The following is a 144179-nucleotide window of genomic DNA, read 5'->3' as shown; positions in this document are numbered from 1 at the left end:
TATGTTAACGATTACTCATTTATTTCAGCCCTTTGTATTCAGTATGTCTCTATCGAAATAAACCTATGTTTCTATGGAAATTGAAGCTTTTGTTTTTTTGCAGCCCACAGAAACTTAAGCCTTGTTTATTTGGCCCATGTTAGCCTTTGAGTTTGACATGCTTGGTGTAGCTCATGGACAGACAATAGTGTAGGGAAGTCCTGGGGAGGGGAAGTGAGTGGGGTGGAGGGGGTTAATGGGAGGAAAAAAAGGAGACATCTGCAATACTTTCAATAGTAAAGATACATTTTTAAAAAAGGCTGCTGATTAGATTTGGCCCATTGGGATAATTTCCCTTTTGACCAATTCAAACAACTGATTAGTGACCTCTAAATACATCTAAAATCCCTTTTGCCACATAATTGTAGGCATGATATCTCATCAGTCCCAGCGCTGAGAACTGGGGTGGAAAATCTGGGTGGGTCAGTTTGAAATTCTGCCTACTACAACAGAGTACCTTCATATGAGTTGCATTACTTTACCATCTCTGACTGTTGATATGAATCATCCTGTCCAGAGGTTGGAAGCACAAATTCCTACAGTTTGGAATTGTAGGGTCAGAATAGGTAGCAAAACTGTGTGAGGCTGGATAGGTGGGGACTGTGGCAAACTGGAAAGTGCCCCATCGGAGGGGCAGTGTTGAGATTTAGCACTCGCATGGTTGCCATGAGGAATATGGCTCAGTTTTGCCAGATCTTTCACATTTCCAAGTGATGCTGATTTTTAAATATAAAATACCATGATTTAAAAAAAAATTCCTTTTGACTAGTAAATACTTTTAAACACTTTGCAGGAAAACACAACTATCAGGCCATATCTGAATGATGATCACCCATTTTTAAGCTCTGCTTTAATCTCTCCACCTCCCATCCTGCCCATTATATTTCAGAGAAAACTCAATACACAGAGATTAGATGATTTATCCAAGCTCACATAATTAATGGGTGACAAAGCTTAAACTAGAAGACAGTTATATTGACTTTCAATAAGGATTTTCCCTCAGGTGGTCCAGCTTTCTGTTGCTGCTGTAGCAGGTAACCACAAACTCAGTGGTTTAAAACAACACAAATTTACTCTCTTATAATTTTGGAGGCCAGAAGTGTGAAAGGAGTCTAATGAGGTTAAAATTTAGGTGTCAGCTGGGCAGGTTAGTTATTTTGCTGTTATTAATTCTCACCTGAGGATATTTTTTCCATTGATTTTTAGAAAGTGGAAGGGAGAGAGAGGGAGAGAGAAACATTGATGTGAGAGAGAAACATTGATGTGAGAGAGACACATTGATTGATTACCTCCCGCATGCACCTCGGGGATTGACCCTGCAACCTGACCCTTCAATGCAGGGCATGACACTCTAACCCACCAGGGCGTGGGCAGGTTAGTTTTAAGAGCTCTAGGGAGAATCCATTCTTTATCCCTTTCATCTTCCAGAGGCTGCTAGCATTCCTTGGCTCTGTCCACATCAGTTAAATCTCTGTTTCTGTTGTCATATCACCTACCTTGAATCTTCCTGCCTCCTTCTTAGAAGGACCATTTTGATTATATTGGGCTTATGGTATAATCCAACATAATCTCCCCATCTCAAGATCCTGAATTTAAAAATATCTCCAAAGTCCCTTTTGTCAAAATGTTCACAGGTGCTGGGGATTATGAGTAGACACCTTTTGGAGGCCATTACTGAGCCTCCCATAGTAGGTAAAAAATCGTGGACTATTATGTAGATTTCTTTTACTCCTCTGCTTTGGGTGAGAACACCAATCGCAACTTGCTGTGTCTCTTTGCCTAGCATTTGAGTAGCTTGGGCATGGCCACACCACCCCAAGATTTTCCATTTATTTTCTGTAACTAAACAGAAGTCAGTCTTTCAAAATATTGGTTCTGAATATTTAAAAACATCTATTAAGTAACCATAAATATTAATTTTGCTTGCCTCCTCTTCTCTCATCCCTCAGCTTTATGGTGTGTTGAATATGATTTTATATCCAAAACCATTTTTTTGAGGATAAGTATTAAATTTGACGTTTGAAACAAAGGAAAACGCCTCATTAAGGAGTAATGAATTTACCTTTCAGTCAGGGTGAAAAATTCTCTCTGACCCAGACTTGCAGTAGTCTCCATCCTTCTTAATCGATTTTACACTTATACCTCACTTGCAGACACAAAAATACTTTGTCGCAAAATAGAAATGAGAAATCACAATGGCTTCACTTCGAGTTTTTGAGTGAATCAGCATAAAGTTATTCCACGGACGTTTCAGTCATTTTTAAGAGGCAATAAAATTAAGTGGAAAAAGCTCAGTCAAATCACTACTACATTCTGCCTCGTGTTTCCCGTCTACAGACGGGGAAGGGCTCTATTTCCCCTTGTTTTACTGTTTGTTTTTAAAATGTAAAACATATAGGCTAATGGGTCTTTATAGCATCAGGTTATACTCAGGTATTTATTTTGCATGTGCTGAGGATTGCAAGCTCAGTTTTATATACACATGTCCAGGTTTTGTGGTCATGTCCTCTGTACTCTCAGCATTCAGCCAATCTCTCACTCAACTTACTAGATATCTAGCAAGTATCTATTCCTTCAATAAATATTCAAGGAAATGTCTGTTTTGTGCTCCAAAAGAGACAAACTAGAAATTTCTATACAACATGATTATAAAATGTAGATAGGGAATAAAATTTTGGATGTGGAACAAACTATAAACATAAATGCTGAAGAATGGGCTTGGAGAAAATACTGGAAAGGAATTGGCAGAAAGACAATGAAAGGATGCAAAAGCTACAGGGAGTCTAAAACCTTCAGTGAATTATTTTGTATTGACTCCACTACCTTTGATACAATAAGAGGAAACCAACTACTGGTAGCCATTTCAAATTATTCACATTATATTCATATGGACAAAAACATTCAATATAATATTAATTCAGTCTGTCTAAGCTGAATTTTCCTTATCATCCACATATTATACACACACATATAGATATTCTTTTTGGGCAGGAGTAAAAAGCCTCAGTGCTTAAAGCTCTGGATGGTTTACTGTGATGGCTCATTAATGGTCTTGTAGGTATAATATACTTGGCTGCTTTCTTTAGAGACTGGCTAGAAGATAGACACTCTCAATAGAACCGAGAGTGAGAGATATAAATTGCTTTGATGTCCAGAGCTTCCAGCCAGAGGTTAAACCTTCAAGTGTTAGGAGAGTGTAAGGACAGCATGGATCACTGCAGTGAGCGCAAGTACTGTTGATCCTGAGAGTTCGTGGTTCTTATCTTTCATCACTGGGAACTACATTTCTGTGCTGGATTGCCTACGGTTGTTGCTACTCACACTTCCTTCCTAAAAGAGGCTGTATGCAAGCTAGCTTAACTCATGAGCTGATCTAGATGGGATTAGTGTACATGTTGACTGTGATAACCCACCCATCTAGCTGTCTAAATGTGTCAGCGTGCATATTAAGCCACCCTCACACGGCCAGTAATGGACTTACCAATCATAATTCACGTAGCCATATACTCTATGAAGGGTGTTCTCGGCTGTTGGAAAGGTGGGATGAAAGACGTCGAGCTGAGATCATGAGTTCAGTAGGACTGCCTGAAAAATAGCTCATGGGAACAGAGCACGAGATGAAATAACCAGATGAGGCACTTACCTTTGGTTCATTTACTCTGTCGCATCTAAACTTTTTTCTTCTAACATAAAGAATAGTCCATTCATAGCCAGAGGAGTGGGCTGCAGAAGGTTGGGAAAAAAATACTGAAAGTGGCCCACTGTAAGACCATGACATATTTGAAATCTCTTATTTTGTTATTAGAATTTTTTAAATCTGAAGTTTTGGTTCTGTTCATTTCAAGAATCGAATTTTAACTTAGCCATAATGTTTCAAATTAGCTAGCATCTACAGTAATTGATACTGCATATATATATAAAATTTGAGACAATCTAGCTTAGCAGGTTATGAGCACATGGACTGCCAATTAAAATCTCACATTACCATTTACTAGCTGTGTGGCATAGGACATATTCTTTAACCTCTCTTTATGCCTCAGTTTCTTTATCTGTAAAATGAGGGTGATTATGTTAGTACCTACTTCATAAAGGTGTTGGGAGAATTAAAGGAGAAGAGGTACCTAAAGAGCTAAAAACCATGTTTGTACCTAACAAATGCTCAGTAAAAGTTAATCATATTCCTATTGTTGTTATCCTTAGGTTTAGCATACCTTCTGGCTCTGTGCTGTAGTTAAAGAATGAAGGCAACTAGAAAGCATTATAAAGTGAAATGCAAATTCTATAATATCAATGTAAAAACAACCTCCTTTCCAAATTACCTACAGAGATAATAATATCACACAGCTCAGTGGTGCCAGGAGACACTCGGCCAGCTGGTAGGAAGGAAAACATGGTGTGGCTCCTAGTCTCTCTGCTCCTGCTGGGAACTGGACCACCAAGCTAAGGAGCTCCTCTTGATTTGGCAGGAATTTCCACTATGGAAAGGCAAGAATCTACCCCAGCAGGACTTCAAGATTTGAGATGAGAAGAGCAGGCAGTAGCTTTTCAGCAAACCTGTTATACAGCTCCTGCAAAACCTGGATAGAATTTGGGCCATTGTCCTGGGAATTTAAAATGAGACTATAGGTCTTGGACTCATCCAAATATGGCCAGCTTCTTCAAAGACTCCCTAGGGGAAATCACCACTCCCACCTTCCCACCTTGAACCCTTCTTATAATTCTCATAAAGCACATTGCTGGATTAAGTCTCTTATAGGCTTGAGTACTGAAAATACTGGTGATGCCATTACAGATTCACTGACCCCTAATACATCATTCAAAATAGCCATAAAGTCTGCAAAAACAAACTTAGCAGTTATTACTTTGAACTTAGTTGCATGCCAGGAAACCTAGTTTTCTAAAGGCATTGACTAATGCTTTACCCCTTTCTAGGCCTTCAGCACTTAACACAATGCCTGGCACATAGTAATTTCTGGAAAAACACATACACACAGCACATTTGTTAAATATCTAAATGAATGACAGAGTGAATGACATCATTTTATGGCAGCCCACCGATAGAGTGACCCTTGACATAGGTAAGAATGATTATTATGTAATTTTAGTACTCTCAATTTAAGCAGGGAACACTTTTGGAAAAAGTGTTCATTCTTCTTGGATGTTTAAGTATATGTTTGATTGCCATTGGCAGTGGAAGAACAGACTTCAGGGCTCCAGAAAGGTTTCTCAGGCATTTTCCAGAAATATTCAGAAATTGAAATTCCTGGGGAGAGAGGCTGAGTGTGTGCTGAGGCTGTCTGTTGGGTCATCAATCCTCATGACATCAAGTATTTTCTTGCTTAAGGCATCACCTCGAGGAGGCTGGAGCGGATCAGTGAAAAGGAATTTGTAGAAGTGATTTGGATTTGGAGAAGAGATTCTTTAAGTTTAGGATTTTAGCATTCTAAGCAGGAATGCTAAGATTCTAAGGGTTCCAAAGATTTTTAGGAATCCTAAGATTCCTTAAGGAGCTCACCCTGTAAAGGAAGAAAACAAACAAGATATGAAGTGCAAGTGAGGCAGATGAGATGAATTGATCTTACGATGCATGGTTTTATTTTATGTGAAGAAATTAGAACCACAGAAGGTTAGAGCCAGCTGGCAACTTTGGAAAGGTTTACTTCTTCATTCTTCATTTTACAAATCGTGGGACCATGGCCAAGGTGTTTAAGCAAATTGTCCATAGTGACACGGAATTAGTAGCAGAGCCAGGGTTGTAAAGTGGGGCGCCCGGTTTCTAACCCCTGCTTTTTCCACTCTCTGAGCTGGCTGCCTAACTCTGGGGCAGAAGGAGAAACCACTCCTGGGGTTATTTGGAAGAGCATTTGTCGTCTGGCTGCCACACTCAGGGGAGAGCCAGACCACTTGACGGTGGAAAAAGAGGATGGAAATGCAAAATGCGAAGATGAAACTGCAGATTTTATATGGAAAACATGAAACAACTATGGTTTGAAATATTAAAAGTAGGTTATATTCAATTTAAATCTTATTGGACAGTGACTTTAGGGCCATAAACAAAATGTCTGGAAAAATTTTGTTGCTATATTCTTTTTGCTGCATTAGGCAAGTAAAAAGGACTGTCCCCATCCTCTAGGAACTTGTTTAAAGGTTGAAAACATTAAGCTTAATAAAGAAAAATAAATGAAACACAGAACAAAGGTCACTCCCATGATCTCTTGGCCTTGCCTTCTGTACTGTAGAACCAACACCCTGGGCTGGAAATGAAAGAAATGGATTCTAGCTCCATTTAAGCTACAATTTAATTCAATTCACCCCCAACACTCTAGCATTCTTTGTTAAATCTAACATTCTAATACTTTTAAAAATTTAAATGAGCACATGTTTATTTGTTGACTGCCCATTATGTTATCAGGCAGTATGCAGGGTGTTGTGCATACAATGGTGAACAAGATAGAAATGATGCCTGACTTCATGGAACTTAAAGAGAGAAGAAGTAAATAAAAAACGTTAAATTGATAACTTATTAAGCTTTATCTATAATAAGTAGATACTCTAGGAATAGGAGCTAAGCTACATTACTGAATACATATGGGGCACCTTTGGGATGTGTCCATGGAAGGTCTCAAGACACACATTTAAATACTCATAGAAAGAATGTCCCTAGCAGAGAAGAAAGGTCCTGAAATGTGGACAGAGCAGGTCTTGGAAGATTTTGCAGAACATGGAAGGCAGTTTGGATTTAATCTCAAAGGCAATGGGAAGCCAAAGGAGGCTTTATAGCACATGTGTGGTATGATTTAATTCATGTGTCAAAAGTATTGCTTTTAATTCTGTGTAGAGAGAATATAGGGGAGCAGAAGGGAGATTGGTGAGAGGTCTTTTTAGTTATTTAGATAAACAAGATGGTGGCTGGGAAATGAAAAGGAAGTAGATTTAAATTAAGAGGCTGAATCGATAGGACTTATTAATTACTAGTGACCCAGTGCATGAAATTTGTGCACATTAAAAAGGAATTAATTAGAGGAAATATTTTAATATTGATATTTACCCTTTCTCTATAATAGAAGTGTTAGAGATGAAAGAAAATTAGTAAAACGTATATGAAACTCTTCCTCCTATCAGAGTCTGGAGCGCACCACGGGAACCAGAGTCAAGTCCCTGCTCACCCTCTGTGCCTTGAAATTGTGAGAGACCCAGACCCGGCCGGCCCCACCCCCATTGGGCTAGATCCAGACTTGGCCGGCCCCAACCCCATCAAGCCCGATCGGGTGGGGGGTGCAGCTTCAGGTCACCTGGCCGGGCACCGGGGCAGGGGGCACAGATTAAGGTCCCTTGGTCCAGGCTGGGGGGTGCACATTGAGGTCCCCTGTCAAGTCCCACCAGGCAGGGGGCACTGCCTCAGGTCCCCTGCCCCGGCCGAGCGCTACACAGCCTCAGGTCCCTGCTGATTGCTTGTTAAGGCTCATTAAGGGAACTCAGCCTCCACTGTGGGTGCAGCCATCTTGTGTTACGGAATCCCTGCCTCCAGTGTGGGTGCAGCCATCTTGACTGTTACAGTGTGATGGTCAATTTGCATATTCCCTCTTTATTAGATAAGATTAGCATGTGGTAGGAGAGGGGAAAGGGAAATAAAGGTAAAAGATAACGAGTATCTAAACAGGTAGCACCATTAACTGGGGAAGGCTGGTGGAAAAATAGGATTCAGGTGGAGACAGAAATCAGTAGCTCTGTTTGGCTGTATCAACTTTGAGATGCCTCATAGACATGTGCAGGGACATACCCAGACCACTCCTCTGAGTTACATGAGTCTGGAACTCAGAGGAATGGTCTGGGCAGAAGAGGTACACACTTTTGGAATTGCCAGACTATAGATTATAGCTCAGGCTACAAGGATGCTTGGAGAGAGAAAGAAAATATGGTAGAATGCCCAAGAATTGTGGCATAAGTGGAGGAGTCTTCTGCAAAGGCTGAGAAGGAATGACCATTGAGGCAGATGGACTAAATGTCACATAGCAAGAAGAGAATGTTTCAAGGAGGAGGAGTCTGCTGTGCTAAAACTGCTGAGAAGTTAGATAAAATATAGACCGAAACTGTCATTAGATTTAGAAACAGAGAGATAATTAGTGACCGTTACACAAGATTTTTTTTTCATAGTGGTGGGATGAAAACTACATTAAAATTATATGAAAAATAATTAAGAGATAAATACATGTGATAAATGTATAGAAAATGTTAAGATCAACAAAGAAACAATAGTAGCTAGAAACACTTGAAGAATCAAGAGAAGGTAAAAATTTTAAAAATATGTAAGACACCAGAACATATAAAATAACTGATTGTCAATATTCTGAGAAGTAAGGAGAGGTGTATAATATATGCAGGAATTGGCAAAGTATGGCCCATAGACCAAATCTGACCTACCTGTTTTCTGTTTTTGTGGATTATTGATGGCCCATGACCTAAGAATAGTTTCTACATTTGTTTAAGTTTTTTTTTTAAATGGTAATACTTAGTGAGTTTTGAAAATTATACAAAATTCAAATTTTAGTGTCCATAAATAAACTTTTGTTGGAACACAGCTTCACCGATTGATTTATATAATGTCTATTGCTAAGATGGCAGAATTCTGCGGTCAGAACAGAGACTGTGTGGCCAGCAAATCTGAAGTTTACTATTGGGCCTTTAAAGGAAGGTTTGCTGAATGCTGCTTTAAAAGCAAAAAGAACTAGTTGGTGAGGAGACCTTGAGAAAGACCTTGAGACCCTGGGTCCCAGAGGATTAGGGGCTGGTCTCTCATAGAATAAGAGAAACTTACTCAGTAGAATCATTAAAAAAAAGATGCTTAGCAGGGGTGCAGATGCATGAAGTCTCTTGAGTTTGGTGGCCATGGGACAATGTCATTCTTCGTTTATGCCTGTTTTCTCAGTGACAAAGAAGTTACTAGATATAGACATAGTGTTACCATAAAGTCTGACATAAGCTTTTTTTTTCTTAAGAAAGAAATTTCACAATAAAACAGAGATCAAAGTATAAAATTTATGACTTTCAACTTTCAAAAGTGAGTATGTACTAATATCTTTAAACTTAAAGAATTCCATCAGGTGGGGAAGGAAAGAGAAACTCTGAAAGGAAGCAAATTAATTTGATGCTAATGGTTCTCAGAGGAGCTCTTCCTTCTCCTGGGATTACTCATAATCCCCCCAAGAGGGGAAGAATAGACATCCCCAATTAATTTGAGGTATCTTCAAATAAAGGGGACAATGCCTAGATTTTCCCCTGTGAACCCTGGGAACCAGAAGACTTGCAGAAAATTTCCCAAGTGATTCTGACATAGAAACAGTAGCGGACTGTTGGCTCCACGGGGAGCAGGGCAACGAGAGATCAGGCAGTTCTGCTGAGTTCTCTGTAGCGACAGCACATTGTGGGAGAAGATCCAGCTGAGCCATGAGGCTATTGCAGTCATCATGACAGTAGCAGTGGATGGAAGACAAGGACCAGACATAAGTGACAGCAATGAGGACAAAGGACAGCCAAGGAAGCCTAAAAGAGCCCCAGAGAGCCATTTATTTCCTTTGGAAAGGTAAGAAAAAGTTTTTACCATGTAAATAATTTTTTCTTCCCAACACTGTTTACTTCTTTAACCGTAATTATCATGTATAAGGGCTTATTATGTGCAGAACGCAATGTAAACTATTTTATGTGCTTCATTTCCCACATGTTCTATGAGGAATAAGGTGTTATGATCATTTTATTGGTGAAAACACAAAGGTATAGTATATGTTAATTTGCCAGATGTCACAGAGCAGAATCCAAAGATCCCAACGTTGTTCTTTCTAGTTTCTCTTTCTAGCTGCCACTTCACCCAGTCAATAGCTTATGCTAAAAACTTCCATTTGGTATTACTGCTTTTTGCCAGGCAGTGGGCTAATTGCTTTAAATATTTAATTTCCCTCAGTGCTTACAAAAAAAAAAAATCCATGTTTTATTATTATTCCCATTTTACAGATGGACAAACTGACACTCAGAGATGTTAAGTAATTGATTCCAAGTCACCCAACTAGAAAGCACCAGAGCCAAGATTTAAACTTGTATGTCTTAGAAAACCATGTTCTTAATTATTCTCTGATCACCTTTCTGCCACTCAGACACCTGGGCATCTCCTGCACTTAGGAAACTGTTTCTAACAAACAGAAAGAGGGAGGAAGACTAGTTGTCTCTCTCTGCTAACTTAAAGGATATATACTGGCCATCCACAAAAACCCATGCCCCCCTTTCTTAGGCACTCAGCTAGCCTCTTTTGCAGCTGGGCGCGGCCAGGTATGATATGAGTTGAAATCATACGTGCCATTTCCAGGCTTGGCCCACTAACCCTCCCATGCCATCCACACGCTCCTTCCCCGTGATCTGGTTGGATGCAGATGCTGAGTTGACCCTACAAGAGGGCAGAGCCACATGTGGATGTACCTGGGGCCCCTGAGTAATAGCTTGGAGTAGAATCATCCCCAGAGAACTAACACCAACTCAGGACTGTTGTAGAGGAGAGGGGAGAAGGCTTGTATTGTGTTGAATTATTACATTTTGGTCTATTTAATATTTGCTACAGTAACTTAGCTTATTCTAAAAAGTACAAATGGCAAAGGACATATCAGGAAAATGGAACCAAAAGGAAGTAGGGGAGTTAACCTATTTTAACCCATTGTTGTGCCAACTTATATGCCCTTGGACATCAAGGTCAGGAAGCATGTGGGGAGGGGATGCCTACTGCTCCTCTGTGTCCTGCCAGCCCTTGTCTCATGAACTGAGGGCTGTGGAGCAAGACAGTGGAGGAAAGGTGGGCTGTTAACTCCCCAGTTCATACAAAACAGGTGACCCATCCCCTGGGGAGGGGATTTGGGCTACATTGCCTCCTTGAGGGACTTATTGTCAGCCCCACCCCTGGGGGCTATTTCCCCGGGAACCACCCTCAGCCCAAGGAAGGGTGAGGCGAAAGGGCTGTCAGTTAAAATTAAAGTGGCTGTTGTTTTAACCAAATGCAGAAGCATAAATAAAGAAAAGGGTTTATCTCAGTTCAAAAAAGAAAGAAAGAAAGTAGGAGAACTATATTAACTTCAGACAAAAAGCATTATGGTGGAATCACAATAGACACACTGCAATCATTTACGTTTTAGAGAGAGCGTTCTGGCTCTAGTGAGGTTTGGATGGGAGCAAGTCCAGAACAACACTGGGAGTAGGAAAATCAATTAAGAAGCAATAGTGGCAACCCAAGAAATAAATGATGGTGGATTGCCTTGGACTGGTAGAAGAGAAGTGAACAGACTTAAGCTATTTGAAGACTGTGAAATCAATAGGTCCTGTGATTGATTATATGTGGACTGAGAAAGGAGGAGGACTCAATGATGATACTTATCTTTCTGGCTGGATGGCGGTGATGTATGTAACCAGGAGAAAGGGCAGGTTGGTGGGATGGAGTAGAGATAATGAGCTTGGCTTTGATGTGAGGAGCCTGGGGAAGGGTTGAACATACAGATCTGGAACTCAGGAGAGAGAAAGAGATTGGAGGTCTAACTTTAGAAACAGTTGGTGTTTAATTGGTAATTAATACCAATAGATGAAATTTCCCCCAGATTTCACATAAAGAATGAATTATTGTCATTGTCCCTTTCATTCCCCCAACAAACACTACCTTGCAATGGACTCACCAGAAAATAAAATGAGTGCATCCTCTTCTCTATCCTCATTTATTCCAGGAAAACTCAGCAGGTCTGAGTTCTCTTTATTTCCAAGGGCCAGTGAATTCTGTGCGTGCACATGCACATGTGTGTTTACACAGGCAAGCATGCAAGACTGCCCATGTGCATGCAAAAGGCGTTTTAATAGGATGAGGCTGTGTTGCCAGAGATAAAACGAGGATGCAGTCCGTGGCTTTCCTGAATTGAAACAGAGTCTGGTCTGAGCCAGGGAGGCAGTTTTGGCCGACTGCAGTGTGGCTGGAGGGCGAAGGACTGGAGGGTTCCTGCTCATCCTAATACTATGAGGGTGGGAAGATCTTTGACTGAGGGAGGGTATTATTTTGGTACCAGGAGAGACTGGGCACAGAGCTGCAGACACTCAGAGCCTAGGTAAAGACCTCTGATCTGCAGGGGGCCTGAGGAACGTGACCCTGCCAGCAAGCTGCACACATCTGTGTGGATGACAGGCTGAGGACAGAAGCAGTCACGGGGCTGCCACTTTGAACTGAAGACCAGAGTCTTCCGTCACATTCTTCCTGTGCTACATAAGCCTGGGTTCTGGAACCAACCAAAAATGGGGTGAAGAGCTTCCAAAAATAATACTGAAGCTTTTGCTAATCTCAGTGAATGGAAACTCAAATTGGATTTATTTTGACTTGGGGGGGGGGGAGGATATAGTGACATTTTTTCCACCTGTATTTTTGAGTAGAACATGTTACATATAGATAAGAAATCTAGGTATGAAGAGGCTTATTATCTCTCTCTCTCTCTCTCTCTCTCTCTCTCTCTCTCTCTCTCTCTCTGTGTGTGTGTGTGTGTGTGTGTGTGTGTGTGTTTTAATCCTCACCCAAGGATATTTTTTCCATGGATTTTTAGGGAGTGGAAGGGAGGGAGGGGAAGAGTCATAGAGAAACATCGATGTGAGAGAGACACATCGATTGGTTGCTTCCTGCACGGGCCCAACTGGGCCAGGAATGGAGCCTGCAAACATGGTACATGCCCTTGACCAGAATCAAACCGGGACCCTTCAGTCTGTGGGCTTATGCTCTAAGTGCGCAAAACTGGCTGGGGTAAAGCTCAGTATCTTTTTCAAGTCACACAAGCCATCTTTCTGCCTCTACACCCGGGCTCTTTTGGCTAAGGCAGGTTGAAAGAAAATTCCGAGCTTCTCATCTCTGGCACCTTCTCTTTCCTCGGCTCTACACTGCTTTCTTATAAACGTGAGTTACCTTGGACTTGAACAGCTCTGGTCCCTGGAGGGTTGAGGAGAGTTATGCACAAAGATGACATTTCCGTGGCTAGAAGAAATGCTCACACTAAGACAATATGATTCCTTCCTATAGGGTTTATATTTCCGATCCGCAATACGAGTGAGAGCCAAAATTAGCTTTCCCTCGCTCTGGTTACCTTTAATGCCTAGTTTATTTCTGCTCAGCACCCCATGTCTGTACCAATGAGAGTGATTCGGGAAGCTGAAAGCGAGGCTGAATTCAAAGGTGACCCAGGTGACCTGCCTCTCACCGGCTGCAACCTCGGGGCCGAGCATGGCTCCTGGGTTTCTGGGATGCTCTCGCCTGCCAGGGACGAAGAGGAATGTGCCGTCAGCCACTCACGGTGTGAGCGGAAACATGCCTCTCATTCAGCAAGAATGCGGTTCCATCCACAGAGTTTACGGCACGGTTGCATTTGAAGTTCAGCCCCAGAACTTTGTGGCAGTAAAAATGGTCGTGATTTATAGGAAAATGTCACTCGGCTGTCTCCTCTATAAAAGCTTTTTACAACTCTCATTGAATATAAATCAGACCCTAAGCCGCCAACAAAATGATGGTTTTGGCATAACGTTTGCAGGACGAAAAGAAAAGGGCTAGAATTGTCTTGGCTTTTCACCGAGGACAGATATTGCAGGAATTCATGGCTGATCCAAAATCAATATTCTTGTCTTTAAAAATAGGTCTGAGTAAATTTACGTCTTGGTGAAATTCCAAATTAATGGAAGGGTTCATTAAGGAATTTACCCACAGATAGTGAGGGTGCCAGGCTTTTGTAGTTTGAAATTGAGTTCAGAGTGTTTTTCTTTCCGTTTTTGTCTTCCTGAAGCATATTCTTAGATACATATCTCAAGCCTTAAGCTGTATTTCATTCATTCATCACATACTTGACTCTTGTATGTGCTCTGACCAGAGATCGAACCCGCAAGCTTGGCATATCAGGACAATGCTCTAACCAACTGAGCTACCTGGCCAGGGTCTGTATTTCATTCTAATGGGGAGCACAAGGGTGGGTTTCCAAAGAACTGATTTGCTAAATTCACTTGGGGATGCATCTGGAAGAGTGATGCTATAAAAGACTATCAGAAGGGTCTGAGAAAGCATTTCAGACAAATGGTAGAAAAACTTGGCTTCTCTTGTTGGCAACTCGCCTCCCCTCCACCTCTGATTACCCTCCTGAAATTCAGCCTTTTTTTTGAGTGCCTCATACTGGAGGTGGAGTGGGGGAGACAATAAGAGGGGCCAATAAAATATATTATTTTAGGAACTACTGAAGGAATAGGAAAAAGCTCATCCTAGACAAGAGACATCGTCAGAGGACATTTTTCTGTTGTGTGAAAGAGGAAATACACCTGTTATGTGAAATCTCAGTGGTCTGATATAATATTAATAGAAAGATCTTACATGCATCCACTCCACAAAATGTTTATTGAGTGTTACGTGCTAGGTAGAGTTTCAGGCACTGGAAATGCAGTGAGGTAGAATTTTGGTTTACTAGTAAGAGTACCATTTGCTTTCCTCCATAATCAACATCATTGATTCTCAATAGAATTCTTAAATATTATTTCACATATGGTTCCACCGTTCCTTTCACTGGTCCCTGTTCTCACTTAGTTTTTGTTCATATGGACATACATCTTCTATGGTGGGTATAAGGACCAGACACAATTCTATATTTTACTTTCTAAATTTGACAATAAACCAATAGCTTTCTTAGAGTATTTCAGTGAATTTCTAAAATCTGTGAATTTCCTACCATGAGGTTTTTAAAGCAGAATCTAGATGATTACTTGGAAGAGATACAGTAGAAGTTATTTTAACATTTATTTCACTGAGGTGGGGCTTGCTTTGAGATAATATAAAACAAAGCATAGTGTTCATGAAAAGAGGTCTAATGACTCAGAGATCTGGAATCAGTGCTTATAAAGAGGTTTAAAATTCAAGCAGTTTCAGAAGCAAACTCAGAGAAGCTCACATTTCTCATTTCTCCCACTGGCTAAGACTGTGTTCTAGTTCTGTTTCAACATTTTGGGATAATAGTGTTTTCTATTTTTCCTCATGATTTTCCTAACAGTACTATAACTTTTTCTTCCTAATAGCCCTCTGATTAGAAATAACTCTTTTCATATAGAAAATTTAATAAATTTGGGAACTTCCAGACATGTTTTAGACTAATAATCTCCAGGAAAGAGACCAAGTTCCTGGATAAGGTAATGCTAGGTTCCTATTTCCCTGCCCTTCTATTAAGTGCATAATCATGTTAAATAAGAGAAGAAAATAGAGTCAGCAATATATTATACTAATTACAAAATTATATATGCAAACACATATCTCTCTGAGTTGAACTTGAACCCTGTGACCTCCATGACATGGTTGAAGCCATAAAACTAAAAATAATACCATGATAAAATTTACATAATAAATGATACCATAATAAAGTTCTGCTAGCTACACAATCTTTGACTCTTCTACGTTACCCCAGTATTATGAAGTGTTATGACATAGGTCCGTCCAGTTGCCCATATCATCAAATGGGACATATTATCCAGTGACATATTAAGTTTTTTAAATGGGTAAAAAAAATGTATATAGGAAATAGGATCGAAGAAATTAGAAAAAAAATCTGCTTGAATAATAAGGCAATGGCAACCTCAGTATCATTTGATTTGATATGATGTCCCAAAAAGCTAAATTCATCTAAGTTTGCTTTATCCAAGGACCCATTTGCAGAAGAAGGACATACGAGTACCATTGAACTTTGCTCATTTGAGAACACATCTGGAACATAGGTTTCCCTTTTGCATACCACACATTTATGAGTAACATTGGTAGATGGAGTGTGCCCAAAAGTGGTTCCTGGTATGAAAAAACATCTGGAAATAATTAAAAGAAATGAATACATTTAGAATGACATAAAGTAGTGACACAAGAGTTGTCATCAAATAACTGAAGGACAGATGGAAAAAGAATACCATCTATGCTGTTCCAGATACCTGACTTAATCTAGGACCAGAAGTATAATATAGGCTCAATATAAGGAAATGTTTTCTAATGGTACAGGTTATCCAAAGATAGAAAGAATTTCCTTTTGACATGTCCTCGTCATTGGATGTGTTCAAAAGGATGAATAACAATCCCACTGGGGCTATTGGAGAAAGAATTCTTGAATTGTTGAAAGATCAAACTAGATATTTTTCTTTCAAATCTATTATTATTGTTACCATAGGGGCTCTATAAGTAAGCTAGGTGCCCAGAAATCCTTGCAGTGTTTAGAGGAGAAATACTCTGTAGAGATTATACTGTAAGGCTAGCTGGCACAAGGAGTGATTTGAATGGCCCTTTGCAAAGGGTTAAGCAATCATAGTACCACTGATGGTAGACAGCACAACATTTGACTGAACTCCAAATTTCCTAGATCATAGATCCCAGCTTTTTATCTAAGAAGATTGTCTTAATTTCCTTATGGTTCTTTGAAGTAAAAGGCAGATGGCGACATCAACAGGAATAGCAAGTGTGTGGGAAAGGAATTTTGCTACCATTTTTCAATCACAACTATGTGTCAGAAGAAAGGAGATGATGTCGATAGCTTTCTAGGCATTTCCTTTACTAACACACACCTGGTGGGCAAACAATGCTAGCTGATCAAGCCTAACTCAGGGTGTGTGATTTCCCTGACATTTACATAAATTAACTCATTACCTCTTCTATATCCAGGGGATACCCAGTGGGCATCTCTATTTCTAATTTCCTGTGCTTTCTCGGGTCCTAGTTTTACTCTTCTCACTACCCTTTTCTGGTGCAGATGTGGAATAGCATTCCCTTCTCTTTTCATACAAGAGTTGGAGTAAATTTTACCAAAAGTTTGGGAGGATAAAGGACACTTTCATAGAGATAATAGTACATAGCAAATCACTTGACCACTGAATTTAGGCAATTCCTTGTTACAAAACACAAAATCTGGAAAATTTGCTACTGGAGATTTCTCATGGACAACATTTCTTTGCCGGTGCAGACCACTGCAATGTTATTCAGCTCCTCTCTTCTTCATTTAAAAATTTTTTTTTTATTGATTTCAGAGAGGAAGGGAGAAATAGAAACATCAGTGATGAGAGAGAATCATTGACTGGCTGCCTCCTGCACACCCCACACTGGGGATCGAGCCTGCAACCTGGGCATGTGCCCTGACTGGGAATTGAATCGTGGCCTCCTGGTTCATAGGTCGAAGCTCAACCCTGAACAATACTGGCTGGGCTCCTTCTCTCTTCTTTGTTCTTCCATTTTCTTTTTTCTTTTTTTTTTTAATATATTTTATTGATTTTTTACAGAGAGGAAGGGAGAGAGATAGAGAGTTAGAAACATCGATGAGAGAGAAACATCGATCAGCTGCCTCCTGCACATCTCCTACTGGGGATATGCCCGCAACCCAGGTACATGCCCTTGACCGGAATCGAACCTGGGACCTTTCAGTCCGCAGGCCGACGCTCTATCCACTGAGCCAAACCGGTTTCGGCTGTTCTTCCATTTTCATTGTTTATTCCAACTCCAGATTCTTGTTTTCTTCTTGAGCAGAGCAGTAAAGCTTCTCCTTCTCTCAATCAAACCATCTTGTTCTCACCTTCCCCAGCTTGAGGGGCCAGTTGCAGTATCTTTCTAACAAAGAAAACTCCCCATGTGGATTCATGATGCCAATGAGTAAAATATTTTTTCTACCAATTTCTCTTTTTGTTTTTTTGAATGGGAACTTCTGATTACTATACTATTGAATCTGGACTATTGGTCGCTGAAGGTAGAGAGTTAGAGGAAAGGAACATGATATTAGAAGTAAGAAGGTATGTTTCGATACCTGCTTTGCCATTTAATGGCTATATAATCACCTTGGACAATTGACACAGCCTCTCTGAGTCTCTTTTGTATTCATAAAATGGGGATGACTTCCACCTTAGAGAATGATTATGAGGAGTTATTTGAGCATATGGAGATAAATTGTCCAATTAAGTACTTGGCATGTGCTAATCTTTCAATAAATGTTTATCTTCATCATCTTGAAATCCATTTCTGTTCTTTCCAACTTTTTTCCTCAATATCTTATAACTATGTTCTGATCTGTAACTTGAAATATTGGGAAATATTTGTGCTATTGAATAAGCAGACACAGATGGAAAACCAAGTATTGTTTATAGTCAAATTCTAACCTTTCTTTATAAACCCAAACCAAACTCCTATATTATTGTACACCTACATAATGGAGTTGAGGAGCCAAATTCTAACAAAACTGAAAGCAAAATAACCATTGACAGATTTTGGAAGGACCCTGGAAACTTTTAAATGTTGGGGTTGTATAGAAATATTCCACACACAGTTATTCATATACGTCCCTTTATTATAGCAGCTAATGCAATAGTTTCTGGGTGGTGAGGGTGTGGGGCAGAGCATATATTAAGAGAATGATGTCAAGCAGTGTGAAAGGTTGGAATTTAAGCAGGACACAGGCCTATCTTCAGCAGCTCTTTAGAAATTCTAATGACAATCTGATAGTGGAAAAAGAGTGCTATTTACAGCTACGTCTCACAAAGTATGTCCATCTCCTCTTTGTTAATTTTTATCTTTCATAGATCTTTTCTGTTCTCTACTCATTGGTCATTGAATGGCTGGGCATGAACATTGGATCAAATTGGATTTTCGTGCGTATAAAATACACGAACCTAATGAGATGTGAAAGAGCTGGCTTCAACATGTTTGTTGAAAGGCACTTGCATTACATTTGAAATGGAAGTGAAACAAAGTTGAATTTTATAGCATTGACTTATAGGTACTGTCCTTCACCATTCACAGATTGACACAAATAAGGTGGAGAACCTCAGAGTCAACCAACCCCACTATATGCATTTCAACTGTTTGATAACATAGGTTGATTCTTCTCTTTAATATATGTGATTTAATTTGTATTTATTTTTTCAATAAGAAATCCTCCCTCAAAATACTAACAGGAATTAATATTTAAATATAAAACTATGAATTTAAGTATAGAACTGTGCTGTAATAGATACAATATAAAACTTCCTAATCATTACTGTTCTGTTTCATTTAATTTATAATTGTAAGAGTTCCTTGCAGTTTGAAAATCTGTCTTCTAGATTCTCATTTGCTTCAATTGTCAATCCAGTATTGATAAGGGACTATCCCTAAACTACAGTTGAAGATAATGTGACTCAGAGAGGTGAAAATATTCATCCAATGCATATATAGCAAGCAATAGAGCTACTTTCTTCTAGATCTAATTTCCTGGCCAACCTAGTTTTGATGGTGGTAATAAACACACATATGGTTTTGGTACTAGAGAGTAGATCTTAATCTATGGTGAGCTGTATTATCTCCTCAAGACTCCAATCTCATGATAACCTTCATGCTATTGTCAGATGTAGCACTAAGGGGTGCCATTTCTACTTCCTTTCTACAATAGCCCCAGTCTTCGTGTTTCCATGTGACTATTGGTGATGAAATTATGAGAACTTTTATCTTCATTTGTTTCGACTAGATTTTGCAGGGGATCTCATTTATGAAGGGGAGATTGTGCTTTCTCTCTACTAATGGAGACATGCAGAAATTAATGCCTACAGGGTCCCAATTCTCATGACTATAGAAAGCCATCCAAATCCGAGCATCATAGAATAAGACACACTCTCAGGGTTTATGATGCTCACTCAGCTCTTAAGCAGCTGGATCCTCCTCTCCTCTTTCCTTCACCTCATGCTGGTATGGGCAGGGGGAACCTAGCTTGACTTTTGAAGGAGATTCTGGAGGGTAGGGGAAAGATTTCTCTATCACCAAAAAATAGCTACTGTAGTATTGTGCTTAGCTGCAGTAACTATGCAGAAGCCTCAGCACCCAGCTCTCAAAGAGATGTGTTTTGGGAGGTTTGAATAGGGAGAACTTAAAAACTATACAATATATGACTTGTCTTTGGCTATATACTAAACAATTTAAAACTAACTAATTTTCATACTCATGGGTCTGCAAGATGACTGTGGTTTGATGATTCAGAGAAGCACTAAGGAAACTCAGAGAAGAAAGGGAAGAATCCTAGGTGTAGCATGCTCCTTGGTATCTTTTCTCGGGGCCCAAGGAATATGGAAAGCTGTGTGTCTTTTAAAAACAGAATCTGGGACCTAATGGTGCTACGTGTCTCTTTTGATACCAGAAGACGGAATCTAAATACCAGAATATCAGTGAAGTTTAGGATTGTATACATAGCAATACATTAAAAGACTTCTAGGTAAAGGTTTTATAAAGATGAAATAAACATTTTTTGACATGCCTTACCTAATACCCAATAAAGACACACAAATATATAAGAAACTGTAAAGGACACATACTAAGTAATAAATTCAGTTTCCTATTCCTCTCCACTTAGAAGCTAAGGCACAAAGGGACAAGGAGGTGACCACCTCCCAAGATAACCAATTACACTGACGTCAAGTTCTGAGGTTTATAGACCCACCAAGGGAGAGCTTTCAGTTCTAGTCCATATTCTTTGACTTGGATGTCCTAACAGTTCTTCAGGGGCCCTCACACCACTGGGAGGAAGTGACATTTTGTTGGGTAAATCTGCATGTAAATTTCAGCTATGTAGATACTCATTGTGTGCGGTTTTATTTCAGTTCCAGCCTCATTCCCTTTTATTTTGGAGCTAGTACCAACTGTGTGTTTGGTTTGAATGTAGTAAAATAGAATCAGCAGGTCACATTTATTTTTCATCTTTTTCTAGTATTTTATTTTGCTTCTGTAGCAGTAGTGTACAACAACTCTACTTGTACATTGTCTTTTTGCTGGGAAATATTGTATGTGGAATAAAATTTTTTATAAAAATTATAAAACAAAACCCTCCAGAGCTTTACAGAGTTGGAAAGAGCTCCATAAAGATGAAAGTTATCACTTCATTTACCATCTTACTGCTTATCACCTCACCTCCATACTCTATGGTCTCTGAGTGTATGTGTGTGCATGCTCACACACATGTAACACACATATGGAACCATGTAATACCCATGTTAGAAAGGGGACTCTAAAGAGACTTGTAGCTCAGAAAGCCTTACCCAGCAATAAATACTCTTCACACCATCTCTAAGTCTTCATGACATCTGATTCTACCAGAAAGTTGCACAGGAATAAGAACCTAATTATATCCTGTGTTTGAAATTTTCATTTTTGCTTATTCCAGTTGCTAAGGATTTTTTTTTTTTTTTTTTACCCTATAGGCAATCATTTATTTATTCATTCATTTCACATGTCATAGAATTTACTTATTTAAAGTTTACAATGATTTTGCCAAGTGGTGCAACCTTACTATAAAAGTGTTTTGTTTTTTGTTTTTTTTTGTTTTTGTTTTTTTTTTTATTGCTTAAAGTATTACAACGAGTATTACATATGTGTCCATTTTATCACCCCGCCCTAGACAGTCCCCTAGCCTCCCCTATCCCCCAGTGTCTTATGTCCATTGGTTATGCTTATATGCATGCATACAAGTCCTTTAGTTGATCTCTTACCCCCCTACCTCCTGCCCCCCAACCCTCCCCGGCCTTCCTGCTGCAGTTTGACAATCTGTTTGAGGCTGCTCTGCCTCTGTATCTATTATTGTTCAAAAGTTTATAATGGTCTCTATTATCCATGAATGAGTGAGATCATGTGGTATTTTTCCTTCATTGACTGGCTTATTTCACTTAGCATAATGCTCTCCAGTTCCATCCATGACGTTGCAAATGGTAAGAGTTCCTTCCTTTTTACAGCAGCATAGTATTCCATCGTGTAGATGTACCACAGTTTTCTAATCCATTCATCTACTGATGGGCACTTAGGCTGTTTCCAGATCTTAGCTATGGTGAATTGTGCTGCTATGAACATAGGGGTGCATATATCCTTTCTGATTGGTGTTTCTGGTTTCTTGGGATATATTCCTAGAAGTGGGATCACAGGGTCAAATGGGAGTTCCATTTTCAGTTTTTTAAGGAAACTCCATACTGTCTTCCATAGTGGCTGCACCAGTCTGCATTCCCACCAGCAGTGCACAAGTGATCCTTTTTCTCCACATCCTCTCCAGCACTTGTCGTGTGTTGATTTGTTGATGATAGCCAGTCTGACAGGTGTGAGATGATACCTCATTGTTGTTTTGATTTGCATCTCTCGGATGATTAGTGACTTTGAGCATGTTTTCATATGTCTCTTGGCTTTCTGAATGTCCTCTTTTGAAAGGTGTCTATTTAGGTCCTTTGCCCACTTTTTGATTGGATTGTTTATCTTCCTTTTGTTGAGTTGTATGAGTTCCCTATAAATTTTGGAGATTAGGCCCTTATCAGATATGACATTGGCAAATATGTTTTCCCACACAGTGGGTTTTCTTGTTGTTTTGTTGATGGTTTCTTTTGCTGTGCAGAAGTTTTTTATTTTGATGAAGTCTGCTAAGGATTTTTTGTTTTCATCATTTTGAACAGGATTTCATCTACCCACAAACTCCTCTCTGGGGGTCCTAATTAAACTTCATTGGATTAAAATCAGCTATAAAAAGTTGGGTTTTTGTTTTTGTTTTGTGTTTTTTGTAGCTTTTTGCACACCACACTGGATGCCTGGGACAAAACATTTGTTCCGGGGCTCCATGTTTTTAACCTACCTGTCTATCCTTTGGTTCTCTCTAAACTAAACTTGAAACACCAATAGGCCTCCAGGGGAGACTATGGAGCTCTAAACAATTAACAGATGCTGAGGGTTATAAGAACACTCAGACTTTCTTTGATTGGTGTTTGGGGAGTTGTCGCCAGGGCTCGCAGCCCAGAGACATGCGATTTTGATTTCCCACCTCTCTTTGATGTCTGTGTTGACAGATGATGTGAAACCAGCTCCCTGGAGCCTAGTTGGTCTGAATTTACTGGATTTGCAGGTGTTTGGCTTCATCCCACTAATGGAAAATGATACAAATGGTCTCTCAAGGCTTACTCAGTGCAGAAGGAGCTCATGGATCATAGAAAACCAGAATGTGAGAGGAAGAAGTAACTTTAAAGAAGAACGAGTCTTCTACCTGATTTTATCTATTTTTTAAATTTTTTTCTTTTTTCTAGACCTCAAGTATAAAGCATTGAGTTAATCACATGTCCTATAGGTTCAATGTTATCATTAGTTGCAATTCCCTACTCTTATTTTATTTCCTTTTATTATTTTCTCCATTTTCACTGATCTCTCTCCATTTTCTTCATGGGCACTCATGTTCTTAAAGGTGTATGGTTCTTTAAAAAATGAATGTTATGATATATATATATATATATATATATATATATATATATATATGTATGTATTTTACATTTACCTAAATACAAGGTACTTTATATCATATTATTCTTAGTTCTTTTTCCATCAACATTTGTTTTATCTGTTTGTATTCGGTGTTGCTTCTGACAGCTGCTTACTAACCCACTGAATATACTCATCACTTTCTACTTATCTATCTATCCATAGATGCATACCTAGGTTGTCATCAATTCCCCACTTCCATACACAGTGCTGAGATCATTGTTCTTAGATATGCCTCTTTATGGACCTGTGGACAATCCTCTCTGGGATATAAGAGTATTACTAGGGTTTACTAATATTTAATTACATTAAATACTTCAACTTGTTCTGTTTGGATGAAGCCAAACACCTGCAAATCCGGGTGACTGCATTAGCCTACACTTCTATCTGCAGGTGAATTTCCTTTCCCCATATTCATGTCAAATATGGTTTGTGGAAAGCCCCTTCCCTCCCCCACCCCAAGACATTTCCCAGATCAGAACCACTCTTATGACTGGACCAGCCCTTGTTGTTCTTTACTATGATTGCAATACACACCTCAGCAACAACTATCAGGAGGAGGTGCTCTCAGGGAGAGAGAGAGAGAGAGAGAGAGAGAGAGAGAGAGAGAGAGAGAGAGAGAGAGAGAGACTGACTCTGACAGGCAGCATATATGGGTTTTTTTTTTCATCCATTCAGTCTCCTTATGTATTTTGATTGGAGCACTTAGTCCACTTATATTTAAAGCAACTACTGAATGGTATGTAATTATTGCCATTTTATTAATTGTTTCCTGATTATTTTGTGGTTCTTCTCTTACTCTGTTCTCTTATACATTGATGACTTTCTATAGTGCGTTGTTTGGATTCCTTTATCTTTGTTTTTTGTTGTTATATTTAAAATTAATGGTTATTTAAGTTTGAATGCATCCTAAAAGCACTACATTTTCTTTTACTAATCCTCCCCACACATTTATATCTTTGTTATCATATTTTACATTTTATGTATGTATGTATGTACCCCTTAATTTATTATTGTATTTATACATGACCTTGCTACCTTTGTCTTTTAACATTCATGTTATCTTTATAATTGGTTGATCCACTACTTTTACTAAATGTTTGCTTTATCAGTGAGATTTTTTAATTTCCTAAATTTTCTTAGTTTTTAGCTTTGGCCTTTTCTTTTCCATTTAAAGAAGCCCATTGAACGCTCGTTGTAATGCTGGTCCAGTGGTGATGAACTCCTTTAACTTTTTCTTGTCTGGGAAATATCTCTTTCAATTCTGAACAACAACCTTTCTGGGTAGAGTATTACTGGTTGTAGTTTTACATTTCATCACTTTGAATACATTGTGATATATTCCCTTTTGGCTGCAAAGTTTCTGTTGAAAAATCAGCTGAGAGTCTTATGGGGCCTCCTTTGTACATAACCAACTGCTTTTTTTTCCATTGAATTTTTTTAGGTTTTCTATGTTAATTATATTATCAACAAATAATATAGTTTTCTCACTCTTTTATATCTTTATTCCTCTTTTTTTTTAAAGTAACTCAGCTCAAAACCCTACAATGTCTGCCTATCTTACTCACATCAAAGCCACCATCCTTGCAATGCCTAGGAGGCCTTATGGTGCCCCCCATCCTCAGTGAGATGCTTCCCACATTGGCCCCTGTGGTCCAGGCACAAGGAACACCTTACTAATCCTGAAACTTGCAGACACAGTTTGCCTCAGGGCCTTACCAGGATCCATCGCATTTGCTCCAGGTGAGAGTGGGTGCTTCCTTACATTTTGCAACCTAACTTGCCTCCCGCTAGTCAAAGCTTTGTTTTATACTTAATCTGTTGTTTTCCTGCTGCGCTCTTATCTCAAATCTCTTCAGGGCTAACTCCCTCACTTCTTTCAAGTCTTTGCTTAGATATCCCCTCCTCAGGACATGCAAAATGGACACTGCACTTTCTTGCTTTAAATTTAAACACCCTGTGACATATATCAACTATTTATTTACTACTCTCTTTTCCCCATTAGAATATAATGTCTATAAGGGCAGGCATTTTTGTTACTGCTTGTTGCTTTGCTTATTCCACATCCTCAATGCGTATAACTGTTCCTGGCATATAGAACGGGCTCTGTAGCTACTTGTTGAAAAGCAAACAAATGGATGAATGAGTAAATGAATATTATTGACATTATTGTCTTGTTTTAGTAAAATCAAGAGAATTTATGTAATATTTGTCCAATTATAGGAGATTCACAGTAGGTTTTTGACATTTAGACTTTATCAAATTAAAGATGTTAGTTCTGATATAACCCATATTATTTGTTAAAGTAAATAATAGAAAGTAAATTCAGTTAAAGAAACCCTCTAGGCATACAAAAAGATATTAATATGTAAGTAAAAATGTATAAAAAATATTAGAATAAAATGCAAAAGAAGTGAAAATGGTGGATATCTCTGAATTGTGATATTATAATAATCATACTTAAATTTTTTCTATATTGAAACATAATAAATATTATTCAAATAAAAAATAACCTCAGAAAATAACATCATTGCTAGGCAATTAAACTATTCATGAGTTTCCAAGAACATTAAGTTCCATTTTATTTTATTTATTTCCATTTACCAATCCCTTATTGAGCAAAATATTGTGCCAGATACTAGGAAAGATACAAAGATGAGTAAAACACAGGCTGTGTCCTTAAAAGAGGTTAAATCTGATGTGCACCAGTAATACAAGGGAGCAAAGTGCTGAGTGTGCACCAGCTATGGAACTCCTGACCCTCTGGGTTCCAAATTGGAAAGCTGGCATTATGTTCGAGCCTTTGAAATTTCCATCCCAGAAGTATGCTTGATGTTACTCTTCCCTGAACCAAACCAGAGCTGTTGTCTAGGAAGAAGACTTAAGAAAGAATCCCCAAATCCAGAAGAGGCATGGATTTTTATTTTTATTTTTATTTTGAAATGGAAGAAAGAGAAGAGAATAAGGTAGATTGAGTAGACAGTAACTTGAGCAGATTGATGGTAAAAGAGGACAGAGTAATGGTGACAGAGGAGAGCATGATTCAGTGATGGTGCCTATATATATATTGTGTGTGTGTGTGTGTGTGTGTGTGTGTGTGTTTTAATCCTCACCTGAGAATATTTTCCCATTGATTTTTAGAGAGAGTGTAAGGGAGGGAGGGAGAGAGAGAGAGAGAGAGAGAGAGAGAGAGAGAGGAACATTGATGTGAGAGAGACACATCGATTGCTAGACTCCCATACTCATCCTGACCAGGGCTAGGGATCTAGCCTGCAACTGAAGTACAGGCCCTTGACTGGAACCAAACCCAGGACTCTTCAGTCCAGTCTGTAGGCTGATGCTCTATCCACTGAGCCAAACTGCTTGGGCGTTGCCCATATATTTCTAAGAGCATTCTGATTATGAAGAGGTCCGTGAGGATGAGAATGAGGTGGAAGGCATGGGAAACTTTTAAAACTGGGCAATTTCAGCGACTGTTAAATCACAACATCTCTGAAACTCTGCACTGAGAGACATTATGAGAGGTCGTTTGGACATTGTTTTGCCTGTAAGCACAAATACAAACTATCTAGATGGGAACAATCCCAGCCAAACTCATGGAGTATATGGCAGGCACTAATCTAGGTGTTTTTCATTCTTGAACATTGTATTATTTCAATGACCATTTGAAACAGGTGCTCTTATAATTTCCATGTTTATAGAAAGAGTGAGGCACTAAGAGGCTAAATAACTCACCTGATGTCACAAGCGAGTAAGGAGGAGAGACAAGATTAAACTCAAACAATCTGGCTTCTGTGTCCATGCTTTCAACTGCTATGCTCTCTTGCCTCTTCTAAAGACGTCCAATTTATTTAAACACGACAAAGAAAGAACATCTGTAACTCTGTCATCAATTATTTATTTTTCCTGGGTCAAATTCCTTCCCGCGCCCTCATTAATACTCATGCCATACTTTAAGATTGTTATAAAGTCTATCATCAGCATTTTCATTTTTGTGTATTATTGTTTTAGCTTAGAAGTTTAATTATAACCAATAGGGGTGTTGTGTAAGTGCCAGGTTGACAAGGGATGGATGATACATGAGTATCTGTTGTTAATTTGGCCTCATCACCATCATCTTCCAAGATCTCCTCTACATCATGGAAGATAAGGTGAGAACTACATTCCCGACATTCCCTTTTTCAGTTGGATTCCTGGTTACAGTTTTCCAGTGAAAGGCATCCATCTGAGATTCACAAAGAGAAAGAGAAATAAAGCCATTGTTCTCTTGAGGCAGATGCAGCCAGATGCAGAGCAGACATGAGATTCACAGTGGTCTAATATAGTCTTGCCACAAAGTGGCTAGTCAGTCTCTTTAAGGAATAGCACCATATTGAAGGTATGCTTTCAGGCTCTGTTGCTAAAGATTAGACATTCAGAGGCATTAGTAAGAGGGAGTCCATGGATAGTCTTCATGTTTTTTGTTGTAGCCTCTCTATTCATGGAACCATCATGCCAGTTCAAGGGTGGCTGGTGACAGTACTGCCTAATATCAACTGGCCAACCCAGTTTTTCTACTTGGTTATTTAGTGTCTCTTCAATGGTGGGTGCCCTCTGGAAGCTGTTAACATGTGATGTGAATCTCTTTAGACATGGTGCTCACTCCCATACATACATTCTCATACACCTGAATTTGTTTGTGTGTCCAATCTTTCAGTTTTTTTTTTTAACTTCCAGGCCCCTGATCCGCTCACCAGGCCATACGTCACTGCCATCGATGTATATATTTCATTTTAGGCCACTTACATTTCCATTAAGAGTAGATAAGTAAGTTGTATTATTGAAGATTCTGCTCATTAGGAAATTTTGTTTTTCTTTCCACTGTCTTTCAAGGTCATGTTTGAGTGTAACTGTCATACAGCACCATTCAATCTTGGCTTGGACCCATATACTAAACTATTCATAAATTAAGTACAGGCTCTTTCTTCCTCCTTCTGATAGTTTTATAAACACCCCCACCTCTCAATATGTCCATTGGTGTGAGCTGATTGAGGAGTGTGCAACCACCATGTGACATGGGGTTCTGTGATGCTTGATTATGCAGCTTACTTGTGCCCTTTTGTCTTTCTAGTGCTTAATAATGGGTGTACCTACCACTTTAATTTTAGCATGGATTGCTGCTGGACCTGTTTGATTTCATGACTTGATGTTTCCAACATAACTCAGCTCTCGATGACAAGTTTTGGCACAGTTACTTGATATCCCATGGTCAAGTATTCCATCTCTACCAGGGCTCAGTAACTCCCTAGAAGCTGTCCTCAAAAGGGAAATAAATCTCCTCTGAATATGGCATAGCCTTGCTTCAAACTTTAGGAGCCTGCTTTGTAGTACTCCCAATGGTCCTCCATAAACTCCACACTGTACCCCTTTCCACTACTGACTCCTTCAATAATATAGGGTCTGCTAGAATGGATGCCCCAAGAGGTAGGGCTGCTTATACCAGACTGTACCTGATACACAGCCCTTTTATGCTCTGGGTCAACCAATGTGTAAGTGAGAAAATATTCCTAGGTATAAAATGTTCTTTTTCAGAACCCAAAGAAGTTGCTTCTCTTTTTTTGTAGAAGATGCACATTGTGACAATTTGTTTTTTACTTCACTGATGATATCCTGACCAAGCTCTGACAACTGATGTCCTTATTGGCAGCTGGGTGGTGAGGGACTCAGTCCTCAAATCTGGTTCTCAAAGCATTCTGAGTATCTGGTAGTTCTGGTCCTGCAGAAAGCAGATGACTAGATGAAATGAGAATCGCAAGAGCTTCCTTTTAAGAAATGTCAGGAAAATACAGGGGGAGAAATAAGGTTAGGTAGGGGAAGAATTCAGACATCTATGAAGTAGAAGGGAATGGGAGCAAGATTGAGTAGGGAGAGCTTCAGATAAAGCAAGATGAAATTCTGGAGCAAAGACTTCCTATTGAAGGAGTCCCATATTTGGGAGGAAATGCATAGATCCCAGTAGCTTCTTAGTGGTCTGTCATTAGCTGGGGACTATGTAGGAAGCCAGAATCTTACCTTGAAAGCTAAGATAGATCCAAAGACTTAAGTTGAAGGCTATCATCTAACCGTCCTTGTAAGTGAACAGCAAGGTTTTTCTTGAAGGGATATCTCAATGGAGTCGACCTTGAGTCAACAAGAATGTGTGTGTCTGGCCTTGTATAGAAGCATGGACAGTTTCTCTATAGCAACACAAAGGAAGGCAGGGTTTATAGGCACAGATGCTAACAGACATATAGTTATGGTGATGATAATTTGTGTATGTTGTCTTCTGATGACTTCAAATTTGTTAGTGCAGGAGAAAGCAAAGTTAGCCACCAAGTGTGAGGACGAGAGAGGAAGCTTTAGAGGCTTTAGAAAAGTGAAAGGAAGCATAGTTCCAGTTGGAAAAGGACATTCCAAACAGACGAACCAGTATGTGTGGATGAGTTGCTTGAGCAAGTAGCTTTGTTGGTATAGAGTATAATAGAAGGAGGATAGGATGAAGCTGAAGAGGTAGACTGAGATCATGTTATGAATGGTCTTGAATGCTACATCAATGATTCAATAAGTTTTTCCATAAATTGTGGGAATTATTCATAATTTTAAAGAGGAAATTTTAATTAAAATAGCATTTATGTTGGGAACACAAGTCTTTGGCAGCAGGAAACTGGAGAGAGAAGTACAGGTATCCCTTACTATGTGAATGCTCCCTATCCAACTATTCACTATAACTACTTGTAAAGTATTTACCCTAAACTTAGTACTTTCCTTGAAATCTGTGCTAATAGATCTGCAACCATGTGCTGGCAAAAATCATTTGGATTGGAATCTGGACTAGAAGATTCTATTCTTCAATATCTTCTCTGTTCTGTTAAAATGATGTCTAATACTCCTGTTTTCAACCATTTTGTGTATCCTTGCTATCATCTTCCCCACATTGTTAAGTAAAAATATTCTTAAAGAGAGTTAGAAAAAGCTATGAAGAAAGAAATTGTCTAGAGAAGCTCATGCGCTTAACAAAAATGCTGGAGGTGATATTGAGTAAAGTGAATGCATTAAATATATAAAACTTGGCCATCCACATGTCTGTATCTATTGTACATATAAGAAAATAAATATTGTGAAAGCTTCATACTGTTGAGTACAGCATAATATTTTTAATAACTAGAGAAATGCCTTATGTAATGGGTTGAGAGCTACACTCAGCAGGAGATGTCATTTAGCACCATGTTGAGAGAGCAGAAAGCACTAGACATCTCTAAAGATCTGAAGAAGGCAATGAAGAAAGGGGGTGATTAGATGGGGGAGTTGAGTTTCAAAGCGAAGAATGGTTTAAGAAATTTGAGAAACTGTAAGATTTTATAATTTGAGGATCTTTGGCAGGTCCAATCCAAACACTTGCAGAGCCTGGGGTAAAGTCAAGTGGAGGGTCCAGCCCACAGCCCACCGAAACTTCCCGTGACCAGCTCCATTGCAGCTGCGAGGGGCTTCACACACAGGAGTGTGAAAATTCCAACCCACACTTCAAAGCTCCATTCATGGACTCTTTCCCAAACTCAGGCTTAGCAAAGAGCTATGGCATGGCCACCCCTCATGTGCCAACCAACTTTTGCAGGATGGATTTGGAGAAAGGCCTGTGGGGACCCTGGAAGTGGGCTTGTGTCCCTTGGGGCAAGAAATTCCAAGGTTTTAGGTGCTCAGATGTTGGTCTAAGAGAGGGGCAGAGACGCTGGGTGGTCACATCCTCTTGATCTGTAGGACTATTTGCTTTGTGAAGTGGAGTCTGGCAGGAGGAGGGCCAGAGATAAGCTCAGGGTAAGTTTGCTGATATCATTGGGAAAGTTGATTATGGTCAAAGCAGCTTTTAATAACAGTAAGGCTGAATCAGTCTTTCTCAGTGGAATAGTGGATAACGAACTTTTCGAAGAAATGTTAGGGAATGCAGACAGATGTATTGCTGTTGCTGATGAATGTGAGGATGACCTGAATAGGCACATCCTACTTTTAAAAGGTGATGTCATGCACTATCTAGCGCTATTGAGAGCTCCACTCAGACCACATGTTTAGCTAATGCTCTGTGGCTATGTTCTAAGTCAGGGGTGGGGAACCTTTGTTCTGCCAAGGGCCATTTGGATATTTATAACATCACTCAAGGGCCATACAAAATTATCAACTTAAAAATTAGCCTGCATTATAGGGACACATATGTAATACCTTAATCAATAAAGGAAAAAAAATTAGCCTGCTATATTTGGTCAAACATTTAATTAACTCACCCCTAATGCCTTGGCAGAATCAGACTAAGTGATTTTGTGGGCCGTGTCCCCACCCCTGTCCAAGGCTAAGCTATTGAAAATTTGTTTGGCAGGTGTGATACCTTTCCAGGTAGGAGGGAGTTAAAGGGCATATGCCCTACAGGTGCTCTAGCTTCTCTTCCCACCTCAGAACAGCTTCTAACCCCAGGATTTGCCTAGTGGGACATTCCCAAGTTCTGTGAGTGGCATAGATCCAAAGACAGTGACAATATTCCGGCTGCCCAAGACTCTACCTGCTTCATGCATGACAGGCTCTGACCCAAAGTCAGTGGAACTGAACCGCAGTTCACCTTTGTGCAGGCTTCTGAGCGGCCCTTTAAGAAGAATGACGTTAATTAAACAGCTGAGCCGAGTTCTCCCTGAGCTTCCTCGGGGAATTAGTTCAGAAGCAGGTGCACACTTTTATATGCTTAAAAGATACGGGTCCTGGGGTGTTGTAGCCCTCCCAGAAAGCACTGCAGCAGAGGAAGCCGGGAACCGTGTTTGCATGCACTGGAGAGGCGCCTGCAATTTGTCTACGTAGAGTCCAGCTAATTTTGCAGGTAGGGCAGTGGGCGTAACGGATGCAGAATCCCAGGGATTGTGGGTTGGTTGTAATCTAGACAACATGCAGGGTCGGTTTCTCCAAGTCATGTTGTGGTTCAAGGGCTCCAACCCGAGAGAGAGGCTGAACACCAAGGTAATGAGCTGCCGAGGACTCGGTAACTGACCTTTATGTTAGGCTCTGGGCCTGCTTCTCACTTGGCGTTTTCCAGGCAATTGGCCTGAAAAGAATGGGGCCTCATGCCCTAGTCCCGTGGTCGGCAAACTGTGGCTCGCGAGCCGCATGCGGCTTTTTGGCCCCTTGAGTGTGGCTCTTCCTAAGCCTTAGGAGTACCCTAATTAAGTTAATAACAATGTACCTACCTATATAGTTTAAGTTTAAAAAATTTGGCTCTCAAAAGAAATTTCAATCGTTGTACTGTTGATATTTGACTCTGTTGACTAATGAGTCTGCCGATCACTGCCCTAGTCGATTTGGCTAAGAGCATTGGCCCACGCAGACTGAGGGGTTGGGAGTTTGATTCCGGTGAAGGGCATATACCTCAGTTGCAGGTTCCATCCCCTGCCCCAGTCAGGGTGGGTATAGGAGGCAACCAATCAATGTTTCTCTCTCTTCCCCTTCCTTCCACTCTCTCTAAAAATCAATGGGAAAAATATCCTCTGGAAACAATCTGTAACCCAGGTACGTGCCCTTGATGGGGAATCCAATCTGAGACCCTTCCCTTTGGTGTGTGGGCCGACACTGAAGCTACTGAGCCACACCAGTAAGGCTTTTTAGTTTATTTGTGTTTCTAGACTGGTTAGACATATGATGGAAATAAATGGCCTTGACAGAGTATGTCTAGACTTTGATAAAGAGTATAATGAAGCCTCCATGTTCCTTAAAGACCTGGTGGAAAATGTAAACTAAATGGAGGTCTGGTTAGCTGTGCTCAAGGTTTTACACAGGATTAGTTATAGGTTGGCCCTTAATGGATGAACAGGGAACAGCAAAGGCGGCTCTAATACTTAAAAGGTGTTTTGTTAGAGTTGTTATATTGTGAGTGGCAAGAACAGGTTAAGAAGCTAATATTCAGGTTAAGGCACATAACGGTAGCTTACATTTATTTTGTGCATTCTGAGTCGCAAATGTTTTGTGTGCATTATTGCATTTTAATCATCACAGCAACCTTTGGAGATATGTGTTGTTACTATGCTAGTTTCATAACTGAGGGAACCAAACTCAGAGAAGTTAAGTAACTTGCCAAGGTTATTCAGTAGTTCACAAACTTACTGCCTTTCCTGCAATTTCCTAGGGGCCTTGGTAAGAGGCAATCTAGCAAAATGGTGATGAGTGTGGAGTGTCGGAATCAGGCCTGACCTGAATTTGAGTTTCAGAACCGTTCACTAACCCATGGCTTTGGGCAGTTAATCTCTCTAATTCTCAAAAACCTCACTAAAAAACGGCAATAATAACAAGCACCTGGTTTTACATGGTTTTTGTGACGAGAAATGAGATAATGCTTGTAAAGCTTTTCTTAAATGCACAAGACCTTGTATCATTGAATATTAGCTAGGGGATACTTTAGGATAATACAACGGCATGACTAATATGAATGATAAGCTAGTGGGAGATATTTTTGCCTGGTACCCTTGGGTTTAAATCATTCAGTTGGCTCCCCTGCATAGACTGACTCCAGGTTAATACACACTATAAATAATATGCATGTGAAACATTTTAGAATGAGCTCTTTTCTCCAATAATGACAAAGCAGAGAACCAGCTTCTTGGGCTTCTTTCTCTTGTTCTGAGTCCAGTAGGCTCCAGTCCAAGTTCATTTCTACTTTGAGAGATGAGAAAGAGCAGCCCCGCTGATGGTGAGGTTGTCACATGTTTTTAAGCTTGGGACAAGCAATTATCTCACAGTGTAGTCCTGTCACTGTGAAGCAGGACGTAGTGGAGCAGCTTCAGATGACACCTTGGTGATAAATGGCTCCCCTCTGTCAACTTGCCAAACTCACTCCGACCCCATAGGAGCTGTTAACAAGGAGTCAAGGGGGGCAGCTCAAAGTTTATAAAGGTTTTTAATGTTCCTCTTCTTATTATAAATCTAAAATGTTTATTGTAGAAAATTGGGAAATAGAGATGTTCTATGTATATTATGAAAGTAAAGACATTTTCCAGTAATACAATCTTCGTTACAATCATTTTTTGAGATATGCAGTTTTATGAAATAAAAAATTATTTTGAAAGAAAATTTCACAGATATTTTTCATGGCCGCTTTGCTTTCTGTGTGTCATTCTGTGAAATTTAAGTCAACATGGCAGAGTTGTTTTTTCCCTCAGAAAACAGGCTCACCTCCTTGGGCGTAGTCATTGGCTAGTTTAAACCTTAGGAAAGGGTGTGTAGTGATCACCTATCATCTAAGGTTTCATTCCAGGGGTTGGTAGTTCGTACACTAACCACAAGCTGAACCGAGGCCTCCAAAACAGCACAGCTTTTCAGAGGAATGATTGATTTGCTTTGTTTGCTATGTTCTTAGCTTCTTGCACTGGCAAGAAATCACCAGTTCAGGATAGTGTAAGTATTTATCTTTGATAAGTTTCAAAGGGATTGTTTTCAATGGTTAAAAACACACACCACATTTTCTAATAATTCTTCTTTTGTCGTTACTCTGAAAAATGTTGGGAAACTAGAAATGGCCATCTTGGTCTTTGAGATGAAAGGCTTATTTTTCTATTGGGTAACTGGCTGTTTGGCCTCTTCCTGAGGCCATGTTCTTCCACTTAGAACAATTAATAGACCATTCAGAATCACCTGTCAGGTGCCGTGGAGAACAGGGTGCTTGCAGATTCAGTGAGGCCTGGGAATGTGTTTATGCAAATCCAAGAATATTTGTTTTACCTTCTAGCAAAACACCTGAGGTAAAGAAGTTGATGTATCAATTACACGGGGAAATGTAAAACTTCTCTTGGAGATTTTTGGAAAAAGGAAATAATAGTTTAATGAAAAAATTATCCTGCATTTTAGAGGCTGTTTTGAAGCCTGGTTTTACCTGGAAATAATTACTCTCAGGTGGCAAGTGTGATTCACAGATGTGTGGGTCTAAAGCAGTGGTTCTCAACCTTCTGGCCCTTTAAATACAGTTCCTTATGTTGTGATCCAACCATAAAATTATTTTCGTTGCTACTTCATAACTGTAATGTTGCTACTGTTATGAGTCGTAATGTAAATATCTGATATGCAGGATGGTCTTAGGCAACCCCTGTGAAAGGGTCGTTCGACCGCCAAAGGGGTCGCGACCCACAGGTTGAGAACCGCTGGTCTAAAGAGAAGGCTAGAGTCCTTGAGAAGTTTAATGGCTGTGAAGATTATTCGTTAAGCCTCTGCCAATGTCTGATTTGTCAGTCTGATTCTTGCAAAGAGTCTGTGAACCTGGGACTATGAATGGAGGAGGATGGAGATCAGGAGTGGTGACATTTATCTCCCGTGGGGTTTTTAAAACTATGCACGGTCCATCCATGTTGTAAATGACGCTATTTCATCCTCTCTTGTGGCTGAATAATATTTCATTGTGTATATGTACCACACCTTCTTTATCCAGTCCTCTACTGCAGGACACTTTGATTGGTTCCATGTTTTGGCCACCATGAATAATGCTGCAGTGAACATAGGGATGCATATATTTTTGTGTATAAATGATTTTGAGTTTTTCGGGTATATACCCAGGAGTGGGGTTGCTGGGCAGTATGGTAGCTCTATTCTTAATTTTTTGAGGAATTTACAGACTGCTTTCCATAGTGGTTGTACCAGTCTACATTCCCACCAGCAGCGAATGAGTGTTCCCTTTTATCCACAACCTCTCCAGCACTTGTTATTGCTTGTCTTGTTGCTAATATCCACTCTAACAGGTGTGAGGTGGTATCTCATTGTAGTTTTAATTTGCATTTCCCTGATTGCCAGTGAGGTTGAACATCTTTTCACATATCTATTGGCTATTTGTATGCTGTCTTGGGAGAGCTGTATTTTCAGGTCCTCTGCCCACTTTTTGATTGGATTGTTTATTTGTTTGGTGTTGAGTTTTACGAGTTCTTTATATATTTTGGAAACTAAACCTTTGTTAGAGCTTCTGTTTGCAAATATCATCTCCATCTGGTTGGCTGCCTGTTTGTTTTGTTTGTTTCTTTTGCTGTGCAGAAGCTCTTCAAGTCAGACAGAAAAAGCTAAGAACCATATTATTTCACTCATATGTGGCATATAAAACAAACTTATGAACACAAACAGCAGTGTGGTGGTTACCAGAGGGAAGGATTGGGGGAGCAGGGGAGGGTCCTAATATGAGGTGACAGGAGAAGATTTGACTTTGGGTTGTGGGCACAGGTGCTATCTACAGATTTTGTAACTTAGAAATTCACACATGAAGCCTATATATTCATGTTGACTAATGTCACCCCAATAAAATTTAATAAAAAAAATTACACATGGTCCAGATCAGAATCTTTAGATACTGAGGATAGGAGTAGAGAACTATAGGCAATATGGGTGAAAAAATACAGTTAGACTTCCACGAATAGCTGTATCAGGTCAAACCTCTCCTCAAGAACAACCAAAATAGCTGAAAAAAGGAAAAGAAAGAAAGAAAATGACATTTGAAGATATCTGAGAGCTACAAAGGCAGCGGGGATTTGGGGACCCAGACCCAAGGGGTAAAGGAAGGACAGAAAGCACCAGCTCAGGCATTGCTTCTCGCTCAGGGCAGGGGTAAATTTGAAAGCAGCAGAGAGGTAAAGGAGCTGAGCAAAGATTTTGGCGAAACAGGCTGGAAGGATAATATCTGGGCTTGGGAGCATTTTAAGGCTGTTCCTAGATGTGAGGGGGAACTGGAAACGGACTAGTTCTCAAAGACAGAAACCCAGCTTCAGATTCATTCAATCTCAAAATGGAAACAAAACAAGATAAAAGGCACAGCTATCCCATCTCCCTGTCCGACCATGACTGGGAGGAAGTGGCCTCTGCCCCAGGCCAGTCCTCCTCGGCTCTCTATCAGTTATCCAGCTCCACCTGTCTTCATTAGTTATTTTCATTCTCTTCATTGCACCTACAGCCACACCGTATTGCCTTTTCATAATCTGATCTTCTTTATTCCTTTGACATGCACCATGCCATGAACACAGAGGGATTTTTTTTTATTTTCATTGGACTTCACAAAAGTGCTTCTCTAATAAAATAGACTGGGACTACAGCTAGACACAGGGCCTTTCTTTGGGCTTCCTCCCTCCACCCCCCCAATAAGTATATGTTAATCTTAAAGATATTTTAATCTTTTTTTTGGAAAAATCAATAAACATTTATTTGATACAGTCATTTTTAATATATATAGTTGATGGCCCACCCCAATGGCACTTGGGGTTTGGGGTGAGGATTTTAATCTTTTTTTTTTAAATTGCTTAAAGTATTACAAAAAGTATTACATATGTCTCCTTTTTTATTCCCCCGCCCACGACAATCCCCTGGCCTCCCCTACCCCCCAGTGTCTTATGTCCATTGGTTATGCTTATATGCATGCATACAAGTCCTTTGGTTGATCTCTTACCCACCCCCCTCCTGCCCTCCCACCCTCCCCGGCCTTCCTGCTGTAGTTTGATAGTCTATTCGAGGCAGCTCTGCCTCTGTATCTATTTTTGTTCATAAGTTTATAATGGTCTTTATTATCCAGAAATGAGTGAGATCATGTGGTATTTTTCCTTCATTGACTGGCTTATTTCACTTAGCATAATGCTCTCCAGTTCCATCCATGCTGTTGTAAATGGTAAGAGTTCCTTCTTTTTTATAGCAGCATAGTATTCCATCGTGTAGATGTACCACAGTTTTCTAATCCATTCATCTACTGATGGGCACTTAGGCTGTTTCCAGATCTTAGCTATGGTGAATTGTGCTGCTATAAACATAGGGGTGCATATATCCTTTCTGATTGGTGTTTCTGGTTTCCTGGGATATATTCCTAGAAGTGGGATCACAGGGTCAAATGGGGGTTCCATTTGTAGTTTTTTGAGGAAACTCCATACTGTCTTCCATAGTGGCTGCACCAGTCTGCATTCCCACCAGCAGTGCACAAGTGTTCCTTTTTCTCCACAGAGGATTTTAATCTTGAACATAATAAATCTGAAACATATTTCAGGATATCATAGAATACTTAGTATGTTAATTAGGCACATTAACTTTCTTATCAAGAATCTTGCTCTTTCCTGGTTACTTAGCACACTGCAGATCCTCCCAGAGAAGCTCATGAAATACATGGGATGGGGCCACCAAACACACACTTGCACTGAATGTTAAGTAACCAAGGGTTAAAATCAACATTCAGCCAAAGCTGAAGCTGAAGACTAATCTCACCTCATTGGAAAAATTTCCAAATATTAAATTTTCCAAATTTTAACTTTATCATTAAAAATGCTGGTCATCAAGTTCTAAAAGTTTGACATTATTGTACAAGGCAGTTTCTGAGACCTCTCAGCTGAGCTCAGTGCACTTACCTTTGCTATATTAAATAGAGTCTCACTTTCAATTCAGGTCAGGGGAGGAGTGAGCTATTCCCTTCTGAGCTTTGCCATTGTAGGTGCTGTGGATGGTGAAATGACCCCCAAGTCATTAAGCATTCCTTCTGGACAGAACTGCCACATACACAGTACATAGGAGATTATTTATTACTCTGAGTCACATTTTAAATGTCTACCTATATTTGAAAGTGAATATTTAGATATTCATATTAAATCTGATAATTCATAACTAATATTGCTCATATTACATGAGTATATGGGTATTATTATGTATTGTATACCCATATAGGTATATGGTCCCTTTTGTTGGCTGAGTCATTTCTAAGTCATTCCTGCTCTTGTAGGAAATAGAAAACCAGTAGCAATTATCACTCAACATATTCACATTCAACATGTACTGTTCTCTGAGTCAGGACACTCTTTAATCCCCCTTACCCCTTCACTAACCTGCTCACACCGATTTTCTTAGTTGAACATCGTATTTCTGAGATAAATTTAGTGACTCTTTATATTGGTTTCCTAGGGCTGCTGCAACTAATTACTGTGCCACGAATGTGGTGGTTTAAAAGAACAAAAACTTATTCTCTCGCAGTCTGGAGGTCAGAAGTTTGGAACTATGGTGTTCGAAGGGGTGGACTCCTTCCAGAAGCTCTAGAGGAGAATGCTTCCTTGCTCTTTCCAGCTTCTGGTGGCTCCTGGCAACATCACTCCAAATTCTTCATCTTCTCATGGTTTTCTTTCCTGTGTCTCTGTGTCATGGCCTTTCTCTTTTATAAAGACAATACACATTGGATTTAGGGCTCACTTTAAATGTAAGTCCAGGATAATGATCTCATCTTGATATCCTCAACTTAATTACATTTACAAAGACCTATTTCTAAATGCCATATTCACAGGTACTAGGGGTTAGGATTTGTTTGTTTGGGCAAGGGGGTGGGGGGCACAATTCAATCCAGTGCTCCTTCTAAATTTATTTCACCCATAAACACTGTGCTCAGCTCCAGAAGAGCAATTATTATAACATATTTTCATTGCCTTTGCATTGTCTCTATATGACTGAGGGAAGAAATTGAGTCTTCACATCCTTCAATACCTAGTATGGTAGCTGGCACATAGAAAAAAAAAATCAAAATTATCATTGAATGGACGAATTTAAATTCGGTACATAGAAACATTAGGATGACACATTTCAGATCAGTATAAGGATTTAGGGAAGAAATTTGTGTTACTTTAGCAGTAGTTACAATTTGAGCTGGTTACCCTAGGAACCAAGGAAAGAGAGTTCATCTACATGAGAAAATTGTTCTTTTGCATACAAAACAACACCCTATAACACAATCTTATTTATAAATATAATCTTTCACCCCAAATTAGACTGGGTAGGAGAAGCTAAAGAGTGAATTGCTCTCTATAATAAAAATAAGAGAGAGCCGAAACCGGTTTGGCTCAGTGGATAGAGTGTTGGCCTGTGGACTGAGAGGTGCCCGGTCAAGGGCATGTACCTGGGTTGCGGGCATATCCCCAGTAGGAGATGTGCAGGAGGCAGCTGATCGGTGATTCTCTCTCATCGATGTTTCTAACACTCTATCTCTCTCCCTTCATCTCTGTAAAAAATCAATAAAATATATTAAAAAAAATAAGAGAGAATTGAGTGTTTTTATACAGCAGCCCTGGACATTCTAAGTGGAAGAATGAGAAAGAAGAATGGTCTGATAGAGTGGGTGAGACAGATCATAGTAGACCAGAGACTAAGGAGCAGAATGGCCAGTGAGAAATTAAATTCCTGTGTTGAAGGTGACCAAGTGCTTTATGACTGTAATATCTAATAATTACTCGACTTCTGTGACCCCACCGATTTGCAATAAAAAGTTTCATAAACAGCTTTTAGTACTTGGTGCTTTGGAGAGTGAACTATGGGCAAGGCCATTGGCCCCTGGGGGACATGGTGTGACAGGTGGACAGCCGCCTCTGGAAATAAAGGAACCTGGATGGTGCATTCAATGTGCGCAGGAATCCAGAGTGAGAGAGTCCAGACCACTGCTGGATCCACAAAGATTCCTGGGGATAGTAGAGAAAAACTAAACCTTCCAAGTTTATAATATGAAGGCTTGAGTCATTCTGCTTTTGCATTAATGAAAATTGAGACTTTATGAATATTAGGGACTTAGAGACACTTGAATATCACAAATAAGAACTTTTTAACAGATTGAGGTATCTTTAGATGAAAAGGCAATGAGTGTTTTGGCACCAAAGATATATCAACATGATCTAGAGGACATCATGGAGGGCACATTGTATGAGGAATTCATGCTTTTGATTTTTGGATTTCTATCATCCATGATGCTCTATGCCACAGTGATTCTAAGATTCTAAGGTTCAATATAACAATTGTAATTTTTTAAAACATTTTTTTAATATGTTTTATTGATTTCTTACAGAGAGGAAGGGAGAGGGATAGAGGTAGAAACATCAATGAGAGAGAAACACCGATCAGCTGCCTCCTGCACAAACCCCACTGGGGATGTGCCCGCAACCAAGGTACATGCCTTTGACCGGAATCGAACCTGGGACCCTTCAGTCCGCAGGCCAACGCTCTATCCTCTGAGCCAAACCAGTCAGGGCTTTTAAAACATTTTTATTGATTTCAGAGAGGAAGGAAGAGAGAGAGAGAGAGAGAGAGAGAGAGAGAGAGAGAGAGAGAGAGAGAGAGAAACATCAATGATGAGAGAGAATCATTGATTGGCTGCCTCCAGCACGCCCCCCACTGGGGATCAAGCCCGCAACCCAGGCATATGCCCTTGACTGGAATCGAACCTGCGATCCTTCAGTCTGCAGGCTGTCGCTCTATCCACTGAGTCACGCCAGCCAGGGCGACAATTGTAATTTTTGATCTTTTAGGTAGATTTTTGTATATAGGTTATCTGTGTAAACAGATAAGTTGTGGTGAATAGCTTCATATTAGAAAGTCTGTCCTTCCATCTATTTCAACAAGATGTGAGTTTCTGTCTCACACGTGGCCCTAGACTGTGTTCTCTTCATGGTGTGTCCACTCTTACTGCGTTTCTCATCCGTCCTCTGGAGCCTTCAGTGGGTTTGGGTTCCACATGCATGGAAGCCTGGGCAGCTATTCCTCCGGATCCCAGCCGCCATTCTCTATGAGCTCGCTGTAAAAGAGACAGAGTGTTCTGCAGATTCTGGCTGGCATTCAAAGCAGATTTAAAATAAAGCTCCAGATGGAGACACCTACATGAATGTACAGGAAAAATGACTAAAGGAAATAAGTAAATGTCACCACCACTTTATAAGCTAAAAGCAGCATCAAAGATGTAAACATGCCCACAGAAGTTCGATGTCTCCACATTGATAATTCTCGGCCCACCAGGGCCCCTTTGATTATTGTTGAAATTTGCATTACAGTGATTTAGCACAGAATCTTAGTCATATAAGCAAGATGGACAATTTCTCTTCAGATTTAGGCCCTGTTTGTTTCATTTGGAATTAAAACTGAATTGTCCTTGTTACACTCTGATAGGGGTTGACTGGCTATGTAAATCAAATGTCATCTCCAAGAGGGCAGGACCGTGACCACTGCTATATTCTAGCACCCAGAAAAATATCAGCAACATAGTGCAAACTTTGAAAATACTTGTGGAACTGACAAATGGTGCTTACATTTTGTAAATAAGAAAATAGATTCTCAAATAGGAACTACTTGAAAGCTGAGATTAATCATGCTAAGCAGGAAACACGAAGAGTAACGTGAGAGTATATTTAGGGTGCTGGAGGAAGTGACATCTGAAGATGACCAAAGCCACGTGCAAAGGAAGATAAAGAACATCACAGCCAGGGAGTAAACTCTGGAAACCCAGAGGAAAGAAAGACCTTCAGACGTTCTAGGAATTTAAAAGAGGGGCGGTGTGATTGGAGCGGCATGAGAGGAAGAATCATATCAATTTAAAGGAGACAGGAGTCAAATGTCTGGAGTCTTGAAGGCTGGGATAAGGAATTTTGAATTATTCTAGGTAGAGTAGAATATCATTGAAGGGTGTTAAGCAGTGTTTACCAGGATCTGGTTAAGGCGTTTGAATTTTTATTCTGGCTGGTTTATAAAGAAAGAATCAGGTGAGGGGTGATTATCACTTAGATTAGGGTGGTAGCAATTGACATGAAGAAAGTGGGTGACTTTGCAATGTACTTTGGAGGTAAAATAGAAACAGCTTGTTTAAGAATTGAAATCAGTGGAGGGCAGGGTGTGGGGAAGAGAACAATGAAAAACAATCTCTATCTCTTTAACTTGAACAACTAGTGGTGCCTTCTTTGCGTACTTTATTTTGGAATGTGGGAAATTAGGAGCTTTGCTTGAGGTTATCCCTTAGGTGGAGATGATAAGTGCACAGGTGAATAAATGCGTTGAAGCTCAGGTTATATGTTGGAGGTTCAATTTAGAAGCCACCAGCATATGGATGGTATTTTAAAGCATGGCCCTAGATGAGATAGCAAGGACAGATGTATATAGGGAATTAAAGATGAGCTGGGAATAAGTCCTGAGTCACTGTCTCTAGGAGCCCATCCTGAGAGAGGTGTGGGCCACACCACATAACAGGTAAATCAATTAGGGTTGAGTCGGGAGACAGAAACCATACCAGTTATTTGAGCAGGGAAACTATAATGTAAGTAATTGCTATCTAGTTGAAGTGGTTAACTACCAAGACGGGGAAACATGGATTTGAAGAGCAGTAGCAGGTGCAAACTACCACCTATAGGCTCAGAGAAGGAATTTAGGACGAGGAGAGAGTCCCTTCACCCAGTGCTGAGATTTGGACTCTTTTGAAGGGGTTGTGACAATCATAGAAAAATACAGCCTGTAAGTAGCCAAATGGTGAGGGAGTTGGGTTGTGGAGGGAGCTGTAGCTGCTTACAAGAGGCCCTGGTGGGCAGTGTGTAGCCTGTGGTTACAGCCAGAGCTACCACAGAATGTTCCTGCTATAAGTACTCAAATGGTTGCCAGTGGGCCGAGTTTGGTCTGAGGCTGCAGGTGGAGCTTGTCCACAGGGACCACCAGTCTCCCACACTCAATGCTAACAATGGAGGATGCGGCCCTGAAGGAAATATTTTCCTGTTGCTATCACCCCAGTGATACCAGTGTCACCCCAGAACCCAGGGGCACCCCATTGCCACCTATGAAAAGCCCAACATTTCACCAGTTGGCGATGGAGAATTGATTTCAGGTTCCAGTGGAATTATCCCAAAGCAGGGCAGAGAAGGATAAATTTGGAGCTGAGAACAACAAATTAGTACTCGGCACAAGAGACCACCTGTAGACGCTCCAGGAGATAGCCCCAGCTGAACTCCCAGCTGCCAGGCAGCACAAACCACCAGCCATGTAAATTACCCATCTGGTTTGTTCTTCCCAGTTAAGGCTTCAGAGATTGCAGCCCCAGCTGACATCTGACTCTGTCTGCATAAGAAACTGTAAGCAAGAATCTAGCTAAATCCAGTCATTCTAGATAGAACCATGAGAGACAATAGTGAGCTGTTGCTTTAAGATAGTAAGCTTTGGGCTAGTTCGTTATACAGCAATACGTAACTGGAACTGAGGGAGTTGCTAAATTTCTAGAAGGCCGTTTAGATGAAGACTGAGCAGAAGTGTCCCTTCAACTTCTCAACATGACATAACGAAATGGAGAAACAGAAGCGACTGATGTGGAAAGAACAGTGGAGCAGAAGCTACCCTGGTGGGAGAGAAGAGTAAACTCTCCCTTCTTTATGACATCACCTCCTCTGGATTTTGTCCCTACTTTTCTAACACTCTTTCTCATTCTCCTTTGCTACCCATTTTGCCTTATTTGCACACAGCTGGCCAGTGTAATCTTTAGAAATAACAAATATGAGTATGCCGAACCCCTGTTGAAATCCATTGTTCATCTGGTCAACAATTCTAATATGTCCCAAGTGGCATGAAAGAGTTTCCCCTTCATGTTTTCTTCAAACTTATGATTTCTCAATTTTTTCACACACTGTACTTATCTTTATAGAATAACATGCTTTCATTTTTTACTTCCTTGAAACAATCTTGTAGATCAGACCAGTTATCCAATCCAGACTAGATTAGGTACCTTTATTCATCTACAGAGAGTTTTGTTCTCCATTTATGACCTCATTGCTATTCAGTTGATGATATTATCATTGGCCTTCTCTGTTAAACTGAAAACTCCATGAGGGCTGGGAATTTGTCTGTATTAGTACCTACCGTATCTCCAGTGCTTAATACAGCGCCTAGCATGGAATTCAAGATAGTTGCTGAATTTTTAAATAAACAAGGACCTAAAATTATGAGAATGAAATTTTATCAAGTTGCTACTTCAGATTGTGTGGCATGTGCCCATTTAAATAAAAATTTCACTAACCTCCACAATGGGTATGATGAATTCTACTTATATCAAGTATTAGGAAAGCTTGAAAACACCATCTTCAGTGAAAAGAACACATATGTATGTGAAGCTTCTTCCCGTGGGGCAAGAATAAGGTTCTCCTTACTCTAAAGCACAGCCTGTTTGTCTCAGAAAGTTATTTTATGAAGCTTCACTGAAATAATATTTTCTTCCTCAGGGTATAGTACCAATGATTTAACATGGAAGAAATAAGGAAATAGAAAAATTGTCAATAATGCAAAGCTCATAGCAATAATTTTGTGGCTAAGAACCTTGATAAATGCTAAAATTGGTGGTCAAAAGTATATAATGAAAAAGATATTTTCATGAAAGATGATCCATATCATGTCATCAGGAAAATTAAAATGAAAATAGTAATAAGACTACACACCTATTAGGATGGAAAAATCTGGAACAACACTGACAACATTAAATGCTGGTGACAATGTGGAGCCATAGGAACTCTCATTCATTGTTGGTAGAAATGCAAATGGTACAGCCAATTTGGAAGGCAGTTTGGCAGTTTCTTCCAAAACTGAACATATCTTTAATATATGATTGTACAGTCATGCTCCTTGGTGTTTACCCGAAGAAGCTGAAAACTATATCCACACAAAAACCTGCACACAGATGTTTTATAACAGCTTTATTTTTATAATTGTCAAAGCTTGGAAGCAACCAAGATGCCCTTCAGTAGATGAATGGATAATTAAACTGTGGTACATCCAGACGATGGAATATTTTCCAGTGCTAAAAAGAAATGAGCTATCAAGCCATAAAGAGACACGGAGGAAACTTAAGTGCATATTACTAAGTGAAAGAAGCTAAGATAAAATGGCTACGTGTTGTATGATTCCAATTACATGACATTCTGGAAAAAGGAAAACTGTGGAGACAGTAAAAAGATCAGTTGTTGCTAGGGCTTGGCTGAGGGGCTGAATAGTGGAGTGCTGTGGAGTTTTAGGGCAGTGAAATACTCTGTATGATGCTTTAATGGTAAATACATGCCATTTTAGTTTTGTCCAAACCCATAAACTGTACAACACCAAGACCGAGCCGTAATGTAAACTATAGGCCTTGGGTGATAATGATGTGTCAATGCAGGTTCACTGATTGTAACAAATGTACCACCCTGGTGGGGGATGTAGGGGCAGGGGTATACAGAAACCTCTGTACCGTCTCATTTTTCTGTGACCCTAAAACACCTCTAAAAACATAGATTTTCTTTTTTTTAAATAAAGGAATATTTGCACTATCTCACAGTCTTTCTTCATAATCTCATTCATTACAATGAGAAAAAAAAAGTACAGTGAAGAATGCTGATAGACACCACAGTAAGCAAATGAGGAAAGTTTAAATCACCCCTAATCAGACATATCAACATAAGCTACCCCTGATCTGATGCACTGAGAAGGGTACAGCATCACTTATGTGATATTCTTTTAAAAAATTTTTATTGAATTTATTGGGGTGACATTAGTTAATAAAATTACATAGGTTTCAGGTGTACAATTCTACAATACATCATCTGTATATTTTATTGTGTTTTCTGCCCAAAATCAAGTCTCCTTCCATCACCATTTATCACCTCTTTAGTCTCTTCTACCTTCCCCCCATCCCCTTTCCCTCTTGTATTCTTGTCCAAAATAAATATTCTTATTAATCTCTCATATCTAACATGAGGAAATATCAAACTCAAATGGAAGGATATTATACAAAATAAATGGCAAGTGCTCTTTGAAAGTGACACGGTCATAAAAGAAAAAAAAGATGAGAACTGTCACATATTTTAGGAGACTTCAACATGACAAAAATATTCACTATAGGATTCTAAATTGGATCCTGCAGCAGAAAGAGGACAACATGGGAAAATCAGCAAAATTTGAATAAAAACTGTAGGCTAGTTAATAGTATTGTAGCAATGTTAACTTCCTGGTCTAAGCGATTGTACTATTATTATGTAAGATATTAATTAACATTAGGGGAAGATGGGTGAACGGTATGTGAAAACTTGCTCCACTATTTTTGCAACTATTTTTTAAATCTGAAATTATTTCAAAATACAAAGTTAAAACAACATACACTTAAATCTTTTTAAGTGTACTGAACAAAATTTTTTTTTGCCTGACATCTTCAAATACCTATAATCTCTTTCAAATTCTCTGCATTAGTTTTTCCCTTTTGTAGTCTAGATTTTTCTACTTAAATACAGTGATCCTCTTTTTCTCACTTTCATCCATGCTTTTTCCTGCCTTGATGTACAGCTATTTATTTTTCAATTGCCCTCCGATTTCTACTCTACAGAGAGACCCTCCTGGTTTATATACGACCAATTTCCTGCTAGATGGAGACACAAAACCTGTCATTATCCTCATTCATAACACACCCAAGTGCCTGCGGGTGAAATCACCAAAGCCTTAGATGGGAATTTATCTATGTTTAGCCTGTATGAGAGATTTAAAAAAAACATTAATGTCATTTAATCTCAACATTTTAATACTAAGAACAAAACAAGCTCAGGCTGGTATCTTGACCTTTAAGATAAGAGTTTCACTAAGGAATGCAAAACATTTTATGGCGTCAAATTGTGGTAATTTGACCTGGCATGTTGGGCAAGTACTGTAAGACTTATTTTTATGAAGGGATAAAATATTGAGCCTAGAACTTGAGTATTTCATCCAACACTTACAATAACCTGGTGGAGTCTGTCTTTTGACCTTCATTTTCCTGCCTTTATTAAGAGTTCCAAACACTCTCCCTTTTTAGAGATTTCTTATCTCATGGTAGATAGACAGGAGGCTATTGATTCTGAGAAGTCAGCAGAGAGGTCTTTGTCCATCTTGTCTCCGAGCTGCGGGTGAATGAGGTGTGGAGGTAGGTTATGGGTTTGTTCGTCACTCGTTATGAACAGCTCAGATTCACTTCTCAAAAATAGGCTTTCAATTTCTGTTTGCAAGACATTTGTTCTTGTTCTCAAGGGGACAGGCTATTTTTCTCTTCTCTTCTTTGATGACGTGTATTATATCATAAGCACCACTTCAAAGGGATAGTTGGATCAGGCCACATTGAAAAATCCCCAGTAAACTGCCATAACTTTAAAACTTTTCAGTACAGTAAATCTTTTTCAAATGCTAAGGATAGGAAATCTGGCGATTTTAAAAAAATCAGCAATGTATCCCCCGAAGAGAACTCTTGCCTTCTTCTCACTCCGAGTTGCTGACTTATTCTAAGAAATCTTGCTTATCTTAAAAATGTTGAGCTAAGAGTGCGCCAGCAGGAGCTAGCTCCAGATGGAAGAGATGAATATCCAGAGTGTGGGCTTTGTACATAACTGAATAGACCTACCTCTGAACAGTTCATATCATGCTGTACTCTTGTGATAATCCTTGGGTAATGTAACTACAGCTATTGCAACCTAGTAACTCCAAGGCAAATACCATCTAATTTTCAAATGGAAGGTTAATATTTTTCTCCACCAGAACAAAGTGTAGAGCAATGAATAAAATCTATGAGATGATCATTGCAGATGCAGTTTCTTACATTGTATGGTTGGTCCATCTATAGTCAATGCTAAGGAGTTGGGCCTTTTGGTGAGAAGAAAACATGCTATCTTTGACGGATTTCAGCAAGGGTGTGAACTGACCTGATTTCTGGTTTGATAATCTCACTCTGGTTGCAGGATAGAGAATAGATTCTAGGGCAACCATGGGCAAACTACGGCCCGTGGGCCGGATCCGGCCCGTTTGAAATGAATAAAACTAAAAAAAAAAAAAAAAGACCGTACCCTTTTATGTAATGATGTTTACTTTGAATTTATATTAGTTCACACAAACACTCCATCCATGCTTTTGTTCCGGCCCTCCGGTCCAGTTTAAGAACCCATTGTGGCCCTCGAGTCAAAAAGTTTGCCCACCCTTGTTCTAGGGGGATAGGATTGGAGTCAGGGATAATGTTTGGGCAGTTGTAGAAATCCTGGCAAGAGCTGTTGTGGGTTAAACACGATGATGGTAGTGGGAGGTGAGCAGAAAGGAATAGATTCTTTAAATACCAAGTATCAGACTGGACTTATCATTTAACTTGTGATCTTTTGTTTAACATGTGACAATTTAATGGGATGTTTCATTCCTTTGTAAAATAGTGGTTATAAAAATTCTTCAATGGATTCTTCTAAGACATTAGAGAGCAGAGCACCGAGCACCCACCTTATGAGGCTCTCGATGGTTTTCTCTTTTCCTACCAGCCAAGCACTCATCTCCTTAGCATGAGAGGACTGGCCAGGCCCACCTCCCATGGTCAGTTCTCCACTCTGCCAGTTAAGGTAGCATTAATCCTATTCCCAACTTCCTGGCCCCTCTACCCTCACTTGTCATTCCCTTATCACCCAGATACCAGATGGATGTCTCCAAGAATATCCTCATTTATTGGAAACTGCTAAAGATTAATAGTTGCTTGAAGGATACATGCATCCTTTAAAACAACAATGAGAACAAAAAATTCCACCAGGCTTCCATCTAAAAACACGTGCCTTAAAAACTATACATGTAAGCAGTGTGATCTATGGACAGAGTAGTTGGCTGTACACCCAGGATTTCCTAAAACAGTTCAGTCACCTGTGCTGGTGTTTTTAGTTTCGAAAATATAGTGTCTTTGAAGACACCTCTTCCTTTCCTCCCTCTCCTTTTCTTCCCCTCCTTCATTTCTTGTCAACATCTTGTCCTTTTTCTTACTTTCCCCTTCCTTTGTTGTATACACGTTTGCCTCTTCATGACACCTCATCCTCTGTAGTTTGGCTTTAAGGTCCTTTGTAACCAAGTTCTTCTCCACCAATGTAGAGCCTTTGTCCAAGCCAGTTCCTTTCATGAAACATGGCATAATGTCCCCTTGTCACTGCGTGTCTACACTGAGACTTGACCCTTCAAGCCTTTGTTTCTGCGCTGACTCTGCTGAGCTAAATCTCCATCTTCTCCAAGAAGCACTTTCATTTCTACCCACATCCCCCCAATTACTTTAGCACCGATGATCTGAATCTCCTTTTTACAGTATGCGATTATGTTCTGCACTGTTATTACACCACCTTATGTGCGCACGCTTGATTCTACCAACTAGATTGATACCTCCTGGTCAGATTTTTGTCTTGCATACTCATCATCACCAAACCTGGCATACATTTTATACACAATAAGTTACCTATTTGTATACTTTTATTTAAAGAAAAGCCCCTGTTATCCCTTTCTTCTATCTAGACTTTTCACTTGGCTTCCGAATATTATTAGTATTCTGATCTCTAAGTAGCGCCTTTGTGGTCTTCTTGGAATTCCTGGTTTAGGACTTTGGGGATTCGAACTACTTATTATGCCTATCTTTTGAGTTGTCATAAAGTCAAATGAAATAATGCATGATGGTTTATGGTGAACTTATTTTGTGAGTACACATAGATATGAGGTCTGTTAATGTGGTTTATTTAACTAATTGACCTCAACATGGACAACATGTAGCCTGATCTCTTTCCTGTTTTCCATCGCTACTGAGGCAGTTCTCCTCTGGGCCATTGGTGTTTGTCCTTAAACCTACTAGTAACCTGTATTACTGGTTCATCTCTAAATGAAAGTCCAGAAAGGGAAAAAAATCATAGAATTCATCCTAGTAGCCTAGAATTCTGGATGTTTGAGCTCTCCTAATTTGTAGAGAGAATTAAATAGTATGTGGTCATTGATGAAACAATTCACTATGATGAATTCATTTTCCTAGGTTAGGTTCTGGGTCATGATGTCATGGGGCATGCTGCTTTTCTTCCTGAAAGTTAATGGAAGCTAAACAGAGAAAGAAAGACCATCTCCCCCTTTACGTAGCTAATATTTAAGTGTACTACCATCCCTTTCAAGAAATAATTCTTTAGGTAGAGGAAAAATCTTATTGAAAAGGATGGAAAAGAGCATATTTGTATAATTTTACCACTGCCTTCTCATTCATTTCACAAATACTGGTATTTATTATTTGTACAATATAGTGCAAATACTATTCAAGGCTCTGGAGATACGGCAGCAAACAAAAAAAAGAAAATTATCTTTGCACTGTAGGTGCCTATACTCTAAAAGGTAGACAAAAAAACACACACACACAAACAAGATGCGTACGATCGAAACAGCTATGTAGCAAAGTAATGGCGTGAAACTATAATGGGGTGTAGCTGTGTGAGACAGAATGAGCAGGGAAGGTCCCTCTGAGAATATCACACAGACCAATTTGTAGAGAGTCATGAAAAGAGTCTTCTAGGTAGAGGGGATGGCTAGTGCAAAGGCCCTGGGGTACTAAAAGAGCTTGACAAGTTCAAAATCTAGAAAGGGATATGATATTTAGCTAAATAGGACAAATGAGGAGAGTGGCATGGAGCAAATCTGGAGAAGCAGCTCGTCAACACCAGGAATGAGAATAGAAATGAACAGGAATATGGTTTAGAAACTGAATGAAAGGAGTGGAGTCTTCTTTCAAAAGAAGATGGACCTAATCAATTATTGTTGATGCTTTAAGCCACACGTGTGCTTTCCTCCTAAACTTGAAGCTGCCCTGTAAGAAGGAACAATAAATATTTTAATCTGTAGATATTCAACGTGTATACACGTGACACCTCAACCTCTGTAGTTTGGTGCCATGTGTAAGAGTTGTGTATTCTACCTCAAACTTACCTCCACTGACTTTACTCAGAAAACTCTCCTCTTTGGGAGGCCATGGGAAGACACTTTCCGTATGCAAACAGGGTAATTATTCAGTAAAAATGGTCCAATTTAGCATAGACCAACATGTTAAGTATTATCCATTCTCCCATGGGGTTTTTGTACAAATAAAAAAATTTCCCTTTAGTTTATAAATTCATGTGGATTTGAAGGCAAATTTAATCTGGAAGGTTCTGTTTCATTTACATTTAGCTCATTACCATCATTCTTGTACAGTGGTTTGAAGTTTAAGAAACCTCCTGAGACTTATTTATTTTTAAAAACACACGATTATTTAATTTTAAAAACCCTTTAAACTCACTTTGTTCTTAAGAACAGGAAATTATGATCTTATAAACATAAACAAACAGGAAAGCCCAATGCTAAGCATTCAGTTTGTAACATAAGAAGTTATTATGCTACTGTAAGTTTCAAATTAAACTAATAGATTCACACATCTATGATATAATGAGCAATGGTATCTTTTATGTAAAGTAGAAAACGATATTAAGACATAAGAATTTCACAGTGCATATTTCCTCCACCTCATTTCAGCAAGGTGAAGTGAGGAAATTCTTAGAGAGTCTAGAGAAGAAAAAAAACAGACCTTTAAGAAAAAGTCATCACATTGAAAACTGACTGAGAGAAGAGGCTTCATAAAAGTTCATTTTATTGGGTAAGGCACTTTAGCAAGTAGCAGATAATACACCCAGAGTGGGCTAAAACAAAGGAAGAAATTCATTGATAATGGGACTGCAAAAGTCAGAGGGAAAGAGTCTATCAGGGATGGGAGAATTTAGAGACCCATGTCATCAGAACTCTGGGTCTTTGCCTCTCCAAGCTTTGACTTCCTTTCTTGGTTTCATGCAATGACAGGTTGGCTTTAAGTAACTTAAAGCCAAGTGCTTCTAGTTCCGCCGAAGTCCCAGGGGAGGTTAAAGACATGTGCATATGCCCCATCTTGATAATTGTACCAAAACTCCCAAATGACTGAGAGTCAGGAGTTCATTTCTGAGCTAATCACGGTGCTTGAAAGATATGATTATCTGATTGGCGTGGCCCCAGTTATGTTCTACCCATGGAACTCGGGATTTGAGTGAATTTTGCTTGAACCTCAGGGATAAAAATGGGGAAGTGATATTCTAGAGAAAAATTGGAGAGTCAAGCAAATGATCCATCAAATAAACAAAGCCAAATATGTCCGCCATATAACCTACTGCACCCATTCATCTAATGTTGGAATCCTTGGCTTGGGAAAGGGAAGTAGTGGTCTGGAGCGACTTCCCAGTTTTGTCATAAATTACCTAGGTGGTGTGGCCAAGTCCCTTCACTTCTCTGCGCCCCAGTATCCCCATTTCTAAAGGAGGGGACTGAACGCAATGCTCTCTCAGTTTGCTTCCAAGTCTAAAATGGTAATGATCTCGAGCTTGCCAAATGAGAATGGGAAGATTCTCCTGGCCTAAGATTTCATGGAAAAGAAAACGGAAGCAGGCCCAGGTGCAAGGCAGAAAAGGGAGCCAGCGGACCCTGGACCATAGAGCGAAGGAAGCAGAGAGAAGGCTCAGGGGAGCGAGGTCAACTCCAGGACAGGCCCTCTCTCTGCAGGCCCAGGAGGGCCCTCTGGTCTCTGCTCAGCCCTCTGATGGAGTGCTCTGGAGCACTGGTGATAGTTGCCATAGAGAGCGATAAATAGACTGTTGTTTGGTGCAATAACGTGGTTTCTGCCAGAGAGTTCACACTCAAAATAAATGTTATATATGGCTCCCATCAGCAGGGCCTAATCCAGAGGAAAAAATGTGTGTTTTCTGAGGTGTTCTAAGAAAGTGCTCTAATTCTAGATGTCTGTAATCTCTCATCTAAAATCCTTAAAGTGTTTTGTAATTCAATTTTTTTGTTATTTTAAAAAGAAATGCAGAACATGTATCAGATATTACCTAAAGTGGGGTACAAAATAGCACCCTGTAATCATCTCTATCAATATTTCTGCTGGAAAACATATGAATGTTTACATTGTGAGAGAAAGAGTAAAAAGACTCTCCTATTAAGTTCTGGCCAGGTTTTTGAAAAACAAAACAAAACAAAATAAAACAACAGAAGCACTCAACTCAGTCTCCAGAGCTCAAGATAGAATCCTGAGAATTAAGTTCTATCAATTATACCTCACTTACCTTCTTTGTGCGTTTCTTTTTCTCCATCGTGTACTCTGCCACTACCTTAATTCTGAACGTCACCATCTCTTGCTGGGATTCCTCAATGGTCGTCTCACTTCCCAGTTACCACTCCCTACAAGCCATTCTTTCCATCAGCATCAGAGAAATCTTTCTCAAGCAAAAACCTGACCGCGTCATGACTCTGCTTCCAACCCACGGCTTGCCTCACCCTCAAGATCAAGCCCAACACTTCTTTATGGAAAGACTATACTGCATGTCACCTCGCCTCTAATTTTTAGGCTCAGTGGCACGTCCCATGCGGGGCCCCTTCTATAACTAGAGGAACTAGTTATAGTTCTTCCAGCAATCTCAAGTCATTTTGTTCCTTTGCACACAGCATCATGTCACTTTCTAAAACCTCTCCAGCCCTCCAGTGCCTAACCAATTCATATTCGTGGTTCAGATCAGTTTAGACACCTGCTCGCCCAAGCATTTGTTCTGATCATGGCTGGTTGGGACCAGCATCGTCCTCGGCACCCCTATAGCACTGTATTCACAATCCGATTATAACATACCTATGATATCTACTGTCTTTCATAGGATTGTGAGCTTTTTGTGAGCAGAGGTCAAGAAATTTATATTCTCACTGTCTTACACACACACACACACACACACACACACACACACACACAGCCCTAGTTTGCTGGCTATCCCCAGTCTCTCCTCCTTCAATTGGTCCCTGTACATTGCAGCTAGAATAATACCATGAAAGCACTTCTTTGCACTTAGTGTTCCGTACAGATTAAAATATTAAACACAGAGCTTATCCTCCAAGGCCTGCTATAATTTGTTTCGTCAGCTCCACTGTGACCTCATTTGCTCATTATCTCCTCGTGAAAAGCCTTTGACTCATGATCCGGGGCCCTCCGTGAGCCGTCTCTTATCTGCACTGGTATAATGATGACAGTTCTTATATCACAGGGATGTCAAAAGGCTGGATGAAACAATATACAAAAAACTCCTAGCACACCACCCTGACCTACAGTTGCTCTGGTATTATTGTGGCACACATTTAAAAACACACATTACACCTTTCAGACACTGGCATTATTATCAGTGTCTATGTAGTATGCCAGCATCATCATTCTTTAGGATTCCCTGAAAATAAAAGAGTTCATTAACTGCCCCAGTCAGAGTGGCTCATTTGGTTGGAGCACTGTCTGGTGCACTGAAAGGTTGCCGGTTCGATTCCCAGTCAGGACACGTAAATAGGGTTGCGTATTCTATCGAGTCAGGGCACATATGGGAGGCAACTGATCAATGTTTCTCTCTCATCTCTGTCTTTCCCCCCTTCTCTTTAAGCATGTCCTCAGCTGAGGATTTTATAAAAAGGGTATACCAACCAACACATAAATGCCAATCATCCATACAGGAAAACTAGATCAATAGTTATAACTCAGTTCTTTGCAATGACTAATCCCAGGTCTTACCAACCAAGTGATGTCATGCACATAGTCCTTAGTCTTGCTGAGTTTCACTGCGATTTCCAATAGTGAAGCAGCCAAAGGCATTAGCTTGAAGGTAAAAAAATTTGCTTTGTGTTTTAGCTGCTGGGGTTTCCTCAGAGGCTAACTCCATTTCACTTTGGATGTAAGAATTTGCAAAGATCTTTGGTTACCCCTGGGGTTGGATGTGTATAGTATTAAAGGGGATGACCCCAGCCTTTGGTGCACTCACTGAGATGGGTAGTTCACCTGTTGATCCATTATAAATGTAACGGTGTTTAAATCGCTTGAAATTGGGCCATAAAAACAATGCTGTTCTGTAGAAAGATTCTGGATTCTGAAAACCTGTTTTATGAGATTTATTTAGAGTTGATGGTGTGGTCTGTTAGCATCAGTTTATTTCTCAGTAGAATGTTAATATCTGCCTTCTTAGAAGCTTGTTGTAAATAACAAATTATGTTTGCGAAGGTGTTTAGTTTAAATTGAGTTTGATTTCTGCATGCAATTTGCATATATAAAACAGTGCAATATGCAGAGCACCTAAGAAAGATTTTTATTATACCTGTGGTATTTCCTGCAAACATTTCTTTAAGACCAAATTAGGTTCCTTTCTAGGAGGTAACTATCACATATACTCATAGTCAACTAGAAATATTAAGAGAGTTGCTATTTCTTACTATTTTTGGTGTTGGTATTCCCGAAGGGAAAAAAGGCATATAGAAGAAAGGGATTTTATATGAGAGAAATTTGAGGTATATGACTTTTTGTGAATGAAAACAATTTTTTTTTTAATTACAATCTAGGTTCTGGCTTTATTGTAGTTCAAAGGTTATAAAATCCTAAATTTCAGTTTCAGAAGTTACCTCGGCCTTGTATTATAATGATATATATTTTTTAAAAATAATTTTTATTTCTTGAAGTATTAGAGTATTACATATGTCTCCTTTTTCCCCCCTTTGACATTCCCCCGGCCTCCCCTACCCCCTAGCGTCTTGTGTCCATTGGTTATTCTTAAATGTATGCATATAAGTCCTTCGGTTGATCTCTTAACACCCCCCCCCCCAAACCCTCCCCAGGCTTCCCACTGTAGTTTGACAGTCTGTTCAATGCTGCTCTGCCTCTGTATCTACCCCTGTTCATCAGTCTATACTGGTCCCCATTATCTGTCCCAACCTCACTGGAGCCGTCCCAACCTCACCGGGGCCGTTTCGTCCTCACCAGGGCCGTCTTGACCTCACTGGGGCCGTCCCTACCTCACCAGGGCTGTCCCGACCTCACTAGGGCTGTCTCAACCTCCCTGGGGCCATTCCGACTTCACCGGGGCCATTTCGGCCTCATTGGGGCTGTCCCAACCTCACTGGGGCCGTTTCAACCTCACCGGGGCTGCCCCGACCTCACTGGGGCTGTCTCGACCTCACTGGAGTCCTCCTGACCGCACCAGGGCCGTTCCGACTTCACTGGGGCCGTCTGGACCTCACCGGGGCCGTGAAAACAAAATTTGAATTTTCCTCAACACTGAAAACTGGGTGGCTTGATAAAACCAGATTTATTGGGGCTAATGTCTGCATTACCATAGCAAAGCAAAGGCTCCACTACCCTTTGGAGGGAAGTCATTGGTTACTTTTTGGGTAATTTGGTCAAAATAACAGTAACAAAAACAATGGCAGGAGCAATTCCTGCTTCAATTCTTATTACTCAGTAAAACCAGAGCCCTTTCTTCCAGACTGGAGGAAAAAAACTGACCTAGAAATAAAGAAACTTGCCTCAAATCTCATGATTGAGTCAAAATATGAAACAAATTCCACTTGGCTCCAAACTGTCTTCTTTCCATGGCACCACCCGACCAAGCCAGGTGTGAGAATGTGACTTTCATCAAATAGAAAGTTCACTAAAATATGCAGCACTTTAAGAAACTTTTGATCATTGCACGAAATGCACAATGATCTTAAGTATGTGTTGTTGTTAATAATTCACTCACCGCCAAGGTTTGCAGTGAAAGCACAGTGCCCAACCTCAGAAGGGACAGCCAAAGTTTGCAAAGGGAGCCCAGTGAGTATTTTCCAAAATTGCATTATGATTAACAGTGAGATATATTGAAAGGTGTTGAAAAGATGACTTTTAATTGTAATAGAGTAAGTGTCTCAAGGACATGAAAGGCTCCGATGTTTTTAGGGTCTCTTTCTCACCACAATGGAAACGGGCTTTGTGACTACAATTATTGCTACCTAGGCTTTTAATAGTCACATGTTGGCTAGTGCCGTAAAAGGGGCCATCGCTCTCAGCTTAGAACAGCATGCTACATGTGGCCTTAAACTTTAGTGTTACATGTTACCCTGAGGAAAGAGACTCAAGAGTACATCATATTGAAATGGAAAATCTTTCTGAAGTCTCCCACGCTTGAGCAGCTGCTTCCCAAGTATGTAAAGTGTACTTAGACTGCCCTCTCCTGGCTGAATGGGAGAACAGCTAAAAGTAATGAACATGGGTTTTACATTGGCCATTCTGAATTTAGTAAAAATGGAAATGATCAACTGACCAAAATAGAAAAACAGCTGAATTCATGTTATGTCTGATAAAAAAGAGATTATATCCCAAAGCAGCTGCAAAATGTAACTAGCACATATTTTTAGCAGGAGCCAGGGGAGTACTGATGGGATGGGATTTTAAGGACGCCTGATCAAGCAAAGAATATAAGACTGGATGAGAAAGAATTCCTTACCCCCAGCCAGATGGTGCATACTCCTAAAAGAACTGCAAAGGAACACAGTGGAAGAAGGTGAGTTCTTGGTTATGATTAAAAAAAAAAAAAGGCCTAAAAGATGACATCTACCATACATGATTGTTACTAACCATTCTTGGGGGGGGGGGGGGGGAGAGTCATACTTTTTGATATGTAAAATATGTGAAATCTGAGGACTACACAGTCATTAAGCCTGGACTTGGAGCCAGGATGCTGGGGTTCAAAATCCAGCTTTCCCACTTGCTAGGTACATGACCCTGGGTGTTCCTGAAGGTCTGTGTTTTACTTCTGTCATCTTTAAAATGAGACGGATGACAGTACCGACCCCAGAGTTTCCATGATGGGGATTAAATGAGCTAATATTGCTTAGAACACTGCCAGACATACATTAAGCATTATATAAATGCTTTTTAAATAAAATAGAGTACAAATAGAAACTTCCTTTATAATATTACTTCCACAGACATATACCTCTTTGACCTTTATTAAAGAAAAAAAGATTAACTGAATTTCAAAGTGAATTGAATAAAAAAATAGAAGACCAAAAGAGATTATCAAATGAATACTTTATTAGCATCATAACACTTATAAAATAAATTTCTTTTCATCATGGAGTTACCAGATTTTAAAACCAACCAGCACTTTCTCATTTTTAGAGCTAAGCTCTAGAAAGAAATTCTCAAATGCCATAATTTTTGTTCAAGTGCTTTGCCACACAACTCACAAATCTAGAACACAATTAATCTGCAAATCTAAGTTTTCACAGTTAGATGAGTTTTAGTCTTGGTTCTTCATGATCGAGAAGCAATCCATTTACAAAGTGCCATCAAGCAGTTTCGTGAAATCATTTCAGTTAATGCCACCAAGCATGGACCTGTTATACTCTGGAAGATAAAATCTCACGACTAAACCTAGTAGACTAATTAAACAATTCCGACCAGAATGGATTATATATCCTTATGGCACATTTATGACTTAGTAATATACAATTCATAATACAGGTGTAGGTGTGTGGTATGGCGCTAGAAAAACCAAGGAAGTCAGATATTATAGAACAGATATAGCATGAGTATAAAGTCCTACGACTGATATCTTCTTGCCACATATTGAAACATGTCCTTTATCACTAGAAAAACATCACAAAAGGACTCTAATAAGATTCCTTCTTCTAGGGGATTAGGACACAGACAGTGTTTGATCATTGATCATGCTACTCATTCAGGATTGTTCTATGCTCCATGAAATCTAATAGCCCGATTTATCCATGGCACTCGTACGGGGTGATTCAGCCACAAAAAGCAAAGGGTTGAAAGTGCAGAACAATCACAAAGTCCTCTTTTCCCAGAGGTAGCCCTCTCTGGGCAAGAGATGAGTACCTTGTTTAAAGAGAGTGGGGGTGGGGGGAACTGGGGCCTGACTTCTCCCACTCCAGCCATTGGCACCTTTCCACAAGCAGGGGCTCTGCAGGTGGGCTACACCACTTTCCTGTGCATTTCCACCAGACACAGGTTTTATGATGGCTGTTGTTTTAAAATGGATTCTGTGTATCTGTCACCAATGCAGAAACAACACTGATCTCAGGGCTATTTTCAAAGTCAGTATCTACAACTTTAAGTTATAGTTAATCTACTCAGATTTAACTCCGAAAGTAATGTAAAACATATAAAAAGTTAACTCTTTGGAGAGCTCTATTTGGTAAAGCCTCACATGCCCACACACAAATATTCGTATATTCATGCACAGGGAAACCAGCTGTACTTTGAAGCATAAATAAATCCAAAGTAAGACACAGGTAGCTGGAAACCAAACCAGTAGTGGTTAATGGTCTGTCTGGAGATCTCATTTTAAGGATGCCAGATGAGAGTTTTGCTCAGGTGTTAGGAGACCCTAAGTTTGATTAAGCAACTATTGTTCAGTTCATAAATTACTTTTTCCTATACTCAGGAAGCTACTTGAATTAGCTTGAGAAACTATTCACCCCTTCAAGGGTAAGTATTTAAAAGTATGGGGTTTCTCTAATTAGCGTCATACCTTTTGGGATCAGTTCAATAACATACAGGACACATAGCTAAGGTTTTACACCAGAGGTCAGTGAACTATAGCCTGCAGTCCACAGGCCTACTCCAGCCTGCTTTTGTAAATAAAGTTTTATGGGAACATTCATTCATTTACATATTATCTATGGCTGCTTTCATGTAGCAACAACAGAGGAGAGTCGTTGTAACAGACTATATGGGCCACAAAGCCTAAAATATTTACCATTTGTGCTAAGATCTAAAAAGAAATTCTCAAATGCCATAATTTTTGTTCAAATGCTTTGGACCATGATAGAAAAAGAATGCCAACCTGTTTTACACTGAAAGATAGAGTTCAGTGGGAAGCCTATTTAAAATGTGGTGTTTTTTTTTTTTTAGGGAGTTCTAGTTACCTATCAAAATTAAGGTTCACATGACTTAGCAACTAAACAAAAGAGATACCCATTTTTATAAACAATATCTTTAAAGACAAAATTTTTATATCCATAAAATATACAGAAATAGAAAAAGAGACTTATGTAAAATTAAAGGCCATTTCTGTTTAATATTATAATGAAATAAACCAAAACCATACTTAGAATCTCTCCACTTACTAAACACACAGCTTTTGGACTGTTGTTATATCTGAACAAAACTGCATCCAAACTGATCAGACGAATGAAGTAACAAACGATACTAACACACAGACAGTGCGCTTCTGAGGAGTGTCACGGTCGCCATCTTCGTAAGGCCAGACCCAAACTGCAACCATAACAAGCTGTCGTCATGAAGGCAAAAATCTAAGAAAAGGGAAATAACAATTCTCATCAGAGTTAGAACACTGACTTGAAGAAAACACTCGTTCTTACTTCCACACTTATGAAAGCCATTCCTATTCATCTTTTTTTTAATCCTCACCTAACAATATTTTTTTCCATTGATCTTTCCAAGAGAGAGTAGAGGAATGGGGGAGGGGGGAGAGAGAGAGAAACATCGATTGGTTGCCTCCTGCAGGCACCCCAACCAGGGCTTGGGATTGAGCCTGAAACCCAGACATGTGCCCTTGACCAGGAATTGAACCCCTGACCCTTCGGTCCATGGGCCGATGCTCTAACCACTCAGAACACAAGCTAGGGCCATATTCATCTCTCTCTCTGTTGATTTGTACAACTGTTTTATTACCTTACATCAATGGTCGGCAAACTCATTAGTCAACAGAGCCAAATATCAACAGTACCATGATTGAAATTTCTTTTGAGAGCCAAATTTTTTAAACTTAAATTATATAGGTAGGTACATTGTTATTAACTTAATTAGGGTACTCCTAAGGCTTAGAAAGAGCCACGCTCAAGGGGCCAAAGAGCCGCATGTGGCTCGCGAGCCACAGTTTGCCAACCACGGCCTTATACCATTAACCCTTCTTTTAAAGATTCTAGCCTCTAATAATTTTCTCATTTGTAGACAGCCTTAGGTTGAGCATTTTTGCTCACATACGGGAATCACTTATTAAGTATTTGTGATACCCCCAATATGGTATTCAAAAATTCATTATGAGGTGTCTGTTCATATAGTGATCTCACAGCCAAGGAAAGTCCAACTGTCAGGACCTGGGGATGGAGCCGGTTATATCTCTGGTACGTCTCTAATCCAGACATTGCTGAATGAGAATGACCTTTGATATCTATTAGGGAACTGGAATTTTCCTCTCTTTAAGCTATATTGAAAGAAGAAAAGTGATGGATTAAATATAATGTCACCAATGAATAAATAGATCATACATTTACGTATTAAAACTCAGTACACTGGGACTTTAAGCACTTAGAGGTTTGCTAAGGCAGCTTCACGTAGGAAGACAGAGAAAGGGAAGGATAACAGGGACAAAGTCACAGAACAGACTTCACACTAAGATTGAAAACTGAGCTCTTAGGGCAAAGGAATATTAGTGAAAAGTTGGAGATATCCACCTCCAATCAAGTACTTAAGTGCCTATTATTCTTATGAAAGTAGGATCTTAGAGCAACTACAAAAAAAAAAATCAATATGCAGCGACTTCACAGATCCAAGGATATAATGAGCATTAGCCTGCACCACTGAAAAGGAGGGGATGGAAGTAGTAAAGGAAAATCTACTGGGAATAGATGTCAATTCTGAGTCCCTGAACTTTGTTAAAAATAGTGGTTTCCTAACTGTGATCTTTGGATCACATGGATCCTATGAAAGTACCTCAGAGATGACGAGTTGGATAGAGGTGGCTCTGTGAGAAGGAAAGATGGGCATCATACAAGCCCCTCTTTCCACATTTACTGGGTTTTAAGTAAGATTTCATTAAGTAAAACAGTTATATAGTTACATTTCTTATAAAAGAAAGGATAATAATCACTGACCAATAAGCCTTTCACAGCTACCTTCAGTCTAGTTCAGTGGTCGGCAAACTGCGGCTCGCAAGCCACATGTGGCTCTTTGGCCCCTTGAGTGTGGCTCTTCCACAAAATACCGACTTCTGCACATGGGCCACGAAGTTTCAATCGCACTGTACGTGCACGCCCACATGTGGTATTTTGTGGAAGAGCCTCACTCAAGGGGCCAAAGAGCCACATGTGGCTCGCGAGCCGCGGTTTGCCGACCAGGGGTCTAGTTCATTGCAGACCATGAACAAACTATGGCGATCCTAACAGAAACTTGGGACAGTACGTCTTGGAATCATCAGTCCTCTACCCTTTGAAACCCTAACTCTAGACCTGTGCTGTCCAATTGCTCCTAGCTGCACGTGGCTATTTAAATGTAAATTGTGTATCTGTCACCAAGTACAACCTCTTTGGTGTGTTTTATTATTTTTTAAATATAATTATTAAATTAATGAGTAGCAACCACATTAGATAGTGCATTTACAGAACATTTCTATTATTTTAGAAAGTTTTATTGGACAGCATAGCTCCAGACATATTTTAAATGGCTATATGGGGAATTTGGACTGTTTATTATAATTAACCACTTGCTATATAGTCATTAATTATCAAGAGATTTCAGGGAATAATTTAGATGCCTGTCACCTTAAAATGTCAATGTCGATACAAAATGATAAACTTATTTAAGTACATGAATTAAGAACGATAAAACAATTCAAAAAATTTCCCCATGGATGGCATTTCATCTCTATACCACCTATGTGATGGCTGGCATGTTTACCTCCCCACTCACCTGGACTTCCCTCACTGGCAGGAACTGTACCTAATGCATCCCTGTCCCATCACCTGCCAGCAAATCACCTGCCTCGTGGTAGGCTCTCAGTGAATTCAAATGAATTACAATTAGGTATTGCACACTGAAGAACAAATCTCCCTTACCAGGTCTGAAGTTACTAGAAGTAAAAGGCACAATAATTCTTTCTACAAAGTAGACTTTGTTGTGTAAAGCCAACCACTGCCACTGACTGCTCTAATCTTACATGAATGTCAACCTCTTTGTATACTTCAGTTTCATCATCCACAACACCGGGGTAATAACAGTACATTGCTCATAAGGTTATTGTACAGATAAACGGCTATTATATGTTTAATGCTAACAGATATTATTAAAAATACTATTGTTGCCTGAGGAGTTACTTGGTGACCTTGACAGTGGAAGGGAAGTCCGGGTAAGGTGTAGTCATCAAATACTTACTGTAGCTGCTACGTTTATGTTATACTGGTTATTACTCAGGAGCGGCTGCACGGCCATGGTTGTATTGCAGTGCAGATCGTGCAGGGAGGTGGCTGCTGCTTCCAGTAAAAAGGCTCCGAAGTAGAAGACGAACACTGTAAAATGGTAAGCAAAATCCTGAAAGAGGAGGGAAAGGAGAGATGTCTACAATTAAAAATAATCGTCTACATTTTTTCTGTTCCTTATTTCAATGATGAAGTTTAGGTTCAGGAAGATTAGAACTTGAATCAGTCTTAGACTACATTAGCCATTTCTTTTGGCTGCTTTAGCAATGTCAAGCTATTAGAATCCAAATGAAAATCAACTGCCCCAATGTAACTGGCACAGTGGCAAACCTTCTGGCCTATTGAGTTTTATAATAAAGTATATAATTTTTGTTTATATTAAGGTGTCATAGAGATCAATTTTAATTAACATAACATAAAAGGGAATAACATATGCTGTCCTTAAAATGTAAGTAAAATGGCATTTAAGTTATAGCTATTATATAAAAACTATATAAGATCTATTGCTGCAATATATTATAGTTATATACACATTTTATAATTAAGCATTTTATATTTTTTAGCAATTATTTTTATCTGTTAGATTGTCACACTATGCATTAAAAGATACAGAAGATCTGTGAAATCACAGAATTCAATAACATCTCCCAACCTTCTAAAAAAAGATAAAATCATATACTTCTATAAAAAGTATAAGAAATTTTCATATAAAACTCAACTGTTATTAAGCTATTGCTTGCATTAATGAAAAGCACAATTGTACTAAAATTCACATCATTTTACCTGAATTAATACATCAACACATTGCTTTGTATTTTTGTTGAGTTCCCAACACCAGGTACTTTACATTATCATTCATCCTTACAACCTCTATTATCTTCAGTTTGTGCACAAGAAATTTCTTAATTTTTTTTTAGTTAAGCGACTGTCTCAAAGCCACACAAAGATGAACCTTGGGGAGGAGAACTCAAGCCCACATAGGTCTGTTTCCAGAGTCCACTTTTTATTACATATTATATTTTTATTTCACCATTTCTACCAACCATACTAATTTAATCTCAAGATCAATAAAGCTAGAGGCTATAAGTATTTTAGTTCATATGCTAAACAAATACTTCTAGAAAATTCTTTATCAAAATGCACTCTTCTTTCATGAATGGTATATAGGCAACATTAAACCATTATCACAGGGGGAAACAATTATTTTTTCAGCAATTAATGTCTAACAATTCTAGAATGTAGCAATTTAAAATTGTTACCGTCTGGTGACAACACTATGATATGCATGGCTCAAAAATTTTCATGGCTGAGAGGGTTACAAGATATATTACAAAACCTATCAAAAGCGACCAGGTGGTCAAAAAGGCAGAGTATGTTGAAAATTTCAAAAGAGGAGAAAAAAAAAACTGAGCCATTTCTAAACATGGCAAGCATTTAAGTATGGAATAATCAGCTAAAAACAGACAAAACAAATCACAGGATAACCTTTGTAGGTTACTTATAGAACAGATTGGTAGGTAGGTCTTTCTAACTTCTTAGGAAACCTAATAAATTAAAAAGGGTATGAATGGTTGTATTCAATACCAATGATAAGGCAATATGAACAAAAAGGAAAAGGGTGGTATGGACATATGTCTAATAAAATCAGGAGTGTTACTGGGAAATTATTTAAACATTCATGAGGAATGAGCTTTGACCAATTAGAATGCTGGGCCCTGCAGGATCCTAGAGAGACAGTGCTTTTCCAATAATTAACCCTTTCGTTGCTGGGCTGGTAGCAGGTCCAGGAAGTCCCAGAGGAGCAGTGGTCGGCAAACTCATTAGTCAACAGAGCCAAATATCAACAGTACTTCTTCAAAATAGACTCGCCCAGGCCGAAAACCTACTTCTGCGCATGAGCCACGAAGTTTCAATCGCTGTACGTGCGCGCCCGCACGTGGTATTTTGTGGAAGAGCCATACTCAAGGGGCCAAAGAGCCGCATGTGGCTCGCAAGCCGCGGTTTGCCGACCACGGGGCTAGGGTGATAAAGGTCACAACCATTGGGAAAAGGCAGTAGGTTGTGGCAATGACTGTATTAACTAGTACTAAAGCAGTGGTAGGGCTATACTGATACACACTGTAGAATATCATCCTTGAGCCTGATACTACAATAGCCTGGTGGTGCTTACCAATATTAGGGACACTGATTCCTTCATACATATTATGGGAAAGCCAGGCATTTAGAAAGAGGAGATTAAGCATCTACCTGTAACTTAAATAGGGACCTTTGATCTTCATCACTTGACCAATTACTAGAAATATTTTCTCATCATTAATGAGAAATCAAAGCAAAAAGGTCAGAGCCCACTGCACCAGCAACCTAAGAAACTCAAGGACTCTTAAAGATTTCTGGTGCAAGCCTCAGCATGTCTGAGGAATGACAATGATTACTGATCTCTTCCTGTGAACCAGACACAAAGCTGAGCACTTTATAATATAGTACATTAATTCCGTGATTCCTGCATAGCATCTGGTGAGGTAGGGATGACTATTACCATTTTATAGAGGAAGAAAATGAAGTTTATAGAGGTTCACTATTTTGCCTGAGGCTACACACTTACCAAGTGAACCAGTTCTAATCTCGAAGCCTGTCCTTTACACTAACGCAGGGGTGGGCAAACTTTTTGACTCGAGGGCCACAATGGGTTCTTAAACTGGACCGGAGGGCCGGAACAAAAGCATGGATGGAGTGTTTGTGTGAACTAATATAAATTCAAAGTAAACATCATTACATAAAAGGGTACGGTCTTTTTTTTTTTTTTTTTTTTAGTTTTATTCATTTCAAACGGGCTGGATCCGGCCCGCGGGCCGTAGTTTGCCCATGGCTGCACTAACCCCTGCCATTTGGTTTTAGGCAGGCAGCCACATTCAGTAGACTTCGCTGTTGATAACACTTGGGATGACAGCCCTCATCATGCTCTACAAATAAGAGAACAAATTTCCTCTAACAGCTGTCCTAAAGCTGCTGAGTAAAGTGCTGCTACACTTGAAAGGGACACATACAACACCAGACTACAGGCCTGACTTACGCTTCTAAACACCCTTGTGGGATGGAAACCAAAGGTGGGTTCGTCATGAACTTTGTTAGAGCATGTCCACCATGGATTGAAATTCATGCTCCACCGGGCCATTCTGAGATATGAGAGAATAAATAACCACAAGTATGAAAGAGCCCCCCCCCCTCCTCCCCCGTGTTACAAGAAAAAAGGGAAATGTTGATCCAATTTAATGGTGTTGTACTGTTAAAATTGTGCTGGTTGCAAATTCATTTCTTAAAACTTACCAATTCTTGACCTTTTAGCACAGGAATTGAAAACGCAGGTAATATTTCATTTTGTTGTGCTTTTGCTTTATCGCACTTCTCAGGTATCATGCTTTTCACAAATCGAAGATTGTGGCAACCCTGAGTTGAGTATTTTTGCACTACTTGGCACTGCATTTGTTCACTTCACGTCTCTGTGTCACAGTTTGGTAATTCTCACAATATTCCAAACTCTTTCATTGTTATATTCGTTATGGAGAGAAAACATTGACTGGCTGCCTCCTGCACACTCCCTACCAGCTATCTAGCCTGCAACCGAGATATGTGTCCTGACTGAGAATTGAACCAGCAACCTTTCTGTGCACTGGACGATGCCAACCAGCTGAGCCACATCCACCAGGGCAAGATCAGTGATTTTTGATGTTACTATTGTATTAGTTTTGGGGTGCCATCAATTGCACCCATATAAGATGGCAGACTTAATAAATGTATGCTCTGCTCTGGCTGTACCTCACTCTCTCCCCATCCTCTGGCCTCCTTTTTCCATGAGACACAAGAATATTAAAATTAGGCCAATTAAAAACCCTCGCATTTTTAATCAATAAAGTATTTTTTAAATTAAGGGCACATACATTTTTTATTAGACATAATGCTATTGGCACACTAAGTAAACTAGACTAAGTAGTGCAAAAATAACTTTTATAGGCACTGGGAAACCACAAAATTTGCGTGACTGGCTTTGTTGCGATATTCATTTTATGGTGGTGGTCTGGACCCAAACCTGCAACATCTCTCAGCTATGCCTGTAAATACAAATCATCTCCCCCTTTATTTTCCTAAATATTCGGAGAGCAGAATATATAGCTACTTGTTTTCTGAAAAGAATATATATTTAATATCTGAAACAGAAATCAGTGGAAAATTTCAAGATATATGTCACAGAACCTGTCAAAAGCATCTGTTCAATAACTACAATCCAATTTATTTGTTGTGTGAACTGTGAACAAAGGTCATCTAACTCATAAAGGAGCAACAGAAAGATTGCTCCGCTCTATCTGCACAGGGATCTCACAAGCTGGGCAAAGCAGACGCTGCTGTCTGACCTTTTCTCTCCCACGAGCGGCAACAGACAGAACAGAGATCGGGCATTTTGGGACAGAATGAGATAGTTATGTTTCCCACATTTTCCTGAAAAAGACTTAAAAATCCCTTACCAGGAAATTCCAGTTGGCATCGATCTGAGTCACCATGCCAGAGAGGAACACCCCCAGGAAGAGGAGGGAAAGGGTAAAAGCCGTCACGGACACGAACATGACCCATCCTTGGAGCAGAGGTAGAGGAACATTGGAGGAAGCAACCAAAATCCAGACGAGTCCCCCGAACAGCTAATGGGTAAAAAGAAAAACGGCAGTAAGTTTGGGCAACAGAATAGAATGCGCGTGCATCACTCTTACCATGACCCTTGCTTCTGCCCGGGCCCCCGCACACACTCCCGAATTCCCCACCCCATCTTCTTTTCTTTATCATGATGTGAGACCCCTTCTTCCCTCAGGTGCCAGCCCTATGCGTTGACTCACAAGCCCAATCCGACTGCACACCTGTTTCTGCACCTGCCTGCATGGACTCCCGTCCTCAGCCCGTGAACAGGCCCGGTGTTCTTTCGCCAGCTGAACAGATTCCCTTTGACCTGCTGCCTCTGTAACTACTGCCCTCCTAAGTATTTTCCTTTTCAGTAAACATTTTTACAAATTCATCTTTGTTTGGTCTCCACCCCTTCGTGGTGTTACTCTTCAAACCACTGGACAGTGGCTCTGCTCTCGCCACATCTCAGAGTTTTATCAGCAAAGATCAGCCATAACTTTGAATGGCCATGTTTCAACGCTTATCAGGAAATTGTTCATGTGAAATTACTGCCTATATCAGTGATGGCAAAGCTATGACGCGCGCGTCAGAGGTGACACGCCGAACTCATTTTTTTGGTTGATTTTTCTTTGTTAAGTGGCATTTAAATATATAAAATAAATATAAAAAATATAAGTCTTTGTTTTACTATAGTTGCAAATATCAAAAAATTTCTATATGTGACACAGCACCAGAGTTAAGTTAGGGTTTTTCAAAATGCTGACATGCGGAGCTCAAACGGTTCACCATCACTGGCCTATATAGAGAGTAAAAGTTTCAGCTGCCGTACATAATGGTAACCAATAAAATACACTATCACCTATGTGCTGGGCATGGAAATAGGTACTTTAAATCAGTGGTCGCCAACCGGTGGTCCGCGAGGTCTGAAAGGTTGGCGACAGCTGCTTTAGACAGTCACAGACCTAATTGAATACATACCTATTGCCCATCAGGTGCTGTGCCAGGTTCTAGGAATAAACAAGCTACACTTGGTCTCCACCACCACAGAATTCATAGTCTCCTACAGCAAAGAGCCAATTAAGCAAGTGATTAAAATGCTGCTGCATACACGTCAGAACTGGGCAAAAGCTGAGCGTTGTGGGTCCACACAATGAGGACTCTAAATCCAGATGTGAAAAGTCAGAAAATACTCGCTGGAAGCAACAACCCAAAGAACAGGGCTGGGGGAGAAGGCAGGTGGGTGGAGAGAAGGCTGATGCAGGGCAGGAGGTGAGTCTTGAGAGGACCTGGTGGGAGCTGAGAGCTAGCCTAGGGAGCTGGAGACCAGCTGAAGGTCCTGAAGGTGACATGAAGGTGTGAACCTCACCCACGGGCAATGGGAGGCCACGGATCATCTTGAGCAGGAACTAGCATGACCAGATTCGCCTTTAGAAGTTTCTCTCTGGCTAGCGTGTGACATAGAGTGGAGAGGAAGGGATGGAGCTAGAGACCACACAGGAGACTGTTATACCAACAGTATAAATCAGACTCAGGGCACTTATGGGATCAGATGTGAGCATGACAGCAAAAGATCAGACACGGGATACTCAGCTTTCTGACTGGGACAACTAGGGTGAGTGAGAGAACACAGGGGAGAAAGGGTTAGGGGGTGAAGACAGTGTGTTTCATGGCTCTAACAGCGGCGGTCTCCTCCACACGACCACTAAAGCCATTATGGCTATGCCTCCTTGGCAGGGCGTGCCGGGCCCCTTAAGGATCTAACCTGTCTTTTACATCCTTGTCTCTTGTCACTAAGCCTCTCACATTTTACACTATAGAAAAAGCAAAACCCACAGTCCAAAGATAAAGCGCTTTCATGTCTGAGTGGCTGACCTACGCTGGCCAAGAATGTCACTCCCTCCCCCATGTGTATTTGAGAAACTCCCATTCACCGCTCTCATCTGGGATAGCTCATGATCCAAAAAGGCATTTGTTCCAGAGTCCCACCCATGCTCAGGAACCCCTGTCCTCTAGGCATGCTGGTAACTGTGAACATGTTACATTGATGAGAAATGCTGCAACTGAATGTCCTGGCTTCCAGTCCAGTCGCATTATTAGACCTGCTTGGCAGCAGGCTGCCTTGCGTGTCTCCACATCCAAAGCCATTTATTAGTCTGCGGGATAATCCTTTCCTAACTGTCAGGCCTTGTGCTAGATTTGGAAACACAAAAATCTAAGCTATATACTTGCCCTGAAGACACGGTCAGGCCACCACTGGGAACCAACCCCACCCCCACCTGTCGCCTCCCACACCCACAGATGACATCACAGAAGCATGAGTACCTGGCAGGCACAAGGCTCTTACATATTTGCTCAGTGAACAAATAAATGCCTAGTGCCCATAGAAGAACAGTTGGAGTTCTAGATATTAAAAACCAACAATCATCTGTGTCTCGCTTCTTAAGTATCTAGGCAATATCCCAATTGCACAAGTCACTGGAAGTTAAAAACACAGGCTTTAATTCAAGTTTCTAAATGAAGGCCCAGTTATATAATTCATTACTACTCTGAAAAACATTTTGAAAAGCATAATAACTTATCACTTGAGCAATGATAATTAAAGCACCAGCCTAATAAATTTCTAATTGTGGTGGTATATCTCAAGTCCTACTATCAAATCAAGCATGAACAACCAACCCTGACAGTTTTATGAAGTAAACCTAAGTCATGAATATGAATGCATATTAAAAAATTTAACCACAACTTTATTAGTAAGCTATGAAAGATACAGTGGTCCCGGTAAAATATTTTCTACTCTTCGTACTGTTTAATAAATATTTGATGGTGATAAGATCTTCAGATCTTTTGTTTTCTCAGCCTTTTCTTCCTCTTCCACTACCCATGTTATTTTAAATACTATTTAAGGAATAACATCATTATTAACTATCTATTAATTCAAAGTCATTTATTGAGAAGGTACAAGTACCAAGGGTAATAAAGAACAATGGGCCATTGTTTAATAGGGGCAGGCAGACTCTAACAGATGGGCATAATCATATGATATAGGAACTGTGATAAACTGACACCTCTGAAGAAGAGGGTATCTGATCCCTTGGAACTAAATATTTCGTAAAACTGGACAGGACCTCAAACAGGGCAGCCTCAAATCTACTGTCAGGCACTACAGAAGGATATTCCAGAAAAAAAGAAGAAGAAGAAAAAAAAAGGGCAAGGCTCTACCTACAGCAGCTCCAAACAAGGGAGAAATAGACACCAGTAAATCTGATTCAGAAGCAGATTGTGGAGCGAGCTATAAAAAGCGCTCCACACAGTGTGCTCCGGAGGCTGGAGAGGAATGTGCTGGGAGGACTCCGGGCGGCAGGCGGGAGGCAGGGTTCGAAGCAGCCTTTCCAGGCAGAGCAGGGCTTTGACAGGGGATGCTAATGTGACACAGGATGAATTGTTCTTGTCATACTCAAAATTACAGCCCTTCCCACACCTCAAAGGCTTGGAAAGGAAGTGCAGTGCTTACGTGAAAAGAACAGATTTAGCTACCCATCTGTGGTGTGTGCACTGAGGGCAGGTAGGGAGGAAGGCATATGAATAAGCATAGACTGCATCCTCGGTCAGGGATCCTGGGAAGTTCAGATTTAAGTCCTGCTCACCACAGTAGCTTTGGAAGGGGGAGGATGGGCCAGAGAACATAATTAAGCCTGCTCTGGAGATCCCGCCTGCCTCATTGTAACACAATCAATCACACCGGCGTCACTAGGGCCTTGACACAATTATTTCTCCCCTTCTTCATGGTTTCCTTTTGCCAAAAGCTATCTTTGCTCCCGAGCTTCCCAACCTGGTCCCCCTTAAAAAACTCTTTCATGCCCTAGATGGTTTGGCTCAGTGGGTAGAGCATTTGCCTGTGAACTGAAGGGTCCCAGGTTTGATTCCAGTCAAGGGCACATGCCCAGGCTGTGGGCTCAATCCCCAGCAGGGAGCATGTAGTAGGCCCCTTAAGCCAATCCGTGATTCTCTCTCATCATTGATGTTTCTGTCTCTCTCTCCCTCTCCTTTCCTCTCTCTGAAATCAATAAAAATATATTAAAAATAAATAAATTCTTTCAATGACATTACTAATGCACAACATATTCTCTTCATCTAATGCTGGGAATTGCCAATCTCAAACACACGGTCACGGTCAGTATCTGTTCAGTAGACGTCACTCTGGAGGAGCCTTGTTTTCAGAGATGAACAGCAGAGCACAAAAACGGTTCCGGTCGGAGGGAGACCAGCTGATAAGTGTGGTGGCAACTGCAGGGAACACCCACTGCGAAGGGTGGGAGGCCACGTTGCCCCTGCTGTTCTCATCTTGGACCCAGAACCAGTGCTGACTTCCTGTCTGCCACTGCCTTTCAATGCTCTTTGGTGTCCAAAATCGTCTGATTATGTATAAAACTCCCAAATGTATCACATTTTTCAAAACTTGTTTTTTCCAGGTTTACTGAGGTATAACTGAAGACAGCACTCACTACAGTTTAAAGCAGTGGTTCTCAACCTTGGCTGCACATTAGAATCGCCTGGGAATCTTTTTAAAATCCTGATTTCTGGGCCACATCCTTCAGAAATTGTTTCTTTGTTACTAATGTTGTGGCCCCACCCCATAACAAAGAAACAGAAGGATGAGGCCCAGAAATCAGGATTTTAAAAAGATTTCCAGGTGACTCTAATGTGCAGCCAAGGTTGAGAACCACTGGTTTAAAGTGTCTGGCATAAGGATTTGACTTGCATTGTGAAAGATCACCACAGCAAGTGATCATCCATCCTCTCACACCAAATGCATCACATTCTGAACTTTCAGGAACTAAGTTGGGGCTCAAGACTCCGAGCCTCAAGCTCTAACTAAAAGACACCCCGACTTGCAGGTCATGCAAAGGCAAAGGTTTCCTAGAAGGAGTTTCAGCCTTCCCTCCCCTGGCTGTTTCCCTAACCTTCCAAGCTCCCCTGTAGGTGTACCTGGACACACCTTAAGTGCTCAACTACATTCTGAGTGCAGTTATTAAATTGCTACACATCCCTAAAAGAACGCTCTCCTTTGTGGCTTAGCATATACTTCTCACTTTAGTTTGGCACCTGCAGGCCAGAAGGGTGAGACTTGGCTGCCTCCTTCCCACAGGAAAACTGTGCAAGTGCTCATCCACACATCACACTGACCTGAGCCCTCAGAGTTGGAGTTAAAACATGTTTCCACTAGAAACTCTGTGCTGGTTAAAACACATGAGCCAGGGGGAAACGAAGGCATTGAGAAAACAGTGACTCTTGTAATTCTGGCTGGAAGGACTACAGACTTCTCAACTTGTCTCCTATTTGGATGGCATTCTTATGTCTCCAAAGGATTCTCTTTGCAAATACCCCCTTTCCTTTCAAATGTAACTTATTTCCTAATAGCCTACATTCATTCATTTATTGTTAATCCTCACCCCAGGACATTTTTTTCCATTGATTTTTCAGAGAGAATGGAAGGGAGGGGAAAAGATGAGAGAGAGAGAGAGAGAGAGAGAGAGAGAGAGAGAGAGAGAGAGAGAGAGAGAGAAACATCAAGGCTAGAGCGACACATCAATTAGTTGCTTCCCACACAGGGTGAGGAATCTATGAGCCTGCAATCAAGGTATATGCCCTTGACCGAATTCGAACCCATGACCCTTCAGTCTGCAGGCCAACACTCAACGACTCAGCAAAACGGGCTAGGGCTCTAATAGCCTGCTTTTAAACCTGCCCTCCGACATCTTAGCAAATAATTTTCAGACCAATTTGACACCTTCATCTTATTATACTCTTATTATTCATCAAGTAAACAGGCCAATTCCGACTCTGACCTATTTTCAGTCAATGTTTGGAATGAGAACAGGGTAAGGTAAAATGTGTAGGTATAAAGGACTGTTCAATTGTCCTGAAGGAAAAATACTTCATTATTTAGAATGTTCTGTAAATAACATATAACCCTCTCTTTCCAATTCTCCTACTACTTACATATTGGGTAGTTTATCACTTTATAGCAGTAAATATCAACAAACCAGTGAGCCTAGAGGGAAAAAAATATTATCTCCCAGTCTGGCTTATAGAGTTAGTTTGAGTAAGAGGGTGAAGCTAATGAGGATAACAAAAATATTAACTAGCATTTATGGAGCTCTTATGTTCCAAGCAATGTTGTTTTATTTGTACCAATCTAATCCTCACAAACACTGACAGATAATTACCATTCCCATTTTACAGATAAGTTAATTGAGGTAGGGAGCCATTAATAACTTGCCCTAACCTACACAGTTAATAAATGTTAGACCTGGGATTTGAACCTGGCAATTGGCTTTCAGAGCTTATGATCTCAATATTATGCTATTCTGCCTCCCTCAGATCTTAGCGTTCATCTAGAGCAGGGCTTTTGCCATAGATTGGCTTGGTGGGAGGGGGGAGAAGGTTGATTCCCTGAAATGATATCAAAATGGGTAGATAAGTGCATAGTAATTTTTCTGAGGACACAATCCACAACTTTCATCAGAATCACAAAGGGATCTGTGGTGCCCTCCATACCTTATAGACTCAATAACCCCTCCTATTTTAATGGGTGCTCATTTATTGTATACCTATAATGAAACCACATGGTGAAGGAACTGGTTAATATGTTCGACAACTGATCCCCTAGTAAACAGAGGACCTACAATGAATTCCATTTAATACACAAATTGTATTCCAAAAGATTTTTTTTTATAAACTGGGAACATATCTTAGTCAACAGATAAGATACAATAACTGACAGATGTGTTTACAGGTAGCCCATGAAAGTAAATTCATTCACAATGTGATTGCAGTCAAGTGGTAACAGAACTAGAGAACACAGCTCCCCACCTCCCTTTCCAAGTTCACCTGGTCCCTGCAATGCTCCTTTCCCTACCACCCTTTGTTTTTTGCATTCTGGCCTGTTTCTTATCCCCTGCACACAGAGTCCATTACACTGGTCATGCTGCCATCAACATTTTGCTGGATAACTAAATTCCATGTATTCTAGAAAGATATGTCTTCCAGAAAGATTTCCGTGGCTGGGTGCCATCCTTTGGTGCTGCCATGGTTACTGATGTGTGTATACTCCAAGCTTACAACCCACTGGTTTGAAATCCTGGGCACACTTGTGTGTTTCACTCACTGGATTGTGCAGCCAGAGTGGGTGACCTCGCCTTAAGCATCTCGGAACCAGGGCAGTGCTTTCTACAGAAGATGCTCCATTGCACTCAACTTGAATGAATGGAAACCAACCAGCGTGTGTAACGAGTGGCTCCAGAAGTAAACGCTCCAGAAGTGCAGGTGGGGATGCTAAGGAACACACTGCTGTCTGAAGCCTCGCTCACCTCCTGGCACACAGTGGGTATTCGAAAATAGGCATGAATCTACTGAAGCAGAAACACGTACTTCTCAATTTTCAAGTTTTATCATTGGCAACGCCCATCACCTGGTACAAGATCTCAGCACACTAGAGTGGAAAATTATGGAGAAGTTGTCACCTTTTGCTAGTTGAGCTCATGACACCTCCTTTTCAATCTTCTTCAGGCCCCAAATTTGATCAGTTTACCTGTTCTGCTGCAATTGCCACTGGAACTTGTGTCTTATCACTCTCCCTTCCCCTCCCCTCCTGCACTCCTCCATTAATCCCTATCTGTTCTCCCACCAAGCTGACTTTCATCCAAACTGGTCCTGGACTAGCCCTGGTACAGTTCTGAATGAGAGGTACAAGTTAGCAGGAGTTTTTGTTTGTTTGTTTGTTTTAATCAGGGAAAGAAAAACAATACAAGTCTTGGGAAGCAATGAGAAATCACATATATAGAAGAGGCCTTGGTATAAAATAGCCTAATGCAAAAGAGGTCTGCTTTTCAGATTTACATTTGAAAGCTTTAGAAATATGTTTGAGGATGTTATAAAGAATTATACTTTCATCCTCTCCATGTGACCCAAACTTTCATTTTGGTTTCTCAAATACCTGATGCTCACCTTGTAATGGAAAGCACATACTACAGGGGAGAAATATGTTCTGGCTCCTTTTTATTCTTATTCAAAAATTCCCTTGATTTTTAAAATCCTCTTTTCGTGTTTGTTGGTAACTAGTTATCGCCAAGGTTAAAAATGTTCATGCACGCCAGGGCCCTGATGTCAGCAAGAACTGTGCAAAGCATACCTCTTTCCTGCCTCTTTATCGCCCTCCTTTCTGAAAACTATTACACAAAAGTTAAGAATGTCATATATGGTGCCTATGAAAGGACATGGCCCTTTTCATATAAAATAGGACACAGGAAACCAGGTCAAACTACAAATTCCTGGAGAAGAATCAAGACAGTTGAAGCGTTGGACAGGACTGAAGAGGGCTGCCCTTCTCCGCTCCAGCCAATTTCTCTAGAATATTTACACACACTGTCCAGTTTGCCCAACAGAACAATCAAGGCGTGTCTGTTAAGTCCTGCAGGTGCTTGGTATTGGTACGCCAGCCTGGTCCTTTATCATTCCAGTCTTTTCTATTCATCCGTATCAGTAAGTAGATAATCCATGTCCATGGCGCCTACTACCAGGTACAACATTTCTATAGAGCTCCACAGAACAAATCTCCTCTCCTTTACCTTTTACTTGGGAGCTCAAGGTCAAGGTTTTCCACAACTTGGTTTAAAGTTTTCCATACTTCAGTTCTTACACATTTCTTACCGGGCTGCCAGTCAGCCAATGACTGCTGAAAGTAATCCCTGGCAGGGCCATTGGTTTATTTCCGTATGAAGTTTTAAAGACTCTTTTCACAGGAATGAAGATGTGTTAACTCAGAGGCAAAGGGAAAGTCTTACCTATAGAATGAAACCCCTTTTAGAGAGGGACCATACCCAGGGCCAGCCCCTCTTCACTCCTGCAAACACACAATTTCCCTTTGCGCCCAAAATCTATTTTCTGGGCAAGAGAGGAAAACTCTACGGATCTAAACACTCATGTGTTAGTCCAACTAAAGGCAAAGCTTTAGGTTGAAGAGAACCTGAAATCCTTCCCATAGATTTAGCTGCATGACTACACACGTCTGCTCCACAGCTCCTCCCTCCCATCATCCTTTCACTAACATTTGCTCCTCCCAGGTCCCCAGTAATTCCTCTGAGGGACAGTTTACAGTTTGGTGTAATATCACTTCAGCACATGTCAAACTTCACATACTTGCTAGACTTCCTAAGCCTCAAATCTCTCTCTTCGCTACTTCTTTCCATTGTTCTACTTCAGGGTCTCATCATCCCTCATCCAAATCACTGCAATCAGCCCCTTACCTGACCTCACAGCCTCTAACCAAACTCCACCACAAAAAGATGTCTAAAACACAGGCTTGACCAGGTCTGCCCCTGCCCTTCAGCAGCTCCCCATCACGGGCAGAATACCTTCTCTGCCTTGGCCTATCATTTCTCGGCAAATCAACAATGTGAACCTTATCTGCTCTTTTCCCTTCTTTTTCTGCCACCTTCCCATCAGTCATGTGAAAACAGACAGAAAACCCTAACCATTGCCAGAACCTTCATACCATGGCCTTTATTACCTCTGGGATTTGCTCATGCCTTCTTTCTCCCTGGAATTCTCTTTCCTCCTTTTTCTGTCTATCGAAGGTCTACACTTCATTTAAGGCTAAACTCAAATGGCACCATTCCATGAAATCTGCCTCTGCTGTCGCCCCAGTGGCCAGATGTTCTCTACCCTGTTTACCAATTGTGCTTTTCATAACCACTTTTATCACTTCAAACACAGCACTGTATTTCTTCCTTGACTTTATACTTCACTGTACAGGAATTTCTTTTCTGGGCAGGAGCTATGTTAATCATCCTATTCCCAGAGCATGAAATAAGGCCTGATGCATACCAGATCCTTAATTATTTGTTGAATAAATAAAAATGATTGTGGCATCCAAAAACACTACAGCTAGAAGCATGTGAATAAGAGTCCTAAAATATTTCCCATAAAGAGACACGTTAATGAATGTCTCAGGAAATGTAGATGGTTCTCTAAACACGGAAACTGTAAAACACTGAATTCAATGACCTTTGTTCTTTTCGTGTTTAACACTGTTATGTCTGATCTTTCTTATACATTATACAAGGTAAGCTATTTGAGTACAGAGACCCGAAATATCTCGTTCAGCCTAATGTTACAGATGCTCTCATGTCATTTTCTTATAAAGAGACCAGCCAGGAAAATGTTTCGCTGTACTTCACTTCCCATACTCACACCTTTCTTCCCTGAACGGTAGGTATTTCTGTACATATCCTCTTAACCAGGGTGTAAGCTCTTTGAGGTGAGGAAGGCAGTATAAACACCTGTGCTCCTGGAAAAGTGCATTGCACACAGCAGTTAACCAATAAACGCCTGATGAGAAACACCTAATTCAGGAAACACGGAGAGATTTAAAAGTGATAACTTTTGAAGGTGGTGTTTTTGTTTTTCAGTCTAACTAAAAGGCTTCACTTTGCAAAACCAACTTAGTATCAAACACTTTATGGCAAGCATGCATTAGTCAATGTAGCTGAGTACAAAAATGAAAGGCTGACCACCCCATGCATGTGAGGTTGCAGTATTCTCTGCCCAGGAAGCTAGTACTATAAATTGCTTTACTCGGTGGTGTTATGCAGGCACTATTTTAATTTTATTTTATTGATTTTTAGAGAGAGGGGAAGGGAGAGAAAGAGAAACATGAACGCAAGAGAGAAAGAAACACCTATCAGCTGCCTCCTACATGCCCCCTACCAGGGACCAAACCTGCAACCTGGGCATGTGCCCTGACCAGAAATCGAACCGGCAACCTTTCAGTGCATGGGATGGCGCCCAGCCAACTGAGCCACACAGGCCAGGGCAGGTGGGCACTATTTGTATCTTCTGAAATATCTCCCAACAGATGGCTTCCCCCTGAGAGATTGTGAATAGAGTGCAGTAAGGGAGATTGGGATTGAATTCTTTGAACAAAGTTACTGGTTAGTGTGAGAACTGAACTCCAAGATTGGGGTTTCATTAGCTTAGTGATGCTGTTTTCACGTGTGATGTTTCAGACAGCAATAGGACACAGAGAAATTACCACAGACAAATGAATTTGAAAAGGTTAAAATTAAGAAGAGATGTGGCGACATCCAGAAACACCAAAAGAGACTAAAATAATAGGTCCCCAGAAAGGAGATTACCTAGAGCAGTGGTCGGCAAACTGCGGCTCTCGAGCCACATGCGGCTCTTTGGCCCTTATAGTGTGGCTCTTCCTAAGCCCTAGGAGTACCCTAATTAAGTTAATAACAATGTACCTACCTATATAGTTTAAGTTTAAAAAATTTGGCTCTCAAAAGAAATTTCAATCATTGTACTATTGATATTTGGCTCTGTTGACTAGTGAGTTTGCCGACCACTGACCTAGAGCAGTGATTCTCAACCTTGGCTGCACATTAGAATCACCTGGGAATCTTTTTAAAATCCTGATTTCTGGGCCTCATCCTCGGGAAATTCTGTTTCTTTGTTACTAATGTTGTGGCCCCACCCCATAACAAAGAAACAGAATTTCCGGAGGATGAGGCCCAGAAATCAGGATTTTAAAAAGATTCCCAGGTGATTCTAATGTGCAGCCAAGGTTGAGAACCACTGACCTAGAGTTTAGAGCTGCTCCTGGCAAATCTCACATTTCATTAACAGGGTGAGGAATGTGTGAAGAGGAGCTTGGAGCCCCTGAAAGGAGTCAGAAAACTGAGAGGGAAATGAAGAAAGCAGGGACCAAGGTGCTTCAAAAGTGTTTATTTAGCTCCTATCGGTGCATCTCCTCAGGGTGGGCACTTGAGTAGAGGCATACCCAGACGGCCTCCGTCCCTGCTCTCTGAAAGCATGTAAGCCAGTATCTTCACATGGTGCGGTGGATGAGCGTCAAGGAGCCAAAGTTTGGCTCCAGTGCAGTCTCTCGTTTCTCTAAAGTCACTAGTTTTCTTGGACTATTATGGGCCTTTTACTTTTGAGGGACGTGGGATGGGGAGGAGAGAGGTTGATAATTCAAGCAAAAGAGGTAATGGAGGCCTAAGATTTAAAACTATGAAGATGCTTGGCCACAGTGAAAGTAAACTGAAATGGCTTTTGGAGGGGATTCTGTTCCAGCTAGATAAGGGTCTTCGATGTGTTTTGGGGGAAGAAGCCGGTGGAAATGAAGAGATTAGAGGAATGAACTGAATACTTCTGAGTCTGGGGTCCCTCCCAGGATGGAGAGTGGTAGAAATTCTAGCAGAGAGAACGCTCATCTGCAAGAGGGAACTGACTTGTCCATACAACCCCCATAAAGATCCCCTTCAGTGGTTCCCAGCTAGGACTGCACGTCAGAACCTCTGGGAGCTTTTAAAAAAACCTAGCGGACTGCGGGTGCTCCCCCACAGAGATTCTGATTTAATTAATCTGGGCTGGCAACAGTATTTTAGAAGCTGCCCAAGTAATTAAGTGCAACAAGAGTTGAGAACTAACCACTGGGCTAGATAAATAAAGAGATATGAGGGTAAGGGAGAGAAAATAGATGAGCTTTCCCCACTCCTTTCTCCCTCCGCTCAGATTTAGGCAGTGCTTTTGCAAGTGTCACATGTCCACAGGTGATTCTTGAGCTGGAATTTGATTTGATGGCACATGGATGAGCCTTCTTTGCATATATCTTTACATATATACATACATGTGTAAATACCTAACTACATATTTGAATACTAGAAAAAAACATAACCAGCATATCAAATTTGAGAATTCACATATATTACTGCTTAGGATGAAGCTAAGGTAGGTACTGAAGTTTAGAGTGTGAATCTATTTAAGTGAACATTCTGTAAATTCTAGTACAGTGCAAGCGGCATGCAGATAGGGAAAAAAAAGTCCTAAAAGAGGTATGCGGACAACTGGAGTTTGGAGAACATGGAATTAAAGTAGCCCAGAACCTGCACAACCTTTCTCCCCAGATCTTCACTGTTCTCAATGGGTCCCCCTCCGCACAGCGGTGCAGTCGGTACCGCGCCATCCACTCACTGCCCACACTTCTCACATGGATGCCTGCGCCTCCCCCAAAGCATTTCGATGCTTCTGAACTGGGCTCAGACGCAAACCAGCCTCCCCTAGCCTCGCAGTCAGGATCCGATGACTGATGTCACAGAACTCACACATCTCCTTTTCCTGATTCAAATCTGAGCTAAACTTAACTTAGCCACCTTCACATAATAGGGCAGAAAACCAATGCTCACAAGGTGTCCCAGCCCCAGGAGCACAAAAGGGAAACCGAAGCGACCCAAATCCAGGTTATGCAAACTCAAAAGGAGGGGGAGAGACAGGAAAAGCCCAAACCGAGCAAACAAACCCAGCTCGCAAGAGAGGCGCTGACATTTCACTCTATTTGTAGTTCTCTGGGCATGATGCAACTCTGGGTTGCCCAATTCATGTTCGCAAGATTTCCCCTGGTCCACGACAAGCTTCAAAAAGCTCCCAACTCCATAACATTCCTTTAAACATGGTCCCGTCTCCAGCCCAGCAAGGCTGCACTACGAGCCAGGTGACCTCCCCTTCACTCGGGCCCAGCAAGGTGTGCCGCGGAGGCTTGGGTTTGTACAGGTGAACCAGGAGGAAGAACGAAGGCGCAAAGGCAGGCAGAGAGGAGCCTGACAGTTCCGTGTGCGTTTCCCTCACAGCCTCACGCCCACTTGATTGGAAACTGCTGAGGGCACCTTCCGCGCTTCACTTTCCCCCTGCCCTGCCTCCCAAGCCCCGCTCCTCTCGCCATTGCCAAGGGCACTCCGAATGGCAAGCAGGGGATGTGCCCCGGTTTGCAGCCTTCCTCCTCTTTCTCCTGTTACCTCCAGCCCCGCTTTCCACGGCGTGGCAGCCTCCTGGTCACCAGCCATCGCTACACCTTTGCACCACCCAACAAAATGGCAGGTTAGCAACAGGCAAGGCCGAGAGCGCCTGCTCTGGCTCTCGCCAAGCACGGCCGCTGGCCAAGCCGCCCGGGGTCTCTGACCGCCAACCCCTCAAACGCAAACACCCTTCTCCTCTCCAAGTCCCCGAACCTCGGTCCCACCGGGCCACCGGCTCGCCCTCTCGGGGCCATTTCTAATCGCCAGCCGGCGCGCAGGTGCCCGCGTTAACAGGTGCCAGGCAGCGGGCCCGGGCCACAGCGCCGCCGCCCCGCTTCAGGCGGCGTCGGAGCCGTCAGGGACTCGGAAGGGCGCGCAGGAAAGGTCAGGGGCGCGCGCAGAGGAGGAGCGCGGGGGCCAGGGATGCCGCGGCCGGTCCCCGCTCCCCAGGCGCCACCGGCGCAGAGGCTGCCCCACTTACAATCTCCAGGCAGACGAAGGCGCCCGAGTAGGTCCGCAGGATGTCGGGGCCAGCGGGCAGGGTGATCCGCGGCGCCGGGAAGGACACGGCGGGGTTCGGGGGCGGCACGCCAGGCGCTCCGCCGGCCGACATGCTGCCGCTGCCGCTGCTGCGTCTCCGCGCGCCGCCGCTGCCGCCCTCCGCCCGCCTCCACTTCCCGGGCTCCCGCCGCCGCCGCCGCTCCGGTCGGCGTGGTCCGCGCGCCGCACGGGAGGGGGCGTGGCTGCGCTCCCCTGGGCCTTGCGGGGCCCCGCCCCGTGACGTGAGTCCAGGTGAGCGCGCCACCACCTGGCGCCCGCGCGGGTCACGTGCGCAGGTGCAGCCTCCACCTGACGGGGCTTATCTGCTCCGGCTTCCCTTCTCCTCCGCGCACCAGTGCCCGGCGCTCCTGGAGCCTCTCAACACCCCGCCCCGACGCAGCGCGCCTTAATTCGTTCTTCCCGTCCCTCTGCCTAGTTTCCACCTGTTCTCTTCCGCTGGTCCTCCCCCAACACTCACAGCTCCTCTACCCGTGACTCGGAAGGTAAAATCAAGGTCACCAGTCACGCCTAAAACTCGGAGCGGATCTGCTTTAAATGGGACTCTTTTTAGGTGGGAAGTTTCAAACATCAGCAGCACAGTGTTGCGTTGAAGTCTGATGACTCAGCTCCCTCACCTGTAGGCAGTGGATGTACCGCAGGTAACTGCTGCTTGGCGCGCCAGTAGTGCGATGTGCTCACCTGTGAAATGGGGATAAGGGTGTCTACCTGGTATGGATGCCCGAATTACATGATATTAGTAGCACCTAGTAACACTTCTTAAATGATAGTTGATATGATGGTTTTTGAATTGCTAGTTTTTGAATTTTTACACACATATCACGTTTTTGTGTACCTACTAGTATGATATTGTAGAGGTTATATTTTGCAGATAAAACTGTAATCGTTAATTTTACTTAAAAGGGATTTTCAAAAGTCCGTGCAACCGAATTGGTGATTGCCAGAGGGAAGGGAGGTTGGGGGACTGGGTGGAAAATGTGAAGGGATTAAGAAGTACAAATTGGTAGTTACAAAGTAGTCACGGGTATGTAAAGTACAGCATAGGGAATATAGCCAATAATATTGGGATAACTGTGTGGTGCTAGGTGGGTATTGAAAATATTGGTGGAACACTTTGATTGTCTAACCACTATACTGAACACCTGAAACCAATACAAAATAATACTGAAAGTAAACTGTAATTGAAAAATTTTAAAAATAAATTTTTAAAAAGTCTATGTGTACTTTGAATTCCCTGTCCCAATGTATTCCAATTTTTATCCTTTTTTAATATCAACATTTTGTAAGTGAAATAAAGGAGATGAGATTAATATTCTCCAAGATCAGCTGAAAATAAAACAACACACACCAGCACACACACATAGACAAGGTTGGAAAAATATTAGTTAACATCGTCAGACATTCTCCAAATGGAATACTGATCTTGTCTGTCAGGTTTAGCCTTTGAGGGACTGTGTTTACCACTATGCGCTATTCAGCAGATTTTAGTCATTCTACCTCTTTATTATCTTAATGATCGAAACTCATAGGTGTGGTGGCAGCATCAGGGTAAAAAGCCACAAGACAGGGTGTGGGTGAAACCTTTTGAAAATACACCTCCTATCTATCTTCTCCACCTCTTAGTCACCCCTTTCTGGTTTTTAATGTGTGGTATTTACTTAATAGGACATTTAAAGTTTTCTGAACTGATTTGTTTCATCAGTAAACCCTCTCTGTGTTCAGACCCCACCTGGTAGGGAATAATTGCCCTGTCTGTTTTATTTTCTGCCTAACATTGCTCAATAAGCACCTACAGAATCTTCAAAGGGAAGAATTCTACAAGGAATTCATTATGGAGATGGTCAGTAGCTATAAAGCCCCCCCCCCAACCCCACCCCCCGCAATTTCAGTGAATAACTTAAAGTGACTTCGGAGTTCCTATAAGTACTAATGACCCAGAAGAGCCTCAATTATGCCTTAAAATGCCACTAAAGGGACAGATTTTCACTGTGTCCCTTCCAGCATGCTCCTTGCTATACTGTGTGTCCCTGACCATCCCCAACCATCCTGCTTTTCCTCTTCTGCATGCTTCCACAATGACCAGTGGAATGAAAACAACTGTCATCGAGCCTCTTCTATTATTGTAACATATTATTTGCTTGTAAACTAATTCCTTCCTGGTATAGTTTTCCTGTTAAGATCACTACCCAAACCTGTTTTCTCTTAATAATAACCAGTTTCATTCTAATAAAGGCCCTGGCGGGATAGCTCAGTTGTTTAGAGAGCCACCCTACTACGCCAAGGTTGCAGGGTTTGATCCCCAGTCAGGACATGTGCATACAAAAATCAACCAATGAATGCATAAATAAGTGGAATAACAAATTGATGTTTCCCTTTCTCTTTCTCTCTCTCAAAATTAAAAAAAAAAGAAGAAAAACATTCATCGACACTCCATTCCCCATTCTGTCTCTTCCTCCCACAATTGAGCATGCGCTCTTAACAGTTTCACCTTTTTGCTCTTCCTTTATTCATCTTGTTTCCATGCCTTACTGACCTCCAGGATGACTCTTACCTTGCTCACAGACTTCCTTTGGAGCCCATTGTTTGGAATGTCAACATCCATATTCATGACAATTTCAACAATCTTGCTGCACAACATCTGGATCCACCTTATGACTTGGGATTTCGCTACTGCCATTCTCTTGAATGCTGACATTCTCTCTGATGACTACATCCTATTCATCTAACCCCTTTATTCTCAGTCCCTTGGCCTCCAGTCTTGTCCTCTTTCCTTATTCTCACATTGGCCCCCTTCTGGCTTTTCTGACCTCCCTATTCACCTTGTGCTCATGGGAAGACATTTTAGAGATGCTTATATTAGTCCCAGGGGTTGCCTCCCATATTGTACTTTACTATAAACTTACCCACACTGTTCCATATATTCCTCAGCTTGGGTTCAATCCACCATTGATGTGTGTCCTCTTTAATTCTGCTCCCATATTGCCCAGGGTTCCTATAAGAATGTAATAATTAGGACACTTGTTTCCACTATTCATTCATATTATCCAATCCAGAATAGGCCTTAGGGATTCCCAGTTGTCACTTTCTTCCACCACCCCTTCCTCTATTTCTCTCCCCTATTATTTCATAGCTTCTTCACTTTTCCTGTCTTTATGCCTGGCACAAGTATACAGTATGCCCGATGAGTGAAAGTAAATCCAAACCATTCCAAATTTCCCTGCTTTCTTTTACTTTACAAGGAGTTTGAGGACATCTAACCCGTAATACTTGTTTCACTGAAAACAGGACCATCAATCCAGTTATTCAAAACAAACATGTGGGTGTTGCCCTTGGTAACTCTTCTCATGCCACATATTTCATCAGCTATATTGTCTGGCAATTCTACCATCTTATTGTCTAGGATATATTCACTTCTCCCCACTGTTCTCACTCTATCCCTTCTCACAACGAATATTCCAAGTCTTGTTTCCCACCCTTGTATTCTCTAGACTGCCAGTCAGAATGATTTCAAAACACAAAATTGATCACAGTCACTCTTCTACTTAAAGTTCCTCTGAAATTCCCCACTGTTTTCAGCATCAAATCCAAACACCTCAGAATGCATTGAAGGGATTTCTGGGGTGTGGCTTCCGATGAGCTCCCTGACCTTGCAAGTCCTATTGACCCATCTACAATTCCAATAACTCTCCTGCCTCCAGACCTTTACACATTCTCCTCCCTCTAATGGAACATTCTTTCTTCTTATTACTCTGGATCCCACATCTGTTTCCTGGCTAATTCCTTTGGGTCATAAGGGCATTTCTGTATGGCAGCTTTTCTCTGATCATTAAAGATTATGCAGGGTCCCCTCCCACCCAATGTGTTTCCATAACTTGATGTCCATACTCCACACAGAACATCTATTTTACTAAATTGAAATTGTGGTTGCACTTCTCTCATATCCCTTATGCAACAGGGAAAAAGTTCAGTGGAGGCATCAAGAGATGATAAATAGCAGATACCAATATGAGCTGTGAATAAAAAGTTTTAAAATGGGCTGATTCAAAACTCATCAGATAATCTATAAACCCTTCACTTCTATCAAGATATGAAAGGCAATGTGGCTGGTTTTCTCAGTGGTTAGAGCCTTGGCCTGCGGATTGAAGGGTCTTGGGTTGGATACCCAGTCAAAGGCATGTACCTAGGTTACAGATTCGATCCCCGGCTCCAGTCAGGGCATGTGCGGGAGTCAGTCAGTCAATATGTCTCTCTCACATCAATACTTTTCTCTCTCCTTCTTTCTACCCCCCCACCCCCTTTCACTCTCTCTGAAACTCAATGGAAAAAATATCCTCGATGAGGCTTAAAAAAAAAAGAATATGAAAAGCTCAGGAATGAGGATTTAGAAAGAAGGTGATTTTGGGGAGAGCTGTGCTGGAAATCACTCTTTACTCTCCCCTCCTCCATTCCCTCCCCCACAATTTAGGAAGCAGCTGAGATTTATTTGAATTACATAATAGGAGCTCGAGTAATATCAGCTGCCCATATAAATTCCATATTTACATTTCTCTGCTTCAGCATCATTATTCTCCTCCTTTCTTCCTGTTTCATAAGAAGAATCTCTTTCTTTATTCAAAGTTGAGCCCCATCTCAGCTTTTTATTATTTCCCCTTTGTACTCTCCTTAGGAAATTAATTTTCCCTTCTCTCTGTTCAATATTTAATGTTCCACTTTCCACTTAATCTTCCCCCTCTATGAACATATTCAAGATTCCCTTATCATCAAAAACAGTGGGGATAAAAAAAAAGAAATGTTTTATTCTTGTTCCAGGTGTTCATAAAAGGGATATTAATTTGCTAATAATTGTTCTATTAGGGGAATGAGGTATTCTAGAAGGCTGGGAAACAGGCAGAAGAGGACCTTTCTGATTAAAAGAAAATCCTTGAACTTTCTATCTAATAGAGACTAATCAGAATTCATCTGTGAGACTCCCTGAATCTCTTGGAGGAGCCAGGCTACAAGTCAATGAGAAACAAGGATAAATGTGGCCGAGAGTGATGGCCTTCTTCAAGTCCCATGGTAGCTGACTATACCCCAGTCCTCAGGATGAGCCAGCCTAGTCAAATGCAAGGGTTGGTCTCCAACCTTTGATGAAGGACTGATGCATCCCCAAGTGTAAACTCTGATGCTGCAATTCCTACTGCTAGTTTGGTGTATCATATAAGGTCCAGACCCTAGTGTCCAGGGTAGAGACAATATCTCACCACTTATGACCACTAAACAGGCAGGATACAGTTGAAGCCAAGTTTCTAACACATCATAGTAGGGAATCACACCAGGGAGGAATCAGTGCTTCTTTAATCATGCAGCTTAAGTTCACAGCTCAAAGTTTAGGGTCATCTGAATCTTACGATTGGCCCTGCTACAATGAATGAGCAACTGGGAACCTGTATGTGGGGGGTTTGTATGAGCATGAACATTTGTTCTAGAATTAAAGAATGTTAATCAGACCTTTGTTTAAATTGTTTTAATCTGGCTTCTTTCCTTTTTATTATTATTTTTAATCCTCACCCGAGGATATGCTTTTATTGACTTTTAGAGAGAGAGGAAAGGGGAGAGAGAGAGAGAGAGAGAGAGAGAGAGAGAGAGAGAGAGAGAGAGAGAGAGAGAGATCAATGAGAGAGTAAAACATCCATTAGTTGACTCTGGTACATTCCCAGGCATTGAACCTGTAACCTAGGTACTACGTACCCTGACTGGGAATCAAACACACAACCTTTTTTGTTATGCGGGACGATGCTCCAACCAACTGAGCTACCCAGCCAGGGCTGGCTTCTTTTTTTCTTGGTGTGAGATCCGACATTACATTTAAGAGCTCTGAATAGAGGGGAAATAAATAATTTCAAAAATTAGGGTTTTATTTGAAGTGACGTAGGGTAAACGTGGAAATCGGTGTCCCTGCCTTTAAATGCTTCTTCCCTGTCCATGCCTCCCACCTTATAAAACCTGCTAATCTACTTAGTTCAATAACTTTTTTATGGTTTCACCACCCACCTAATTCTTTAGACCTTCTTGCTTTTGTTTGCTTTTCTAAGATCTTATCTCAACTGCTTCTAGCCAGAATCTCAATTTCTGTCGGCCTAGCTTCCACAGAATGACAACTTTTTTAGATCACATCTGTGTGGTTCCTTCTGCAGACTTACCTGCTATCACTGTCCTCCACATCGAGGACCCTGACTCAGATCCCACCATGGCCTCTATCCAGGGGTGTGCTGGTAAATGGTTAACAACCATCTAGGGCACAGGTGAGCTCTCATTTGTAGCACAGGCTGATTTCAGTGAGCAAACATTTCCATCGTGGTCAATTTCGGATGATCCATGTGAAGTCCCTGAAAGTGGAGGCATGAAGAGGTGTACAGCAATACACAGATATGACAGATTAGGTCACTCCAAGAGCATAGATGACAAGAAAGCAGGGAAACAATTAGGAATTGTCCAGTAGGTGTTACCTTTATCATGGCATACTTTACCTACTTGTAAGTTTATATCATTTAATTAAAAAAAAAATGGCTGTGTTTAATAAGCAGCCTGAGGGTTTCTCACAAATCTGACAGTCAGTCTCATGAGCTGGTACAGGCGGGCCCTAGGACCCCACTGCCTCCTTCCACCCTTTGTCCAGGAAGAGGCAAGCGAAGTAGCTGGTTCAAGGGCAGAATACGCCCAGAAAATGAATCATTATGGGTTCTCCCCAGATTGAAATTTTCTTGAAGATATGCCTGATAACATTCACCACACTCAACACACACACACACACACACACACACACACACACACACACACACACACACATTATACACTCACAAGAATCAGAGGCAGAAAGGGTCACATGTTTGCAGCCCTGGGTTGAAACTCCCAACTGACTCTCTGCAGTTGTTGTTCCCTGTCCACTGAACCACCAATGGTTGTGTGACTGTAGGAGAGCATGAAAATATGCTTTATGTGTCATTCCTAAGTCCCACTACAAACTGGGACTGAATGAGCTTGGTTGATATTTTGATGATATGAATGGAGTTTAGTCTGAATAGACTTGGTATACTTTCACATTTTTCTGCAAATGTATGTTAAAATCTATTTTTTTTTCAAAATTATATTTAAATATATTTAAATGATTCTCTTAAAACTTCTAAAAATTTACTTCCAAGTACTTCTCTCTTTACCTGGGCACTGCCTTAAGAAATTAGGGAACTTATTTTTTTATTTTTTTAAAATATATTTTATTGATTTTTTTTACAGAGAGGAAGCAAGAGGGATAGAGAGTTAGAAACATTGATGAGAGAGAAACATCAGCTGCCTCCTGCACACCTCCTACTGGGGATGTGCCCGCAACCAAGGTACATGCCCTTGACCAGAATCAAACCTGGGACCTTTCAGTCCGCAGGTCGACGCTCTATCCACTAAACCAAATGAGTTAGGGCTAGGGAACATTTTATTAAAAGAGTCTAGGGTTTCTAGAATGCTAACTCTAAACACATTAGTAAACACATATTTATCCTCCTTGCATAGACTTTCCCTGCAGCTTTTCTACATATTGTCTTTAGTTATCTTTGGGGTTTTCCAAATTGATTTACAGTCAGTACAATCATTAGAAAGCAGACTTCCCTTTAATTAAACATATTTTATTACAATAATTAGTGTGCTGTGCACTCATTAACTGGAATTATCTATCATTTTCTTCTAAGCATTGATTTTTTTTTCACAGCCTTAAACTGTCTCAGGAACCCTCCCACACAGAGAACTTATCAACCTTCTCTGTTCAAATACATCTTCATTCAAACATTAATGAGCTCACTCTTTTTCTTTTTTTGAGTCACCAATATTATCCAAAGAAACAATTTCACCCATTCTTTTTCTTGTTTATATGACAATTTAGTTCAAAGATTTTAAAGAAACTGGTTTTTCAACTGTTGTCCCTAATAAATACCAAATATATGCAGTTGAGAATGTATATATATATTTTGAATTTTACAATGGTGGCATTTTGATATCCACTAGTGAGTACAGTTGAAAAATTAATAACTATGAAATACTGGGGCTAAATTTTATGTATAAGGTGAGTATCAATGCCTATAATCAGTTACATAGTCCATATGCATATGTCATATATAATTCTATATAATGTATTTATATATAATATATACTAGATATGCATAATATATGGTATCTCTTCCTATGTGTACTGTTATGACAATTATATAATACTTCTCTCTTTATTCTGTTATGGTGATGTATTATGGTAGTTAAGCCAGCTATTTAAGCAAAATCCTGCCTTTAAATCATATTTGTCAGACGTGTGATTCTGGGCAAGCAACTTTACCTCTTTGTGTCAAAGTTTATTTTTCAGTGAGTAGAAATAGTAATAGCACCTTCCTCCAAAAGTCAGAATGAGTCTTAGCATTTAATCAGGGAGTAGAAAGCTGTGAGTGTCATGGGATGAAGAATGCACTCTAGGAATGCAACCTTACACAACCCTGGGAGAAATCTGGGGAAAGAAATATTTGCAAGGAGCAGAAAAAAGTTGTTAGCAAGCAGTCCTGACATGAGTGAAGAAGTAGGGTTTCTAGATTCTGGGTATTCCAGCTGCTGTAGAAGTCTACGGAAGGCTGTTTGTGGCTGCTGGCTCTGTGAATTCTCATTAAAAATCCTTGAGTTAGTTCTACGCAGATTACTAGATACACTGCAGGATGCCACGTTCATTTGAACTTAAAATAAACAACAAATAATTTTTGGGTATAAGTATATCCCAAATATTACATGGGAGATACTAGTACTTACACACTTTAGGGAATGGTGCTTATCTGAAATCTAAATTTAGCTCAATGTCACTGGATTTTTTTTATTTGCTGAATTTGGCAACCCTAGTCTGTGGTCACATTTGGTCAGCAGGCCCAGAAGTTGGGATGGAGAGCTGGTATGGAGCAGGGGAATTCAAGAATAGACTGGAACCCACCGGCACCTCTGTACCTGTCCCTCATCATCTCTAGACAGTGATGACCAGAGAATGTTAGCCACTTCACTCCCACCTCTCAGATCTCAACCAAATCTTTCCTGTGGCTAAACTTAACCTGGAACTACACAGGTAAGGGACTCCAGGAAATGGGGTTCCAGCTGAGGTACACCAACCAGTACAAACCCCCAATTTTGCAGTAAGTGGGATAGTACATGTGAAGTCTTAGAACAGCTCCTACATGTGATGCACATTCATACAATGGTCATGCTTTAATGTTTGTGTTATTTTGCTGTTTGTGTTGTTTTAGCAATTCTGCCAGATAGAACCTTGGGCTGAGTGGGTATTGGGATTTGATGGGGAGTTGTGAGTCAGTGGTAGGAAGTGTAGCATAGGATTGAAGGCAGAAAGAGTTTCTTTACTGGAACAAAAGACAACTTTGCCTTATGAGAATAAACGAGAGATCTCTTGGGGCAGCAAACCGTTTCTCCCAGACAAGCAGCAAGGCCTGAAATGAATGATGTGCTAACAATGATGTGCTAACACCATTCAAACCAGTCTTGTGTGGGTTGATACCTTTGGTCATGTTGTAGTGACTGTGTTGTAATGATTGCTGGCTACTTTAACATTGGTTTGTGCCTTTCATCTTTTCAATGCAGACAGAAGTGTTTGAAAACAGGCTGTGAACAGGTTGTATGGCACTGTTTTAGATACATCACTCCAGGTATGGTATTCTTGAGCTGCTGTGGAAGAGACCTGATTTGGAGATCTATTTTTAGCTTTCAGAGGGGTGCCTTGCTACCTATGTCCCTGCAGGACCATATGGCATCTATTGCTCTTTCTCATGGTAGCAGCAGTCTAATGTTGTGTTTGGGGAACTTCTTTCTGCCAGCAATGCAAATTTTAGTGTTCCTTGGATTAGGAGTGACCCTGTGATCCAAGCTTGACCAATTAGATGTATGCTCCTTGGCATGGAGACCAAAACCAGCAACAACGAAAAGCAGGATTTGATTTACACTACCTGTGAACTATACCTATTCCATTGTACATTTCTGCTTCTTAGATCCTTGCTACCAGCATGGGCCAGCAGCCTCAGTATTGCCTGGGAGCTTGTAAGAAATGCAGGGTCTCTGGCCTCACCTCAGCTCTACAGAATCAGAATCTGCATTTAACCAAGATCCCAAGATCTCTCATAAATGTTTGCCTGGTCCATATGTTTTATTTCTGACTTTTCAAGTGTCTACCCATTTAACTGCATTAAGGTAGGCTCTTAAATATGCATCATGGAATGAGTGGTACCTTGGCCTCTGGTACAGAGATATTGGAATGTTCATCAAGTCAGTGTTTTCTGGCTCTCTTAGGGCTTTATATTTCCTTTAATAAGCCACAACTCCCCCATCTCAATCCATGTAGCTTGGGTGGGGATAATTCAGTTCTTGCCTCCAACAGCAAGAACATGGTAAGGCCATAGATGATTTTCATATTCCATTCACAATTCAAACCAGTCCTGTGAAAGCCAGTCCTGTGATTCCTGTTGGGGTGTTTGGGAAAGAGAACCTGTGGTTCCACTGGATAGTTAGTTCTAAGGATTTTGTGAAGCTGGTCATTCCAGGGACCATCTATGGAGCTAGCCAGTCTAAAAGCAAAGCCAAACAGAGAGGTAAACTGAGTCTGTAATGAGAAGAAAGACTGCATCATGCTCATTTCACTTGAACTGATCATGTTCAACTGGGCCCCGTTTTCAGTTACATGAATCAGTACATTTCCTTCTGTTTGAGCAGGTGGGTTGGACACACATGTAAGACAGGGCAAGGCCAAGGCCAAAGCCTAACTAACTTGACTGGTAAAGATACAGTACGTCCGTTTGAGATTCAGACACTTTATTACTTACACAGAGAGCAATTGGGGGAGTAAGAAAAAGGTGACAGCTCCCCAGGTCTGTGTCCCACGCACCAAAAAGGATGAAACTAAAACAAAAGGAGCCAGATGAAGGGAATGCAAGACCCCCTGTTGCTGAGGAGCCCATTCTAGAGGGCAGCTAAGATGTTTTCTATTCTGCATCTCTATTCTGAGGAGGGTGGACTAAAAGCCCCATGTTCAACAGAAGTCCAGGAGGCGAGGAGGGGACATAGGAAGGTAAGTGGTAGATGGCCTGATAGTTGTTTCTTAGAGACCTTTCTTTTCTTGTGTTTCTGGTGAATCACAAGTTTTTATGCCAGGACTCAGAAAAGACTTTGCTAGTCCAGATATATGTGAGCTCTCCAGGCACATGATGGAGCAGTTTGCTCAAAAGTCCCGAGTGATACATCACTTTTAGTGAACATTTGTCTCTATATTTTTTAAAATATATTTTTATTGATTTCAGAGAGGAAGAAAGAGGGAGGGAGAGATACGGTAGAAACATCAATGATGAGAGAGAATCATTGATTGGCTGCTTCCTGCAGGCCCCCCACTGGGGATTGAGCCTGCAACCAGGTATGTGCCCTTGACCGGAATCGAACCAGGGACCCTTCAGGCCACAGGCCGACGCTCTATTCACTGAGCCAAACCAGCTAGGGCTGTCCCTATTTTTGTCAGTAGTACAAGTTTCCTGTTTTGGGGACTCCTCCCCACCTGAGGAAAAGCCCACCTCCAAGTGCAGAAGCTAAAAATGCTGGCTACTCACTCTCTGACTTCCCTTGCAGTCTGGATTGAGCATGTTATATAGGATCTCCCAACCAGATGCACCCACTTCAGGCTTTGACACAGAAGCCAATGTTGACATGAAGCTGAGACCACACAGAATCTATCATGATGAGGATGGCCATCTCTGTAGCATAAATACTCCGGTGGCTCTGGTGACAGCTACTCTCATAACAACTTCCATTATCTGTGGAATAAAATGAAGTGGGCCCACCCAGTGTTTTCATCAGGCATTTAGGAAGAATTTCAGTATTGTTTGGGGGGGTAAAGGGGGGCACTGTTTCCCACCTTTATTCTTGGCCTTTTCAAGAGATTCCCTGAGCAACTCAATAGCTTTCAAGAATATCTTTTTATGTGTAAAATGAGAGAGTTTCTCTCAATTTCAAATAGGATCTTTAATGGATATATATCTTCTAAGACAAACTTTCTATCATCTACCTGCCATCTACCTATTACCTTCCACTTACCATCTACATTACTCAGACATCCATCCATTGATCAAAAAGCCATCTCTACAGGAGTCTTTATGATTAAATTCCTCAAGATCTAAGGAAATGCATTTTTAATGATGGTATTTCTGGTTTCATGATAGGAAATGTGTATGATTAAAAACGTTACATGTCTGTTAGAAAAAATAGGGAAAACACATTAGAGTAGAAGAAAATTGTCCATAATCATATCAGCCAATACTTGTATTTTCATTTTCCAGTCATTTTTCTATGCATATTTGCACAGTGGTGATAATAGCATCTAAACAACTTACTGCTTTCTTATTTTATGAAATATCATAAACATTTCCCACACTATTAAAAAAATACACAAGTGATTACCTTTTGTGTTTGTAGGCTGTTTTTAGTGTTGCACTATTATAAATATTTCTTATTTTGAATATCTTGGTTCATAGAAAATTTTTTCTATCTTTCAGGTGAATTTCTTAGCATATATTCATAAAAGTATTATTGTTATTAAGTAAAAATATGTGAAACTGTCTTGATACATATATCAAATTGCTTTCCAAAAATTGCTGACTTAATAGTCAAAATCTTATTTTAAATGGATACATGGCAAAGGGTAAGGAGATTATTCACAAAATAAGGACAAAATGCTCTAATGAACACATGAAAAAATTCAACCTTTAATATTAAAAAATTAAAATTATACTGACTTTTAAAAAACATTTTGCATTTAAATATATATATTGATTTCAGAAAGGAAGGGAAAGAGATTAAAAGATCAATGATGACAGAGAATCATTGACCTGCTGTGCCTCCTGCATGCCCCACCCTAGGGGCATGTGCCCTGACTGGGAATCAAACCATGACTTCCTGGTTCATAGGTTGACACTCAACTACTGAGTCATGTCAGCCAGGCAAATTATACTAACTTTTAAACTATTCTGAGGTGAGGGTTTGGAGAACTGTTCACATTTTATGGCTGTATCTCCCTAAGAAAAAGTCTGATATATTTTTAAGTATTTATTTTAAGGGGTGCATTTAGGCCCATACCTATTTGTATCAGGTACATCAGGCCCACACCTATCTGCTCCTTTTTTTCCTTCTTCTTTTTCCAGGGACCTTGTGAAGTAGTGATGGATTTGCCCTTTGCTTGTTTATATCTTATTGAGTACAATATGCCTGATGTAAGTGGGACAGGAATTTTACAGCAATTGTCCTTGTCAATGACAGTAGCCCAGCATTTTTTATAGTTGTTTGTTATTCTGAAATAATACAATGTCTGTCTTCTTCTCTTCTTTGCATTTGGGCTGTTATGACCTGATTTTCTTCTTGATGCATATTGTGTAATTGCTTATTTCTTAATGTGTTTACATTTCCCCTTTACACTGTACATGTAAAATGCCATTTGTAGACATATAAAACTTCTAAAGTTATCAAACAATGTTTTATATGCATATCTCTCTTTCTGTTGGACACATTAGAAGTCTACAGGTCTCTTTAAAGCAGAGGACACATACTGGCTCATCATGAACCATAATTGTCCTATAGGCATGTTTGCCATAAAATATATAAACTTTTAAAAAGTAAATTGCCCATGTTTAAAAATTGTTAAATTTTATTTACAAGTTCAGATTTTACCTTCTGCTTCAAAAAAGTCTTATGATCTGGGAACAGTGAGGCCACATTTTTGCATGTTAGAAATGGGTTGGACATAAGGCTGTTCCCTTCAGTGTGGTCATGTGCTCTTCTGTCCCCAGAAACCCACCCCATTTTGTTGTTAATATCTCTTTAAGAAAGACAGTATAACTTCATGGTTCGGAGCATGTGCTTTCGATCAGACTTCCTAGTTGCAAAAGCTAGCTCTACCAGCTTCCTAACTGTGTCCTTGGCAAGTTCCTTTACCTTCGTGTGCCTCAATGTTCTTTCTACTTGTCAAGGAGAATACCTACCTCATTAGGCTGTTGTGAGAATTAAGTAAGTTGATTAATGTAAAATGTTTAGACTGGTGCCTGCACATAATATGTGCTCAATAAACACTGGGTATTATTATTAACTTCCTGGACCTTGTAGACAGTTCAGTTTGCAGCTCTTGTCTTAGAATCTCTACATTTGGCTTGCTCATCCCCCATAGGTGCTGTGCCTTCAAAATTATCAGGTTTCCTTGTGGGAACTGTCACTTTCTCATTGAGAAGGATGGTCTCCCTCTTCCCCCACATGCACACACATCACCACCACCACCACCAGCATCACCCCATGTGTCAGGAGGGATAGTACTAAAATGTCGGAGATACTTAGAGATCTCTGAGCAATATCTTCTCTGTCAGACAGACAAGTGCTGCCCCAAGTGAGAAACTCAAGGGCAGAACATTTCTTTATTTCTTCCTTCCTTTATTAATTGAAGAGTAATCTCATATGAAAGGTTAATCCCTTTCATTTCTCTAGATTAGGTCTCTTCTCACACCTTGCTCAGTCAGTTCCCTTTCCCACCCCCACTCTCTGTATCTTTCTTTTTTTTTTTTTCACTTCCTGTTATCTCATTCCCTTTCACACAAAGTCCTCAAAATTACATTGCTTTCTTCCCTTTACAGCTAAACTTAAGAGGGAGGTCTGTTATCATTGTTTGCCTATTACCACTACCTCTATCCCATATCCCTTTATTTCACAACACACAACATAAATTTGGCTTCTGTTTACTCTCTCATCTCAGACTGAAATTGTTCAAGCCAAGGTCACTAATGATCTCCTAGATGTGAGAACCAATGCTAACTTTTTTCTTTTCTATCTTTTAATATAACAACTTTATTAAGAAATAATTCATAGATCAAACATTTGACCTACTTAAAGTATACAAAGCAATGGCTCTTAGTATAGTCAAAGAGCTCAACCATTGCCACAATTACTTTTAGACCATTTTCATGGCACCAAAAAGAAATTCCGTATCCATTAGCAAACATTCTTCATCTCCCCCCAAGCCTCTCTGCCAGCTCCAAAAAATCACTATTCTATTTCTGTCTCTACAGATTCACCTATTCTGGACATTTAATAAAAATGGAGTCATATAACATAGCCTTTGTAACTGGCTTTTTACATTGACCACACTGTTTTAAAGGTTCAATCATGGGTGGCATATTATAACAATACTTTATTTGTTTATATGACTGAATATATTCATTGAATGGACTTATCACATTTTGTTTATCCATTCATTAGTTGATAGTCATCTGAGTTGTTGCTACTTTTTGAGTATTATAATGTTCCTATGGAAATTTGTATACAGGTTTTTATGTGTATATTTTCTAAAAAGTTTTTTAAAAATATATTTTTATTGATTATAGAGAGAAGAAAGGAGAAGGATATAGAGATAGAAACATCAACTGGCTGCTTCCTGCACACCCCCTACTGGGGATTGTGCCTGCAACTGGGACATGTGCCCTGACCAGGAATTGAACTGGTGACCTCTTGGTTTGTGGTTCAATGCTCAACCACTGGGTCACACTGGCAGGGCTGTATGGATATATTTTTAATTCTCTTGGATATATATGTGCTGCTAATCTCATTCAGTCATTTTTTTTTATTTTCGCTTTCATCTCTAGAAATTCCATTTAGTTTCTTTAATATATTTTCCATTTTTTATGTTTATGTTTTTCTTTAAATCCTTGAGCATATTGAAATATATACATACAATAGCTGTTGTAATACTCTTCTCTGCCAAATCCATCATCTCTTTCCTGTCTATGTTTGTTTCTGTTGATGGGCTCTTGCTTAGGGTTACATTTTTCTGCTTCTTGGCATGGCTAGTAATTTTTAGTTAGATGATCAACGTTTTGAATGATATATTGTCAACTGTTGTTTTTCTTTAAGGAGCACTGAGCTTTTTTTGTGGCAGGTAGATTCGATACTTTCAAGGCTTATTCTTAAACCTTCTTATAGTAGGTCTAGAGTGGGTCTTTACTTTAAGCCTAATTAATCTTACTACTCAAGTATAACCTTTCCAGAGTCTCTACTGAATGCCCTAGCCATTATCAAAGTGTGGTCCCCTGGACTAGCAATATCCCATTATCTTGTTAGTAACACAAAATCTTAGGCCTACTCTAAACTTACTAAATTAGAAACTCTGGGGTTGGGCCCAACTATCTGTGTTTTAACCAATTCTCCAGGTACATGCTAAAGTCTGAGAACCACTCTACTCAAACAATACTTCCCAAACTTTCATGTGCACATGAATCACCTGAAGATTTTGTTTAAATGCATTTTCTGATTCAGTAGTCTAGAAAATCCTGAGATTATAAATTTTTCACAAGCTCCTAGATGCTATTACTGCTGTTGATTGTCTGAACTCGCTTTGGGTAATAAGAACTTAGAAACCTTACTTTCAGCCACGGAGTCTGATTTCAATGGCATAAGAAGGTTTAATTATTAAGTAACGATATAATGATAAGTGGACCCAGTCTGGAATTTCTGTATTAAGGCTCCTATTTACTGAAACTGCTACTCACAAAAAAATATATATTTTAGGTGAAAGCAGTATAGGAATTTCTCTTAATTTCTAAATCCAAGTACAAGTATGAGAAGAACATTATATTAGTTATAAGAATATAAGATCATTTGCTAGTCATTTTATTATATGCTGGACACTGCCTGTTATTTATTTAAATCCTCCCAGTAACACTATGTAGTTAGTATCATTATTTGTGATTGTCTTATATTTCTTATTGTAATATCTGCAGCAGAATCTCAGATTAAATTTCTTGCTTGATGCTATCCAACTAGTAATTTGGTTAGCATTAAATTAAAATCTGGGCCTGTCAAATGAAAATCCCAAAACTAAAGTTTTTGTGCTTATTGTTTTGCTTTATCATTTTAGTTTGAATACAATCTTAAGAAATTAAAAAATAAACAAAAAAATGAACTTACTATGTGTTGGATTACCATGAGAACAAATCGGATTTAAATGTGAGTTACAAGTCAATGCCACCTGGCACAGTGCCTGCACTGCTATGAAGTCATTATAACCCATTTTAAACAGGAGCCTCTGTACCAGGCTTCCACTGCTTTAAAAACATTTTGTTCTAACATAGGCATTCAGTTATTGTCTTTATATTAACTAGCAAAACAATACTTTTGTTTTACTTAGAGGGAGGGGTTAACCTTGGTAAATAAAGGAAAGACTTTGAAAGGACTGGCAAAAATCAGACCTTTATATATTGTGGCTAAAGCTTTATTAACTCTGTTTCAAAGTCAGGGCAGTTTGGTTGCAAAATTGGAATGGCTCAGGGCTCCAGGGAAGGAAGATAGGTTTGCTCGTTCTCTCTCTCTTCCCCCCACCCCCACAACACAAGCAAAGGAACTGTGTTCTCTGTAGTAATTACTTTATAGCCTGGAGCATGAGATTTGATCATTTATATCTTGCCTTGGATCAGAAAACACATTATTATTAGTTAAAAATTTATCTCTATATTTTTAAATATCAAACCAGTAGTACGCCCCGAGTTTTGGCCATTGCATACTAAATTTTACAAGTTAGGTAACTGCCACTGGAAAGATTCCCTTTATGAAAATTATTCAAACCCTGCTTTTTTTTTTTCCCCCAAACCCTGCTTTTTATGGAGCTAAGACTCTTTCTTAAATCTGCTGAACTCCAGTATGAATGGCCCTAGATGAAGAATACCCTAAACAGATCATCCCCTGAAGATTTATATATATATATATATATATATATATATATATATATATATATATTTCTTATTTTCTCTCTCATATTTCTTTCTCAAGGTTAAAGGTAAGCTAAATGGACACTCAAAGATTTTATAGCCTTGTGATTCTCTAGCTGTATTCTTTTTACTTTATTAATTATTATTGTTATTTTTTAATCCTCACCCAAGGACAGATATATATATATATATATATACATATACATAAACACACATGTATATATGTTCATATATAATATGTTTTCAAATTGATTTTTAGAAAGAAAGGGAGAGAGAGAAAAAACATTGATGTGAGAGAGAAACATTGATGAGTTGCTTCCCTTATACACTCTGACTGGGAATCGAACCTACAATATAACATGTACCCTGACTGGGAATTGAACCCTTCACTTTTTGGTGCAGGGGACAACACTCAACCAGCCGGACTACTAGGCCAGAGTTCTAGCTGTATTCTTTGACCAAATTTACTCATAAGCCAGATTGTATTGCTTGCATTGAATTTGTAAGAAATACCTGGATTTAATTAGATCAAAACAGAGCATTACTACTTTATTGTAAAGTTTTTTTATGACTGAATTTGGAAAAATAACTAAACATTTTTTTAAATGCTCAATGGTAGGAGATGCAGGACACAGACCGTAGTTTCTAAAGCTCTTTTGCTGAAGAAGAGGATAGAACAGGTCGGCAGGCCTTGAGTTGGAGAGCTCTACAGGTGCGTGGAAACTAGGAAGATGTTGGGCTGTGCTTGGCAGATAGGGGTGTTGGTGGGCAGAGTGGAGCTCCGACACTGAAACCAAGTAGCTCAGAGCTGGGCACAGACAGAAGAGGAAATGGGGTGTACCCAGGTGAGCAGTCAGCAATCAGGAGGCTACAGGCACCCAAGGGCAAAGTAATATGAAGTTTCCAAAGTCTGAGAGGGCAGGTAATAAACTGAGAACACCACAGGGAGGGAAAACCAGGGAACCAGAAACTCAGCAAACTGTGTGAGTGCTGGCACCAACAACAAAGACCTCGATAACAGGGGCCAAGCCCTGTTTATGATGTAGTTGGAAAGGCATGAGCCAAAAGAATCTGACCTCAAATTCCTCCGCAACCACGCCTTGTGACCCCGAACTTCTAGCCCCGTGTCCCAGTGCCAGGCACAGAGAAAGGAGAAATGAATCACCAGGAGATTCAATTTCTCATGTACAGAATAAGGGTTTTACCTGCCTCCACAGGGTTGACATAAGGACACAAAAAATGAATGTAGTAAAGATATCAGGAAATACCTAACATGCCTTGAACTAGTGCTCCGTAAATACTGGCTTCTCTTTCTTCTTTTCGATAAGGATCTTCCATATTTACTTTCAGCTGGGGCAGGCGACCAGGGAGGATTCGAGAACCAGTAAAGGTCAGTGGTTTGTGTCGGCTAAAAGGAAAGCGAGGAGCAGGAGAGAAAGGCTAAAATACTGACACGGGCCTGGGAATTTGCCAGGGGCAGGGAGGTGTATGCTTAAATTGTTGGTACCTTTCAGAAGTAGCTCTCAGCTGGAAATTCCTGTCAGGACAGGATTGTGGGATACTTTCTATTTTGAACTAAAATAACTTAATGCTTAAAAAAAATCCTGGTCAGTTTCTGTTTGTGATCCCTTGACCTTATTTTCATTGTCAATGAAGTTTCTTGTAGGAGCAATTGAGAGGAGTGTATAAGTGTGCAATGGCTGGTATGGAGAGATAGGAGAACCATTTAGAAGCTGTGTTTGCAAAGCCAGTGTACTGTCTTTACTTACATAATGCGTTATTTAGGGTGGGCTTACAAGGGGGAGAGGAGTTCATAAAGATAATTTTCCACAATAAAAAGTTGATCTAAAGTTAAATTCTGTGGTGTCATTTCCTTGGTTATAACCCTGTACTCCACATCCCTCCTCCACATGCCAGCGCCCTGAGGCTAAAATCCAAATTCTTTAATATGACAGATAAACATTTATGGTCTTCCTGTAGCATAGTGTGTGGCCTCATCGTTTACTGCTCTACCTCTCCCGTACTAGCCTGAGGCCTAAGTAAACTATTTAAAATTCCAATAGTATCCCATGTTCTCTTTTGGATTTTTGTAAATTATTTTCGCCCTACCTGAATCATTTTCTTCTTCCACAGTTTGTCTTCAAACTCTAACTTATGCTTTATATCCTACTTTGGAAGTCACTTCTTCCGGGAAGTCTTCCTCAAATCTCTTAAGACGGGGCCAATTGTCTTCTTCACCATGTGCTTCTATAGTGGAAAAAAAAAAATCACATTGTGCAGTAATTATCTATATACTATCCCCCCCCCCCGCCCCCAAACACACACACACACACACACACACACACACACACAAAACTGTGGATGTTGAGGGGACAAAACTATCTGGTCAACCCTGTATCCCAAGTACCTGAAAGAGAGTATCTATTCAATAAATATTTGTTAATAAACTGACCCTGAGCAAAATATTTCCCAGCAACAAAAACAATCCAGAGCAACTTTGGTGATAATAGAGCACATATTGGAGCATCAGTAACTCTTGAATAAAACTAATTTAAAATTGTGCAGATGCCAACAAAAAGCCTTTATAAGGCCATGAAGTACCATTATAGAATCAAACTTATATGTTTATGTACACATGTGTGTGTCTGCTTTCATAAAAGCCTATTGAAATCATGAAAAAAATGTTAAAATTAGTTAGGATGTTAGAGGTTTTCCTGAAGCTCAAATGGGATAATACAGTGAAATATTAACATTGTACTGACACATAATAAGCAGTAATAAGTGGTGGTAACCCCTTAATGTTGTTGTTATCATTAATGTCAGTGAAATGTTCAGTTTCCTGGACAATATCCTTCCTTGCTCTGCATTTGGCTGATCTCAGGTTAGGTTGCTGTATCCCCTCAGATCTCTCCTGCAATTAATTAGCTTTCCACTCCTGGGTAATAGACTGAATAGTGTTCCCAAAGATATCCAGGTCCTAATGCCTGGATCCTGTGAACATTACCTTATATGGCGAAAGAGGCTTTGAAGATGTTATTAAATGAAGAATCGTGAGGTGAGGAGATTATTCTGGGTTATCCAGATGAGTCCCAATGCAACCACAGGCATCCTTATACGAGGGAGATTTGACAAACAGAAGAGGCAAGTGACCACTGAGGCAAGATATTGTGCTGCTGGCCTTGATGATGGAGGAAAAGGTCTGTGAGCCAAGACATGCAAGGACTGCAGCCCTTGAGGATGGAAAAGCTAAGGAAACAAATTCCTCTCAAAGGGAGCTTGACCCTCCCTATACCTTGATTTTGCCCAATAAACCTGATTTGGGGCTTCTTACCTCCAGAATTGTAAGAGAATACATAGGTGGTATTTTAATACACTACATTTGTGGTAATTTGTTACAGCAATACACCCTCCAAACCATCATGACCCATTCATTTGGTTTCCATAAGGAGAGATGTTTTTCTGAACACTCCTGGCCTTTTGCCCCTTGGGTTTGTTTCATGGGTAAATGATATTTGCTGCCATAACCCCCTTCACTTCTTTTTTTCCGTTAGTATGTTGTTTGTTTTCCTACCACCTGCATCATCAGTTCTGTGAGGACAGAGTCCAGGTTTGTTTTGTTAGTCTTGGCTTCCTTAACCCTTTGCCTGGAGCATGATATTATATTCAAATGTGTGAAATTACCCATGGTAGACCATTGGCAGTTTCATATGATTCAGTCTAAGGTTCTTAATTAAGGTGTGTTGAATAAAAACATCTAAGGAGAAGAGTAATTTAAGTTCTTTAAGTGTCACGGACTGGTCCTGAACCCCATCTCCATCTCTTCAGTTCCCTAAACATGGAAGCCAGGAAGATCACGTGGGTGAGGAAGTCCCACGGCTAGAAGCCACGTCTCCGATCATTTCTTGCCCTGTAAATACAATAGTTACATCTAATTACCGAATGCAAGCAAACTCAGAGTTATAAGACAAAAAACAGGACTCTGGATTTCATCATGTAGAGTGTTTTGCTGTAATTAGCTCATTAATCTTGGCAATAGCCCTACACATCGATGCTGTGTATTCTCACTTTACAGATAAGGACATTGAGACACAGAGAGTGTAAGTAGCTTGTCCAGGGCCATGTTACTTGCTAGTGGCAGTGCTGTGATTTAAGCTCCGTATGATTCCAAACCCCACCCTCCATTGCCTTGAGAAGCACCAATCGAGGCAGAGGCATTAGCAGCACAAGGTAACATAAGAGAGACTTGTGTGTGTCTGTCTCTGGGACACAGCACTTGAGGGAGGATTGATCTCTCAAATTTCATGGAAGGATTTTCTAGTACATCTGAGTACAATGAGCCCCAGTGTGAAAAGGATGCAGTTCTGCTGATAACTCTGTTCTGCAAACTAGTAAGTCATTTTCTGCATGCATAGGAGCTAATATTTATCACCAGAAAACTGGCATTTTACAAGACCTGTAAGTTTAAACAGTTTAGAAAGGGCACAGGAAACAAGAGGCAAAGAGAATGGGTCTGTTTGGAAATAAAACAACTGTATACAAAGCTTTCTTTGGAGAACTAATAATATTTGGTTAAAATTAGCAAATTTAGATTATTGTGTCATTATCAATAAGATTTTTTAGGATAATTTCCCTCGATAGGTTTATTTTCCCCTCAGGCTTAAGGTATAACTGACAATTAAAATTGTATATATGTAAGGTGCACAGTGTAATAATTTGGTATATGTATAGCTATGAAATGAATGCCAAAGTCAAAATAAGACACCCATCATTTTACATACTCTTCTATTATTTTTGTGGTAAGAACACTTAAGATGTACTCTCTTAGCAAATTTTAAGTGTACATTACATTATTATTAACTACTAGAGGCCTGGTGCATGAAATTCATGCATGGATAGGGTCTCTAGGCCTGGCTGGCGATAAGGGCCGATCAGGGCCTTCTGGCTGCAGGCTGGGGCCTTCCTTCATTCCATGCTGCCCCCTGGTGGTCAGCACACATCATAGCGAGTGGTCGAACTCCCAGTCAGTAGAACTCCCAAGGGGACAATTTGCATATTAGCCTTTTATTATATAGGATAGTTAACATAGTGTACATCCATAGAACATATTCACCTTATAGCTGGAAACTTGTATCCTTTGACTAACAATTCTTCATTTCCCCTATCCCTTAGCTCCTGGCAACTACCATTGTACGCTCTATTTCTATGATTATGACTTCTAAAATTCCACAAACAAGCCTTACCACCCAGTATTTGCCTCTTTACATCTGACTTATCATAAATAAGTTTTTTAAAATATTTTATTGATTTTTTACAGAGAGAAAGGGAGAGGGATAGAGAGTTAGGGATGAGAGAGAAACATCGATCAGCTGCCTCCTGCACACTCCCTACTGGGGATGTGCCCACAACCAAGGTACATGCCCTTGACCCGAATTGAACCTGGGACCCTTGAGTCCGCAGGCTGACGCTCTTTCCACTGAGCCAAACCGGCTAGGGCATACATAAGTTTTTATATATATATTTTTATATATATTTTTATATTGCAGACAATTTCCTAAGACCTACTATTTTATAAAATTAAACAAGGTTTAGCAAAAATATGTTTGGTGGGTTATGTAATAGATATATAGATATATCACTGCCTTACTTGCAACCTGAATGCACTAATTGAGACCTGGGGGTTGTGTTATAGTGGAGGCTGTTGGTCTAGTCTACTGAGACTAAATTCATGATGCTGGTACATTTCTCATTGTCAACATTTGAAGACACAAATGTTTAAGGTGTTTTATTCTGGTGTATTTAGTTGAGCCTATTCTAAGCATCAAGAGACCAAGTTTACATGAAAAATGAAAAATGCCGAAGGTGAGGGAGTGTGCTGTGTCTTATCTCCTGTAGTGTGCCTTCCCACAGAGTAATATCCTTTTTACTATCTAGGGGAACACTGATGTTCAGACTCCCACTGCAATGCCCTCTTGCAATTTCCTTCCTTATCACTCTAGAAATGAGACAGATGGTGAGGGGCACTTGGGATTCACATTTACTATATGCGTAATACCGTCTAAGCTAACTGGAACTTTCAACTCAGTTTTGTCAAAGGCAGTATTTGTTGAAAGCCAGTGATTTACAAGACACATTGATAGTCACTGCAAAGACCTAAAGCTCTTGATTGATTGCTATTAAGCAACCTCCTTTTCTGGAGTACATCGGAAGTCAAGAGGGCTGCCTGTGAGCATTTATTATACTGGGAAGTTGGGATTGTGAATGGAGCTTAGTCAGAGGTGTACTTCTCTAGGCCTGAGTCTATGCTCAGGAAGTCACGCAAATGAGAGAATTTGATAAATATTTACTATGTCGATGCTCTGTGCCTTTCTCTAAACACAAGCTCCAAAAAAAATAAATTAATTAACTGAATGGGCATTTATTGGGTATTTATAGAGCTCCTGTCATGTACCTGGCACTGTGTTGAGTATAGGGGATTCACTGTAGAGCTCGATTCTCAGTCCCTGCCTCAAAGAACACACACAAGATGACATGTGCAACAGAGAGCCAGCAGCAAGATGGTCAACAAAGGGGCAGTTACAAGACAGCAGAGCCCTGGTCAACTCAGTTTCCGCCACTATTTTCATTTGCTTCTCCAAACATTCTTTCCCCACCTTGTCCACGGTGCTTTGCACCCAGGAGGCTGGTCTGTTATTGCTACTCCATGTAATTGCTGCCCCTTCCTTCTGGCTTCATGCTGAGCTTGGAGAGCACCCCTAGGGAACTGAAGAGGGAAAAACAGTGAGGTCATAATATTTACCCCTCACTCCTTCCCTGGGAAAGCCATTAAGAATTAATGTCTTTGAAACTGCTGAAAGTTATACAAACCCACCTTTTATATGTAAGATAATAATCAGACAGGCAGTACATGTTGTCGACCAAGCATAAATTAATCAGGAGGCTTTGCTAAAATAAAAAATGACCAAGTTCTAATCAAGGGTTTTAGGATTTGCACATCAACAACACTGCCAGGTAACACCAGAATGTCCTGAAGAAAACAGAAAAAGTTGAGAGTTCATACAGTAAAGCATCATTTGAGAAGTTCCTGGGAAGCTCAGAGTCCTTATGACTTGGATTAAATTTAGTTTTAAATCCTAGCTCTAGAAATCATCTCTATCTGTCTCTGTCTCTCTCTCTTTCACTGTCTATGCCCATCCTAGACCTAGCCTTTCCCCTTCATTAGCAACCCCCAGAGGCAGCAGGAGACAGTAGCTGGCCCTGACAATGGTGACACTGTGTGAACCGCTGGCAGGCTGAAGGTCACATCCTGACATAAGTTATGTTTCAGCTCCTGAACACTAAGGTGGAAAGACCCCTGGCTACTTTCCCATGGCAGGGACTGAGGGACTCCAGAAAAGGCCTCAGAGCTGTCCTCAAGACCTGAAAAAATGATCCTTTACCCTTACCTCACCCCCAGCAAATCAGCTCCCGGCAGACCCCGGACCCTCTAACCCACAGTCTTGTGATTTTGCTCTATGTAATCTGTAACCTACACGCCACTGGGGAGTTTGGCCTTTTCAGCATTCGCTTCCCGTTCTGGGTGGTGCCTTTCATAGTAAAATAGCCAATATTTCTCCACTATAATTTTTAGTGTCTAGTGTTTGGCTCTGCTGGTGCCGGGTGGACGAACTCTCTCTGTTCTGTAACACTTGTTAAAATAGAATGTACCAAGAATAAAAGGCTAAAGTCAAGAAATTATTCTTACATCAGAGCCATTTCTTTGCATATTACTGTTCAATTGAGCAATATTTTTCTATTTCAGAACTCTTTTAATAACTAAATTGTCTCTCTAGATTTGGTTGTAATTCCAGGCTTGAAAATTAGGGGAAACATTTCTAATTTTATCTCAATTTTCCAGGCCATGCTCTTTTACAGGTTTATCATAAATTAAATATAAGCTCGAACAAATATGAAGTGAAGTGTCAAAAGCAAATTAATTCTATTGGGTGTCAGTGCTTGGGTCAATCAACACATGCCCAGATTTATTTCCCAGGTCTCTGTCAAATGTGTAAGGGGAGAAGAGGAAGAGAAAGATAAGACTTCATCTCCAGCTTGCAGTTTGAACATGGGAGCATGGAGGATGGGATAAGTAAGTGATCTCTAAAACGGGGCAGAGAGACTCAAATCCTGCCTTGGTCAGGTACTCACTGTCTGTATCTGTCTCTCAGATGGTTCCTTCACCTATAACAGCGGTTCTCAACCTGTGGGTCGAGACCCCTTTGGGGGTCGAATGACCCTTTCACAGGGGTCGCCTAAGACCATCGGAAAACACATATATAATTACATATTGTTTTTGTGATTAATCACTGTGCTTTAATTATGTTCAATTTGTAACAATGAAATTGGGCGTCACCACAACATGAGGAACTGTATTAAAGGGTCGAGGCATTAGGAAGGTTGAGAACCATTGACCTATAACATGGGAGTGATGTTAGTTACTTTATAAACCTGTTGTCAGAGTGGCCTGTGATCCATGCCTAGCACTCTGCATACTTGGTACTCACTTCACGAAATTACCTCGAGAATTCATTTAAAGTTTTGAACTCAGGGGTGCATCAACGTACATCCACTTGACTGTGAGTTGAGAGAAGGGACACATCTTTGTATGCCTGGAGCCAAGAACAAGGACTGTGCAATGTAAGGAAGGGCTTCAACTGTATTCTGTGGATACAGAGTGAATATCTTCTCATCTTTCACATGTATGATCATCCTTTATCAGTTGCTAATGGGGTTGCAATTGTATTTGACAAGAACGCAAGGCCCAGGACTCTTCCAATGGCTGGCTAACACCTTCATTAATTCACAATGCATATTCTAGGAAAAATCATTCTGTTTATTTTTTTAAAAGACTTTCCACCAAGTCCCGATATAGTATTCTTATCATATAATGCTATGAGAAATCCTTTTTAGCATGGGCTATAGTCAGTAGGACAACTTGTTTCCTTGGCCTCATTTCTCTAGATCTACATAATAATCTCAACTTTCCTTCTTACTACTATGATGGTGAGTAAAATAGATTCCCCCAAAAAGAAAGGAGAGCAATTATTTATTTAAATTTCTTGTACTAACAATGGAATAACATGGCCTGAGTTGTTCTTGGACTTGATCCCTGCAAAGCAGCAAGTCTAGTTTGTGGGGTTGATGTGTAAAAATAAGCCCCGAACACCAAACACTACTTCCTCACAATTGGCATCATAAATTAAAATTGTCCTAGCCCCATCGCATTTCCCTCTTTCCAATGGGATAGATATAGCTCTTCAGTTCTAGCATAGCCCTTGCTAATTTTATCATCTTGAAGCAGTTATTTATTATTCCCAAGTATTAATGTTTTTATCTGGAAATTAAGATATTTCATTTCAGGGGTGTTTGGGGGAGGAAAGAAAAGACTATAGAAGATATTTCTGGAATGTAGCCAGTACTGAAACAGTGTTAATTCTCCTGCAAAGCTTTTTTTCAGGTTAGTTTGCTTTTACTATCTATTAGTCACCTTGACCTTAAAATTTTATGATACAAACCAAAAGCAGAGGTTAGTGGGGAAAATAGGAAAACAAAAAGGTGAACGGATAATATGCCAACTGGATATATACCCCAATGAACAGTCATTGCCTGTCTGTCCGGTCATTTTTCCTTCCTCCTGGAAATTGTTTCTCCACTCTTACTCCCTCCTTCTGGGAAATGGTCTTTCTCCCATTTTGGCCATCTAGTCTGAGTGGGAGCTGGCACTTCTTATAAGTCTCAGCCACACGTAAGGATCTGAGATGAGTCAATAAATCCAGAGTGACACTACTCACTGTCTGACCTTAGCTGATGGGTCTGGGAATGAACCCTTCACTCAAACTGGACAAACTAGTTTTTTAACGTGAAAAAGAGACAGCAGGAGTCAATCACTTTCTGGTGATGATAATGAAAGATTGAAGATGGAATTGCTGCCAGATTCTATATTTTCTGTTAGTGGGAAAACCTTTCCTAAGAAAATAAACCCAACATGTGGATAGAAAACATACAGTGTTTTCTGGAGACATTGAAGTTTCTATTCCCAATTGGCCCCTGGGCCATATTTGCTTTTTTGTGTGGTTACAAGTCTTCCAATAAATTCCTTCTTTTTTTTTTTTTTTTGGCTCAACTAGTTTTCTGTTGGCTTGCTGTCACTTTTAACTAGAAGTAAACCTGACTTAGAAAATCCTTTACAAAAAATAAAGACCCCATAAATCCTCACTCCAGGGCCAACAGGAGGTTCTGTGAGTGAATAAGAGAGCCTGAAGTCAGGGCTGTTGAAGAGTGGATATTGCCCTTACCTGGCTCTAAAAATGGACCTAAATTGTCAGGGATTGAAGATAGGGGCAAAGGAAATGTTGGGAGTTAAGAGGCCATCCATAGGAATCTTCTAGCCATTAGGAGCACAATCAGAGAGTAAACAATAAAAATAACAAACATTCAGGCAAATGAAAGGAGTCAAGAGCCAGAGTCTGTGACGGGACATAATTAAAGGAGCAAACAGGCTAGAATGGGTAGTTGTATCAGTACCTGAACATCAGCATCTGGATCACAGATCCTGCTATGATACAAAGAAGCCAGTGCTCTGATTAAAGGGTGGCTGTGAAACCACATGCAGAAGGGAAAGGCACTGTTAAATGGATGTTTGGAAGTGGACAGAATATCATCTCACCCAAGACAATGATTTCAAGAAGACAATTTTCAAATGATGTTTTCATTCTTCATTTGTATCATCTGTTGATCTGAAGTAGGCACTTCTAGCTCATGAGTGAGGCTCTGAAGTAAAAAAAAAAAAAATTTAAAGGAGTTATATTCCCACTTTTAGAATACCTGGCATATAAAAATTCAAATTTGCAAGGTTATTATTTTTTTTTACCTGAAGGATTATTTATTTTGCAAAAGATTTACTATAGTGTTTCTTTAATCTAGGAAACAACCTTTCCCCAAAATAGTTAAATATGAGTCACTCATATTGTATTTAACATTTCAGGATACATCTCTTATATAAAGAAAGCAAACCTATAAACACAAATAAGTTGTTCAATGGAGTTAATATTGCATGGTTTTGTCTGCTGTAATGATATGTAAGAGTTCAAAATTTGGACATAAACTCATCTCATTCCAGATTACTATTTTAACTGTTCTCAGATGTGCTGTATATGTTGATTCATTCATACCATCAAGAGGAAGAAGTTATAGGTCTTTCAGTGGATCTTCAGAACTCAACATTCAAGGTTATAAATTCACTGATATTATGGCAAGCACTATTGTATGGAGAATAATAACCATCATCTCTTATATGAATAGTCTTTTGGAACAGAGAACTCTTTCCCACTTATAATCTTACATGCCTTATTGCAATCCTTTGAAGCAGGTACTCTAGGCACCCCTCCCCCCTTTTTTTAAGAATGATAAAATTGAAGCTGGAACATTAAATGACTTACCCAAGATTATACATGGGAATAGTAAATAGGAGAGCCAAGATCCATTTCCATTTCTTTTGACTATGTTGCTTTCTAGTATAATACAGCTGCTTTACAACAAAATACCTTATCTGTCCTTAAATGAGCTGTCTGAGATAGTTTACAAATGACAGTAACAACTTCCTCTTAAGGCAGTTTCCTGTTCTCCAAGCATGATACTGTGTAATTGGCCCAGGACTGAACTTCTGGATAATTGCTCTGAAATCAAAGCCTGAAATGCATTTAAGCAATTTCTCAATTACTTGGCACCAAACTTCTCTTGGATATAATTCTGCTGTCTGATATTTGATAGACATGCCCCAATTTCTATCTGGTAATTTAACTCATACTATTTGTCTAGGTTAAACTGATTTAGCAAAATATGTTTATTCTACAGAGTAGAATTTTTGTTTGTTAAATTTGCATGAATATGTTGGAAAAGAATTTTAAAAACTTGAATCTGTATTTAAATATTTGGATATTTTATTATATGTTAAGAGATTTTATTACATCTTTAGATGCTTATGTGTGCACCATGAATATATATTTCTGTGAGGCTGAGAAATATATAATCATTGTGTTTATAGCAATGTGTTTGCTTTATTGAACAAATCTCAGGCTAAAAATTCCCTAGTGGCTAAGTATAAGCATATGAGACAATGAACTTGCTTTGGTTAATAGCTGGGTAGATTTAGGAAAGAACAAAATATTACATTGTTAGAAATAAAACACTTTTTTGGTATTAATAAAAAGTATTGGGAAAGTTAGAATGAGCTTATAATTTCAGGCAAGAAAACAATTGGGAAATAAAAAAATAGTTGATTACATTGCTTAATAAATAGCTAGGAAAAAATGACTTCTGTATTCAAACAGCTCCACCATATCACTGCAATTCCCCAGTTGGGAATTTTTAATTATGTATTAAAACACCGTTTGCACTAGGGAATGGATATCATTAAGCTTACTACTTTCTCATTACAGTTTTATATATACACTTACAAGTTTAAAAAAAATGAAAGTAAGAACTTGTCACTTCACACTAGAGAATTTAGAGGGTCCAGAGCATTAAGTAGCCATTATTCATCTTTAAAATCTATGATAACTCAATCATATTATTGTTGGTGACATTCAGAGAGTCCCTTAGTGAATATGTTCAATCTCCAGCTAACTTGTGAAAAGATAAAGGTTTGTCTGAAATAAGCCTGCTGCAATAGTTGCCTCCATTTGAAAATCATTATGTGGTCAGGTTATTTGCTGAGGCCTGCTTCTTCAGTCAAAGTGTGTATGCACAAGACATTTAATTTATTTCATTTAAATTTGCTATTTACAGGACAAATCTTACAACAAGGATTTTATGCTTGGAAAAGTTCTCTTGAAATAACTGCTTGTTTTGTTAAATTTACAGTGTTGCCATATACAGCCAGTTTTTCCAATAAATGCTATATTAACAGGATAATTATTTACATATGTACTTCATTTTATAGTAGGAAAATCCAAGCCTTTCATGTATTGTATCAGTCACACTATGCCACATAATTAAGTCAATACAATGTACCTGTGCACACTTAAAATATAGGCAGTTATAAACATTTCTTCACAAACATTTGGCCCATATTCATAGCCTTAGGAGAGTTTCTCTCAAGGGAAACCAACTACTTTTGGCATTTTATCCCATCTTGGAGGGAGTGAGATATTTGTGGGTTGGATTCCAAATGTTATTGAAGTTGCCTAGCTACCACATCTCAGCAGAAGGAGAAACTGAGAATTTTGACAGCAATTGGCCATGTCGCAAATTAACATGGGCCTTTCTGACAGCTGGGTGATAGGGAGTTCTCCATTTCCACCTACAGTAGCTCTTGTGCGTATGACTGACTATGGGCACCTGCTAAGGTGAACAGTCTTCACATGCTTCTGATTCAGATCAAGTTTTAGTAGCTGTCAGGTCTCGAGGAACCGAGAGTGAATTAAAAAGTCAGTGAACAAATATTTCTGAACCCTGCATGTGCCAGGATATGATACAGGGATACATAAGTCCTAATCTGAGGGAGTGGGGATAACAAGGGAAACTTCCCTGAGTTGGAGATCATTAATTTGTAACATGAAGAGGACGTTGGCACAGAAAAGAGGAGCAAATGCCTATATGTTGACTCAGGGAAATAAGCATTGTGTGTTCAAAGATCTCAGGAAAGCTTCACAGGGCTGAAAAGACAATCATATGAAAGGAGCAAGAAGCAATTCTGGGCTGATTCTTAAAAGGTCTTAAAAGGATTATGAAGGATTTTGGACTTAATCTTAAAATAATAACAAGCTATCAAAGGGCCATAACAGGAGTTTCATTAATCATGATTATGGTTTTAAAGAGATCCTGTTGGCTACTATGAGGAGAGTGGGTCAGTGGTGGCATGAGAGTGACAATATTAGATGCAGGAGACCAGTTAGAAAGATATATTGTCACTAGAGGCCCAGGCATGAAATTCGTGCACTGGGGGGGAGGGTCCCTCAGCCCGGCCTGTGCCCTCTCACAGTCTAGGAGCGATCGATCACCCCAAAGAGGTAGGCCCTGCCCACCTGGCCGGGGCTCTGTGATGGATTGCCCCCACAGAGGGAGGTCCTGCCCACTGGCCAACAGCCTGCTGCTCGGTGGCTTGGGCCTCCCTCTTTGGGTCAATCGTGGAGCCCCCCAATTGATTGATTGCCCCACTGGCCAGTGTCCTGGACCTCCCTCTGCAGGGCAACCATGGGGCAATGGTTGGGCCCCCGCCCAATCGCCAGTGGGTGTCATAGCGTGGTTGGTCATTCTGCTGTTTGGTCATTAGGTCGATTTGCATATTACGCTTTTATTATTATAGATTATATTATTGCACCCAGAAGATGGCAGAGCCATGTACTAGATTGGTGCTACCAGGGACTGGATAACTACCTGGGCAAAGTGATGAAAGGGAGATGGGGATCGAGGAGGCATGCGTGTTCTCATGGACGCCTATGAGCAACAGGAAGAGCAGGAATCTTTGGGAAAGCAGAGTTCTAGGTGCTCATGAGAAACCCAAATGGAAAAGCTGTGTAAACAGATGGATCGATAATTCATGGACTCAGACATAGATTTGAATAGGAGTTATACATAGTAATGGAAGTTTTGAAAATGTTAGTGATTGCCTAGGAAGACATCACTGGACAAAGTCCCAAGGAATTCCAACATCTCATTGCTACTAGGAGAGGTGTGGATAATGGAGACTAGAGTGGCCAGAGAAACAGAAGAAAAAGATCAAAAGTAGAGGCATGAGGAAAGCCAAATGAAATCATTGTTTCAAAAAAAGAAAAATCCTTATTGTATAAGGCTAAGAGATAGGATGAAATGCAGATTGAAAAGTATAGTTTAGTGAGGTTTACTTTTAAAGGTGTACTGTTTAAAATATTAGTGACCTGGTGGGAACAATTTCAGTGGAATGGTAGAAATAGAAAGTTAAGAGGTGAATGAGATGTGAATATAGACAACACTGTAAAATTTTGTTGTTGAAAAGAAGTTAGGATAGTAACTGGAATGGTAGTTAGCCTTTTAAATAAAAAAATACATGTATACATATATACATACATACCTTTATACATATATACATACATGTATGCATACATACATATAAAGAACAGGTGCACATATTGGACTGATGATAGAGACGAGAGATACAATAACTAATCATGCTAGGTTCCTAAGAACATCAACAAAATTACGAAAATTTTTTTCATCATTCATACTTGGGTTGAGTCAATGTGTTTGTATTAGGTTCCAAATTACCTTAACAGCAGCATTTTTGAAAAAGCAAGTAAAATTTTGGAGAAGATTTGACTATTTATGTAGGTTTCAAGACCAGAAGTTGAGGCAAATTTCATCTAATAGCTTCTATTTGTCTGAAAATTTGGGGAATTACTTGAGGTCCTTTGCTGAGAGGGAGTGGGGATAAGAAGACATGAAATACTTGAGAAATATAGAAAAAGAATTATTGTAAGAAGGAAATGTGTACGATGACTATAATGATAGGGTGGGCCTTGTAATCATACAGAGGGCTAAGTTGAGAAAGCTGAACACACACTCACAGTGACAGCCATTTGCCCAATAATGTGACCTTCCCCCGGAAGCACTCATCAACCAGGTATAAAACAGAAGGGTAGCTGGATTCTTAGTGACTGGTTAGCTATTTGTCACAGTAGAGCAATGAAAGGCAAGAGAGCAAGGGAGTTTAGGATATTAGTGTGTCATACTATGAAATCAAAATGAATAGAATAAAACATTTTAAAAAAGTTAACACTGGAAAAGTGGAAGACTTAATTTCTTTCCCATCAGAAAACACACACACCCCTCTATCTTATTTATTCTCCCTTAATGCTTGCCTTCAGTGCTCTTCTGTGGGATATGAAACATGGACATAATTTTCAAGGTTTAAAAAAACATACATATAGAAAAAAAAATGAATACGAAATCCTGAGTGGCCACATTGAAATGGAGACCTCATTTCATTCAGTCAATAAAGTTGTGCAAATTTGAAAAGCAAATGATAGCACATGAGCTTTTATGTTCGTTAACAAATACCATACTTGGGTTGAGTCAATGTGTTTGTGTTAAGTTCCAAATTACCTTAACAGCAGCATTTTTGAAAAAGCAAGTGATATAATACCTTTCCCTCATGTTCTGAAACATTTCATATAAATCAGTATGGAAGCAGATTCCTTCATTCACACTGTCGCCTAAAAAACAGACAAAGGCCCAAAAGCGAAATAATTCAAAGTTACTGTTCCCTCAGCAATTTTTTTTTTTTTAAATATATTTTATTGATTTTTTACAGAGAGGAAGGGAGAGAGATAGAGAGTCAGAAACATCGATGAGAGAGAAACATCGATCAGCTGCCTCCTGCACATCTCCTACTGGATATGTGCCCGCAACCCAGGTACATGCCCTTGACCGGAATCGAACCTGGGACCCCTCAGTCCGCAAGCCGACGCTCTATCCACTGAGCCAAACCGGTTTTGGCATCCCTCAGCAATTTTAAATTGCATGTGTTCAGCTGATGTTTCTGGCCTGAGTAGACAAAAAGGTGGTACTAAAAATGAAATGGAGGGATTTTAATGGAGAACAAGATGATTTGAAGGTTTGCATTTTTTTTATTATATGAATAGTATAAGGCTTTGAATTTTCTTCTTACTTTTTCAAATAAAGAAGTAAATAAACTGAAACATTCACTATATATGTTACTTTGTCAAAAGGCCAAACTCTTGGTTTGAACCATAATGACCTTATACATGGTTCCCTACAAAGTGCTAGGCACACAGAAAACCAATGAGTATTTTCAGATTACACATAGTTGAATCTGGTCATGTATAAATAGGGTGATCATCTGTCCCAGCTTGCTTGGGACTGAGGGGTCTTGAAATTTTAGTCTTACAACTAGGAATTTGGGGGCAAATCTGAAAGATTTATTCACAATTTAAGGAGCCTGGCTAATTATGACCCTTGATGGGGGGAAGTGTTATCTTTACATATGTGTATTTTTAAAATTTGTAAGTAACCTTCCCCAAATCATTCAAAACTGATTCTGTTGATTATTTATTTCTAGTTTCATTGTGCTACTAGAGGTCTGGCACATGAAATTCGTGCATGGGTAGGGTCCCTAGGCCTGGCCTGTGACCAGGGGCATCTTCCCCAGCTGCTGACAGCTGGCCCTGCCTCCCCCCCCCAGTTCCCCATTTGCCATTGGGCGATTGGAGTCTGCTGGTTGGGAGGAGGGACCAAGAGTTTGGCTGTTCATGCCTGCTCGCCAGCCCCGCCCCCTGCTGCCAGTCGCCCTCTGTATGTGGGGTGATGGGTGGGGCGGGGGCCTTGGCCTGGCACTGCCTGCATCTGCAGCCACCCACCCCCAGTTCTCTGTTTGCCATCGGGTGATCATGGCCTGTGGGCTGGGGACAGCTCCTGCTTTAAGCGTCTGCCCCCTGATGGTCAATGTGTGCCATAGAGACTGGTCATTCTGCCATTTGGTCAATTTTCATGTTATCCTTTTATTATATAAGATTATTGACATATCACATTGTGTAAGTTTAAGGTGTACAATTATGATTTGATATATGTATATATTGCAAAATGATTACCACAATAATGCTAGTTAATACATCCATGACCTCACATAATTAGAATTTTTCATGTGTTTAGAACATTTAAAATCTACTTTCTTAACAACTTATAAATATATAATACAGTCTTGTTAACTATAGTCACCATGCAGTAAATTACACCATCAACACTTATTCACCTACTAGAGGCCCAGTGCACGAAATTCGTGCACTGGGGGCAGGGGGTCCCTTCAGCCCTGGCTGCCCCCTCTCACAGTCTGGGAGCCCTCAGGGGATGTCCTACTTAGGCCCACGGGGGGTGGGCCTAAGCCGCAGTCTGGCCTTCCTCTGCAGGAGGCAACCAGGCTGATCAGGGGAAGGCATCACCCTGACCACCTCCGCTGCTGCTGCCACTGCCGGCCACTACAGCCGCCAAGTTGTTTTCATCAACACGGAGAGGGAAAGACAGAGAGAAACATCAATGTGAGAGGCACACTTTGATTGGTTGCCTCCTGCATGAGCCCTGACCTGGGCCCTGGCCAGGGAGGAGCCTGCAACCTAGGTGCATGCACTTGATCAGAATCAATCCAGCCCCCCTGCAGGTTTGTGTCACCGCTCTGACCCTAGCAGCCCAGTGCCGCAGCCACAGGGCTGGGACTGGGGGCTGGCCCCCCTGCATGTTGTTCTCTCCGGCTCTGGGGCCGGGCATGGGCCGCCCTGTCTGTTGTTCTCTCAGGCTCTGGGCCTACCTCAGGCCCCTTTTCCTGAGCTGGTTGTGACCATTACGGTGTCCTGGCCTAATTTGCATATTACCTCTCTCTCTCTCTATATATATATAGATTGACCCCTCAAGATATCTACTTGATTTTACTTGTCCCTTTAAGGCATGTTTCAAGCGAGGAATGGGTCTCATGCTGTTTATATGCTTGGCACCTCAGAATAATGCCCACATTAGGCACTTCATACATAGAGATTTAACGGGACAGTGATTTGTCAAGAAAAAAAAAAGAGAGAACTGACAGATACTACCATGTAAGAAATGCCTTTCCTTTTTCCAGGTCCCTGACTCTCAGATATACATGGAAATGGAAAATTTCTATAATCTCTGCTTTGTAAAATTTATCTTGGGGATAAAAACATATGAGAAATTTTTAGCTCCATGACTGACACAAAGTTTTATGAACCAGGATGCAACAACTTGGTAATAAAAGCATTTTCTTAATCAGAGCCAGAGGTTGCTGTGTTGTTATAACAAAGCCAATTTTCAGCCCCCCACCACCCTTTTTATTCCCTAGTCAATGAAATCGCTGTGCCTTCATGTATTTTTCAATATCTAACTGAAGCATTAGACATGTAGGTTTTCATAAAACCGAAACTCTTCCTTTTCATGAAATCTTTTATAAATACACCAAACTAATCAAACCAGTTAGTCTACATTCTTGGTAGAGCATTACCTGCTTCTTGACACAAGGAAGTAAAAATACATAATATATATAAAGCAGTGTTGGATCAACGCCATGTACCTTAATGTTTGCTGACCAAAGATCAGAAAACTCCTTTCAGCTGTCATATTCTCGTTCAGCTATGCGATTGATTCAGTGAATGAGATGTTAATTCCACTGATAGAGTGTAAATGGGAAAAGGAGCAATGCAGAAATGTTAGTGGGTGGCCTTTCCTGTCTTTTAAGAGTGGGAGCAGCGCAAGCTGTTGCACAATAGAATGAGGCGTGGGCCGTCCGGGGAACAGGCGTGGTGTTTATTGCCAGTGGAAGGAGAGGTTCTGCTGCTGCATAGACTTGTCTGAAGAGCAGTGGAATCACCAAAGAGTTTTATCGTCATGCTAGTTACAGCCTCATTTTTATAACATTGAACGAGTTCCGTAGTGGCAGATATTCTCAGATGATTGGAAATATTTATATCAATAATAGTTGCTTATTTTAAAAACAAAAGTATATTTGCTAGTTTTTCATGCCTGCTTCCTAACAAATACTGGTACACATCTTTTTTGCCCATTTTATTTAAGAACTGTGGTGACTGTCAGGGCCAGGCGGTTGGGAAGAGGCAGAGGAGGGTATATGGGGGGATAAATGGTGATGGACAGAGACTTGACTTGAGGTGGTGAGCACATAATACAGTGTACAGATGATGTGTTGTGGATTTGTGCACCTGAAACTTATATAATTTGTTAACCGGTGTCATCCCAATAAATTTACTAAAAATAAAAAAGATAAAATACAGCATTGTCAAAGTGAGGGTCCCAGGCCATGTAATTTTTGTCCTGAAATAAAACAAAAACAAAACAAAACCAAAAAAGAACTGCATTTAGAAGAAATGTCTGACTTAAGGTATTTTAACTTAGAGAATTATAGTTAAATTAATATGAATTTCTGTTGCAATTTGAAATGAGTTTAGAGAGGTTTTGATGGGTTGTGTCTACCCATTGGCTATTGGAATAATGTATTAATTTCCTATTGCTATTGTAAGAAATTAAAATCAGTGGCATCAAACAACATAAATTTATCTTAAAGTCCCGAAAGGCATATATCCATGAAATACATAAGAACATGATTAGAGAAGGTTTTTTTCATAATAGCTCCAAACTGAAAACACCCCACTGAGATGACAGTATATGAGTGGATGAACAAATTGTGACCTATTCAGCCGTGTAAACTACTGATAATATGGAACTACATGGATGAATCTCCAAACATGCTGATCAAAAGAGGCAGGACAGAAAAGAGTACATTGTGTGTGCTTTTATATAAAGTTTTGGAATAGACAAAACTAATTTATTGCCATAGAAATCAAAACTGTGCTTTCCACAGATTGGAGGTATTGATTGGAAAGGAATATGAGGAGAGTTTCTGGGATAATGGAGTATTCCAGATCTTGATGATGGTATTGGGTACAGGGGTATATGCATTTGCCACAACTCAATTCACTACATTTCTAAAAAGTGTGAATTATACTAATTTTTCCTTAATAAGCAAATAAAAATACCATACACTGAAAATACAGCATTATTCTAATTTAATTTTAAATCATGTAAGTATATTTTATGTTTTCCATAAATTACTTGAAGTACATAAATTGATTTCTGAACAAATTTATCTTCAAGTGGTAAAATCATTGATTTTTTGTTTCTTTACATTTTCACTGTTTTTTACAATTTACATTTTATTATAAAATCACTTCATAAACACTGTCAGGTCTATGATAAGAATATCTGTAATATTTTATATTTAATTTATATGTTACTTACTGATAGATTTTATTATGTCAATTAATTTATTTATACTATTTTATACTTATAACATATTTATTTATTGTATATTTATTTAGTTATATATTTTATTTATTTTTGTTTTATATTTTATATATTTATTCTATACTATTTATTTTATTATTTTTATTGCGTTTATCATTTTATCCACATAATGTTTATTGGAACACAAACACAATTTATTAGTATAAGAGTTGTGTAATAAGAGCAAATAGTAAAGAATATCTTGTAGAAATCAAGCCTTGATCTCAGGAAGCATAGTAGAGCTCTTTAAATGCTAGTTATTTCTGGGGTTCCTCTCCTTCATTCCCTATCATTATTTCCAATCTATGCACACTTTCGAGTACATAAGTAGTTAAATTTCTCTTTCCTGCCACACTCCTACCTTCTTTTTCTCCCCCATTCCCACTCTTTCTTTCTTTCTTGTAGTCATATGAGAAACTGTAAGGGTGACATTGCTTTCCATTTATTTTATAAAACCTATAAATAGGTACTGTTTCCTTCTCCATGAAATAAGGATAAAATGTACTTATCTAGTAAGGCAGTTGTAAAAAATAAATTAATATGAGTAAAACACATAGTTTCTGGCATGTAGTAAGTACTCAAATGTCTATCTATATTATTTATTATTGCTGTTATTATTATTACATTACAAATTCTAGGACAAAATAGACACATGCATACACATGTGTATGTCAATATCTGTGTATGTACATACATAACACATATATAAAATATTATCAAGGATTTTAGTTAATTTTTTTGGTGTAGTTTTAATTTTCTTCACATGTAGAAATTCCTCATTATATTTTTCAAAATGATTGGAAGGATTTTCATACTGCTTCACTTCTTCAATTTTGTCCCACTCAACAATATTTATTGCGTTGACTATCATTATGTGTCAGACACTTCTTTGTAGCATTGTAAATCAGGCAATAAATGGTATTAATACATCCTTGCTCTTGTGGGGTTTAGAGATTAGCAGTGACTATAAATATTGAACAAGAGATTACAGGTTAGATTAATGTTATATTTGGGAAATGCATGGTACTTTGTAAAGGTAAAACTGTCATCTGTTCATTTATTAGTTTCCAGGCAATGCAAAATGTGAGTTACTTAATTCATTTTAATAAAAGTTTTTCAAATTACATATCCTAAACAAGTATCCTTTTGTACTTCTTGCCTACGCTACTTTAAAAACAAAACCTTTTGAGCAGTGGACTTATCCTGGTATTCAGACACTTAATTGGGCTAAAGGTTTTGAACCAAGTTATTCACAAAATCAGAATGTACAGTTAATGGAAGAAATTTAGGCATAAATTCCTCATCACTAAATAATACTCTGGAAGGATCAGTGCACCTAATGAATGACTAAGTGAATTTAGCAAGCATAATAACTAAGTATATTTAGCAAGCAGAATAGAAATTTTATTTGGAATGTAAAGTCCTGAAATATATATTATTTTAAATTTGCCACAAATTGACTTTATAGCCATTGGCAAGTCATATTTTGTCTCTTTTATGAAGATTTTGCTCTTTTAAAATAGAAAATAATTAGAAGTAAAATTGTCTACTTTAGAGTCTACAAAATGCAACTATTTTAAATGAAAGTAGATAATAAATGTGAAAATAATGTGAAATTTTATGAATTTCAGTTTTATTTGACATTTTAAATGGTTCTACTGTCAAATATTGCAGAAATAAACAGCCTTAGGTGTAATATATATTGCTTTCTTTTAAGGAACTATAATACTTTCAAGGCAGAGACTGTCTTATTGATCCATTTAACTTAAAAGTAATAAATATTTTTGCAAGGAATGAAGTGATTTTATTTATAACTGATTGAATAGCCAATGAAGGATTTCCCCCATATATTTATCAATATACCTATGCTTATGTTCATCTATAGAGCCAGGCTGCCACCATCACATTTTTTGCAAGGTTGACAACCATCCTATATAATAAAAGCCTAATATGCTAAGTGTCTGGTCAACCGGTCGGCTGTTCAACCAATCAAAGCATAATATACTAATGATATGCTAAGGCTGCTTAACTGCTCGCTATGATGTGCACTGACCACCAGGGGGCAGACAGTTGACTGGTCAACCAGTTGCTATGACGTACACTGACCATCAGGGGGCAGACAGTTGACCGGTCAATCAGTGCATAGCTATGATGTGCACTGACCACCAGGGGGCAGGCGCTCTGACTGGTAGGTTAGCTTGCTGCTGGGGTCTGGCCGATCTAGACTGAGCAAGATGGGCCGGACAAGCCCTGGAGCCCTCCCGAGGTCACTCCTTGGCTGGCCAACCTTCCATGTCCCTCCCCAGCCCCAATCATGCACCAGTGGGGTCCCTTGGCCTAGCCTGTGTCCCCTCGCAATTCGAGACAACTTGGGGGATGTCGGAGAGCTGGTTTCGGCCCAATCCTGCAGGCTAGGCCGAGGGACCCTCAAATGGTGCACGAATTCATGCACCAGGCCTCTAGTTCTTTTAATAAGCCTTTTTTGAGCATCTGCCATGTGCAATTAGACTAGGTGTGAATGAGAAACAAAGATGAACAAAATTGGTCCTGGCTGCAAACCTTTCATGACTATTATTTAAAGATCATTTTCTAAAGAGCATAAGTTATATTAGTCTTTTTTTTTTTTTTTTTCCTCAAAGGCATTTAAATTTCATGGCCTAAACCTCTTAGTTCATGCAGTTTGGAATTATCATAGAATATAGTGTGGGTCAAAAATTTCTTCAAATCATTTTCAATCTTTACATTGAAATCCTTTTATAGTTGAAATTTCAGAATTTGAATTTTATTACTGCCATCATTCTAAAATGTTTTATTAAAGTCTTTGTCTTGATTTTTTTCTTACTCTCACTCTCTTTGCCACATCAAGTATGTAAATACGGTTATAATTTTCCATTATTTAATAATAAACTGACAACCTCTTCCCTTCTTTATAGTGTATGCTTACTATGGGTATGTCCAGTACACACACACACAAACTGGTATATATTTCAACATCAGACATGAGGCTGCTTTTGTATGTAGGGCACAGAGAGAAGCACAAAGATGAGTAAGAGCAGAGAGAGACGAGAGATGAGAGACAACGGATTAGAGACAAGAGACAAGAGACAGAGAATAAATTAGATTTGCTGAGAATCTAAAATAGCTGGAAAATAATACACCTTAGGAAGCTAATGAACTTTACTACACAGTGGTTTTAAGCTTTCACTCATTAACTCCAGCTTACAGACAAGTCCTCTCTTCCCTAGCAAATAAAAAGGCACCAAAATGAGGTAAATGGCAACTAAACAGAAAGTAGATAGATAGATAGATAGATAGATAGATAGATAGAAATTCAGACACCAAAATTCTGGACGCAAAGACATCTAAATCAGTAAACATTTCCAAACACCTTAAAAGTCCACTAGGCATTATTTTCTAATATAAGACCATAATTCATATTCATAATAACCACTTTAACTACAAAAATGTTTTTATATTTTATATGTTCTTTTAAAGAAGGAATGCAATTGTCATAATTCAGTGGATATATTTTTCTTCCCAAATAGTTAACATTGTTTAAGAATTTGATCACTGAATAGGGAAAATTCCATCAATTTAGACAGACTTCTGTGAAATCCCTTATTTCCTAGTAACTATAAATCACAGTCACTTTTCCTGGGGTCCAATCCTATGAGTTTCTTTCTTTCTGGATCCTGTCTATTTAGTTGCTTCTTCCTGTTAATAAGATTTCCTTAAATAAGGCTCTCTTCTAAGTGTCAATAATCAGAAAGATTTGCCTTCACTGTGTATTGGGGAATCACTTTGTTCACCATACTTTGTCATTGTAAGTGACAAAGTCTTTAGAAGTTCTTACCATAAATACTTTATTTTCAAAATTACTTCACAGTCAAGAATATGAGTAGGTCATATGATCTCCCATTTGCAATGTGCAATTTCAATTACTCACTTGAGGCTCTTTGGTTAATTCATCCAATTTCTCTGAGTAAGTATAACATTTCTTGGCTATTGATACCATCAGTTCTTCTGGAATCCTGAAATTTAAAAGCACAAGACATATAAGTCTTTAAATATATTATCTACCATCTATCTTCCCCCATTATAATTCTTTAAGCATCAACCAAACATGATTACAATTTGGTTTTCAACCCATATTTGGTGTTTTATTGTTTAGGGCTTTACTTAATTTCTTTTTCTCTTTTTCTTTTGTGTTTTCTTCCAGGTCCTTCTAATTCATTACTCTTTCTTCTGTTAACCCCAATTTTCCTTCACTATAAATACAGTTTGGGTGGGATGCCTATCAGATTCCCTGTTCTTCCTAAGCGAAGAGGTGAATAAAGCCTTAAAGACTCTAAATGAGCATACATGAGTCATATAGGAACCTGGGGGAGATTCTAGATTTTATACTATCCACCAGAAAAAGGATTGGTAATAAAGTATTATTTCTTCATGTGCTAAAATTAGGTGCTCATCTTCCCGTTATTCCCATTCTCTTCTAAAGCAAATGGCTTCCTCCATGTGAGAAAGAAAGATGTCTGTGACAGCTGCAGTTTCCATCATCTTTATTATTTATAATCACAGAGGAAGACTCCACTACAGAATCTCTTCCATTATCTATATATATAAAAGGCTACTATGCTGTGTCCCTCCCTCTGTCCAACCAGTAGCTATGATGTGCACTGACCATCAGGGGGCAGACGTTCAACGCAGGAGCCGCCGAGCTGCAGTGACTTGGCAGCTGTGGTTCTCGGGTGATGCACCCCAGAACCAGAGAGGAGGAAGCCCGATTCCTCATGGGGCATGCGATTCCACCTTCAGACGTGGGTTATGTTGTTGCTGGGGCACTGTTGGCCCTGAATCTGGTTTACTGCACACTTTCATTTGCATTCCATACCCTGTATGACAGCAACTTTGCAGAGTGCCCTCTCACACTCCAGGACCCTACCTGCCGGAGGGACCCCACTCACTCCACAGATGCCTTTTGAGCCACAGTGCCACCCCAGGTGCAGCTGGCTGGGGAGGGACCACAGGAGGTTGGCTCCAGGGTGTGTTCATCCCATCTTGCCTAGTTGGCCACCTTCTAATTTAGTGGTCGCCGACCTTTCGGACCTCAGGGACCATCAGTGGTCCATGGACCTCCAGTTGGCGACCACTGTAAATCTAATTAATTTCCTTTCAATGTGCACAAATCCATGCACTGGGTCACTAGTGCATATATAAAACCTTTAAAAAAGTGATTGGCCTTGTGCTTGAGTCACATGATCATTCTTGAACCAATCACAGTGTTTGTGGGAAAGACATTTTTTTGATTGGCCAGCTAGAGGATGCCCCATCCATGGAAGGAGAGAGGCAGAGTAACATGTTTGCCAGCCCCCTCACAACTATATGAAAGAAGAAATTGTTGAGCAAATAGGAAATGTCCATTATAGGGAGTATTTTGGGCACTATTTTAGTACAAACCTGGCTTTACTTGTAATATTAAGCACATAAAGTCTATATTAAAAAGTGCTATATTGTGTCAAATGTCCATCACTTAGACCTGTAACTTCATAATAAATGTCTTTCTTTTCTAAATGGAACTTGGTAAATTGTCGCCCTGCTTGTAGATTGACTTTAAAAAAATATATGCATCTGTTCATAGTGCCTAGCAAGTCAAGTAACAACACATAAACAAGGAACATGAAAAATCATGATCACATAAGAGCAGAGTCATTTTAACAGTAGTGAAATCTATTTTAAATCCATTAGCAAAGCTTCAATAGGTACCAGTAATGAGTTTTAAAGCACCTAGGTCAGATACACCAAACTAGCTGCTAGTTCACCACACTAAATTCATTAATCATTTATGTCGCCTGCAAAACTGGTCTGTTAAAATGGACCAAGCACGTAGTGGAGGAGACACTGATCCGTGAAATTTTCAGACATGAGGACCACACAGATGTTAACTATCAAAGACAGCTTTGCTAAAAAACTGAAGATCATTGATGCTATAAAGAAGAAAAGATTAGGAAAAATGACTGAATAATTCTAGTCAGACAAATGTTTTTCCACTTCAGGTACAAGGCAAAATGGCCAGATGCTCAGCATAGAACGTCACTAGCAGCTCTCTTCTCTGCCCTTTAAATCTGATTTGTTGGTTTCACTGATGCATCTCAACATTTGGTACTTCACGGTGATCCTTTCCTCTGCCCACTCGCTTCTTGCAGAGAGTGGGCATCTGGGTTAGTATACCTGCACGCTTCACCTGTCACCTGTTGATAAAGTGCTTACTGAGTCCAGTCTGTTTGTTCCCAAACCTGTGTTTACCAGTTCATTTATTACTGTAATAAAATAATGAAATATTAATGAACTGACGTATATAGTAAAAGGGAGTTGATTGTGAAAATTAAGTAAACTCTTGACCAATACAATTTTGTTTACTGTATAATTAGGTAGGCACATCATTGTTAAAGCGATTGATGGTGATCTTGTTAGCCACCTCAGATGCATTCTCCTCCATGACCCACCTTGGATATCTTCTGGTGCCCCCTCAAATTTACTCTTCTGTTTTTCAGGAGGTTAAACTAGAAGCACTTATTCATCAGTGGGCTCCCTTGCTCTCCAGCTTCTACTGGTTCCAGCCAGTGAGAATCCCTGGCAGGAAATCAAAGGGAGGGAACTATTGGGTATTTATTATACCAGTTCTTTCCCTGTGGGATCACATGGGACAGGCTGCATCCCTTACATTCTTTCCCTTGTCACTCTGGCTTCTGGTAACCACACTGTCTTTCCTTTCAGGGCCATAGGTATGAACAGTGTTCAGTTGCTATCAGCCCTAGTGAATTATATTCTCCCTGTGCTTCCCCCTACTTTGCCCACATTTTGGTTCATAGTCCCTTTTTAGAACTTGCCTTATGCATTTTCTGTGTACCAGCTGTTTCCTGCCAGCACCCTGAATAACATGCTGGAGAAATAAAGAGTGTGGGTGCTAGCATGAGAGTCCCAGATGCAAATCTTGACTCCATCATTTTCCATGCTAAGGGGAGAAAGATGAGTATCTCTGGTACTTCTTAAAATTTTAATTTATTCTTTATAAAAACTTGGATAATAATAAATTCTACTTGATAGGCACACAATCTGCTTCTACCGCCCCAGGGAGAATCAATTATTTATAGCTTTTTGTTTAACAAAGTGCCTGGCATATACTTAATGCTTATTATGTTTTGGAAAATGAATAAATTATTTTATGAATGAAAGACAATATTTTCTCATACAGACTCACTTCCTGGTAAATTTGGCAGTCATTAATCAGGTAAGTTCTCAGTAGCCCTTACGAAGATTATTTCTTGAGTGATAACCAGATTAGCTCCATCTGAAAAACTTTCACTAGTGTCTCATCCCATTGCTTCCCACACACTCTAAAAGCTCCCATGCAAACCCAAATTGAGCTAAAATAAAAGGTCATAAAATGAGATATGAAGATATGCATTATTTTGGCCTCAGAGTCATGTGGGCTAGGTTTAAAAACGATCTGACTTCCCAGTCATTAGACTAACGATAAAATAGCACATTTGCTAATTATCTTGGTGTGCTCCGTACTGACATTTCAAATTTGCTATGTAACACTTACATAACCTTATATCGCACTTACTGTACACCAGGCTTGTTCTAATTAGATCTAATATATATATACCTATCACTCTCCAATGTAGTTATCTTTTCATTATCCCCATTTTACAGAGAAGAAAACTGAAGCACACAGAGGTTAAGTAACTTCCTAATGTTCAATGGCTAATACATAGTGAAATCAGTAGCTTGCAGTGCCTGTAGCAGAGACAGTGTTATGTGTAAGCAACAGTGAAGTAACCCTCCTTCCAGTCTTGGCTTTTAAAAGTATCCTGTCAGTGTTCTAGCTCTCTGTTTGTCTTCTGTGGCAACCTAGAAAGCCAGGGTTCCCACATGGGACCACTCTGACATGGAGAGGCTGCCCAATCCATTTTCAACCGCTATATGAATGAGAAATAAACTGCTATTGCATTAAACCACTATGATGTGAAGATATATTAACTAACACATACCTTGGTCTATCCTGCTGTTAATGTAAGAAACATTCAAACCTGTAAAGAATTTTTGTGAGTTTATTTGAGCCAAACTATCTGGAAGCAGAATCTCAACGGATTGAGATAATGGCAGTTTTTCACCTTGTTTTATAAATTACAATCAAAGGAGGAGCCTTAAGTGTGTTACATGAAATCCATTGGTGATAGATTAGGGAACCAGGAGAAAGCAAAGCAGGGGAGGAGGGGAACCTCTGGGATTGGATAAAAAGTAAAATGATATTGGGGAAAAAGGAGACATATGTAAAACTTGAGACAATAAATTTAAAAAGAAAGTAAAATGATAGACACATGCTTCTTTTACATAGTTAACAGTCAACAGTAAACTAACAATGAGGGAATTTGTGGTCTCCACCCTGGTGCATTGGTTGTGCCCGAAGGGGTTCAGAAAAAGGGTAGTTACAAGTTACCTTGATATTCCAAAGGCATGTTATCTTAAATGCAAAAAGACAATAGGTTCAGTTAAGATCAAACTTGACCTTCGTCAGGGAAGAAACCAGCCTATGGTATGACTATCCACCATAAACTGCTTTTAGTTAAAGCTTTAATTTCAGACCATCCTTTTGGTTGCTTTAGGTCTCTTGAGTGTGCCAGACCACCATGCAGGCCTTTCCTGAGCTTGTCAGGTTGGCATGTGGCCTTTTTTTGTCCACACTGTCTAATAAAGAAATTGGTATTAGCATCAAATTGCTTTAAAATAAAGCTATACTATATGGCACTGGCTTCATTGTTGGGCAACAAGAGGTCAGTATCAGAGGCTGGGATATATAAGAAACCAGTTATCTATTTTATACTTTGGAAAAGCAACTGGAAAAACTGTTGCCTATAGTAACTTGGGAGACAGGATAAGGGCCCTTTCAGTTTTAGGGGAAATGCATGAATAGGATAAAAACACTAGCATCTATTCGTTATTATTGGCTGCCTTTAGCAAGGTTATTACAAAAAAATTCAGAAAAGAAATGGCCAGTATATAAGTAGAATTGAAGGAAAGTAATACAGTCCAGAAATTAGGGTCTTGCTATTTTTAAAAATGTGAACTAGTTAAAGATGAGATGTTAGAAGGCATTTTTTTAAATATATTTTATTGATTTTTTACAGAGAGGAAGGGAGAGAGATAGAGAGCTAGAAACATCGATGAGAGAGAAACATCGATCAGCTGCCTCCTGCACATCCCCTACTGGGGATATGCCCGCAACCCAGGTACATGCCCTTGACCGGAATCGAACCTGGGACCTCTCAGTCCGCAGGCCGACGCTCTATCCACTGAGCCAAACCGGTTTCGGCTAGAAGGCATTTTTTAAAAATGTCTAATAAAATTCCTCAGTTGAATGAAGTGACCTGTGACGAAGATCAGATGAAGAATTCAGGCTTCCACTGTGGAAAACAGTATGGAGTTTCCTCAAAAAATTAAAAATGGAATTCCATTTGATCCAATAATCCCACTTCTAGGAATATATCCCAAGAAAACAGAAACACCAATCAGAAAGGATATATGCACCCCTATGTTCATAGCAGCACAATTTACAATAGCTAAGATTTGGAAACAGTCTAAGTGCCCATCAGCAGATATGTGGATTAGGAAACTGTGGTACATCTATACTATGGAATACTACGCTACGATAAAAAGGAAGGAATTCTTAACATTGCAACAGTGTGAATGGAACTGGAGAGCATTATGCTGAGTGAAATAAGCCATTCAGAGAAAGATAAATATCACATGATCTCACTCATTTGTAGACTATAATGAACAATATAATAGAACCAGATGAACAAAAATAGAACCAGAGTCATAGAAGCATCGAACAGACTGTCCAACCTATGAGGGAAGGCAGGGAGTGAGGGGGTTAGAGATCAACCAAAGGACTTGTATGAATGCATATGAGCATAATCAATGGACATAGTTGGGGTTCGGGGGAGAGATTGGGGGTGTGGGCATGTGCGGGGTGGGGGGGAGGTTTGAGGGCAGCCAGGGAGAGGTCAATGGGGGGAAAAGAAGATTTATGTAATACTTTAAAAAATAAAGAATTTTAAAATTTTTGTAGAAAAAAAAAAAAAAGAATTCAGGCTTCCCATCCACGGTTGAAGAAAGCCTTAAAGAAATGGCCGTTGCCGCACCGGTTTGGCTCAGAGCGTCAGCCTGCGGACTCAAGGGTCCCGGGTTTGATTCCGGTCAAGGGCATGTATTGGTTGCGGGCACATCCCCAGTGAGGGGTGTGCAGGAGGCAGCTGATCGATCTCTCTCTTTGATGTTTCTCTCTGTCCCTCTCCCTTCTTCTCTGTAAAAAAATCAATAAAATATATTTTTTAAAAAAAGAAATGGCCGTTGACTTAAGAGATATGGTGTGGCAGGCACAGAGCAAGGAAGCAGAGGAATACATCAAGTTTGAGAATTTTTCCCATCAAAGAACTTTTTGTGTGGCTGCTGGCACATGGGACCGAAAGCGAGATCAGAAGCCTACGAATTTTCGAAGGGATTGCACTGCTAAAGAAACCACAACCCTGGTTTAAAAAAATTCTTTGACTGTATGAGACTTACTAGTAAAACACTCCTTAGGGCTCACACTTTTTTTTAAATTATATTTTTATTGATTTTTTACAGAGAGGAAGGGAGAGGGATAGAGTTAGAAACATTGATGAGAGAGAAACATTGATCAGCTGCCTCCTGCACACTCCCCACTGGGGATGTGCCTGCAACCAAGGTACATGCCCTTGACAGGAACCGAACCTGGGACCCTTGAGTCCTCAGGCCAACGCTCTATCTGCTGAGCCAAACTGGTTAGGGCAGGGCCCAGACTTTTGAGGAAAAGAATCAGGCTTCAAAATCTGTTCAACCCCCCAAAGAAGCCACGGTATGTAACACCCATATCAGATGTGGCCAAGGAGAAGAGTGAAAATGGCTGGTGGCCTTGTCAAATTGCCAGGTATAATGAATGTATTAATTTAATAGCAATATATTCTTTAAATTATAAAAAAGTCTTGTTCACCTCAAAAATGTCAACTTGATGAAAAAAAAAAAAGTAAGATCACCATGGACATTATAACAATTTAAAGCACCTCATGGCAGTTGCTTCTTGGAAAACTATTATTGCTAGCTCCTCACTCAGAAAGTGTCTAGTAATTGTCCACTCAGGGAAACTGAAATTTCTGTAAATATGCAAGTGATACTGGCACAACAGATTGATTTCTAGCCAGCAGTTACATCCTCACAGTCTTACCCAAGTTTGGTTTCAGTAAACACAGCCTTGCTTATTGGATTGAGGTATTCAGAGCAGTGTGCAAGGATGTACAGTGCTAAGGAGAAATATCACCTGCATTTCTCTATTTCCAGTCTTACTTTAATGCCTGGTAGACACATTATTTTATGTAGAAATGAACACATTATACAGCGTGTCCCCCCTAAATGCGCTAAATGTATACACTACTAAAAGCTGATGACTTGATTGATGTTTCTTTCTTTTCAGCTTTAACCTATTGGAATGAATAATTATTCAAAGTGTGTATACATTTTTTGGGACACTCTATATTATATTTTATTGATTTTTTACAGAGAGGAAGGGGGAAGGATAGAGAGTTAGAAACATCGATAAGAGAGAAACATTGATCTGCTGCCTCTGGCACACCTCCCACCGGGGATATGCCTGCAACCAAGATACATGCCCTTGGCCGGAATCGAACCTGGGACCTTTCAGTCCACAGGCCGACACTTTATCCACTGAGCCAAACCAGTTAGGGCAAGGGACACTCTATATTATAGATTAGATTGTGACATTTAGATGAATTTTTGAGATGAGATGCGGCACTAATATATTTATTTTTGCAGCATTGATGTACATCAGCTGCCCTGGAATGAATCACTTGGCAGGAATCAGTTTGTGAGTCTAAGTAAACTGAGAAACTAGGAGAGGGAACAGAAGGAAAAAAAGGGGGTGTGGGAACCATCTTACAATCTAACAAGATGGGTATTTCAACCTCCTGATATTTGTATCTAAATTCCCACTAGTCTTTGGCCAATGGATAGAAGAACAAAATTCAAGCCTGAGGTGTCTAAGGATAAATGTTCCAAGTAGTTGTGATGTCTCCTGGGCAGAACAAAGGGGAGTGATGGCTCACTACACCCGTTACCTCTTTATATTTCCTTCTCTTCCTCCCATTGAACTCTTCAATTCAATTCAAATGAAGATAATTCAAAATGCTATGGCTCCATACAAAGCTCTATCAATTTCTAGATAGACAGATAGAAGGAAAGAAAGAAGGAAGGAAGGAAGGAAGGAAGGAAGGAAGGAAGGAAGGAAGGAAGGAAGGAAGGGAGGAAGAAAGGAAGGAAGGGAGAAATTCATGAATTCATGAAATTGTTATTCACCTCCTCCATCTCACCCATTCTTCTGCCAATGTGGTAGACAAAAGACCAAGACCAAGCTACTTGGAGATAACAAAAGGTCATTGTGTCATAGTTAACAGAGCACACTGTATTTTCCCTGGAGTTAGTAAAATGGAGGATTGAGGATCTGGGCTTGCAGGTGACCATGTTTCCTATCATGGGATGAGAGTTTGTAGAAAGTAACCAAATAAACGCAAAGAGAAAGCAGACCCCTTTCAGCCCTGGGTCCAGCTGAGCCACGACACAGCTGTGGCCCTATGATTCCCAGTTTCCTTCACTGCTTCAGTTAGTCTGAGTTGAATTTCTGTTTCTTGCCATTCAAAGGCTCTGGGCTCAGCAGTACTGTAGGATAGCTACGAGGCCAGAACTGGCAGTGCAGGGGAATAGGGAAGTGCAGTAACCATTACTTGTGCAAATGACCTCTTTCTTGATTGAGCTGATTGTGATCGAAATTAAATTTTGAGTCATGACCTATGCCAGGAGGTTTGATTAAAATTTAAATAGACTTACAAAAAAAATTTACTGATAATTTTTTTGGAGGAAAATAATATAATATCATAATTATATAATTACATGGCATATTTAATATATAATCATTAATGATGTATTATTGATTGCTATATGACATTAATAATTATATTCATTATAATTTTTATTTTATATATATCACAAGAGAGTCCTCAAAGACCTGAGATACCAGTATGTGCCACGGGGTAGCACTTTTTCTGACCTTTCTCAATTACCTCATTTGCATGGGCCATCTCTTTCCTGTAATGACCCTGACTAAAACACTCTTAGTTCCTAGAACACTGCCCTACACACAGTAGGACTGGGGAGCACCGTGCGACTTTAAATTCTATTCTTAGATTCACCATTAACAAAGTAGTTACTGAGCAAACATGTGCTGGTTGCTTATTGTAGCCTGGACACTTTGCCTCGGCCTTCACGCTACAAAGATGAATATGATATAATCCCATCCTCAACAGAAAATACCATGACAGGACCATGTCGAGCTGTGCTGAGAGCATTGGAATAAACCTCTGAGGGTCTTTGGGAAGCTGAGATGTGTGAGCAGTGTTTCATTGGGTGAGCAAAGGGTTGCTAAGCTGACAACATGGAACAATACAGGAAGGCAACACCCACAAATCAGAAAGATGAACCTGCTGTGGAAACTTCCAGTGTATGTGTAGATGTGAAGGTGTGAGCCTAGAAGGGGGAGGCAAGTGGAGAGGCTGAGAATGTAGGCAGAAGCCACAGTACAAAGAATGCATATTCATTCATCAAATATCTAGGTTTCATAGTATGATACAGTGTGAACTTGTGGATTTACTGTGTAGGACTATAAGAGTAAAAAATAAAATTGGAGGCAAGAGTTCTGTGGTTGTATAACTGCAAAAATTAGAAAATTATTATCATGATGGAACAAGTGATATTTTATTCTTAAAGAAAAATTGCATATCCTGTTACATATATCACAGAAATAAGAGAAGAAGACAGGAGTCATTTAAAATTGCTGGGGAGTAGTGTTTCCAGCCTATTGTACTCTCTATAGCAGAGGGACCTGAATGCTTTCAGAATTCCAAAGAACTTGACACCTGGGACCCACAGGCCAAGCTTCTGTGCAGTAGTACTCACAGTGTTCTTTAAGAGGAGCACCCTGTGCTCTCCATCTTCTTGTCACACTCCATCTCAGGGTCGTATCACTCTGGCCCAGGGGACCCCAATTATGTCATTTTTCCTTCTCTCAGTCAGAGCAGTTGCTTCTCAAGGTTTTTAAAGGAACTTCATCATGTTGACTGTTTTCAAACAGAGCCCCTGATCACTCTGTCTCTCTTAGAATCATTTCCTTTATTTTTTCTTTGTTATATTTTTCCTTGAGTTCTGAGGGACAGAAAAAAAAGGTAGCCTTCAGAATTCTTGAAATATCTATTTGGTCATTTTGAGAAATGGATGAAATGTTTCTAAATTTCAAATGTATTCATGACTGCTGAAGGTGTTATGAAACAGTAATGTTTTTTGTACAGTTTTTCATCTTTTACATCTATTCATCAATATGTATGTTGTACTCATAGCTAATGAGCTCAGGGAAGTTGAGGTTGAAGAAGTCACATAGAACACACATAGCAAAGCCATAGGAGAAACATTGGAACTTCCAAACGCATCCGTTATCATACTGTGTGAGTGAACAGTACAGCGATTAACAACGCAGGCACTGGACTGGACCGCCTGAATCAAAATGACTATGGGAATGTTACTTAATCTCTGTGTCTCAGTGTACTCATAGATAAAATGAAGATAGTAATAATATGTGCCACATGGGGTTGATTTGTGGATTAAACCAAACCACATATAAAATGAGTACTTAGCATAGCAGTCACGTTGTGTCAGTTATTATTATTATTTTGCTTGACAATGTCTAACCTCCATTCTTGATCTTATTGTTTTAACTTCTCTTTATGGGCAAGCTTCATGAACATATTATCTATGAATACTATTTCTACTTCTCTTGCAGTCCATTTTCCCATCAGCCCAACTTTACTGTCTTCTGCCTCCCTCAATAATACTGAGATTTCTTTTGCTAAGTTCCTTTTTGACTTCATCTTGACAAATTCAATAGGTACTTTTTAAGTGTTGTTTTTAATTGAACTCTCAGAGACAGTCAATAAAGTTGACTGCTCCCTTCTTCTTGAAACATTTCTGATTCCATTACTACTTTTCTTATCACTCTTTATCAATGAGTAAAAATGTAGTAATACCTTAAGAATCCCACCTCTTTCCTTCTTCTCAACCATTATATATTAGAATAACTCAGATCTAAGACCTGGGGTATCTGCTCTCCTCACTCATCGTTCTTCCCTAAGCAACCTAACCTATTTTTGTATCTTCAAATCCTCTATTTATGTCCATGATTGCTATGGTACACTATAGCCAGTACTGTCCATAAAAAGTCTCTAAAAGACATTAACAGGGAGTATCTATGTCTTATGACACAGACTCAAGTAAAGTGAAACTGAAAAGTTGCCAGCATAGAAGAATTTCATGTTCTAGAACCTGGTCTTGAGGCATATGTAACATGGCTTGTTGAGTTGCAGAATTGGCATCTCATATTGTAGCATAAGTTGTTTCTGACAAGACCTTTTGAATATAAGGAACCATGACTTCGCAAACATAGTGTATTATTCACCTCTCGTGGGGTGCTGACAGTATTCAGCAAGATCTAAGCTAGACAGTATTCCTATAAAAAATGGCTTTCTTCCAGGACAAATATTTCTGTGAGCTGGGGTATCAGTCAGGGCATCGGTTTTCTGGTTAAGGAGGATTTCATTAAACTTGATGGGAAGGAGATTCATTAAGGCTTAATCAAAGATTTCTTATGGGCATTGAGCATATAAACCTAAATGAGGGTGGGTTTACATTCAGAACTTTGCACAAAACAACATGAAATTGCCTTATACTCTTCATCATTGGGTGTCAATAGGAAGCCATGTTAAGAGTAAGGGAACTAAGGACCTATAATCCCAGTAGCTATATGGCAATTATTCTTCTGCAGAGGGTGAGAACACTTTCCAACTATGGCTAGACATTTCCAGGAAATAAAGGGCCATAAGGATTATGTTAAATCCAAGGGTGTCTCAGAATCTCAAGTATGTCAATTATTTGGAAGTGATGGCTGACAATTTGACAGTAAAGATTTCCAGTACAAGGAGTTTGCACACCAGCACCCAGGTATGGTGTAATTTCTATTCATAGGGAACTGAGGGCTTGATTATGGTGATCAGAGAAATACATCCTTTGCTCCTGTGTAATTTCACCCTGCAAATATTATCTTGATAATTCACAGAAGCATGAACTAGTAAGGCCAGAACACTAGTGCATATAAAGCTACTGAATTATTGAAAATGTAAGAACACAGCTTACACAGTTTTTTTTTTTTTTTTTAAAGAGAAGTAGTATAATGCCCCACCCTGTGCCCAATAAGATAGATTATCCAAGGAAAGACGAGCTTAGGTAGTTTTCTTTTGCACTTTCAAAGGTAGGGACATGAAAATATATTTTACCACTGCCTTATTCTTTTTATAAGATCTCTCTATGCAAGGGCGTTTTGTGTTAGGAAACCCAAATAAATATTTTCAAGCTTCTTAAAAAACTGTGTTTCTGACACTTCTTTCCAGTATCTCAAAATTTATTTTTGGATATATCAATTGAGATCTTCTTTCTCAAATGTACAGGCCAGTTGGAAATAGCTTCCTGTTTGTTCACTCTGTTTCCTAAGTCCGAAGGTCCTTTAGGGCAAGAACAAAGTCCCTAGTCTGTGGAAGAGAGAACTTTGGTGCTTGTGTCAGTATAAAAAATCCTTCATCATTCCTGGAGGCTGAGAGCAAAATCAAAGATAAGATCATATAAAACAGGGGATTTGGGCGAAAACATTTTAAAACATAAACATTTCCAAAAATTACTCACTTCTAAAACATATGCTTCTCTGGTAAGCTTTCTTCAGCATCATCTTCTCCAACTTGATTCAGGAAATATCCATGTAAAATTGTGACCTGCTAGGGAAGAGTCTTCCAGAATTCTATATTATGTCAAATATATCTTTGTAAAAGTATCCACCTAGATTTTTTGAGTTTAAATTGAGTGTGATTTGCAATTATGTCTCCCCCTAGTTTATTTTCTCAAGACTTGGAAAATGCCTGAAATTCTTATATATCATGATAGCTTATGAGAACTCTTTCCTGGGACTGATATTCTATCAATATATCAAGGGTTGGACTGTAGTCAATCTTTATCTCCATCCCTCTCCCAAAGGCCCATCAACCAGGTTTAATCACAATAAGGCTTAACTCTTGATAAATTAGTCTATTTAAGAATTCTAAAGTGAAAAATGCATATGCCCAATGGTAATATAGCTTTAAAATGGTATGGACCCACATTAATCTGCATTATCTCCCAACTATAGATGCCAACACGGTGATTAATGTGGGGTTATTGTCCTCACATTTTAATAAATTATAAAATGTCTAAATCATTTCTCCTCTCTTCCTCCTACCTGTCCTTATTTTATTATAAATGTGACAATCTATGGCGAATCTGGGTTTCACTGAATATCAGGTGTAGGTAACCAGGAAAATATAAGGCAAAGGAACATTTGCCAGGTGTCAAAGCTCACTCATGTACAAGCACAAGAATGTATTCTCTATGGTGAGGAAGTGGTGTGGGCGAGTATACACATTATTATGGGAATTTTTTGTTCATATCACGAGTCAGCTAAAATGCATGTATAAAAGTACTTGAAGAGATGCATCAGTTCCGCTCTTTAAGAAAGGTAATGTGGTACTCTTTCAAAAAATCCCTTGTCTAACTTATTTCAGCGTATCTTTGAAGAGCAATTATGTTGATGAGGAAGGAGGTATAGAAATAGAATAGGTTTCTAGATTCCATCCCTCATAATAGATTAAGTCTTTGGTCTTAGTGTGGTAAGCCTGATGTTCAATGAACCCGAGGATTCTGTCCACTTGGTTAGAAACCTGATCAGTCTTCTTTTCCATTGTGTCTCCAGTACTTATCATGCTGTCTCTTAACCCATATTAAATGCTCCATAAATATATCTGATGAATTAGTGAGTCAATGAACTCTTCTATCTACCTGAGCCAGATGTCCACCCTATAGGCTTCATGCACCTGGACTCTGATTTTGACTTCACTCTCCCACTGGCTCTGGACACCTGTCTTGAATGAACCCTCTCAGTGGGGCCTTACCAAACCATCTACTCCTTAGCAACCTCCTCCCCTGGGGGTTGAACCCTGAACATCATGTACCCCTCCTAATAAATAGATTATTTATGATTGAGATGTCCCCCATGACTTTGAATACTATTCATACTCTACATCTGTGCCCCTCATGCCTTTGGCAATTCAAAATTTTAATTCTGTGAATGTGGGCCATACCATCTGGGCTTTGCAAAATGTATAAAACCAGATAGCTACCGAAGTAACCAGTCCCATAGTGAAGACAGCATTCCCTAACCCAGTTTTACTTTTATTAATAGCCTGCTCCAGTTTCTCTCAGGGCCAGACCTCTCAGAGTTATCAATAGCAAAGGGCAGAACAATGGGTAGAAATTGGAGAGATGCTCATTATAAGGCAAAACTTTCTAATGAGGTTAGCAATTACCAAAAACATTCAAATATAGACTGCATGACCATCTGTTAGGGGTTCAGCAAAAGAATGTCCAATATTTATGAAAAGCTTTATGCATACACCATCTGTGGCAAATTCTCCCTTTCCTTTCATCTCCATTCAAAATGACATGACTTTCTTCCCCCCCGCCCAAATTTTAAAGGACTTTGCTAGATTGTGAAGGTCTTATGACCTCAGGGTAATACAAGTCAATGATTTTTTAAAAGTTTAAAAATGTTACTTTTTATGTGATAAACATAGGTTCAGATGAACTGTATCTTAGAGAACCAATCATATCCAGGTATGAACCTCAGCTCTAATTCATATCAGCATTTGGCAGTTTATTTAATGCCCTGAAGATGAAAATTTTAACTATAAAAGAGGATAAAAATTTACCTTTACACATATAGACACACACATGTAAATATATATATATACACACACATATATGTATGTATACATACACACACACACACACACACACACACACACATATATATATGCATGGTGTGTACATACATTTTTCACTTAGGTAATTTTTTACATAACTTAAAATATAGCTTATTTCTTTTCAACGTGTAGCTGTAGGTGGTAGTAATGGCTGCTTTATTGTATCCATATAATGTGTCTAGTCTCATTACATATTGCTTCCTTTAATTATCACAGCACTCTGTGAAGAGAAACCATACAGATTAGGAAACAAGTTTTAAAGTGTGGAAAATATTTCCCTACTAGGGCTGGTAGTAAGTGGTACAGCTGGCACTGAAATTCAAGGCAGTCATGACACCAGACCTAGATTTTGAATATCAAAGTAATACATCAAACCCGTGTTACCCTGCGTGGAATCCAACCATGATTCTCTGCAAACATTTGTCTCAATCTATTATTGGTGTAATGGGTGCTACTGTTTAGTTAACATTTCTGATTTCACTGATATTTTCTTGTCTCAAGAAATGCAATCTAGAGAGCTGGAAAGTAATTTGTTAATAATCAAAGCAACTCATATTTGGGTAACACAGATTTAAGTAGGAATTTTAAAATACATTTAAAAAACTTCTAGCCATTGTTATGGGTGAGTTGTCCAAAGTATAATCAATGATTATTATATTTCTCTCAGCTGTTATATCTTCCTATGGTATTTGGACTATGACTCTGGGCATAAACTATTTCCCCTTGTGTGGTTATAGATTATGCTGCTTTGATAAGGCAGTGTTGTGAGATTGTGAAAAAGTTTTTTTAATTTTTTTCCCCCTGGAAATTTTCTGTCATCCTTGGGAAGTGCCCAGATATGTTCCTGAAAAGTAGAGTATAAATTCAACATTTGAGAATAAAATCAATTTTCAATGCTAATTATTTAAGGGAATAATCTAGTTAATTATTTTATGAGGCAAATAATTACATGCTCATTTTTATTTGGGGCAAATTTTGATTTTCATATATCTGTTTTGCTTTCCCTATATCTGTAGTTACCTGCAAAATTGTACTAAGTCACCTCCCCAACACCGATGCCACATATAGACATTTGTGAATGAAAAAGTAAGTCAGAGAACACCATATTTGTAAGGAAAGTTTCTGAATCCCCAGCATCTCTGTTAATTGATCTTCACCTTTAACTTTGGAAGGAAATCAAGAGACATTATTTGAGCCTCTGCTATCACGAGGGAACTGAGGATGAACTTCCATTCAATAGAAGAGCAACAAACAGAGGCTGGAGAAAACTCCGGCTTGACAGTTTCCATCAGCAGGCTGGAGTCCTGCTTTTCTCTCAAATGACTTAATTTTGGTAAATTATCCTTGGGCCTCAATTATCCTCATTGGGAAAATGGAAGTAAAAATGTCTGCCCTTCAAGATAAACAATCCAATAAAAAAAAATAGGCAAAGGACTTAAATAGACACTTTTTGAAAGTGGACATACAGAAGGCAAAGAGACATATGAAAACATGCTCAAAGTCACAATCATCTGAGAGATGCAAATGAAAAAAAACAATGAGGTACCATCTCACACCTGTCAGAATGGCTATCATCAACAAATCGACAAACATTGGTGAGGATATAGAGAAAAAGGAACCCTGGTGCACTGCTGGTGGGAATGCAGACTGGTGCAGCCACTGTGGAAGACAGTATGGAGTGTCCTCAAAAAATTAAAAATGAAATTCCTATTTGACCCAGTAATCCTACTTCTAGGAATATATCCCAAGAAATCAGAAACACCAATCAGAAAGGACATATGCACCCCTATGTTCATAGCAGCACAATTTACAATAGCTAAGATTTGGAAACAGCCTAAGTGCTAACCGCAGATGAGAGGGTTAAAGAATGGTGGTACACCTACACAATGGAATACTACGCTGCGGTAATAAAGAAGGAATTCTTACCATTGCAACAGCATAGATGGAACTGGAGAGCATTATGCTAAGCAAAATAAGCCAGTCAGAGAAAGATAAATATCACATGATCTCACTCATTTGTGGAATATAATGAACAACATAAACTGATGAACAAAAATAGATTCAGAGATAGAAGCATCAAACAGACCTACAAACTTCAGAGGGAAGGCGGGGAGGTGCAGGGGGCGGCAGTAGGTAAGAGACCAAAGGACTTGTATGCATGCATATAAGCATAACCAATGGATACAGACACTAGGGGGTAAAGGCACGTGCTGGGGTAGTCAGGGAGAGGTCAATGGGGGGTGGGGGAAGGAGACATACATAATACTTTAAACCAGTGGTTCTCAACCTGTGGGTCGCGACCCCTTTGGCAGTCGAACGACCCTTTCTTTCACAGGGGTCGCCTAAGACCATCCTGCATATCAGATATTTACATTACAATTCATAACAGTAGCAACATTGCAGTTATGAAGTAGCAACGAAAATAATTTTATGGTTGGGTCACAACATGAGGAACTGTATTTAAAGGGCCAGAAGGTTGAGAACCACTGCTTTAAACAATAAAGAATAAAAATAAAAATGTTTGCCCTTCGTAATCACAAAGTTTATCAAAATCACATGATATCTGATATGTGAAGGTGTTTATTTTGTAAAGCACAAAGCAAGTTTCATAATAGGTCTAATTAAGTCTGTGGTACCTTAAACATTTCCTCTAGGCAAAATGGAAGGATGAAGCCTATTCTTTGAAGCTCTGTGATCTTCTCTTGGAAGCATTGGAAGCAAAGATGAGCCATGGAAAAATGCTGTTATTATTATAATAATCATAATAGAGCTCATAATAGCACTTGTAACACATACAACAAATATTCATACTTTAGGGTCTCAGACAAAATTAGAATATGAATTCCAGTGGAGATCTTAGGCAAGGTTTACTGTTCTTTAGGCAAGGTTTACTGCTTTTCTTTCAAATGACTTAATTTTGGTAAATTATCTCTCTCTTTTTTCCCCTTTCTTTTTCTCCAAGTGTTTCTAGAGTCTTGTGCCTCATGTTCTTGGCTGACATTTGACACAAAGATATTGGTTTTGATATGGTGTTCTCTTTGTGATTTTTATTAAACTGCCTGCCTTCAAATATCATATGTCACAGTCTCAAAGCCTGAATAAGTAACTAGTTTATTAACTTGATGAGTGGAAAACACTGAAGAAATTCCTGTGATTGAGCTGAACTGAATGAGGTATCAATGGGAAATATTAACTTTGATGTCACTGTATCCTAATGACATTGAATATGGTTAGAATCTTTGGA

The 144179-nt window shown here is 39.8% G+C and overlaps 1 protein-coding gene and 1 long non-coding RNA gene across 2 annotated transcripts; both read right to left on the bottom strand.

The window, feature by feature from the left end:
- Positions 1-58864: 58864 nt before the first annotated feature.
- Positions 58865-83281, bottom strand: MAL2 (mal, T cell differentiation protein 2). Its single transcript, XM_081111626.1, has 4 exons — positions 83042-83281; positions 68554-68724; positions 63993-64148; positions 58865-61132 (listed from the first exon to the last, which is right to left on the bottom strand). The coding sequence occupies exons 1-4, from the start codon at positions 83171-83173 to the stop codon at positions 61061-61063; spliced, it is 531 nt and encodes a 176-aa protein (XP_080967752.1). The 5' UTR covers positions 83174-83281; the 3' UTR covers positions 58865-61060.
- A 21212-nt stretch (positions 83282-104493) lies between these two features.
- Positions 104494-137030, bottom strand: LOC308533593. Its single transcript, XR_013997101.1, has 5 exons — positions 135945-137030; positions 125785-125869; positions 111652-111755; positions 107600-107709; positions 104494-104856 (listed from the first exon to the last, which is right to left on the bottom strand). It is a non-coding gene; the product is annotated as an uncharacterized lncRNA (long non-coding RNA).
- Between the last annotated feature and the right edge of the window lie 7149 nt (positions 137031-144179).

Source organism: Myotis nattereri (genome assembly GCF_964212035.1).
Source record: "Myotis nattereri genome assembly, chromosome: 17".
Classification (NCBI taxonomy): domain Eukaryota; kingdom Metazoa; phylum Chordata; class Mammalia; order Chiroptera; family Vespertilionidae; genus Myotis; species Myotis nattereri.
The sequence above is the reverse complement of the archived record's forward strand: the minus strand, read 5'-3'. Positions and strand labels throughout refer to the sequence as shown.

Bases quoted from the DNA above. Each gene is read 5' to 3' on its own strand.
- MAL2 (XM_081111626.1), bottom strand. From the start codon at position 83,173: ATGTCGGCCGGCGGAGCGCCTGGCGTGCCGCCCCCGAACCCCGCCGTG. The intron at 68,725-83,041 runs GTAAGTGGGGCA...TTTACCCATTAG, and splicing joins CCTTCGTCTGCCTGGAGATT to CTGTTCGGGGGACTCGTCTG. The intron at 61,133-63,992 runs GTAAGTATTTGA...CCCTTTTCTTAG, and splicing joins ACATAAACGTAGCAGCTACA to ATTTTTGCCTTCATGACGAC.